We start from the raw sequence: 132,855 nt of genomic DNA, 5'->3' as shown, positions 1-132,855 counted from the left end.
TCAATTTAGGTATACATATAAATCCAATTGCAGTTGTTAGTGAAAGCTGCACTAAAATGTCTAAAATTACTAAATATTGCACTAAATTAAAAGTTCAAATGTCACAAATAAGTTTCAATATTTATGTTGTAATACTGGTAGCACTATAACAATTTTATGATATATGTTACAATAAAAGTAACAATTTTGAAATACGTTGAAGGTTGTATTGTTTTTTGTATTTTAACTCAGTATTCCTATCAGTGTTGTACAAGGGTTTTTATGGTAACACTGTATTTCAATAGTCCACTTTAGACATTCTGCTAACAGTACTTTGCAACTCCATGTCAACTAGCAGTCATTATAGTATTAGTAGACTGCCTGCTTAATATCTTTTAATATTATATTATTAAAAATAATAATATTTATTAAATAAATTTATTTATATTGTGTCTCTCACAGTTGAGGTGCACCTACGATGAAAATGACAGATATCTCAATTCTTTGTAAGTGGGAAAACTTGACAAATCGGCAGTGTATCAAATACTTATTTGCCCCACTGTACATGTAAGTAGGTTAACCTTTTCTTAAACCCTTTCTCAACAGTGTTTTCTTATCAATGTTGTCCTCCACCCCTTCCCAAAACTCAAAGATTAATATTCAAATTAAGTTCAAATAGTATTTTAGGTGGGGATGTGTTGTTGTGATTGGTCTCAGACAAAGAAGGTCAACAGATTTATGACTGCTGGAGGGTAATGAGAGCTGACCAGAAGGGGTGTAATTCTACTGTATTATGAGATGAACTGGATAGATTTTCCATTGAGATATAATCAATTAGTACATTTTTCCAGGATGCAATATGTAAACACCCATTCACTGCCATCATAACATTTGGAAGAGCCAGGACTTTTATTTTTTTTTTAATGCAAACAGACTTACAAATCAAATTTCCTATTTTTTTATGATGGACAAAACTTTCAGAGGCAGTGTGTAAACATAATTGACACAATGTGAGGTATTTATTTTTGAACGTGCAAAAATTTCGGACGAGAATTTTGGACTCGGTGTGCAAAGACCTTTACACTCTCAGAGTCAAGGCAGTGACACACTACACCCTTGCCTTCTACACTTAAGAACTTACCAGTGTGTCCAGAAAGATTGTGAAGAGTCTGGATATGGTTTAGACTCCAGACTATGATTAGGCCTTCCTCTGAACCTGCTACCAGCAGCTCTCTCTTTGAGCACAGTATGACAGCCTTCACCCCTACAAAAGTCAAGAAAACACACAATAATATGAAGCCACGTGAAGCAGATTAGAAACAGCATGTGTGGTAAGATATTTTTACTCTAAAATCTTTAACAAAACCAATATTAAGCTCCTTTATGTCACCTCTAGTGAACCCCGTGAGAGTGCTCTTCAGTGGGCCCCCAGGGGCCTGAAAGAAGCTGCCTTTGGGCACAAGCACTGGGTCAGTACAGGAACCAAACCAGTCCAGCACTGAGAACACAGCTGACCAATCATGGAGGGGTAGAGATCAGTGAGGCACTGCAACCTGGAGAAGACCTCCGTGACCAAAAGTGAGGGATCTTATAGAAGAGTGAGATATAAGAATTAGTAGAGTTAAAAAAAAATACTGAAAGATGACTTATATCATGGCAGATTTTAGATCGGGGTATCAAACTCAGTTCCTGCAGAGTTTAGCTCCAACCCTAATTAAACGCACCTGATCCAGCTAATCATGTCTTTTAGGCTCATTTGAAAACTACATGGTTTGTGTGTTGGATCAGGGTTTAAGTTGAACTCTGCAGGGCTGCGGCTGCTTTTTTGTTTTCCATTAGGCAATTGATCATTCAGAAGCAACCAATAAACATGTGACTACATTCCTAAAATAAAGGGTGTAATGTTAGTTCGGTGGTGGCACAAAAATGGCACACTTCACCTTTCTAGACCCCATTAAATTGCTTGAGAAATGCCATTTTCTTTCCGGAATTTCCAATTAGACAATCTCTAAACGACCTCTAAGCTAACAGACAGAACTAAAAGCCACAAAACTCCCATTACCATTTCATAAAAACATGAAACCAAAAGATTTCTTTATATTCCCTTACAAACTAATTCTTATTTACATTTGCTTTAATAAGTATGCCTATGAAAGCCCCAGTGGTCAATACTTGCCCTCACGGCCATCGCTAAAATCTAATGAGGGCTTAAGAAGCAGAAATGTCTCTTTCAGCATTTGTATCTCAGGACCGTCTGTGAGGTCAGTGCAAAGCGATAGGTCCTGAATAACAAAGCTCACGCCACACTGCAGAGTTTTACAACACAACCAGTCCAGACTGCCTGTGAGAATAAATGCACATTCATGATTTTGGATATTTGTTTATGCATGTTGTACATACACGTTGCATATTTTTAAGTTGGCAAAAACATAATAGAACACAGACAGCTGTCAATGTGTCATTCGAGAGAATATGCAATAGATTTGGTTATTTTTAAATGTAACTGTTCCTATTTAAACCTCACCGAACACTGACTGGCGTAGCTCCTCCCATTTGCCCGCATGAGCGAGCTGATAGGGCAATTCATGAAGCTTCAGTATATTGGCGACTTCTCTAGTGAACCACAAGGGCTGGGGTGGTACCTTGGGGAAAATACCATGTTTTACCACTAAAATTTAGTCAAAATATAGGTTACTTAGTAACTCTGCCTCTGATAGACCATTTCTGAACATATAAAGACAAATAATTATATTCTGTAACTTAGACTTTTGTAACGGTCAATGTCAGCAATATGAGTTGGACTTTCCAATTTTGAAGGCTAGTATTTCACTCATGGAAATCGGGAAATTTACACAGAAAAAAGCATGGACTTTTAATGTGGCACAGAGGCTGCTTCAATACATTTGCCATGGTTTTTAATTTAAGAATTGGTTAAGGAATTTCAGAATTGGCTACCTTTCAATTGAATGTGAATTTTAATGGAATTGGCTACACCCACGGGATGTTGCATTGGAATTTGAATCGGAATGAAAGAAATATAATTTTATATGCTAATACTTTAACATTTAGCTCAAAATAAATAAAGAAAAAAAAATATACAACAATTAAAAATACAAAAATACATACTAACATCAATACCATGAATATGTCTAACTTTTATTGATTGAATAAGAGCATTCTGGGAAATAAAGTGCTCTCCCAACAAGGTCCATAAAATTATTCATGAATTTTAATGCAATGCAATATATATTTCTACAGGTGCATCATTTCAAGCATTGATTATTAATATTGTGAAATAGTTATCAAAATACCTCATATGTTATGTGCATAATAATGTTATGTACATATAATTCATGCAAAAAAAATATTTGTAAAATATAAATAATTTAAACTGCACATACAATATACAATTATTTCAATTTAATTCCATTGTAATTCTACTTCTTTTCATTAAAATCTGAATTACAATTCAGCATCCTGTTTACTACCTCAATTCAAATCTGGAAAATGAATTGTAATTTAAAAGTCATGAATATGATCTGAATGAGCACAACCTTGGTACTTACACACAATCCCTGAAAACAATCTTTGACATGCTCAAAGCTGAGTATTTCTGGATCACAGTTCATTTTACATGTAATTTGGATGTGGCAAAGCTTAGCAGTGTAAAGACGCCATTATACCAAATTACAAAAAGTTAACACACTGGGTCTTCCTAAAATCAACAGAATAAATTATGACTTACCTTGATAACAAGATGAAGCACAGAGCATGACTAACTAGCTTCTTTCCACGATTCTCCTCAAGTGTCTCCACAAACTGTGTCATCACTTCCTGTGCAGAAATGCCCAGGCGAACATTAGACATGGAGGTGTTGGAGGACCACTGTTTGGAAGTGTCTAGCAAGAGTTTCAGGTGCAAAGGGCTTCTGCTTTGCTGGAAGCTGTTTAAGATGGTGCCCAACTGTTCTGAAGTCAGCTTGCGTCCAGCTGCGCTCATGAAGGCATCAATGATGTCCTTCCCTTGATCGTCTGTGAGATCTTCCAATCCAAAGACGTTTTGTTCTGCTGAAACCAAAGATTTATATTTCTCAACACAGTCATCAGAAATAGAGAGTACAATTTGTACATTGGGAGGGATCGCTTTAGGTATCCAGTTTAGTTGAGGAGGTTTGTTTGCCTCTAACAGCTGGTCCAATGAATCTAGAATGAGTAGGAGTGTGTCTCCCTGTTTTGACACGTCTTCCAGCATGGAATGGAAAAACCGGACTAGCTCTTCATGCGTGTTGGAAATATGTAGATAGGGGAACTGCAACCCTAAAGCTCCACACACTTGAAGACAAACACCTCTGAGAACAGAGTCAAGATCCGAGCTGAGTGGAGATGTTCCCAGCAACCTGAGCACCACAACTCCTCGATGGTCAACCACGCCTCGCATTTCTTGTGCCAGTTTGCAAAGCAGAGCTGTTTTACCAACTCCTGAAGGTCCATGAACCAGAAAAGGCTTGTGGCAAGCATTCGTGGACTCCCACATAGCAATGCAGATCTTTCCCAGAATGCTATCCCTTCCTTTAAACACAGAGCACTTCTCCTCGCTCAAAAAGGCATGATGGAAGATCTCCTGTTTCAACCAAGACCATCCTGGATCTTCTGTGCTACAAGTTCCTGAAGTTTGCAGAGTGTTTCTGCTGATCAGTTCCTTCATTTGGGATGTTACCTGCTCACACAGTTTTCGTAAGTACTCCTTGTGTTCTTTGCGGCTTGGGTCCATAGCTCCTTTGCTGAGCTCCATGCAGAGAGGTTGGAGGCGACCTGTGTTGCAGATGCGCTGCTTCAGGTCGGCCAAGAGCTCCCGGGCTTCATTGTCCAGCAAGCCATCGGCTGTGACGTTTCTTTTACTAAGTCGAGGCAGTTCACGGAAAAACAGCACCGCTGATGCATCCTTTTGTGTCTTGAGAAAGCCGTGCTCCATCTCATACTCTAAGACTATGAAATACACACAATAAAAGCATGATAATCATAAAAACAACAGGAAAATCTAAGGCAGGACCCATTAAAGTTATAAGACTCTTTAGGTCACACTTTATTTTAAGGTCCAATTCTCGCCATTAACTACGACTTTTGCCTCAATAAACTCCTAATTTGCTGCTTATAGTTGGTAAGGTAGTTGTTAAGTTTAGGTATTGGGTAGGATTAGGGATGTAGAATATCATTATGCAGAATATGTGCTTTATAAGTACTAATAAACAGCCAATATGTTAAGGCTGCAGTCCGTAAGTTTTGCCTCTTTGTCGCCATCTCTGTTTGAAAACCTGGAATTGCAGCTCTGGCACAGCTCCAGCGCGGATGAATCTAATGTTTGAGGAGTATGAGTGTCAGTCTGCCAGTCACCGCATCGGTGTGGATACTGTACTTAGGAATCACAGATTCTAGCCTACGTCCAAATAAGAATTTAAATTTTCACCATATATTGTCATCTGAACAAGTAATAAGTCTGCCACGTTTGTTCTGACCAACTGAGGAAAAAAAGCATTAAAATAAACCGCGCTACCAATGGTGATTTAATCTAAAGATAGGTTAGCTCATATCACATCAAACCGTGCAAATTATTATTATTGTTATACTTTATTCTCAAATTATTAATGTTAGCAACATCAGCATTGCGTGACTATGAGTATAGTGTGTATTAGCGTGTAGATTTCAATTTCTGTACAGTCTAATCTAATTGTCATGCCATTCGAATTTCATATTAAGAAACTCTTTTAACCCAAAAAGCAAACTATGCTCCCTTTGAACTGGTTTTCTTTAAAATACAAATCTTGTGTAATCCCAGACTATCTGTAATCAGAAGCACATTTAAAACTGGAATATAATTTCATTTCATTCACATGTGTTTCATAAACACAATCCTTTCTGGATTACAATCCACCATCAAAATGATACATTTAATAATTCTAGGAGCTGTGAGAAAAGGCTATAAATGATCCGGCACCTGCAGGATCCTCACGTACTGGCTGGTTATGTACTTGCTCAAATATTGATTTCAGATAATTTTTAACCCCAAAAAATTATGGACTGAAGCTTTATTAGCAGGCATGCTAATAAAAATAAAATAAATAAAATAGGGGCTGTGTCATTTCTCACCTCAAAAAATATGCAATTAATCGTAGTGATTTTTTATTATTAACTTTAAATATCAAAAACATTTTTTAGGCATGTCTCACATTTTACAATCCTGTTACCATATGATTTTCCCAAATAAAACAAACATAATTGTGACACCCAAGAAGTAACATCATTTGGCTGGAAACATGGCAAGAAGAAAAGAAATGATCGCATTGCTTTTCTTTAATATCTTTAGACCAATTTTATCGTTTTAGCTGTTTAGTTAATATTTAGTCCTAGAAAAACGGAAAAGTATTTAGACACAGTTCTAAAAACTGCAAACAAAAAATAAACAGAAATTGAAAAAGTCAATTTTTTTGGTTTATAGACTGTAAAAAAAAAAAAAAAAAAGAGAGAGAGAGATGGATTCACATTGCTTTCCACCATAGAAGTGAAGCTAAATTGTCCCAAGATGGCCACTGCAACCAGCGTCAGTGTTGGGTAAGTAATTAATTACTAGCTACTAATTACATCTTCAACAGTGTAATTAGATTACTCTCTCTCTAAAACATATTGCATTACTTATTACTAATTACTTTCTAGAGCCCATATCAACCATCATGACCAGTTGAAATATACAAGGATAGACATAAAACTGCTCTTAATTCTTTTGAATTCTTCATAATTATTGAACTGACCAAGGTATTTAAAGGGAGGATTACATTAAAAACATAAATATTAACATTAGATGCAAAATTTAGATGTTAAATCCACTATTGTTTATTATAGAATTGTTATATACAGTTTTAATGCTATTACATCAGAAAAGTAGTCCCTTACTTTACTTTTCCAAGGGGAAAGTAATTAAATGACAGTAATTAATGACTTAGTAATACATTACACCCAACACTGGTCTGTGCAGTAGTGATCAGGTGAAGGCGCAGACTCCATCACAAGCACACAATCATGGTGCCACACACAGTTTTTACAGCAACAAAGAGCTAACTAAACCGAACTTATAAGGGAAAAACAAAAAAACAACAACACTTTAATATACATCAGCATAATTAGAACTTTTATGGGAAAAATGTATTTGAAGTGCAAATAGTTTTGGGTATTTCACTTTGATTCAGTATTTACATTGTATTCCACATTCTAATAACTTGCATGTTGCAACTACATGTCAACTACCTCTCATTAGCGTATCAGTACGGCTTTAGTAGACTGTTAGCTTAGGTTTAACCCTCTGGTGGTCTTCGGTAACTTTTCACCAAATAATTTTCTGTTTTGAATTTTTTTTTAAATCACAGCTTCATCGGAATGGTACGAAACTTGGTGACTTTTATGGTATTTGGAATGTGAACACAAAAAAACTTGAGGGCTTGATTCGAGTAGGCTAAAAATAGTCACTTGTGCTCTTCGGTCAAAAATGACCAACCATAAGAAATGAACGAGGTGAAACCTGGTTGCAAAACCAACACATCCACGCGTACACACACACACAGGCCTATGAACTGGTGTGACTGTAACAGCAAATATATAAAATAAAAGCAATAATTAAACTACAATATAGTAAAAAAAAAAAGTGGACAGCAACGAAGGGGTTACACTCTGAAACATCAAGAGTTCAAAACATCTTGATGTTTACCGGGAGCCAGAGCGCTTGACATCTTGGCAAATTCAAAAGTGCTGGCTAATGCTAAACGTAAATTCAGTAAGATTGTTATCCACCTCGGCGCTAATGATGTTTGACTTCGCCAGTCGGAGATCACTAAATATAATGTTAAAGAGGTGTGTGGACTTGCAAGTACGATATCAGACACTGTAATATGCTCTGGTCCGCTTCCTGCTTACCGGGGTGATGAGATGCATAGCAGACTGTTGTCACACAATGGCTGGATGTCTAAGTGGTGCCCGCAGAATAACATAGGTTTCATAGACAATTGGAATAATTTTTAGGGCAGACCTGACCTGTTGAAAAGAGATGGTCTTCATCCCTCTTGGGGGTGGTGCCGCTCTTCTCTCTAGAAATATGGCACCCAGTCTTAGAGTTCATACTTGACTAACTGGGGCCCAGGTCAGGAAGCAGACAGACTGGCTAAACTGACCGTCTGCTAGCTGCCTCACGTCACAGAAGTCAGTTAATTCTCAGCACATAGAGACTCTTTTACCTAGATATCACACTATAGAGACTGTGTCTGTTCCCCAAACTAGAAAATACAGAAAACATCCAAACCAAAGTAAGAGTAACAATTTAATTGATGTTAAACTAATAAAAAATAGATATAATACAGATAAACAAATGATAAACCTTGTACTGTATACAGGCCACCAGGCACCATACAGACGTTATTAAAGAATTAAAGAATTAGCTGATTTTCTATCTGAGGTAGTGCTGGCTGCAGATAAAGTCCTAATTGCTGGTGATTTTAATATCATGTTGATAATGAAAGAGATTCGTTGGGATCAGCATTTATAGACATTCTGAACTCCATTGGTGTTAAACAACACGTTTCAGGACCTACTCATTGTTGAAATCATACTCCATATTTAATACTGTCATATGGAATTGATGTCAGTGGTGCTGAAATATTGCAGCAGAGCGATGATATCTCAGATCATTATCTAGTTTCATGTATATTCTATATAGCTAAAGCTGTAAAGCCAACTCCTTACAAAAATGGTAGAACCATCACTTCTACCACAAAAGACTACTTTATAAACAATCTTCCTGATTTATCTCAATTCCTCAGCATATCCAATAACTCAGAACAACTTGATGATGTAACAGAAACTATTGACTCTCACTTTTATAGCACTTTAGATACAGTTGCTCCTTTACGCTTGAAGAAGATTAAGGAAAAGAGTCCAACACCGTGGTATAATGAGCACACTCGCACCCTAAAGAGAGCAGCCCGAAAAATGGAGCACAGCTGGAGAAAAACTAAATTAGAGGTATTTCGTATTGCTTGGTGGGAAAGTACCCTATCCTATAGAAAAGCATTAAAAACTGCTAGATCTGCTTACTTTACGTCTCTTTTAGAAGAAAACAAACACAACCCCAAGTATTTATTTAATACAGTGGCTAAATTAACAAAAAATATAACATCAGCAGGTGCAGACATTACCTAGCAGCACAGTAGTAATGACTTTATGGACTACTTTACTTCCAAGATCGAAACTATTAAAATTGTAACCATGTAGCTGTCAGCCACAGTATCGCATCAGATTTTAAAATCCAGTCTAAAATGTAGAATCCAATCTGTCTAATACAGTTAAATTGAAACTGTCTAAAATGTGTTGCATTTACAGAAAATAAGGTTTGCCAAGATGTTAGCACTAAGCTGTGAACAATGGGGCCGCATAATAATCCCCCATGACTGAACACACGCTCGACAGGTGCGCTTGAGGCAGGCACAGCTAATACCCTCATTGCGATTTGGAACAGTGAAGGCATTTTCTCCTTGTTCACTCCCCAAAACAAAAGGCAGTTCTGGCCATCACAATTGTCCAGGTAATGGTTTAGCTGGGAAGCAGGGCTAGAATGAGTGGATTTCTTCTGCTTTTTGTGGTATAAGAACAGCCCAGTTTCATCACCTTTGATTTGCTCTTCTTCATCCCCATGACCTGTCTGTTCCATACTGCCTACTGGAGAATCAGATCTAAAACACAAAAATGTAAAATTACAAATAAACCTGCACAATATTCTAGAGCTGCATGATTCTGGATACATTGAGAATCTTTTTTTTTTTCATGATTCTCCCTGAAATTCTAAATAGACAATTAAACTAAATTGTATATAATTTACTAAATGTTCTGACAAAATGTTAATCGCTGCAGTCTATTTAATTTTTTTTTTAAATTATTTTATTTAATTTACATGTAGGCTAATATAGAGTGACCCGCTCATTTTAAGATGCCCCTCAACATAAAAATTCAGGTTACGCCACTGTTATAGTCAAATTCCCCACATCTACGAGACGTATCAATGATGATAATGATCACATTTCTAATAAGAAAAGATAAAACATAATATGCAACCATGGCCAAATTATGACAAACAGAAATGATTAATTCATTAGATTAATCGTTATATATATATATTAGTGAAACTGACTAAAAATAAATGACTTTCTTACCTTTCCTTGTGGTTCTTGAAATGTCGGATGAAATTTGACGTTGTGGTTGTCGTGTCGGATATTCTTGTGTTGCATACTCTGCATCTGGCAAATCTTTTTTTATTGGCACGGTCCAGTTCAAAGTCCTTATAGCCAAACGAGACTATTTGTGGAGCTCGACTACTGTCTGTCATGTTTGGCACGGTTTCGATTGTGCAGCGTTAAAAGGCACAGACGCTGATTGGTGCTGACGTCACAATAATTATTTTTTAAAACAAATTTTATTGCTGTTTGTTTATTATAAATTCAAGTCATTGTTGAGTCTTCCACTTCAAGTCAAGTCAAGTCAAGGTGAAGTCAAGTCATTTTCATACTTTAATCAAGCAAGTCGCAAGTCCTGAAAATTGTGACTCGAGTCAAGTCATGTTGACTCGAGTCCCCCACCTCTGTTATTAACTCATCATTGTCATTAGGATATGTCCCAAAAACCTTCAAACTGGCTGTTATTAAGCCTCTCATTAAAAAAAAACACAACTTGACCCCAAAGAATTAATTAATTACAGACCGATCTCAAATCTCCCTTTTCTGTCAAAGATATTAGAAAATGTAGTGTCATCACAACTATGTTCCTTCTTAGAGAAAAATTATATATGTGAGGATTTCCAGTCAGGTTTTAGACCATATCATAGTACTGAGACTGCTCTCATTAGAGTTACAAACGACCTGCTTTTATCATCTGATTGTGGTTGTATCTCTCTATTAGTGCTACTGGATCTTAGTGCCGGGTTTGACACTCGACCACAACATTCTTTTAAATAGACTAGAAAATGATGTTGGCAATAGAGGAAGTGCACTGGCATGGTTCAAATCGTACTTATCTGACCGCCATCAATTTGTGGCAGTAAATGAAGAGGTATCATACCAATCACAAGTGCAGTATGGAGTACCTCAAGGCTCAGTACTTGGCCCCTTACTTTACACTCTTTACATGTTACCCTTGGGAGATATCATTAGGAAACATGGTGTTATCTTTCACTGTTATGCTGATGATACCCAGCTCTATATTTCTTCACGACCTGATGAAACTTACCAATTTGCAAAACTAACGGAATGTATAGTTGATATCAAAAACTGAATGACTAGCAATTTCTTACTGCTAAATTCTTAAAAAACTAATTATTAATAATTGGACCAAAACCTTTTGCATGTAATAACCTAGATCACTGTCTAATACTTGATGGCTGCTCTGTAAATTCTTCATCATCAGTTAGGAACCTAGGTGTACTTTTTGATAGCAATCTTTCCTTCGAAAAACATGTTTCTAGCATTTGTAAAACTGCATTTTTCTATCTTAAAAATATATCTAAATTACGACCTATGCTCTCAATGTCAAGCCAGAAACATTAATTCATGCAGTCATGACCTCGAGGCTAGATTATTGTAATGCTTTATTGGGTGGTTGCTCTGCATGTTTAATAAACAAACTCCAGCTGGTTCAGAATGCAGCAGCTACAGTTCTTACTAGAACCAGGAAGTATGACCACATTAGCCCGGTTCTGTCAACACTGCACTGGCTCCCTATTAAACATCGTATACATTTTAAGATTTTGCTAATTACCTATAAAGCCCTGAATGGTTTGGCACCTCAGTAATGAGTGAGCTCTCATCGCATTATAGCCCTTCATATCTGCTGCAATCTCAAAACTCTGGCCATTTGATAATACCTAGAATATCAAAATCAACTGCGGGCAGGAGATTGTTTTCCTATTTAGCGCCCAAATTCTGGAACAATCTACCTAACACTGTTCGGGAAGCAGACACACTCTTGTCAGTTTAAATCTAGATTAAAGACCCATCTCTTTAACCTGGCTTACACATAATACACATCGCATTTCTATAATTCAAATCCGTTAAAGGATTGTTAGGCTGCATTAATTAGGTCAACCAGAACCAGGAACACTTCCCAAAACACCTGATGTTCTTTCTTATTCCGAGGTCACCGTAGCCACCCAGATCCAGACTGTATCCAGATCAGATGGTGGATCAGCACCTAGAGATGACCTCTACAGCCAGGACACCTAGATGAGCCCCAGAGACTGATCCCCAGTGAAGACCCTGTCTCCAAGACGGCCATCGGGACAAGACCACAGGAACCAGATGAGTCCTTTGCACAATCTGATTCTGCTTTAGCCTAGATTTAAACTGCTGATTTTGTCTGGCCAGAGGAGAATGACACCATTTTGACAAACTATTTCCCCGTCTAAATACTGTGAAGCTGATTTAAAGCCACCCAGCTTTATATCAAGACTTTCTAAAAGTCTAAAAACAATTAGATTAAATATTAGGTGTCCGGTGACTTTTGAACATGAAGATAACAAGTGTGACTCCCAAATAAGGAGCACTTAGAATACGTTGACATGTACTTGCAAAGTCAGTAGAACCATCAAAAAGATGGACCATCAAAAAGTGTTAGCAGATATTAAGCAGATAGTTTGACATGTAGTTGCAAAGTTACTTATAGTTACCAAAATGTCCAATGTGGACTATCATATTAATGTGTTACCCCTTAGTGTATAATTTTATAAAAAAGGGAATTATAAAATAAACTCAAGTCAAATGCCAAGTCAAAGTCACAGGTGAAAGCTTTCTTTATGCTAAATTTAATTTCTTTGTTCTCCCAGATTCTCCCATTAAAACAAAGCAAAGATAATGCTGTCTGGTGACCTGCTGTTAATCATGTAGCTGGAGTCCCGTATATGACATCAGCCGAATTATGTGTTACGAGTGCACTGAAGCAGCTCCTTGACTCATCTACAGGGAATTCATCACGCTCAACAGAAAAGTTAAAACGCAACAAGAGTGTCGTGTAGTTTTTTTTTTTTTTTATAGACAGATGTCAATACAATTTTCAACTTTAAAATAAGGCTTCAAATTTTCATAGTGAAACCTTGCACAAGTGCAGGGTTGGGAGAAGGTGTGATAAGTGAATGAGCTTTTTGGGTTTTTTAGGAGGTATCAGTCTGAGGTTTTAAGTGCTTAGCCTAACATTCAGGCAGTCAGCAGGCGCAGGGCTTGCCCGGCTGCAGCTCAACAGTGAGTCCTTTGCTGAGAAGGAAAGCATCCTGCTTGGGTTGTCTTCCCAGGAACTTCTTCAACATGTCAGCAGCATCCTCAGATCCTCCAGGCTTAAGAATGCACTTCCTGTAGTCCAGACCCACCTGTGAGACAACACAGAAATATGAGTAGACTCATAAAGGACATTTACACACAGGATTCACAAGCACTATTGGGTTAATCTAACCTTAGGGTCCATGATGCCTTCTTGTTTGAAACGGGCATAGAACATATCCATGGAGAAGACTTCACTCCACAGGTAACCGTAGTACTGAGCATCATATCCTCCCGCCAGGTGACCGAAGGTAGCAGGCATGTTTGTCCCTGTAAGAGCACCAAAAAAAAATAAGGGAAAAAAGAAAAAATGAGAATGAGGAGGTGCTGATAATAAAACATGTATATATAACAGTTTGTTCCGGTCCTCAAATCTGATTGGCTGAGAGATCTTTCCAACCAGTATCGCCATGGGAACCATTTCACAATATATTGTCAGGGGTGCACTAAGTTTTTCAGTCTGGTTCTCATGAGAGCACCACAGGGTTCCCACTCTTTCATGAACACCAGATTCAAGGACTTTTTAAGCACCATTTATTTTATATCAAGCACCTGTCAAATTCACACGCCAGCGAATGTAGTGTCATGAAAGACCTTACAGTACTAAACATTACTTGCACTTAAAATTTACATTAAACATTTCAGAGTAATAATGTTTTGAATGTGTAGGTTTCATAAATTTAGACCGTTTTGAGTAGTCGTGTTCGAAGAATTTAATAAAATCCATTGACGTTAATACTGGTAATATTCAAATACAATTTCTAAAATATTTGTAGAAAAACAGCAAACTACAAAAAACAAAACTGTTTTTTGCTGTAGTTCTTGTACAAGATTTAAATTTGAAAGAATTTCAAAATTTTTAATTAATAAAAAGTGGTTAAATGTTGTAATAACACTGTAAACCTGTTAACATAAAAAATTAGCATGTTCTCTCAATAGAGACGTTACTCATTAAATCCCATTTTTTTCATCTTTGACCTAGAGGAATGCAGGTGCTCAAACATGCAGCTGGTCAAAATTTCAATATTTTTTTTTTAATATGTCATGAACATTTTAAACATTGTACATGTGCAAATCTGCAAATAAATATAAAGAAAATAAATAAAAAAATAGGACTTTCTATTTGCTTTTAAACTGTAAACGCGTTCCACTAAGCAGTTTTTCTTATTTTTCAAGTTCTACATTTTCTCCTTAGCTCCATGTCGCAGTAAGTTTTGGGAGTTCATTTTTAGTCCATCTCCTATCCTGAAAAGTCTGTCTTGCAGAGATTGACTAAAAATGAGCTCCTAAAACTTACTGCTATTCTGGAAGATAAATTCTTCAAACAGTGGTACAAGAGGATGTGGTGCTGGTCCATCAAGAGTCACTCTCAACCGGTGTTAATTTCGTTGACGAATACTTTATCATAATTTTCATCAACAACATTTTTTTTCAATGAACGAAAACTCTTTTTGAATGACAAAAATTATGACAAATCTATTGACATTTGTCAACGAATAAAAACGAGACGAAAATGTTAGGGAGGGACAATTTGGGAAGAGATTCATTCAGAACGAATCTGCTGCAAAGAAGGTTAGATGCAAACATATGAACCGGCGGGACATAAGCTAAAATACACATGTTGCACGGCGCATAAAACATAAAAAATGTCAATATGTGGGAGTAAGAGGAAAGCAGACATATGCATAAATCTGACGACGCAAGAGAGAACTTAATTCGTCATGTTTTCTGAGTGCAGACACTGAAGCATACACACACAGAAAGCGCGTCTCACAGCACGCGAGTACTCTTTCACGTCGCATGAACGGAGAAATACACACAAAATGATGTCGAAATGTCCGTTTTGACGAGTATTCACGTAAACACAGCTGTGAACGTAAACAGTAGGGAGAACGTGTATCAGTAGGCCTACATTGCATCCGTCACCATGCATTCGGTTTTAAAGGGATAGCAGCCTAATTTAGTTGCTATTGTCCGAGTCATTGATATTAATCAAGCAACAAAAGAAAGACATACAATCACTGCTCTTGACTGAAAAACTTTAGTAGCCCTAAAGATTAATCTAAATTAATTTATATAAATAAATATGTCTGCTTGAAAGAATGATAAACAAGTTGTTATAAAGAATGCATAATTAGCCTATATAACCATTGGTATTTCATTAAAAAGAAGACCATATTCTTGTTCTTTATGAGAAGTGGTTTTATTTAATTTTATCAAAGGCATGGTTGTGTGTCACCGCAGTTAAATTGCAGTCTATCATGATAAAAAAAACTATAATCAAACCTTTGCAAAGCAAAGTCTCTGAGAACCTGACATCTTATAATTCTGGAGACTCCAGGAAGGTTGCAGTTCTGGAAAATGGTGGCGCTGGAGAGTAAATGTTTGATGGTTTACACCTAATTCTTCACATTAATTCTTAATTATTTTGCAGTTACCGTGTGTCTTATCTTCTCCACCTGTTTTTTTCTAACCCCGCTGTAACCAATGAGCATTTCGCTGACCAATGGTCATGTCTTAACTTTACAATTTCTGTATTGCATTAGTTTTGAATATTTCTCATTGGAGATTTAATAATTTTTGACTTTTCAGTTAAATCTCTTTTTTGGCTAATTTTATCTGTAAAAGAAAATGCGCCTAATAATTCTGCACACCTGAATATAAGGAGTTTTTCACTTCCAGCCTTCATGGACAATTATATATCACTTATAAATGATTAATTACAAAATTGTTTTGCATTTTTTTCTTCCGTTTCAAAACTGGACTATAACGCTTTGCAACCTGGATTACCTTGAGGAATACATCGACACGCATTACAACAGACTCTACAGCACCATGAACAAGGACAAACCAGACGACAACAAAAAAAGTAAAGGCAATCTCACTCCAAACTCCAAAAGACCCCGTTCAGACTCACTAGCACAGGTACAACACCATCCACATTCAATGGAGAGACATTCTACTCTCCATTGAAAACAATCTTTCCGGACTGGATGCAAGGATAATAGATGTAATACACAAGGACATTCAAGAACTACGGCACAGCTTAGAATTCAGTCAAGAACAGATAGACTCTCACCAAAGAAAATAATTTTTTAAAGGACTCCGTTCACTCTCTTACCGCTCAACTCACCTCCGTTGTCACAAAACAAAACCATGAAAGAGCATTCTGGACTTACAATCGCGAAGCATGAGGGACAATCTAGTCTTCACAGGCACTCCGGAACAAACCCCAGACGCCCCGAAAAATCAGTTAAAGACTTCATGATAAAACAGCTCAAATTACCATCTGAAACTGTACAGGATATCACTTTCCACCGCGTGCATCGGATCAGATCCCAAAACAACAGCAATCCACGTCCAATCATCGCAAAATTCAAACATTATAAACAAAAAGAACTGGTTCAGAGGCAAGGCAGACAACTCAAAGCACAAACTACGATTGGTAATCTATACGGCCCAAACACAGACGACCCGTCTTTTTTTCAAAACTTATTTTCCTCTATTTCAAATCTTTCTATTGTCCAGTCATAATAGCAGGTGATTTTAATACAGTTCTCAACCCAGCAATAGATAGATCTAGTTTAAGAAATAAACACATTTGGCAATCTGCAGAAACCATAAAACAGTTCATGAGTGATTTTGGTTTTGGCGATGGCTGGCGATTACAACACCCAAACGCCAAAGAATACTCCTTTTTCTCACCAGTCCATCACTCATATTCCCGCATTGATTTCTTTCTCACCAATAATTCTATCATATCAAACATTTCCGAATCAAAGATTCATCCAATTGTCATTAGCGACCATGCTCCAGTAACATTGAAAAGGAATAGAAGTGAACCTCATAAACCTGCTACCAGATTCTCTCTTGAAAGACCCAGATTTTGACAACTATTTTAAAAGAGAGTGGGCATTCTTTCTAGAAATTAATGACACCCCTGGATGTCTCCCTCTCTTCTGTGGGAAACAGGAAAAGCAGTACTACGAGGGAAAATAATCTCATACTCAGTTTACAAAAAAGAAGGAAAGAGAACAAGAAACAGAATTGGAGCAGAAAATTAAACAACTTCAAGACATCAATATAAATAACCCAACAGAAGAAACAAAATAAATTAAGAGAATATACATTTAAATTAAATGCAATAATCAATAAACATACTCAATTCCTGATTCATAGGCTCAGACGAGAAGAATTTCATCATAGTAATAAATCTGGTAAATACTTGGCAAATCAAATCAAACGAAACAAGGAAAAAGCAACAATTTCAGTTATTACAGACCCAGAAGGAAAATCTACCGACTCACTGGAAGAAATTAACCAAATGTTTCACAATTTCTATAGCAAATTATACTCAACAGAAAAAGACCCAAATCAAAATGACATCAACTCATTTCTTAACCGTATCAATCTACCACAACTGAATGAACACCAAAGAAATAGCCTAGAATCACCCATCACACAACCCCAACGTCTTACAGCACTACAACACATGCCTAATAATAAAGCACCAGGTCCTGATGGATTCTCCGCTGAGTTCTACAAACACTTTTGGTCCACTCTATCACCACTCTTCATCAGAATGTTAAGTGAGTCACAACAAAAATTAAAACTCCCAGCTAATATGAATACTGCCACAATTTCACTTCTTCTCAAACCCAATAAAGATCCAAAATTACCATCAAGCTACTCATCATTGTATTTACAAGATCCCTCATCATCAATACAAGAAACAATTAAACTTATTGATTCATTTTCGAACATTTCTGAATACTCGGTCAACTGGAGTAAATCTTCCATTCTTTCATTAAATCACAATAGCTTGGACGTGACATCCCAGACATCACCTATCCCTCTATGCACCAATCACATCACATATTTAGGCATTAATATTTCCCCCAGGCTGTCAGAGCTGGTTAGTCTTAATTTCACCCCATTACTCAAAACAATAACTGATGATCTTCAACGCTGGATGAATTTACCATTATGGGCAGAATATCAGTAATCTAAATGACTATACTCCCTAAACTAAACTATTTATTCTCAATGATCCCAACACAACCCACCCTCACCTGGTTTAAGACTCAATTATTATCAAATTTTACTAGAAAAATAAGAAACTAGCTACGTTACAGAAACCAAAAACACAAGGAGGATTGCAAGCACCACATTTCTAGCACTACTCTCTGGCTAATCAGCTTCAACAGATATACAAATGCATTCACCCAAACTCATCAGAAAACATATGGCTAGATATTGAGCAAACAATTTGTAAAGATATTCTAATTTCAGATTTACCGTCAGACAATCAAAAAACACTTCTGTTTTAAAGCACCAACTATAGCAGCAGCTCTGACAGCCTGGTGGAGATTTCACCAAATCACAAACACTCCTCTTGTACCATCTACATACACCTCCATTTGGAATAATCCAGATTATACAGTTAATAAAAAGACACTTCATTTACACACATGGGCAGAAAAGGGCATAACACAACTCCAACACATCTTTCATAGAAATAATCTGGCCTTATTTTCATATTTGGTCCAGGAATACGGCATCGGGAGTAATAGTTTTTGGGAATATCTACAAATCAAATCATCTATCCGATCAAAAATCAACATTCGGACCGTTAATCTAGAACCTTCACCTTTAATCTCAGAGTTAATTAATATATCGTCCTCAAAAAAACTCTCTCTAAAATATACAGAATAATATTAAAATAAAAACTTTACCACATGCTAAATGGGAATCAGACCTATCTATTGCTCCGGATGCCGTTTTCTGGACACAAATCTGCAAAAATATCTCATTTATACAGTATAAGGTACTTCACAGAATTCACTTAACCGTACAGAAGAAACATGTTCACATTGCACCCAAAATGAAACAGATGTTCACGGCCTTTGGTATTGTACCCCAATTATACATTTTTGGGAAAAAGTCACTGAATCATTATCTGTCACTATGGGGTGTCACATCCCAAATTCTCCATCAGTTTGTTTACTAGGCGATATATCTATAATCAATACAGACAATACAAACAGTCAGTTACTCCTGGTAGCGCTAGCTATCGCCAAGAAAACTATCCTCATGAACTGGAAATCAAGAAAATCCATACATATTGCATCCTGGAAAAACCTCAATGGAAAATCTATCCAGTTCATCTCATAATACAGTAGAATTACACCCCTTCTGGTCAGCTCTCATTACCCTCCAGCAGTCATTAATCTGTTGACCTTCTTTGACTGAGACCAATCACAACAACACATCCCCACCTAAACTACTATTTGAACTTAATTTGAATATTAATCTTTGAGTTTTGGGAAGGGGTGGAGGACAACATCGATAAGATTTAATTTTTTTTTTTTTTTCTCTTCTTCATCATCTTTTTTGTTTGGCCTCCGGCCCCCAGTAGGCTATGACATCCAGGTCTGTATCTGGTGTGGTGGAGTTGCAATACGGGTGGGTGGCTGTGAGGTGGGACCCCACCCCCAATTATTAAAAATCAATTTATAATTCACATCTAATATTATTAATATTATTATTGTTACTTGCTCTCTTCATTGTCCTCCACCCTCTCCCAGTTTTGATGAAATCATTATTATTATCATTATGATTAATAATATTATGGTTATTATTGCTGCTAATAACATTTGTTGTCTTTATTATTACTATTATTATTCGTCTTTATTTTTTATTTTATTTATTTTTTACACTACTTATATATGTTATCAATCTATTATGATGCTATTTCAGTTGTATGCTTCCTTCCCCAACCCTAGACACTATTTGAAAATCTAGGTGCAAAAACAATATCAAAATACTGAGAAAATCACCTTTAAAGTTCTCCAAATCAAGTTCTTAATGCATAATACTAATCAGAAATTACATTTGGATATTTACAGTAAGAAAATTTACAAAACATCTTCATGGAATATGATCTTTACTTAATATCCTAATGATTTTTGGCATAAACATTTTTTTTTTAATTTTGACCCATACAATGTATTTTCGGCTATTGCTACAAATATACCTGTTCTACTTATGACTGGTTTTGTGGTCCAGGATCACATTTATACTTTCATTTCGATTGGAAATCTTATACAGTATTACAGTTAGTCGATCTAAAACGGTGATTGTGCATTAACAGCGGTCAACCATGTCAGTACTCAAATGAGCGGTCTTAACTTATTTACACAGCACATTTATTTATTTAGGTCGTGCATGCGCATCACTTATGTGCACACCTGTATATTGTGTTCATTTTATTTACAGTTTTTTAAGCATATTACATAAATATTGTAATACTGTACAATACTGCAACAAATATTTTTCCATTTATTTGCCCTTTAAGCCATTGCAGAGCAATTACATATCGGATATTCATCAAGGGGTTAAAAAAAATATATATTTGTATTATATTGCTGAGACCTAAATCTCATTTCACCTGGTGAAGAAGGAATTCCCAGGAGGTCCAGGCAAAGCCTGGCATACTCCTCAGCCGGGTCGAGCCCACTCTTTGTGTGCAAAGCCTGGTCCACCTTAGCCAGAACAATCTGCCTCAAGTTAAACAGTCCTGAAAAACGGAGAAAAAGTTAGTAATTCCAGGTTTTCAAACAGAGATGGAGACAACGAGGCAAAACTTACGGACTGCAGCTTTAACTAGACCAAATAAAATCATTCAAAATCATTTACTGAATTGTTTAAAATAAGACTAGGAAAGTGTGAGCAAACAGAGTAAACATTTGTTACATTAACTTGTAGCTAGTGTGTGATCAGTTTAAGTTTTTATTGTGAAAATGACCCGTGCGTGTTCTATGGTCACCTGTGTTAGCAAGTCTAGACTTCATGAGTTTGTCCAGAAGCTCCTCTGGAATGGGGTTTCCGGTTTTGTAGTGCTTGGACATGTGCTTCAGGGGCTCCTTCTCCCAGACCCAGTTCTCCAACATCTGAGACGGAGCTTCCACAAAATCCCTCTCCACATGAGTCCCGCTGAACATCGCAAAGTCAGCCTGAACAAACAAGAACGTCCATATTTAAACTTCACAGAGTGCAAAATAGTTGTAACCTAAATGTCACTGTACGCCCTAATTCAGACCTGGGCACAAAGCTGGTGCATCACATGCCCAAACTCATGGAAGTACGTTTCCACTTCATCGTGCTGCAGCAGGGACGGCGCGTCAGCGGTGGGCTTGCTGAAGTTAGCCACCATGGCAGCCACAGCCATCTGCCTGGTCCCATCTGGGAGCAAACAGCCGGGCTGCAGGCCAAAGCATGCGGCATGGCCGTACTTCCCCTCCCTGCAGGGATAATGGAGAATTAGCAATTAATCTAGATGAAGCTCTGCGTTCAGGATGGGAATGGGGTCTACGTCTCAGAAACAAATAATTTCATAAAAATGTTAAGAAATGTTTAAAGAAATTCAAAGAAGTTCATATGAATGATCCTAAGTGCAATTCCGGATAAAAAAATAAAATAAAAAATCACGTATTATATATCATTCTTAGGAAATATTTTAAGAGCATTTTAGTTTTTTCCTAAGAAGAAAATGACAGCCTTTTGTGTTATTTGACTTGCAGTTCAACTCGATGAAAAACACTTCAAATAGTAATTTCACCAACCAAAAATATTTGGCCAAAAATTTATTTTAGGTTTCAGCCAACACAGTTTAAACGGGCCTCCAATAAACAGCAATTCTCTCATCGTGCGTTTTGACTGCCTCAATATAGCTGATGTCTGAACAAAACTTTAAATATCTTTGTGCTTCGTTACCTTTGAGATGAAAGTTTTAACTTTCAAATTCTGTCAACTGTATAAAGAAATTCACACCATAAATGTAATATTCACTATATTAAATATTCATTATATGTTTAACTATTTAATGCATGTTTGAATAGCTCTATAATAAAAACAGGTTACAACTGCAACTGTTTAAATGTTTATATTTCAACAACTTGAAGAAACAACTAATTTTCGCTGTTTTCCTCGCTTGTTTCTTCACAATACCTGCAGAACTTCTGATGGTTCGGCTTGCAGCTGGCCTCGAACACGGGCGGGTGTATGCAAATGTTGGAGGCGTAGCTATTAGTGATCCCGACTGTTACATCACAGTCTGTATTATTTTCTGATTCGCCTATTTTTCAGTGGTCTTTTGCATTCATGAGATTTACATAAGGAGGTGTAAGAGATGGGTTGTTTTTTGTGTTACGCTCAACGGAAGAACATTCAGAGACTGAAAAGCTAGGGGCACGGTTGCAACATCACAATCTCCTGGGAGAGAGAGGTTACATTGACCTTCAAGATAAGGTTGGAAACTGTTGTCGTGTGATCATCCAGGTGCAGAATTCTGGCACAATACACACTTATTGCGAAACCTCAGAAATGTTGCTGAGTAATGGTTCCTCTTTTTGTAATTGAAACACAGGGCACCCAACTGGGAGAGGGATCGAGTCTGGCCAACTTGCTTTCTCTCTCACTTGGAGGGTTGTTCTTAACCCGCACCTAATTTTGAAGTATAAAACATGGGGTTTCTTTCAGAAACAGTGGAAGCTCAGCCGTGGGATAAGCGCGCATCGCCCGGCATTTCTCGGACAGGTGTTGGTCTTCCACTGTGACTGAAACGGGCTCCCCAGTCTTTTGAAGAGTGAAGATGATGGCACAGTTCTGAGGTTGTATATTGGTTATAATATTTTGCTTGGGGTTTTAGGTTTAGTGTATGCTCAAGTTAGTGTATTATTCATTCACGAATATTATCTTTTATCCATTTACTCATGATCATTCATATATTATGCACTGGCTTATGATTATCCTTCTTTAATGTGTTTATTTTTGATTATCACTATTCTTTTATGCATTTAACTGTGATCATTATCAGTATTATTGATATCAGCTGTGTGTATCAACAATAAACAGTTGTAATTGCTTGATTAGTATGGTGTACGGACCTTTTTATTGACCCCTTCTCTCGCCGAATTAGCACCTCGCTGGTCTCACATTAGTTTTGAAAACCAAAACAGAAACCATACTAAAACAGGAGGAAACAATGGTGTTTGAGGCTCACGGTATGTCATTTCCATGTACACATCTCTTATTATTCAACTATGCCAAGGTAAAGACAGTTTTCCATTCTATGGCACCTTTAACACCTTTATACTGCATTATGTATAATTTCAATGTTTATAATGCATATAATGAAAATGGTAATATGATTTAACATTTTAAGTGATTATTAACTAAAATGTAATTTTAAAAAATTATTTAAAGTACACTTTTTGTAAAAAAACAAACAAAATCCAATAAATTCATTAAAAAGCTTACCTTTGGGGATTTATTTAAGATTAGTCTCTTTTCTTAAAAAAAAGATAAGAACATTCTTAGGAAGTATTAAAAATACAACATATTATTAAACTATTTCTTAAATACAAAAATAAGAGGATAGCAAAAAATAAATAAATAAATCAATTCTAAGAATGTTTTTGCAATTCCGGTCCCTGAATCCCAATTTGAGAAAAACATTCAGATCCCCCAGCATAATCACCAGGAAAAAAGTCTGTAAAATACAAGTATGAGTGCTCACCTGGGGAAAAGATCCAGATAAAACTGGCCCACGACCTGGCCGGAGGTGCGGTCTTTAACGCAGTAAAGCGTAACATCATCGTGCCAGACAGCAGCGCCCTCCACCTGCTGGAAGGTGAGATTGAGCAACTCCTGATAGATGTCCAGTAGGCCCTTGGTAACCACCTCCATTGGGAAATACTCCTTCAGTTGGTTCTGATCCACTGCATACTGGGTCTCCTCCACCTGGGTCATGTAGTAGCGTGTGTCCCAGGCGTGGAGTTCTCCAGTGAAGGGCAGATTCCTCTTCTGGCTCTCCTTTTCCTTCAGCTTCGAAATCACAGCCCTCTCCTGCTCACCCAGGGGCTTCAGTTTAAGAGCCAGATCCTCTATAGTGTGCAGGAGATGATGGAAAGACAAAGGGTTAGACAAAGTACTACTAAATTCAACAGGAAAAAAAAAAAGAGTTGCTGCAAGATTTTTAAGCTCAAATTTAAGACTAAGTCCTTTAAGACCTGCACAAATAAAATAAATACCATATGAGCGGAGTAGGGCAATGTTTATAGCAACATATTAAACTGTAAAATGACTGTTTTGATTTACAGTTCAGATACAAGTTTTCACAAAAACAGTTTTATAAAATGATACACTTCACATTTCAGGCTTTAAACCATTTTTAAGAAAATGGATGAGTCAAAAGTATTAACCCTATTAAACCCTATTGCAGTGGTCGGCAGCAGGCGGCCCACGGGCCAAAAGTGGCCCGCCAGCAATAATATCTGGCCCACGCCCGTAGCCAGATTATTTTGATAGCGGCTGGTTCTGAAATTGATTGTGAGTAACTGTTGCTGTCATGACAGATCTAAGTATGTGAGCGGAGCGGTGTGATTTTGAATGGAGCGAGGAGTGGATTTCTTTTTTTTTTTTTTTTTTAAGTCGGAGCGTCATGGTTTTCAATCGCTCCAAGAGCGCTCCATCACCGCTCTATCACGAGTGCAATTCATGCCAAGGACCCTAATATAACTGCATATTTAGCAAGAACTTACATGTTAAACATATTTAGCTAGCTAGATAGAAAAGGATCACTCAAATCAGAAAGAATGTGAAGGCTATGATGACTGCAGTGGACATGAGCAGAAAGTTATATTTCTCAAGGAATTTATTTGTTCCTTCTGAATATTTTCAGCTGACAGCTGACTTCTGTTTTCTCAGAATTGCGTGATCAACTCGCAATTCTGAGAACATAGTCTTTTTCCCTCCTCAAAACTGAACTTTAACTCGCAATTCTGACTTTATAATTTGCAATTGTGAGTTTATATCTCACAATTCTGTGAAAAAAAAAAAAAGAATTGTGAGAAAAAGTCGCAATAACCTTTTTTTTATTTTTTATTCAGTGGCGGAAACGGGCATAGAACTGTGATATTTCAAAAATACTGAAATAATTTAGACGCAGACGCGTGTTTCTGATATCAGTGAGAGCGGAGTGATTATTAAATGCTCGGAGTGCAGGTGAGAAATTGTTGACGCTCCACTCCGCTCACATACACCGATCGGACACCGCCACACAAATGTGGCTTTTTGTTAATGACTGTCGCAGGATTTTACACAAAGTAACAGCTCACTACCAGTTACAAAATACATTGTAACAGTCAGTCACAGGCCATTCTGGTTGCATTTTTCATCAATGAATCTCTTAAATTATCCTTTGACTATGTTCTAGCCTACCATCTAGTGTTGAATTTTTTTTTCTTGGCCCAATGCCAAACTTACTTGCCGAACCCTGCCCTATTGTAACTGTTAAGATTTTTATTATTATTATTTTTCCCTAAAACTGATCGTGCAGAACAAACCTTAAGGCCTAGAGAGCTGAAACTTTGTCAGAAGGTAGTAGTCTGGCACGCTACTCAATCGGCCTATGGGAGCGCTACAACAAACAAAAATGTGAAATCGCTCATAGCTCCTAAACCGCTTGTCATAGACTTAACAAAAGCCTTAAAAAAAAATCAGATTCAGAACCTACTTTTGCGAACTAATCCTAGGTTTTTTGCCCAATCTGAACCAAACCAGTGTAGAAAAATTATCTGGACAGTGAACATCAATAAATAATTATCAAAAAAAAAAGTTGAAATTTCGAAAGCGGAGGGACAATTTTATGAAAAAGGCTATAACTCGTGAACAAAATTAGATATCTTCACCAAACTCTGTACACATGTGTAAGAGCTCAATCTTTGGTCAAATAAAAAAAATTGTGCAGCTCTGTAAGATGGAAAAAAACCTAAAAACAGCTATAACTACGCAAGAGTTAGTTAAAATGACCTGAAAATTAGTATGCAGTGTCTTGGTCCAATGTGCCATAAGCATCTATGAGGACATTGGCATATCTAAAAAAACATGGCCGCCATTGGCCAGTGAAGTTTGAGCACCTATTAGACAAGGTTAATGGAGGTCGATCGGAACGAAACTTGGTGGGCATGTTCAACCCATGGCCCTAAAGGTCTGTAAGAATTTTGAAATAAATCGGCCACTAGTTGGCGCTAACGAGATTTTTTGGCTCTGTATTCACGTGGTATCACACACATCCAGACAATATGCATATCATTTGATAGATCTCCTCATAATGCACAACTTTGCCTCAAAAACCATTGCTGTCAATCAAATCGTTCATTAATTATTCACAAATATGTGAAAAACCTACTTTTGCGAACTAGTCCTAGGTTTTTCGCTCAATCTCGATCAAACCTCTGCAGTAATATTCTGTGGACTCTGTAGAGCAATAATTATCAAATTGTTGAATTTTGTTCTTTGGTTACGTTTAAGGGGGTCATTTAGAAAAGGGGCGTGGTCAAATATACAGAAAAGCCTATAAAACCTAAATAAAAACTCGAAACTTTACAAAACTTGGTGAAAACATGTATCAGATTACTCTTAACAAGAATGCAAAGTTTCGTGGATTTTGAACCATAGGTGGTGCTATAACAGTTAAAAAGGCCTCACAAAAACCAATATTTCTACAGAAAATGACTTCAAAATGTAGAGCATGTTTATATATTCACACAAACATTAGATCTTCATATCATATGATATATCTCTGGGACCAATGCAGTCAACCTACTTGAAAAACCTGTCCTGGAGTACCCCCAGCCCTGCACATTTTGTATGTCTCCCTCATCTATCACACCGGATTCAACTCATCAGCTCATTAGTGGAGACTGCAAGACCTGAAGTGGGTGTATCAGATATAGGGAGACATACAAAATGTGCAGTGCTGGGGGTACTTCATGGAGAGGTTTGAGAACCACTGAACTAACTTAAACAGTACTGTTCATAGGTTTGATGGATTCATGCTTAGATATTATAAAATCACTGTTATAACATTTGAAGTCACATTTAGTCAAAGTTTACCATTTTGTTCATACAGACATGGTCAGTTTTTACAATTATGCCAGATTATGATTACAGAAAAACCTGAAAATGACATATAGACTCTTAAAAAGAGAAGACTTGCAATAAGTATTGTCACTTATAATTTATTTCAAATAGATATCTCTGCAACAAAATGTGTGTGCATGTATGTCTCTATATGTGTGTGTGTGTAAATATGCTTATAGAGTAGCTACTGGGGTGCCTCAGGGCTCAGTTCTTGGACCACTTCTCTTTTCTGTCTACATGGCATCACTAGGTTCTGTCATTCAGAAACATGGCTTTTCATATCACTGCTATGCCGATGACACTCAACTCTACCTCTCATTCCATCCTGATGATCTGACGATAGCTGCTCACATCTCAGCGTGTCTAACAGACATTTCTTGCTGGATGATGGACCATCACCTTCAACTCAATCTAGCTAAGACAGAACTGCTTGTAGTTTCCGCTATCCCATTGCTTCATCACAATCTCACCTTCCAGTTATGCTCATCTACCATAACTCCTTCACAACTCCAAGGTTTCTGGCTGTTTTTGATTTATGATGAGATGAATTTCTCAGACCACAATGCTAAAACTGCCCTGTCCTGCAGATTTGCATTATACAATATTAAGAAGATCAGGCCCTTTCTCTCGGAAGATGCAACACAACTCCTTGTTCAGGCTCTTGTTCGGTCCAGACTTGACTATTGCAATGCTCTCTTGGCAGGTCTTCCAGCCAATTCTATTAAACCCCTACAATTAATCCAAAATGCCGCTGCAAGATTAATCTTTAATGAGCCGAAAAGAACGCATGTCAGACCTCTGTTCATCAATTTGCACTGGCTACCAATAGCTGCTCACATTAAATTCGAGGCATTGATGTTTGCCTACAGAACCACCACTGGCTCTTCAATACCGGAGGCTCCAGTGCCATCTAGCCAATTCTATTCCAACAGAGGAGACCTGATTCAAACAAACAGATGCAAATACTTTTGTGGAACCTGCAATATATTTTGTCATGGTTTTTTGATAAATAAATGGAAATGGAAATATTTTGTCTTATATATTATCTTCACAGTCACTTTTGATCAACTGAATGCATAATTTCTTTAAAAAAAATCATAATTTTCATTAAAATAAAAAGGTTCTCTCAAATGCTTGCTTTTACATGCTATATCAGCATTTTAAGAGTTTCAGCTCCAGTCTCAACTTTGTTATTTTATTTATGTGAGATTCTTGTCTATTTCTATGTAAAGATATCAGTCATTACCAAGGAAAGTTGCAACCGTCTTGGAGGTCTTGGCCATGTTCATCTCAAGGACAAAGTCGGCATGAGTGCTGAAGCCCAGCAGGCTGCTCTTCTGAGCGCGCAACTCCACAAGCTCCTTCAGGATAGCAGAGTTCTCCTGTCAGGGGAAACATTACAGTAGCATTATGAAAATGATTCACTGCAATTATTTTAAAGCATATTGTTATTGGGTAGCATTCTAGTTCTGGGTACAGGTGATTTCTGGGATGTCTGACCTCTTTGCAACGCGAGTTGAAAGCCTCCTCTAATTTCTTCCGTGTCTCTGGGATGAAGCATTTCTTCATGGTGGGGAAATAATGAGGATACTTCAGAGTGAGCTTCAGTTTTCCAGAGTCATCCTTCTCCAGAGAGTTAAGGAAATCCTCAGGAAGCCCCCTAATAAAAGCATTTACACCCATCATATATTATTTTCAAAACTACATGTAAGAGAAGAAAAATAATTGTTCATGCAAGCACTAAGTGTCTCTCTGAAAAGAAAGTATTCTGTCCACCCACCGAGTTCCTCACGAGAGAAATGGAGGCAAGTTGTATCTTCATTCAGGTGTTTGTTGAAATCGATACACAGAGTGCTCATTTTTTTCTTGATCTTTTTGATCTCCTGTTACAGGGAATATAAAACCCTGTTATAGGCTAGAAGAGAGCGTTGTGTTACTGCTCCACAGCAAACTGAAAGGAATATCTTAATATCTGACCTCCTGCGTATCTTTGTGAAGATGGAGGCCGTTTCTTTGGCCAAGCTTAATGAGTCTCTCCATGTAACGCTTCGCCTCAGGGGTTAAACTCTCATCTGAGAGCTTCTCCTTTTAAAAAGTACATAATTATTTTGATTTATTTATAAATAAATTAAAAATGACAAGACATTATAAAATAAAAATTCAGTTGCTTCAAAAAGAGGCGTTTACAAAAGGTGTTCTAAACTTGCATCCTCTTTAGTTGTTTTTATATAAATACCTGGCAAAATTTATGCAAAAGTTAGTGGAACAACACACTAGTGTGTGACCTATTTGATTAAGTCAGTTAGCAGGTTTTCTCAGCTGTCTCAGACCTCAGTTCTGTCCCTGAGAGATACTAGCGTTTAGTTCCTGAGGGAGATGTGTTAGTGCTCGCTGCTCACCTCCAGAGCCACGATTCTCTGATAAACATCCTCTCTCATACTCATCTCCACATCAAACTCTGACAGCTTCTTATCAGCTTCAGTGCTGGCCGTTCGGACAGCCTTACAGGGGGACACATGCTGAGGGAAATCCAGCATGTTCCGCTGAACTGCAAAAAGAAAAAAGAAATCAATCGGTTGTTTTTGATGCTTGAATTTAATCAGCAGGTCCTCAGAGATTCTATGCATATTAATTCAACATATGTCTATTGAACAAATATAAAACAGAGGAATAGAAAGGGGCATATTTTTGTTTGGCTGGAATTCAAATTCAGCTAATTCAACACCTGAACAATGGTGAAGGGCAGAGGAACACACGAGCTGGTCAGCGTGTCATTATGCAAAAAGTGCTGAATGGCGTATACCACTAAACACAGTTTTCCTGCGCACTCAGACTTTTTTTTTTGATGGCGCTTTCAAAAGTAGATAAATAGATAAACCTGGTATGTTTCTTTGCAAATGTCACCCCTGGACTGAAATATAACGATACAAGTCATTCGAAAAACAAACAATAACTACTTAGATGATTAACAGAAATGTTGTCTTGATTAATTTTTATTATTAAAAATCTGAAAATATTTTGTAAAATACGTGTTACATCATATGTAAACCCTGTTAAACCCTTGTGCATCCTTAGGGACATTTTTGTATATTTTATTTTGGTTTATTTGTTCATTTTGGCTGTTAATGCACAGATCATACATTTTCTGCTTCTGCTAAAAAAAGGCCAACTGCATTGAAATTATGTAATATAATTGTGTGGGTGTACTGGTACGGACATCAGAGGGTGGATTACATGTGTGCTAAGAAACCTTTTTTATTCTGACACTGTATAAAAAATATTAATGCATCAATATTAATACTGTTTCTAATCATTTAATTATCTAAGACTGTAAATAATAATAATAATAATAATTTAAATTATAAATAATTTAATAATAAAACTCTTCTTGGCATTATATGGAAAATATTTTCCCCCATTTAAAAAAACAGACATTGACAGACATTTTTGTCCATTTAAAGGTGGGGTAAGCGATTTCTGGTAGCCAATGTTGACATTTGAAAGCACCAAAACAAACACGCCCCTACCCCAAGAGGGTCTCGCCCCTATTTTGATAGCTCCGCCCCCCCCCCCACATACATAAGGCAACGATTAGTTCTGTGAAACAAGCAAAACTCATAATCAGTGATGCTGTCTACACTGGATGCCGCACCACAACACGACAAATCCCCGACAGTAAACTGCAGCCGCATTCTATTTATGACATAATGACACAAATTTAAAATGATTTTCAACGGTCGCTTTGTTGCGTCCAGTGTTGACAAACCACGACAGGACAGCTGCTGCGTCCGGTGTAGACACGATGTAAGCCTTTTTTTGTTCCGCAAACGCTTTCCTCTTTCGTTTTTTATCCGTCATCTCCATCTTTCTGTCGTCGCTCGGCTAATGTCCGTCATGTGCACTGATGAGCACTCTCTCCTCTGCATCATGAGTAGACACGCCCCTTACTGCTGATTGGCTACAAGTTTGTTTTGGTACTTGTCCCTGACTCGTTTTCTAAAGCGTTTTTGAAAAAATGCATACCCCACCTTTAAGGACTTTTGTAACTTTTTTTAAATTGACGCACAAGAGTTAAATCACTGTTTACAACATAATTAAAATTACTTGATAAATACCAATTACATTCAATTACTTTGAAATTTTACTAATTATTTAATTATTATATACAGGGTTTCTGCAGATATGAACAAGTTCAATTTAAGACTTAATTTTAATACCACCTTATATGAAATTTAAGACCTAAACCTGTAATGGAAATCCACATTATATTACATACATATGTAATATTTCATATGTTTAACGTAAAAAAAAATATCACTGTCATAAATTATATTTATTACCATGATATACTGTGAACTTTTCATATCAGCAGAAAACATTCCATATACAAAATATCCCCACAAATGTACAGCATCGCCAAGATTTTTGGTGGTGTAAACAATTTATTCTGAAGCAGTATTTTCAGTGTTTTATCAGCTTCTACATACTTAAATCTGCATATTTTCATTTACCTTTACAAAGACCTTTTTCAACCATTTTAAATGTATGCATCATCTTTCATGTCAAATTATTACAATTAATCAATAAATTCAATACTAAATATTTACACTGCAAAATTACAACTGCAATAAATAATGTTATGAGACTGTTGTAAAAACATTTTTGGATATAAAAATAAATAATGTTGGGGGGGGGGGGGGGGGGGGTGAGGTGCATACTTTTATGCATACTTAACCACCAGTAGGTGGCGGTAAGTGACTTAATGAGTGAGTCGTTGAGTCAAACAATCGATTCGTTCAGAACGCCGAATCATTTAGAAGCAAAACACCGCCGAGTGTTGCTTGCCTTGGGGAATGTTTAATCCTTCTGCTGTGATCTTTGTTTCGAACTATTTTTGTTGTAGAAATAGAACAAAAACAGTAAATATTGCGTCTAAAAAGTAACTTAATAACTACCTGACTACTTGTTTATTGAACTAAAATCAATGTGATATTTGCAATCGTGAAAACATTCAACAAAATAGCTCCCATGGTGTGTTACTGAACTGTATCATGTTATGAATAAACTAAACATTTTGATTTTTTACCTCAGTATGTTTCTTCTGACTTTCTGTGTGCTGTTATGCTCATTGGTTTGGAAGTCTCTCACAAAGAGACAGACAGCACGAGTCTGAACAGCATGGCCTTGATACAGAAACACATTATAAATCGCTGTTTATAAATCATTCTTGCGTTTCGATGCTTTGCTGGTTATTTTTTTGTCACTTCAATTTTAGTCAGGCTATTTGTCCGGTCGGGTAAGTAAAAAAAATAAATCTTATGTCTGTTGAATGATTGTAAACTGTCATTAGGTCCGTCAGACTGAAAAACATCTTTTAGCGGTAATGTGACCAAAAATATTTAAGACATTAAGACTTTTTAAGGCCTTTTATTAGGAAAACGTTAAGACATTTTAAGACTTTAAGGACCCGCCGACACTCTGTATATAATAAATAATTATTGTTAAACATAAAATGGTATAAACATTGTATGTGTCTTTAAAACATTTAATATATCGAGCTTTTATGGATCATATAGTATCACATAGGAGAATATGGAGCTCATGCTTGAGAAGGAAAGAAACACCTCAGTGATGACTGAACGATACAAATAAACATTCCTCAAAAACCTTATGCATCCCATTTGATGCGAACAGATACATTTTTGAATGTATGGATAATCAAGTAAAGCTAAAATGCTTCAGTCCATTGTATAAGTACACAAGTAGGAATGGTGTATGTTTATGCAGGTGTATATGCATTTAATTTAGGGATGCATCGATCCGATACTCAGGATCGGTATTGGCTCCGATACGGTCATTTTCTGCAGAATTTTCATTTTCAGACGAAACCGATCCAAATCCGATATTGTGCGTATAATATTCAGTGTTATTGTTGAGCCCCACGAAAGGAACAAACACATTATAAAGCACCATCAAGTTTTCGTACACTATATTTCAAGTGTTCTGAAGCTGTTCCATAGTTTAATCTGAGGTACAGATGAATATTTAAGTCGTTAAATTCAAGTTCAGGTAAACTCTCTCCGCTGCGGCTGTCTGTCATCCTCCATTCAGCATTCAAACTGTGCTGCGTTCGGTTATATCAGTCAAACTCTCTTCAAGAGCGCACAGTTACTGAGGTTTAAAACTGTTAAAAGAAAAGGATCTATAAACTAACGCACAGATTTAATACACTATGCATCAATATCTCTTCCCTTTGTACTTTGAACTTTTCTGTGTGGACTCAGAGGGCTGCGCGCTGTGACTCCGTATCGATTCAAGCGCATCATTCTGCGCACGGGATGCTCAAGTGCTTTGTGTCCGCTCTGCATTGGAACCTTTCGTATTATAATACTTTTGCACAATGAAAGATTATTAATAGTCTTTCTCGTTCTGTCCTATCACATGTTGCTGCCTTCTTCACTGGGCTATAGATTTAAAAAATGTCTTTTAATTTTATAGTATATATTTATACATAAATATATTTGCTTGTTTTGTCATGAATGTATTTTACAACAATACAAAGAGCAACGTGTACCATTTTACCAGATTTAGTCCTACATTTACTTTTATTTGTAAATAAAAATGTTTCACTAGGTTTTATAAAATTGTGCACCAATTTTCTGCTGAATTATCCACTAACTTTTTTTAAAATAGTATTTTTGTCATAAATTATGATTATATATTTTTCCATTTGTTATTTTTCATTAAAATGAAGTTATCTATATGTAGTAGATTGTGTTTAACACACAAAAGAGTGACGATCAGGTCAAAACAGAGAAGTATAGAAATTCTACATTGATCTTAAAAAACTGCACTGGTATCGGCAGATACTCCGAATTTTCGGGATCAGATCGATTCTGAAAAATTTCCCTAATTTAATTGTCCTATATGTGGGTTTATTTATCTTTTTTTACCTGTGATTTGCTGGCATGGGGGATTGTGTTCTAAAATGTGAAACGCTTTAAATAAAATACCCCCCAAAAAAGCTTCAGTCCAGTGTTCATTTAAAAATTCTACATAAAAAAAAATCCATAAAGATATTAAAGCAAATAAAAACGTGTGAACCTGAAGGGGGGCATGTTTAGAACTGTTAAATGCCTTTTACTAAAGGAACATAATCAGATGACAAGTTTTTCAGCAGCGTTTATATTATTAAATTGCATTTATAATGTAACTGATTTCTACCGGTGTACTCCACTTCCACATCAGCGAGGGCCTTCAGTGTGTTCTCATAGCTGACACTGGCCAAGTCCAGCGCTCCGACCATGTCATACACCTGTTTGGTCTTGGCAATAAGCTCTTCAGTAAGCTGCTGGATCCGGTCCGGAGAGAGATCCCAGTGCAAACGGTTGTTATCACAGACCCGGTCCCCAGAGCCAAACACAACTTCACCTAAACATTCAAAAACAGCATGGCTTACACTGAATATTATAACGGTATGAACTTAATTGTGACTTAAATATACAACCATATAATTTATTATTCCTGAAACAACATATCAACCAATCATGCTTCAACAGTATTAACGACGATATGTATAAAAGTGTGTAGACTCGTTTGGCTAGTGAATTTTCACTTCTACAACTTTTTTTTTTACTTAAAATAAATTTATTTGTTTTAAACAGGAATTTCAACTTAAAATGTTTTAATAAGATATAATATTTTTGTAATTTTAATAAGATATTTTCTCTATATAACTCACACATGCATATTAAATGCACATAACTGTATCATACAGGTTAAATAAGATTTATTGCTATCTCTTTAGCGCCAACTGAACATGATATCTGCTCTTTACGGTCATTATGAGTGATATTGTTGAGGGCGTGTGAATAGTTTGCTAATAAATCCGTGTAAAGAGACTTCTGAGAATTGTTTCTAAACACATTAGAAATGTATTGCTGAAACATTACAAAGACTGAACTATGTAGTACTGAACGTTAAACAGTTTTTCACCAATTCTGTTTTCAGTTTTGTTTGGGCGGGGCTAAAACGGTGGCTCGATGACGCAATGGAGCCACCGAGCGTGGCCCCGCCCCTAACACTATAATAACTGTTAGGGGTCAAGTTCTTAGTTTGTGTTTTTGAATGTCTGTGATGTTAGATATACCGATTCTAGGCAGAGACGGTTCTAGGGTGAATGCATACCCGGGTCTTAGCCCAGAGACATCAATGTTTAAAAACATGGCGCGTTCACTAGAAACGCGCAAATAACGAGCTTGCAGCTCAAACATGTATAGCTGTATATCAGTAGTGGGCGTGGTTTCAGCGCGACCGCAGACACGCCCCCAGCGTTTGAGAGCAGCGAGTCCTGCTTATTTTCATAACTTATGTTAGTTAACTACAGTGGTCGGCACTAGACGGCGCGACAGAACATAGTCGAAGCATAATGTAAGATATTAATTGATGAAAAATGACTGACTGTTACCATGTATTTGTGCGCCTGTTGCCGACCACTGCTCTACTAAACATATCGCATTTAAGTAGGTTGACCCTAAACCAACATTATAAAGAGAGAAGCCGCGTCAGAAGAACACATAAGAAATGTTTTTGCAAACAGAGAATCATTATGATTAACGAATCGCTTGCATTGTAAACTTAGGCCCTGTCAGTGTGGGACAAAAGCCGAAGTCTGGTGTGTTTTGGTTGTCGGAACCGGAGCTAAGCAGCTCTAGCTCGCTAACGAGCCACTACTCCGGCTTCGTGTAGACGGCAGACAGTTATGTTAAGGTTCTTATATTCTGCATGCTTTTGAAGTTTAGCGTAGCACGTATTTCTTACCTGTAGGTGCCATTTTCCACTCAGTCGGTCAGAAACACCGCGTGTTTAACGATTCAATGAACCTATATTAGCCGCTACCTCACGCTTCCTGCTCCGGTCACATGATCCTCAGCGGAGCTCGTGATTGGTTGAAGACTTCTGACGCCATCTGCTGGCGAGGCGAGAAGTTTTTGTTTTTGATTATTATTGAAAACTCTTATCATATATGACAGGACAATCAATCCATACTCAGTACACTGACATGGCATGTGTTAAAACGACAGATGGGTCAGTAATTCTAAATGTTTATTTTACAGGGGTTTTTTTTAGTGTGAGGGATGTAACAACAGCAAGGTCAAAAAAATATAGCTATATATTTTTGTAGTTGTTTTAACGTAGTTTAATTTTTACATTTTTAAACGCGTGTTCATGTTGAAATTCAGCTTACTTTTTGTCATTTTTGAAGCTTTATGAAAAATTGAAAAATAATGAAAATATTGTTTTCCATGGGAAACAAAATAACACTAAATGATAAAGTAATTAATAAATTACAAAACTGATTAATTTCAGCATTGCATCCACTGAAATGTGTTTAATCCACCACACTGTGATAAAGTAGAGATCCAAAATGTTCATTGTTGTGGCACAGTAGTACCAAGATTGGGAGTTTTGTCTTTGAATGATCTGTGCATCCCTGGGCTTGCTGCTCAGATGCCACCTATCATCTGCGTAATGTACAGACAGTTAATTAAGATATTTTATTGGAATATTTATTCAATGCCCTGAATTAACCACATAGCATGGTCATAGATTTTACTCCTGCTAGATATTTGTACATTTGGTAATAATATACACATTAGGTTAGCAGTTCATTATTATAATGCCAATTTTCATGTCTGGTAAGGTATAGTTAATTGCATGTTATCTGTTTCATGGATTTATAAAAAAAATGCATCTCTATATAACTTCTGTTTGAAGTGGAAAATAGATTTTGAGTGGGCTTAACCAAACTATATCAATAGTGTGTATAGCTTTAGCAAATTAGTTTCCTTGGAATTGGAACAAATGTTAAATTAATAAAAGTTCAATAATTCAGCTGGGATTGTCAGGTCAGATCAATGGTTTATAACTAACTAAACTTTTTAAAAGTAGTTTCACTCTACATGCTTGGAAATTTAAACCTGACATCGGTCACACTTTTTCTAGGCCTATTTAATAATTTAGTTTTTATTCAGTTTATTCAAATTATTCAGTTTCTGCAACATTCAGTTCTGTTGTGGTAATGATCAAAAATGCTCTTGTGGAAGTGATGTCCACATTGATGGTAGGTTGACTTTATTAACCTATATTATTTAAAACCAGTTTGAGGACATGGGAAAAGGTTTTTTTTTTTTTTTTTCAAATGAAAAACATGTTTTCACTGCAGAGATACATAACATCATTCAAATAAACTAACAATGTATTCACAGTATGGATTTATCCATGAATGTAAGTCATTAAGTGGACTCAAATAATTGTTTATATAGTAGGATATTTTTTCTCCATATCACTGAAGACACAAAATTTGGAAGAATTTGAAACAACTGATTTTGGCTGAAAATAATTTATTTTTTGAAACTATATAGTTTTTTTCCCCCAATTCAGCTGGATTTAAAAAGCAGCAGTGTTCTTTGGAAGTGGGGTCAACCAGCGGTGGGCGACGAGTCTTATCAAGTTATGTGGATGGACCCTTCAGTGAAGTATGAAGTTAAACGGATAGAGGCAGGTTCTCATCACACTCCTTTTTGTTCATTCACCTGTTTACGACACACTGCACTTCATCAGATGCATGGGGAGAATGGGGCTTGAATGATGGAAAGCATTACGAAAAGACACAGATGTTGGTAAAGAGGGGGGAAGCTATTTACAGAGTCCCTATATGGCATGTCTGTCATTAAAAGCACCACTGAAAGAGTAACTTGCATTGGTTTAACATCAAATTCCCTCCTTTCTCAAGCAGAGCTCTGTCATATCACAGGTTGGGTTGATGATTTTGTGTTGTAACTCTACTCGGCTTTCTTGGGCTTCCTCTTGCGGGTTCCTTCACTCAGTTCCTCCTTGGTTTTGGCGGGCGAGAAGGGCGCAGAGGCAGCAGCTGGTGCGGAGTGGTGGTGATCATGGGCATCTTCAATACCAAGGGGTGAACCGAACAGCAGGTGGCACAGCCAGGACTCGATGAGGGCGAAGGGTGATCCGTGAGAGTGGCGGGCCGTCATAAACACCTGAATGAGGAATAGTAAATATTCTTGAGTAATGAAGTTAGAAATGTCTCAGCTATTAACTTTTCTGAATAGTTTAGTTTTGATTGCCTGTGCATTGTTATTGGCCACTGCTATTGGGCTGCTGTCAGTCGTGGCCTAATGGTTAGAGAGTTGGACTCATAACCCAAAGGTTGTGGGTTCGAGTCTCAGGTCTGGTGGAGGGAGTGAATATACAGCGCTCTCTCCAATACCACTACTTGAGCAAGGCTCCGTGTGTGTGTGTGTGTGTGTGTTGGATGGGTTAAATGCAGAGCGCAAATTCCGAGTATGGGTTACCATACTTGGCCCTTTCACTTCACTAAAGCCAAACGTATACTGCAGTTTTTGCGCATACGGTAGGGAATGTTTATAGTCTGAGTGCCACAGATTTCATCATCAGCCTAGTGCGCACATACTGTTAGCGTGCAGTGTGATTATTTTTAATCGCCCGCTGTCTTCGCACATTTTTTTGGCACTAGTAAGTTTGTCCACAAGGTGGCAACACTTCCGAGACTTACTGTCTTACAGTCAAGAAATAAACCAATGATACTGAATAACATCAAAGCACTGCAAACGACAAAAACAATCCTGGAAGACTATGGTTCCCTTGAGATTTTACCATGGTTTTAAATGGGCATTTCAATTTATATCGAAATTATTTTTTTTTGGATACTCTATATCAGTGTTTCCCAAAACCTGTCCTGGAGGCCCCCCTGCCCTGCACCTTTTGTACGGGCCTGTTTACACCTGGTCATTACATGCGTTTTCGGTGATCGGATATCTATCTGATTTGTTAAAACGTTTCCATTTACACTTGGCCACATAAATGTGTCGTCACAAAAGGGATATAAATCCGATCTTCAATTCCCTGTGCTGAGTTTACGTCAATGAAAGCAATAGATATGCACTGCATTGTATTAATTATCAGCTCATTTCAAGTTCAAAGACCGCAACAGAAGAGAGCGCGGCATCAGCACTGGAAAGATAAGTTTGTCCTACTACTTTTAATGAAGATGATTGTGTGTTGAGCATCTCCGTCTTACTTTTTCATTCGCGGGAGTTTGCGCCTCGGCTTGCTGAAGAGATACTCAGCTACTCATGATGCTTGTTCCATTAGCGCAGTCATATCTGACTATAATGTTATATAGCCTTTAACACGCTCTCACACGTTTATTATTTTAACATTTTGGGTAAAATTTACATATGTGTTTCCAACAACTAGATGCATTTACACTTGTCCAGTTTCGTCTGGAATGCGGCCCAGACCACCTCCTGAAGTGGTTTGAGCGATCAGATTTAAATCCGTCTCGAAAGCGTTTCGGAGGGCATTTACACCTGGTCTTTTCAGAATTGGATGGCTATCCGATCAGAAAAAACGCATGAAGTGACCAGGTGTAAACAGCCCCTTGTCTCCCTTATCTAACACACCTGATTCCACTCATCAGCTCATTAGTAGAGACTGCAAGAACTAAATTGAGTGTGTCTGATTAGGGAGACATACAAAATGTGCAGGACAGGGGGTCCTCCAGGACAGGTTTGGGAACGACTGCTCTATATAGACTATATGGACCTCTGACCATTACACCACCATGACATTGCATTCTAAATACCCAGACAATTATGAACAACAGTTGACTTAAGTAAAACAACCTAGCATGTTGGGTAAAAACATTTAACCCAACCAGCTGGGTCAAATAACCCAGCATGTGTTCTGTTCAATATTTACCCAGCGCTGGGTTGCCAACTTGGGTTGATTTTAACCCAGCATTTTTTTAGAGTGTGCATTTCCAAATGCTTGTAAATGCAGACTGCATGGCTAGGTGCTTCATTTTATACACATGTGGCATTGGGTCTGACTAAAACACCTACATTCAGTAATTAAGAGGTGTGTCCCAATACTTTTGTCCATATAGAGTCTTTTTTTCAGATTCTATGAGATTCTACAGATTCTACTGCCTATGTAATGTATCTTGGCAAACTCTCCCTCTGAAAGAGAGCTAATTTTGCAAAGCAGAGCTCACTTCATGTTAAGTATCATGGAAATTTGCTGAACAAAGATTTGCCTTGACAATTTATGGGCATTCAGTCAATGAACGAATTCAGATTGGCAAAAAGTCATCATAATTGTTTTTTGACAGTTTACATTGTCTTGATTCCCTTTTTAGATGAAAATACTGAGTTACGGTTGTGTTTTCTGATATTTGCACTCTTCCTTATGTTTCAACTTATTAAATGAGTTGAAAGAACTCTTAAATAAGCTTATTATTACCTTGGTTGTGACCATGAAGAGTGTGAAGAGGCAGATGAGCATGCTTGTAGACACAGGGAGCAAGTGAGCCTCCTGAAGGGTGAACAGAATGGCTCCATACAGACTGGCCTTGGTAGGGCTAAAAAATACAAGAATCACATTCTAAACATTTATAAAAGTCATTAGTCTAAAACATGAACAGCTTCAGAAGACTTTGAATGAAACACATGAGTCATGGACTACTCATAATGCTATTTTTGTGGTGGGTTTTTCCTTTTTGGAATTGAAACAGACAAGTCAGTCAATAGACAAGTTAGGGTCAGTAGGGTCAGAAAGGGAGATTGGCCCAGAATGAGAACAGTAAGACCGATTACCTCTTGGCTAACTGCTAGTTGGTGAAACTAGTTCTTAAGACAATCTTCTCCCTAAAAAAATGTGCTATATAGCACTAAAAGTGGTTCTTTGGCTCATAATCATTGGGAAACCATTTTTGGTGCTGTATAGCACCAAATCTTGGTGCTTCAGTGGTTTTTCAGCGGTTCTTTTGCATAACTGAGAGTCTATATAGCACCGCTACCATATACAGCTCCTGTATGGTTCTTCAGCGTTTCTTCAGTGGTTCTAAGGGGTGATTAAGGTGCTATGTAGCACTACTACCATACAAAGAACCTGTTAAGCCCCTTTAAAGGTTCTTTACGAGCCAAAGAACCACTGTTGGTGCTGTTTAGCACCATTTCTGTTGAAGAAATACAATGCAATATGGCACCTCTTATGGTTCTATATAGCACCATTTGACAAAGGTGCTGTATAGCACCTTTAAAGATATTGTCCTATATAGCACCAAAAGTGGTTCCCCTATGATTACGAGCCAAGAACCACTTTTAGTGCTATATAGCACTATTTTTTTTTTAGAGTGTGTGTTTATGCAGCTGTCTCATGGTCTCTACAAAAAGTGGAAAAGACAAGGCTCTCCAAAATTCTCCTTCGTTCTGTGTAAAGGTTTTCCACTCACAATGACATGTTGAGAACTTCATTGGTCTCTGGCTTCCAGACTCCTCGCAACAGCTGCTCGAAATTGGACATGAGAGCGACCCCTGACCCTGTGAGTTTTAACAGAGACAATCAGCAGAGCAGCACAGATCTCCAGAGCAAGAGTTTTTAAAGGGTCTTATGAAAGCGTTACATGACCCCTAAAAATAAATCCCTCTGGATATATAAGATACTTACCCTTAACATAACCAGTAATGACCATGATCAGCCAGCCATGGTGATACGCATGGTGAGCGTGATGAACTCCAGCAGCGATTTTACGTGTGCGGACCACTTCTTTCAATGCAACTAGCACAAGTTTCACTGGCAGAAATGCCACACATTTGTAAAACAGGTTAAGAGGGCAGAAGAAAATCAGGTACCTGAAAAAAAGAGAAGAAAAAAAGAAACATTCTGATAAAAAGATACAATAATAGATACTCACACAAGTTTGTCATGATATTGGAAGAAGAGGATTTGATAAAGGCACTAGTAAACTATGAGCTGCTATTAGTCTGTAGAACAGCTTTGTTATTTGTATGTGTAAGCAAAGAAGACATGGAAATATCGGACGTATTCAGATCAATGACTATTATTATTCAGGATGTAACACAAAGAGTTTAGTTGTTTATGGTTGCCTAGCAATTTACCACATTAATATAGAATATCAACTGATGTGCTGTCACGTGCGTATATCGACTATTTATAATGGCTTCAGAATGTAGACGCCAATCTGTTTTATAATATTACTTTTACTCTAAGTAATAATAGTTCTACTAATAGCACTTTTAAGATTAAGAGTTCATAATCAGATTATGTATTTCATTTATTGGATTATCAAAAATAGACATGGTTATTAAAATAAAATACATTTTTATTCCATTTCCAGCAACAACAAAAAAAAAAAACACATATATATGTTATGAACTGATTATATGGAGCAAGAAAAACTGTTCAAATGATCATGTTACAAACTTGTTAATGCAAAAATAAAAAATTTCTGATTTTCTATCCAGATTTACCTTAAAGATCTATTTTAAAGTGATCTTTGAACTGACGTCGGTGTCATATGCAAAGTGTACAATCACTGAACCATTTAAAGATCCTCACCACACAGCTGAGGCCAGGAGGATGTGACTGTTGTTATGGAAATAGTCAATGGGAGACACACCAAGCATGATGTCTGCTAGTATGTAGCTTCCAAAGCAGTAGAGCATTGCACAAAGCCATGAGGCCACCGGGCTTTTACGGGACACTTCCACAGCACCTGATTAACACAGAACACCTTCACTTTAAACACTTAACCTCTACATGTATACATTTATAAATACACAGCGAGTTCCAAAAATCCACCCCTCACCCCCAATATTTTGAGGCAACGTTGCGCAACAATGGTATAGAATTATGGAGAAAATTCTCCATTCACATATCATAAGACAAAGTTCAGAGAGCAATTCAAAATCACAAATCTGTCAAGAAATCATTAAGTGAAAAGGGAAAAACACTTGAAACACATTGATATATTGCATTTGATTCAGACGTAGGTTTGTGTCGTGGTGCGAGGCTGGGAAACTCCGGTCCTGGAGGGCCACTGTCCTGCAAGAGTTTAGCTCCAACCCTAATTAAAAACACCTGCCTGTAGCTTTCTAGTGATATTAAAATACATTCATTAGCTGGTTCTGATGTGTTTGATTAGGGTTGGAGCTAACTCTGCAGGACAGTGGCCCTCCAGGACCAAAGTTTCCCAGCCATCATGTAGTGTGTCGTGTCATATCATGTACTTCATGAAATGAGATTTTACTCCGTGTTAAACTTCAAGAAGCACTTTTTCTCTTCTGTGAAACAGAGGTGCACATTACACTTTTTGCACATCACTTTAGGTGTTCCTTTGCACCCAGGAACCTTGCATCTTCTTTTTTTTGTCACACATTATTTGCCTGTATGTATTGTCAATGGAAAATCCTGGTTGGGGATTGGAGCTGTGGACCCCTGCTTCCTTACCCCTTATTGCGCAACGTTGCTCTGAGGCCACAAAAAGAAAAATAGAATTTTTGAACATACAACATAAAATAAAAATTCATAAAACCCGATAAAAGTCTTCTCTACACCTTCATACGCACACGTGTTTTTTATGTACAGTTCATGTCATTTTAAATAAGATTAGTAAAGCAAATAATCTCGCTGCCTTCTCACACCATGTGCTCCTGTGACCATGTGTCAGAACAGGACGTCCCACCTTCAAATGGTGCTTGATAGTAACTCCCACATCTTATTGGACTGTTCTTTGATACTTTTCAAATATTTTAATTGGTTGCAATCATTTAAAAAAACATGCATTTAAAATGGGGCATAGGAAAAAAACTTTCCGTAGCCTGAGAGCAACGCAAGAGGGTAGAGGGATCAGACAAAAACTAAATAACAAAGTTAGAATTCTGGGAATTTTTAAATTAATTAATTTATTTTTTTACTGTAAATTTCAAGAGAACTATACAAACAGTGCATTTAACAGTATTTTACTGTAAAATTGCATGAAATGCCCCATTAGATCAGTTTTTCACATTATATTAAGGGAATTTGCCATTAAATTAACAGGTTTTTACAGCATTTACTTTTACAATTAAACAAACACACACACATTTTTTTTACCGTGAACATCAAAAAGTGAACCTTTTTGTTTTTTTACGTTTAACTCTCTAAAGCGGTGTTAGGAACACATGATTTCTGTCACCACTAAGAGATGTCGTATATCTAGAGATCCACAAATGTCCAGGGATGAACACATCTTACTGAACAGGTGTAGCTTGGGTCGTTACGCACCCAACAGGCATTTTGAATGAAAAACGATCCTCTCAAATGTGGCCTAAAAATAAACAGAAGCTTAAAGCTTTTCGTTCGTCTCAAACTGCAGGCCTGTTTCACACCACAACCTCCAACCCGCACAAACAGCTGACAGGATGAACTGCAGCGAGCAACTGGCTAATGTTTGGACGAAGCGGTGGATATTTATATCACATTCCTCGCCATCAATACGCTTTATCACAAGTTTGTGAATGGTATGGTTTAATGGCATGAATAGTTATATATCTGTGCCCTGGTTTATCTGACAGCATCAACTCTTATTCTGTTCTCATCGTACAGGACGGAAAGCATGTAAAAATAAAACCAATCACTAATGGACTAATTGATATTTCATTCACTTCAAAATAAAAGAAATACATAATTTAAATTTGGCATTAAGTAAATGTTGCTGATAATTTTTTTTTATTTTTGTATTGCCTACCCAAAATATAAATAAATAAATTTAAAAGTGGGATTATATAGTGTCAGGTTGAGAATCATCATTGAGAATAATAGAAATTACAAAAGTAAAGCGTCCAGATTTATTACAGTAATAAATAGAAAGTGTGCTTGGTTGTCACAATGCAAAAAAAAATAAAAATTGTGGTTTGATTCTGAAATACGACTTGGACATGTTTCAAATATGACTCGTTAAAAGGAAGCATGTCCTAAGCTACATACATTTGCTTAACAAATTTACTGGGCTTCGTTTTGTCCTCTCCTCTGCTGCTGTCTATTTAAGGTGCTTCTATTTATTGCAAAGAGACTCGCAGTGGAATGTGCACGGACTCTATCGTGTTTCGAGGAGGGTCTTCAAGAGTGGGACAACTCTTCCCACCCCCAAAAATAAAGAAAATATTGAATGATACGTAGAAGCATTGATAAAATGTAGGACTGTTCTGCATACTATTGCAAACACAATTCCATGTGACAGTGAACCAAATTAGGCTCCATAACACTTGTTGAAAACAATAATATTTATTAAATGGCTTGAGAATTAATTATTTCCTATTTAACGGAGTATTAAATGCCATATTGATCCACGTGCATGCAAAGAATAATAAATAAATAAAAACCCATCATTTAATTTGACCCAAATAAAGCTCAAATGCAATATTCCTCTGTTTCCCCTAAAGAACAATTCCACTTACCTGGTTCATATTTGAGGTAGAGTATTGACACGATATAATAAGCGACATCAAAAATGGGAAACATTGCCATTTTCGAGAAATACTGGGCAATTTCGCCCAGATTTAGGACATCCAGCACCTCCATGATGTTCTGACCCTACCGCATGAACAGATCTTCAAGAGACTCGCCGTGCGCACGAGTAAAAGGCTCCGCTCACATGCAGATGCCTATTAATACACAGCACAAGCTCAGGCAGGCGCACTACTGAGGCGAAATCTACACACACACACATACACACACAGACGCGTCTCAAGCCCCGTTCACACTACAAGCGACGCGATCCCATTCATTTCAGTGGAGAGCTGGCGACCGGATGGGACTAAAGTCGCTGCTAGTGTGAATAGTCCAGGTGATATGTGCAAAATTTGAGGTGATGTTCACTTTTTTTATAAAAGCATGAAACTTGGTACAGTTGTACAGGTTAGGGACCTGAACATTTTCAGAAATGTAGCCATCGCAAAAACATCCAAATTATGTATTTTGTGTCATATGACACAAGCATGATAACACAGAAAAGGTGATGTCTACCCCTATGTTTTGATGGTCGCGGATTACAATGATACCATATACAAAAACAGAAACTGTTCAGGTGAATAGTTAATGGTGAAATCAGCAATGTGTGAAAGAAATCACAGTATAGCACTTTTCTGGGTACTCAGAGCACTTTACATGGAAGAGGGAATCCCCTCAACCACCACCAATGTGCAGCATCCACCTGGATGATGTCACAGCCAGAACCCCCACCACACACCATCTTAACTAATATTGTATTCAATAGTACAATAAAAGATTGTTTTCAATAATTCAGTCATATATTTCAGAGATATAAAAATATCATCTCAAGTAAGTGTATTTTTCCTTACCTCTCAGGCAGAGTCGGGTAGGCTATGTTTCCAATACATTCTTGTTCAACAATGCTCTAACATCACATGCAGACGGTAACGCAATCTTGCTAAACTGCATCCTATCTGCACCTCTTCTGCTGCACCTCTGTCATTTTCTCTGGGTCTCTGGACAGTCAGCTGTCAACAAACTTCATTCTGGCCATTGCTTCTTCTCATCTACTCTTAGTATCTTGGGCTTGACTGAGACCTGGATTCGTCCAGAAGACTCTGCAACCCCTGCTGTTCTCACAACTTTCATTTCTCTCACACGTCCCATCAGGTTGGAAGGGTACTGGTCTTCTCATTTCTAATAACTGTAAATACTTAACCCACTCTTCCCTATGCATTAAAATTATTTTAAGTTTCATGCTATTATGGTAACAGCTCCTGTTAAACTCCATAATGTAATGATTTTTCACCTTCCTGGTCATATATAATCCTTTATAGAGGAGCTGTATGGGCTGTTGTCCTCATTCTCTGTGGATGGCAGTCCACTTGTAGTCTTATGAGGATGATTCATAAGACTACATTCCTCAAACACAACAATTAAAAAAGGTTCAAACATTCACTGATGCTCCTGAAGGAAACACGATGCATTAAGAGCCGGGGGGTGAAAACTTTTGAACAGGATGAAGATGTCCAAATTTTTCTTATTTTGTTGAAATATCATATTTTTCCATTTAGTACTGCCCTTCTGACGCGACAGAAGATACTTGCATGTTTCCTGGAAGACAAATGAAGTACAATTTACCTTGATCTTCAAATTCAAAAAGTTTTCACCCCCGGCTCTTAATGCATCGTGTTTCCTTCAGGAGCATCAGTGAATGTTTGAACCTTTTTTAATTGTTGTGTTTGAGTCCCTCAATCATCCTCAGCGTGAAAAGGTGGATCTCAAAATCATACGGTTACTGCTGGAAAGGGTTAAAATATGCAAACGATGCTGGAAAACTGAAGATTCTGCAGGACCTGGAGGATTTTTCTGAAGAACAGCGCTCAGTTGAACTGTTCAGAACAAACAAGGGACTCATGAACAACCATCACAAAACAAAAAAACAGTCGTAGATCAACCACACATAGTATTAAGAACCAAGGGTTCCCAAACTTTTGAATGCGGTTATTTTAATAATTTCAGCTATTTTTTGTCTTGTGGACTATATGTAAACATCTTTTATGGAAAATATCTTACTCAGGACAGCACTAAATAAAAAATAACATGCATTTTGTATGATCTCTCTTATTTTTGGTAAAATTATCCACATTTTCACAGATTCTGCAAGGGGTTCCCAAACTTTCGATCCCCACTGTATATTCATTAACTATTCTGAGAGTTGTCATATTTGAAATACTGTATTATTGTCCCAAACAAACAAACAAACATTCTCAAACAAAAGAAAATATATATATTAGTAAAATAAACAATTGATGTGCATCGGTAATAGTAATTATTAGTAGTAGTATTTATTATTTTTATAAAATAGGCTATTTTTAATTAATTAGGTTATGTATATACAGTACTGGGTAGATTGCTTACAAATTGTAGTCGTTTTACAAATTACATGATGAAAATTGTGGTCAATCTAGATGACTCATTTTAGATAATGTACTGTGACTACTTTTGGATTACTTTTAGATTACTTTTAACCTAGATTTTGCCATTGAATTACACCAGGGTTTCCCAAACTGGGGTAAATGAATGAACTGCAGGGGTTTTATGAGTTGAGGAAAAGCTATTAATTCATTAAAAATGTCAAATTAAAATTAATACATGAAATGTATTTTTTTACATTTAAAAATATTTTATTAGTTTACCCTCATGTCAGTGTGACCATTAACCAATATCAGAGTTTAGTAGTGATAACTAATGTGCATAATTATTTGTTGCATACATGGTATAATTGATTGAGAGGTGCTTTTGTTCCCAAATTCAGAGGCATGGATAATTTATATTTCAATTACCTTTCTATGAATATTCAAAGTTATATGACACAGTAGAATTTTTTAGAAAGAAAATTTTAAGATAAAAAAGAATTAGGGAGAATAAATAACTTGAATAATTTAATGCCATTTTGTGAATCATTTTCAATCATGTAATCCTTAAAAAGTAACTAACTTGGCCATTTGTTGTGAAAAAATAAGGAAAGTGTGTCCAGCTAAATTCAATTAGTATTTTGTTAGACGGGTATAAAAAAAAGCTTAGTTTCGAGTCTCGGGCCGGCAGGGATTGTAGGTGGGGGGAGTGAATGTGCTCTCTCCACCCTCAATACCACGACTGAGGTGCCCTTGAGCAAGGCACTGAACCCCCAACTGCTCCCCGGGCACCGCAGCATAAATGGCTGCCCACTGCTCCGGGTGTGTGTTCACGGTGTGTGTGTGTTCACGGTGTGTGTTCACTGCTGTGTGTGTTCACTGCTGTGTGTGTGTGTGTTCACTGCTGTGTGTGTGCACGTTGGATGGGTTAAATGCAGAGCACGAATTCCGAGTATGGGTCACCATACATGGCAGTATGTGACTTCACTCACTCACTCAAAGGATTATTTCTCCTCTTTCCTACTACTTGTTTCACTTCTGTTTCAGTTTTTAGAACAATTTCTTACTATGTGTAAGTAAGTTGTGTTTTTTTTAGCATGTTTGGCAGTGCTATATTTGAAGGATTACTGATAAACTACTGTCGTTTGATTTGTATTTGTTATTTATTTACAAATAATTATTTCTCATTTAATTTTAGTTAAATTATGTTGGGATTTATTATGTCTGTATAGGTCTTTTAAGTTTTAGTTTTATTTAATTGGAGTTATTTTAATACTTCAACAAACTAAATGGAAATGATATACAGTATATATTGAATTTATAAATGTGTATTTATATGTGTGTGTGTATGTATGTATGTATATGTGTGTGTGTGTGTGTGTGTGTGTGTGTCACAGATTGGGCCAGAGACAAACAGGTAAGTGAAACACAGGCAGGTTTATTGACAGGCTTGTGGAAGCAGATCGTGATGAGCAATGGCAGGTGAGTATCAAACACTATGATCAGTTCAATGGTTCTTAGCTGAATGCTGATGAGTGGTTTCTTTGCAGGTTCACAGGAGATCGGAGACCAGGAACGAGGGAGTACTACGCTGGATAATCGTCAGGAGATCTAGAGGTAAGTACATACAGGTAAGTCGTGCACAGAGTCTGGGAATAGTTCGGGGATGTGAACAGTAGACCGGACGAGGAAATTTAAAATTTTTTTTTTTTTTTAAATTTGTCATTTTGTCATTTAATTTCTTTATTTTTAAAATGTGTATAGGTAGTATAACGTTTTAGCTTTTAGTTTTGGATCTGTTTTTAGTTGTTTTAATACTACAATTGACTGTTGTCCTCATTTGTAAGTCACTTTGGATAAAAGCGTCTGCTAAATGACTAAATAATAATAATTTGATTATGAGCATTTTAAAGTGTAATTAGCCTACAAGTAAATTTTGGGGTACCGTTTTATTTTAAGGTGTCCTTGTTACACGCTACATGTACTTACTATTATAATAACAATTAATTATGCATAATTACATGCAAGTAACCCTAAAACAAACCCCAATCCTAACCCTAACCATAAATACATGTAGTTAAGTAATATTACTCAGTACTTAAATGTATAATTACACTGTAACAATTACACCTTAAAATAAAATGCAACCAATTTTGGAATCTAATTACATAATCCAGATTACATCTAGACAATTACCAGTGATGGGAATAACGGCTTTATAAATAAACAGCGTTATTTTTTTCAGTCAATGAGTAATCCCAGCATTGACTGTTTCCCCGTTACAACGCCGTTACGTTACAGACAATAAAATGGGGCGTTACTATAATTTATTATAATATTAGTATAATTTAATTTTTCAGTTCATCTGAATGTAGCTGTATTTGACGTACCGTTAACTCTAGTGTGAAGGCGCACGACTAGCCATCGCTTTGTCTCACACACACAAAGAAAGATACAGAGTCGTACATAACGTGCAGAATTGACGCGCTACATGTAACCGATATTCTTTGTTGTATTTTCCTGTCAAAATAACAGAGTACCTTTGGGATTCGTCAGCTTTTAAAGGGGTCATCGGGTGCAAAATTCACAAGTTGTTTGAACACAAATGTGTGTTAGAAGTGTGTGTACACATCCATCCTATAATGATAAAAATCCACCCAGTGGTTTATTAAAAATCCCTATTTTAAAACCCTCTTTCTCAAATCAGGCTGTTCTGAGGTTCCTGTCAAAATGACGTAGTTCTGTACAGGCCGCTCCCACGATAGTTGATTGACAAAGCTGTCTTACCTTAGGCCCGCCCTGAGTGATCTGAGAGCTGTCCGGCTCCGGTGCAGGGGAAGACAAGATGTCTCAGATTAAGCAACTGAAGTGTTTAGTTGCTCGATGTAATAATGAATATAGCAGTCATCATTTACTCCCGACATCTGAGCCTATGAAGACGCAGAGGATTAACATTACTTTCGCGTTGTTCCTCGATCTACATAAATGCATCTATGTTCGCCCGAATCATTCGTGATCCAGCTTTATCTACAGAAGACGTGAGTATAAGGGTTTTTATGAATCTTTGCAAATCGTCTTTTCTAATAATGTGTTAGTTAGCCAGTTTCGCGGCTGAAGTTTTGTATGCGCCATAGATATATATATACCTAGATGCCTCATTATTGGCTGTTTCTATGGGCTGCAATACTTAAGCCATCCGCCATTTTTGGAACGGTCTGCGAATCTTTGAGCGCATTGACTGTGTGCATCTACAACATATATTGTATATCTTTGAATATTCATTGATTATTATGGTGAATGCGAGATGGCTGACACGTCAACGTATCTGGAGCGGTGGAAAAGGGAATCTACACATATCTATGGTCTGCTTGTCACTCCACAGAAGAGAGGGGCGGAGTCAGCAGAGCTCACTAGCCGGGTTCTCTGGTAGTTGGCGGAACTAATGTGCAAACGGCCGGCGCTCACCTATTATCTTAACTTTTTTTTGCTATTATTATCTATGTATTTCATTATTTAGATTTTATATATTTGTTATTGTTCTTTATCTTCATTTATTTTATCTTGTTGGTTTATATGTCTTATGTTTGTTGATACTTTCAATCCCTCGCAATAGGCTTGTTCTTACACATTGTTAAAATCCAAATATCTTTGTACCTTAAACTATGTTTTCAAACTAATGATGTTACTTGCAAAATATTAATAAAAAAAAGCAAAAAAAAAAAGCTGACAACATGATTAATATTCATGAACCCAGCAGTTTTTTAATCCTTAGTGTGTTTTATATTGTTATTATTAGTAGTAGAATTCGTAGTAGTGTTGATATCAGTATAATTTTTAGTTTTTTTCCCTTCTTTAGAAAGACTAAATGAAAAATATCTTAAACACCACCACCTCAACATGACAAATATGCATTCATATATTCTAATTATTACAGTTATATCATCATATAATGCTAAATTATCATAATATCATATAATAATGTTAGACTGACTGATGAAGTGTCAGATATTAAAAAAAACTGTGCCATTGTACAAGCATAAGCTTCATTATATCAGATAATTAATATTAGTCTGGTGAGTAAACTAAAAAATGTACTAGCCAAACTTTTTAGCTAAGAAGACATAAAAAATACAGAAGTCGTGGCCTAATGGTTAGAGAGTCGGACTCGTAATCAAAAGGTTGCGAGTTCGAGCCCCCGGCCGGCAGGAATTGTAGATGGGGGGAGGGAATGTCCAGCGCTCTCTCCACCCTCAATACCACGACTGAGGTGCCCTTGAGCAAGGCACCGAACCCCCAATTGCTCCCCGGGCGCTGCAGCATGGCTGCCCACTGCTCCGGGTGTGTGTTCACGGTGTGTGTGTGTGTGTGTGTGGATTTGTTCACTACTCACTGCTGTGTGTGTGCACTTGGATGGGTTAAACGCAGAGCACCAATTTCGAGTATGGGTCACCATACTTGACAATACGTCACGACGACTTTAAAAAAAAAAAAAAAAAAAAAAAAAAAAAAAAAAAAATAGGACTTAGTATTCCTTTAAGCAAATTTGAGGTTAAAGGAATAATAAATAGAGCAATTAAAGGCTACTGGCAAGAGAGATGGGATAAGGACGGAGAGGGATGATACAGAATTCAAGGAGAAGTAGGTCATAAGAGAGTGGTTTGTGGAAATAGGAGGGAAGATGTGGTTATTTCTCATCTCCGTATACGGCTCTTAACATGAGGTTTATGTAATAACTTTAAAAACCAGAGACAGTAGAGCACGTTCTGTTAGAATGCACCACATATAGAAATGAAAGGTTAAAACTAGAAAATCAAACTAAGTCTATAGGTTTAAGTGGTTTGTCAATTCAGAATTTATTAGATATTATTACAGATATTATTAGAATTTGTAAAGGTCACAAATTTAATTTAAAAAAATATTTTTTATTTTATTATTATTATTAATATACAGTATATGTGTGTGTATTACTCCTCATTGTTGCTCCACACACCATCTCAGTAGGTGGCGGAAATGCAGTATAATTTAGTTTGCAGAAGAAGGCGGCGAACCGAGGCCGATATAATCATCCACAATTTACCTATTTTTGGGTAAATGTCACATCTTTCTAAAGCAGGATACATTTTGCGCTATATTTGGATGATTGCTTGTTAATCAGTACCGTTCACTGTCTGTGTTCAGAAAGAAACGCAGTCTCAATGCTTTGGCGATGAATCTGGATCGTCCAGCACTGGTAACAGCAATTCATAAATGTTGCATTAAGAAATAATAGTCCATTTAATATTATTGGGATAGTATAACAATTGTACAGTGAGCAGACAACTAAAACCTAGAGGCCCTAAATCTATCATGGCATAGAGCTGGAATCCATTCTCATGCAATATGTCAAATATTAAATAAAATAAAGTAGCCTATTGCAATTTGTTCCCCCCTAAATGTCACTGTATCATATTTAAATCTCATTATGCATTATTCAGGTGACAACATCAGAGTTTTTGCTGAGTCTGCGGTACTTTCGCATATTCATTGCTATTTGGTACATTTTCATCATGTTTTGCATGATCTTGAGTATTTATAGATATTTTGTGGTTTTCAACTTTCATACTCTCAAAATAATCTTTTTTGTGCTCCACTGAAAACAAACTTTATTTTTGTGGAGAGTTGTTGCATATTTTATAGTGATCTTGTGTTTGTTTTCAGGTTATTTGGATCATAGATTGCTGTATCATTGAGGATCACTACAGACACCGCATCGGGTGGATTTATTGTAATAGGTTTTTTAGCATGGGAAGTCTTGTCCAACATCTTGTAAGATGTCTGTATATTTTGTACAGAAATGTGCATGATTAATATTGCGTTATTTTGTGAGTCAAATGGGGACAGAATACATGGGAACTACCCTTGTTTAAATGGTTTAAAGCAGTTGTGCACTCGGAGTTTGAATGGTCTTTTAATACACTACACATTCAGTCAGTTATTTTAGTGGATGTACAATCACTAATGTACAACATTTGAGACGGTAGCTTTGTGACGACTTATAAAATTTAAAAACACAAAGCTACTGCTTGGCTAACATGAAACAATGCTTTAAAACTGTGCAGATTATTTAATTTTGGTGTGTTAATGCATAAAGGCACAATTACCTCGACCAAAAAAACTAATCCAACCTCTTTAAATTCCTGCATTTTAGACACTTAACCTACAGTAAATCATACCATTTAATGTTTTTGCATTTTAATTTTGCTCAATTTGAATAGATATGCCAGTTTGAATGTCCCCTAGACATAAGTTCAGCTTGACTTACATTATGCATTTGACCTCTGTAAGGTCACAGATGAGGGGTGCATAGAACAAGTTGTCATAAATGCAAAGTCAGTTCATGGCTTAATGGTTTTATTTTGAAAGTAAGAGGTAAGTGCAAGACTAATTTACACGTACATCGAATAAACAAGTAACAGGAAATTAGTGACAGCGTTTTGAGAAGACGAACAAACTTAAAAGCCTGTTGGAACACTAATAGGTCAAACTAAAAGCAACTATAATACTCAAAAGGTTCTCCCCCTCCCCTATAGCTGGTAAATGCTAGGCTGCTTGGAGAAAGCCCATTGTGTATTTCATCCACTGCTCCGCGTGGGTTTGGCACTGAAGGGCCTTCAGGGGCACAGCTCCTAGAAGGAAGAAACCATTTAATTTAACTTGGCATTTAAAACTGGAGAACGGAATAAGATGCACAATCTTTGAGGAAAAGCAGCAACACAAATACCTTACCTATGTGGCCATTCCTCAAGGGTCACTCATTGTGTGAGGTCCTCTCGAATTACAGAATTCGACCTTTCTGGAAAGACATAAAAAGGACTTAAGAACAAGAAACGCACCACTACACTGTATGCCAAGCAATTCTGACGGTGCTTCAGGTGAATTGGCTTAAAGTCTATAGCAAATGTCAACACTATCGATCTGCTGGGGAAAAAAGATCAGTCATCATATGCACCGGGTAAACGGCAACTAAGTGTGCCAAGAACACGCTCAGCCTTACCCGTTTTGGGGTGTTAAAGACTCATGAAACACAGTCTAATGAACTTAAGGTCATCCATTTGGCTCCAGAATGATCTGTGGGGATAGTTGTAAACATCAATGACACACCAAAACTTGAACATCAGGTTTTGTGGCAACTACATGGTTGCTCAGATCAATTGGCTTATTTTTGCATTTAAAAAGGTCAACAGAGTCGATCTGCTGGGGAAAAAAGATCAGTCATCATATGCACCGGGTAAACGGCAACTAAATGTGCCAAGAACATGCTCAGCCTTACCTGTTTTGGGGTGTTAAAGACTCATGAAACAGTCTAATGAACTTGAGGTCATCCATTTGGCTCCAGAATGATCTGTGGGGATAGGAGTCGTAAACATCAATGACACTCCAAAACTTGAACATCAGGTTTTGTGGCAACTACATGGTTGCTCAGATCAATTGGCTTATTTTTGCATTTTAAAAGGTCAACAGAGTCGATCTGCTGGGGAAAAAAGATAAGTCATCATTGCTACCAAAAGTTTTAAAGCAAAGTCTAGAGGAAATCTAAACTCACCAAAATCCGAGTAAGCACTATCGGAAAACTCCATGGTCCAACAGCCCACATACTGGAAAACAAACAAATAGATTGAAATCCATTATACAGTTGCTCAGATAACTTGGTCATTGGAAATATCCTACTGCAAAGTCGCTTAAATCGTTGAAACGTTTCAATAATGCAAGTACCGGTAACTTGTGTTTATCAATCTTAGTAAATCATATGCACTAAACAGTATAACAGAACACTAAACCAGTCAAGTTTTCAATGTCTATAACCTTCCCGCGTGCGCTGAAACGAGCCACGTGGTCAGCGGAACTACACCAAAACCCTTAGTTTTAGTTTTTTCTCTTACAACTTTAGCACTGCGCGTATTTTGGTAATCTACAGAACATGCTTTTAAAACTTTTCTAGTAGATAAATAAAATAAAAAAAAGGAAAAGAAATCACCACTTGAACACTACTCACCCTTCACGAGGAGGAGGAACTGGGAAGAACGCACGCGCGAACCCGCATTTTATAGTTCACGCGCATGCGCAGTGAGAGTTTGTAGCGATGACGTCAGGTTGGGTTCCAAGTTCTATTATAAATCGATGGTTCCTATTTTGTTAAAGTTGGTTTTGGATTATGTACTTATTGTTACATACATCTAGAAATGGTGCTTTGCATGTAAAGTCACCTCTTTGTACATAATGTTGATTTTTTTCTGTACTTTTATCTTTGTTGCCTTGGCATTAATAAAATAAAATGAAATAAAATCGATGGTTCCAGCATTCAAAGACGAAATGGATTTCTATAAGGTTGCATATAACATCACGCGCAAGCCACATGTGGTAAAGGCTAGAAGGGATACGTGTGGCGCTACTAGGCATGCGCACATCAATACAGCGTATTTTTTGTCACACTGTACAACAATAGTTACTATTTTTTCATTCCTGTAAGGGGTAGGTTTAGGGTTGGGGTGGGTGTAGACGTTAATAAAACACAATCTAATAGGTATACAATTAATTTCATTGTTCATTTCCGGTCGGAGCTGTATCCCTTCTAGCCGTTTGGTCCTCCTTTAAATGTCAATGCTGTCATGTAGTCTACAGAATATGCCTAATTGTTGCATAAGAATATTTACCATCATTATTATTATAATGTTAAAAATCCTTGTTTGTTATTTAGATGGTTAAACAATTTACAAAAAATCTATAAACAATCCATTTTGCTGGTTGCCATTCAATTTCCTTTTATGCGTGTGTTTTCCATAATTTATCCAAAAGGTGGCAGTAAAAGCTAAATTTGAAGTTACCTTCTTTAAATACAGCCTCCACATCGACATTTAATGAATTGTTGTTTTTCAAGAGCTCTATGTGAACTTTATTTAGTTGAGATTTGTTACTTTTCAGAACAATGATGTTTTTTATTCGGTGCCTCAAAACACAGAAAAGTTGTATAATATCATTATTAATTAATACATGTACAATGTGCAATGCATATTATTGTAGAATCATTGCAAAACATTACCAAACACTTTTCGCCCGATACTAATAAATAATAACATTTTTATTAATAATAAATAATAATGAAACATGTTTTATTATTATTATGGACACGGTCATGGTCAGATCATGATCTCTTTGAGACGCACAAACTAGCACGCATATAGGGCAATTAGCGCCCATTTGTGTGATTACATTAGCGCATATCTTGTGTTTTGTAAATCGAGTACAGAGCGCGACTGAATGTGTTGACAGGACATAAGGGCGCCTCCCAGCTCTTTGTTTTAGCACAAAGAAACTCAAATCGTGGGATTATCTCCCATCAACAGCTGATATTAAAGACAGCCCTTCCCCCAAAAGTGTCTCTGGTGCAAAACATCCCTTCAAAACGTATGAAGTGCCACTTTTAGTCTTGCTAAACCATTGTAATCACGCAGATTCGAAAATAAATTATTAAAGCAGTTCATTGTTTATTTATTTTGATACTTTTACTTTTTAAATGTATTGAGGTGATTAAAAAACAAATCTAATTTCGAATTTGAGCAGATTATCCAAAGTGATTTGTGAAATAGCAGAAGTGATTAATGCTAATATAGAATAGTACAACAGGTTGGATGGCTAATAGCTGGTTTAAACGGCTGCTTGCTTTGTTTGCTGCATAATGTAGTTTGAGAGATCCCACCAAGCTTTGTTTGAGTAGCTTGTTCACATGTTTGGGGATTAGCTTAATGTTGCCTGATTTCTGGTTTGTTTAAACTAGGTGTGAGGACTCAAGCTCTTAAATTCCCTGGCAGGAACTCTATTGACCCATGTCAATGTTTATTTTTATTTCTTTAAGTACTGAAACCATATTATTGAAAGGCAATCACCTGGTTCATATTATATTAGATACCATTTTTTAAGGCCTCTTGTTGTACACAATACTATATTTTCTGTCATCTGATTTATAGTTTATACTAGTAGTCCTTCTAAACACATTTTCCTCCAGGTCATGGTTAACATGTAATTTTGCTGTAAAATCTTTACTTATTTTGGATTGAAACAACTTAGATTTGCTTGATCCATAAATCCATAAATCTTTTTAGATAAATCATGTTAAACTATAAGTATCAAATATGACACACACACACACATATATATATATACTTACTTTTGATAAATATTTATCTCTCAATTACTCATTCATTGTATTGCATTGCTTACGTACCTTTTGCCCCCACAATAAAAACTACAAAGCTTTAATCAGGAACTAAGCATTTAAATATTATAAGACCTCATTGATCTACATTACAGTTACAATTTCATCTTACTTTTTGGCCACATAAAAATCAGCGACTGCACCAAATTCAAATATGATACTGTTTAAGTTTTTTTTTGGTTTCCTCTAAACCTTTCCATTTCAAAAATGACCTTTTCTGACTATTATTTCATACGTTGTCTTTACGTGATCAAATAATGCTGATTAAAGTCGATGTCTTTGTTATTCTGTGTACTCTTTGTGACACAGTCTTTGTTGTCTGTGTTCATACTTGACTAACTGGGGCCCAGGTCAGGAAGCAGACAGACTGGCTAAACCGACCGTCTGCTAGCCGCCTCACGTCACAGAAGTCAGTTAATTCTCAGCACATAGAGACTCCTTCACCTAGATATCACACTGTGTCTGTTCCCTGAACTAGAAAATACAGAAAACATCCAAACCAAAGTAAGAGTAACAATTGAATTGATGTTCAACAAATAAAAAACAGATATAATACAGTTAAACAAATGATAAAGCTTGGCTTATTGAATATTAGATCCCTTTCTACAAAAGCACTTTTTGTAAATTATATGATCACTGACCATAAACTAGATGTGCTTTGTTTGACAGAAACCTGGCTAAAACCAGATGACTACATTACTTTAAACGAGTCTACCCCCCAAGATTACAGTTACAAACATGAACCGCGTCCAAAAGGTAAAGGGGGAGGTGTTGCCACAATTTATAGCAATATTTTCAGTATTTCTCAGAGCTCGGGTTTCAAGTATAATTCGTTTGAAGTAAGGGTGCTTCATTTTTACTTGATGATGTAACAGAAACTATTGACTCTCACTTTTCTAGCACTTTAGATATGGTTGCTCCTTTACGCTTAAGGAAGATTAAGGAAAAGTGTCCAACACTGGGGTATAATGAGCACACTCGGGCCCCAAAAAGAGCAGCACGGAAAATGGAGCGCAGCTGGAGAAAAACTAAATTAGAGGTATTTCGTATTGCTTGGTGGGAAAGTACCCTATCCTATAGAAAAGCATTAAAAACTGCTAGATCTGCTTACTTTACGTCTCTTTTAGAAGAAAACAAACACAACCCCAAGTATTTATTTAATACAGTGGCTAAATTAACAAAAAATATAACATCAGCAGGTGCAGACATTACCCAGCAGCACAGTAGTAATGACTTTATGGACTACTTTACTTCCAAGATCGAAACTATTAGAGATAAAATTGTAACCATGCAGCTGTCAGCCGCAGTATCGCATCAGATAGTGCACTATAGATCCCCTGAGGAACAATTCCACTCATTCTCTTCTATTGGAAATGAAGAATTGTATAAACTTGTTAAATCATCTAAACCAACAACCTGTATTTTAGATCCTGTTCCATCTAAGTTCCTAAAAGAGATGCTTCCAGAAGTAATAGATCCTCTTCTGAATATTATTAACTCATCATTGTCATTAGGATATGTCCCAAAAACCTTCAAACTCTCTCATTAAAAACCACAACTTGACCCCAAATAATTAATTAATTACAGACCGATCTCGAATCTCCCTTTTCTGGCAAAGATATTAGAAAATGTAGTGTCATCACAACTATGTTCCTTCTTAGAGAAAAATCATATATGTGAGGATTTCCAGTCAGGTTTTAGACCATATCATAGTACTGAGACTGCTCTCATTAGAGTTACAAACGACCTGCTTTTATCATCTGATCGTGGTTTTATCTCTCTATTAGTGTTACTGGATCTTAGCGCTGCGTTTGACACTCGACCACAACATTCTTTTAAATAGACTAGAAAATGATGTTGGCATTAGAGGAAGTGCACTGGCATGGTTCAAATCGTACTTATGTGACCGCCATCAATTTGTGGCAGTAAATGAAGAGGTATCATACCAATCACAAGTGCTGTATGGAGTACCTCAAGGCTCAGTACTTGGCCCTTAACTTTTCACGCTTTACATGTTACCCTTGGGAGATATCATTAGGAAACATGGTGTTATCTTTCACTGTTATGCTGATGATACCCAGCTCTATATTTTTTCGTGACCTAATGAAACTTATCAATTTGCAAAACTAATGGAATGTTGATATCAAAAACTGGATGACTAGCAATTTCTTACTGCTAAATTCTGAAAAAACAGAGGTGTTAATTATTGGACCAAAAACTTTTGCATGTAATAACCTAGATCACTGTCTAATCCTTGATGGCTGCTCTGTAAATTCTTCGTCATCAGTTAGGAACCTAGGCGTACTTTTTGATAGCAATCTTTCCTTCGAAAAAACATGTTTCTAGCATTTGTAAAACTGCATTTTTCCATCTAAATTACGACCTATGCTCTCAATGTCAAATGCAGAGTCATTAATTCATGCATTCATGACCTCGAGGCTAGATTATTGTAATGCTTTATTGGGTGGTTGCTCTGCACGTTTAATAATCAAACTCCAGCTGGTTCAAAATGCAGCAGCTAGAGTTCTTATTAGAACCAGGAAGTATGACCACATTAGCCCGGTTCTGTCAACACTGCACTGGCTCCCTATTAAACATCGTATACATTTTAAGATCTTGCTAATTACCTATAAAACCCTGAATGGTTTGGCACCTCAGTATTTGAGTGAGCTCTTATCGCATTATAGTCCTTCACATCTGCTGCAATCTCAAAACTATGGCCATATGATAATACCTAGAATATCAAAATCAACTGTGGGCGGGAGATCGTTTTCCTATTTAGCACCCAAACTCTGGAACAATCTACCTAACACTGTTCGGGAAGCAGACACACTCTGTCAGTTTAAATCTAGATTAAAGACCCATCTCTTTAACCTGGTTTACACATAATACACTATCACATTTCTATAATTCAAATCCGTTAAAGGATTGTTAGGCTGCATTAATTAGGTCAACCAGAACCAGGAACACTTCCCAAAACACCTGATGTTCTTTCTTATTCCGAGGTCACCGTAGCCACCCAGATCCAGACTGTATCCAGATCAGATGGTGGATCAGCACCTAGAGATGACATCTACAGCCAGGACACCTAGATGAGCCCCAGAGACTGATCCCCAGTGAAGACCCTGTCTCCAAGACGGCCATCGGGACAAGACCACAGGAACCAAATGAGTCCTTTGCACAATCTGATTCTGCTTTAGCCTAGATTTAAACTGCTGATTTTGTCTGGCCAGAGGAAAATGATACTATTTCAACAAACTATTTCCCCGTCTAAATAATGTAAAGCTTATATAAAGCCACCCAGCTTTATATCAAGCTGATGTAAAGCTGCTTTGACACAATTTGTGTTAAATTTGTTAAAAGCGCTATACAAATAATATTGACTGGACTTGACTATTCTCATGATGAATCCAAATGTAATTATTTCCTGACAGTGTACATTTAAACACACACAGCAGATCTTGCTAATTTAAGTACATAAGATCTCAAAAAGAGGAGAGGCAGCTTCAAAGAGAGAAATATATGTTCTTTACAGTCTTTATGGGCGGGCCTGTTCTCTTCTGGATTGCCTAACCTTAGAGGCCCACCCTCATCACAGGGCCTGGGATAGCTTTCCAGGTTGTCCCCCCACCCAAACTATCAACCCCCACCCTACAGCCCAAATCTGCAGAGGAAAAGTGTCAGGGAAAGACTAGTAGAGTTGCTGAGATCACTGGTGCCTTTCAGCATGGGCAGTATGTATGAGCTAACCTGGGTGTGGGACTCGTTTGACCTTTTGGCTCAGGCTGGCCGCTGCACGTAGACTGCAAGCACAGCAGGAGGGTGGTGCTGGTTGCCAGACTGGTGTCTCCAGGCTCCAGCACAGGGAAAAGAGGCCCTAACCACAGCAGGTGGTCAGCAACATGCCAGATCGCCATGCTGGAGCTGTCATTGCATTGTCTTTCCGAGTCCTGTCATGACTTGCCTGATGTTTGTTCCCTAATCAGAGATTAGAGATAAAGGCAGACGGAGAGTGAAACACGTTTAACCCGTGGTGGGCTATAGGTCAAGGATGTGCTGAGGTTTGCATTGATCAGGTCAGGAGGTAAGTGTGTGCTCAGACGTGTGAGGCTACAATTATTAACCCCGAGAAAATAAAGCAGAATTCTGTTATGGAACTGAGTAACGGATAGCGCTGAACTGTCAACAGAAATATATCACGGTAGCGAGAGTTTATCCTAAAATACCACAGCTATTGTTACTACTGTAAAACAATTATTCAAACAATATTTTAAACACATTTTCTTTTTTTAAATAACTCTGGTGACTGAAAAATATCTAAATGTTATTGTGATAATAATAACTGTAATAACTTTTTGCAAGGTTTACCATATGAACTGAATCCCATAGCATTAATAACCCAATTAATTCACATTTGTGACCAACATTCAGTTTTTAGTTTAAAAAAAGTGTATTTACTTACTTACTTAAACCTTATTATTTAACTTTATTTACTTAATGATTTAATGAAAATGAAGAGCATTTTGCATCACTGATCTTTCCAAATCGTGAAACTCATGCCCAAATACAAGTGTGTCTATTAATAGTATTCTCAACAGTTGATAACTTTTTAAGTGATGTAAATAGTCACATGACAAGGTAAAGTCTTCTCACTTAAATAAATAAATATAAAAAAAATAACTATTTATTTAGCCCCTTTACTTACAGTTTGCATCATTGAGCTACCAAAGTGGTAAAACTGATCCATAATTATAATAACTTACACAAATTAACCATGGATTTATTATACTTAAAGTGTAGTAACTATGTTTTATTTTTTGTTGCATTGATTGCCATTTGTATAACCAGAGTTTTACTAAAATTACCATGGTTAAACTATGGTTAGTGTTGCAAGACCAGGTTAACTTGTGGTTACTATGGTTTAACCTACCCATCTCATGAATGTGCGTCTCAATAGTAGGCCTACGCCAAATAAAAACGAAAACTCGTGGTATTGATACGCAAAATGGACTTTGGCGTGTATACTACGCGATGGGTAGGGTTAGGGTTGTAGGCTAGATGCGTATCATATGTACTCAAAAGCTGCGTGTCATATGCACGCCAACAAATTTCGTATTATATGCACGCCAAACACGCGCGTGCCATATATACGGCGTTTTCGTCTTATTTGTAGTAAAACCATGGTTAATGTTCATGGTCAATCAGGAGAAGAAAAAAAGACATGGTTACTACACTTTTACTATAATAAGACATGGTTAATTTTCGTGACATACAAATATACATGTACTAATTAGAACATAATTTCCAGCAAACTAGTAGTTTTATGTTGTTGTGCAGTAAAAGACAGCCCATGTGTGCGCGCCCCACCCACGAGCTGCAGCGGGCTATTTAAAGCGTGAGACCATCAATGCAACATTACACATCATGCTGGATTATTAAACACAGTCAGTGTATTTAAAACCAACTCAACTTCGTGATACCACCAAACGAAGCAGCAAGACTTACTGTCAGCTCAGGACGGATTCTTTATTATCTTTATTAAATATGATTCCAGTGCAGCTGATCTCAGCTTTGATAGTGGCGTGTGGTTGCAGCGCGCAAGCAAACTTCAGCCTGGATAATGACATTCAGTCCAGCTTCCTCCAGCGGCGGCTGAAGAGCCAGGAGCGCAGGGAGATGCAGCGGGAGATCCTCTCCATCCTCGGGCTGCCGCACCGGCCCCGTCCGCTCCCGCAGGAGAGGCACACCGCGGCTCCCATGTTCATGCTTGATCTGTATAATAACGCCATCCTGGAGGACTCCTATAAACCGGCGTACACCCCGGGACCCCCGATGCAGACCCAACAGGACAATCGCTTTCTCAGTGATGCCGACATGGTGATGAGCTTTGTCAATCTGGGTGAGCACCAGTCTTTAAAACAATATATTTTTAAAAAGTCCTAAAGCTGTGTCTATGGATTGCTAATGGGATTTCTTGATTTGGTTCCAAACATGATTCCTGTTAGATTCAAATGTTTGATCAGTTATCAGATTCTACTTTAATCAGTTATCAAAGAGGATCTTATCTGTTTCTAGGTGGATTCCATCATTCTCCGTCTTATCATGAATCATTTTGGCTGTATTATTAAGAACTGACTCTTTGGCAAAGAAAAACCTTCTTATTATTTCCCCTCTTGATTCTTATAGTTGTTAAAAAAGACTCCTGGCCGTTTATTTTAATTATAAAATGGTACTAGCAGTCATTTGGGATTATTGATTAGTTTTACATTTTTATATTTAGGTATGAATGAGATAATGCATGTTATTAATCATAGTTCATATCTAATATTTTAGCTCAATGTGTTCAGAAAATGCATTTAGTAGCAGCTAAATGTACTTATTTTTAGTTAAATGTATTATATAAATGCATTCATTTTTATTTTGCAGCTGTCCCTCAGTCATTTCATACTCAAGTGTGTGTTGCAGTAATATTTCCATTTCAGAGAGATCGAGAAAATGTGATTTATGATTATTATAATCATTATTATTATTATTATTATTTACTTTTCTAAACTGACTTGTTCAACAAATATCCACAGAATCCCCTCAAAGCTCTAAGACATGGGGTTTAATGGGGCTTTGTTTCGCATGACTAAGATTTAGGGAGGCATTTTTGAAGAGCGCTGAGGGCAGTAGACATTGAGGGTCACATACATCATCCGAACACTCTTGCTTTCAAGACTAGACCTTAGTGTGTGTTAAGTTTGTGTGTGCTCAAAAGAGATGCTGAATATTGATCGTAGGCCGAGATGTGTATGTAAATGCAGCTGTGTGAAACTAATGATGCAAATGTTTGTGCAAGTGTGTTTATTTATTAAGTTCAGAAAGGCATGATCTGGTCAGTGACTTCCTTGAGCATTTCTTAAACCCAGTTCCTGTCTTTATATTGTCTTTAGTATTCCAATGTGCTGTAAGTCACCATACGGCATCAGTATCTTCCAGCACAAATGACAGCTGCAGTTTATGCTGTGTTTAGGAGTGGAAAATAATGCACATGTTGGCGGACCTCTTGGGAATTTAATCAAACGTTTTACAGATTTTACGAGAGGGCAGGTTTATGATGTGTTTGGAGTCTGTGTTGACGGGGTGATCGGGCAGGTGCAGTTTTCTTTTTGATGACTGGCAGAGACATTTCCTCCCTCTGTTGAGTTATGTCAATATTGGCATGCCTGTAGTAAACATCTATCTATCTATCTATCTATCTATCTATCTATCTATCTATCTATCTATCTATCTATCTATCTATCTATCTATCTATCTATCTATCTATCTATCTATCTATCTATCTATCTATCTATCTATCAATTACAAGACCTGGCCTTGTAGATTTTAGACTAAAAGAGCTGAATTAAGTTTTTTGGCATGTAGCATAAGGCCTATATAAGATAAAAGTCAACCAGGATTACAATAACTAAACATAAACAAATAGTGATTGCTTATGTGAATTGTTAATCCAAATTCCAGCGAACTCAGTGTAGAAGCATGCACAGCAAGCAGCGTACAAATCCACCTGTTTATGTTCATAAGCTGATTTAAAGCAAGTAAGCAGATCTTCTATCAGATTTCTAGCCTGGGCACCAAAAGCCGATTAGACCTCCAAGTAGTTTTTCAGCTCAGAAAACACACTTTTCATTGTCTGATGTTTAGCATTCAGCCTGGAATTTAGACAATAGGACATCCTGCTATTGACTTCTAAAGTCCATTTTTGTAAACACACTTTTAAAAATGTTTCATGATATTTGAATGGTCATTTATGTGCTTTTTTAACCAAATGTTGATCAAATGCAACCGACTGATTAATCGCCGTAATTAATTCGATTAAAATTTTTCATTGATTGATAGCCCATATCCCACAGCGGAAAAGGCTTACGCTTGCATCTGTGAGTGTAATGACTGTTTTTACTCAACAGAGATTATAACAATTAAAACTTTTTGTTCTGCCAAGTGTATTGGCCCTCTTTCCAGCCCTCAGATAAAGAGCTAAGTGTTAAAACACAGCACATGGTGCGGCATGCATATCTGATCTTTGCATCATATGGCCTTTCACATAAACACACCAAACCTTACAAGCAATTATTGCACTCATAAAATACCCATGTTTTCCTTTCCAATGTTTAATTGCGGTCAAACAAATGACTCGCTATTTTGAGTATGTGCATGCCTCAGAGTTCTTCCTCTCAGAGTGTTTCCCCCAATAATCATGCTCTCGCAAGACAGTGAGAAGTTGGAAAAGACTCAAATGCATCACCGTTCCCTAGCACTTGATGTCATGTATTTACAGACATACAGTAAAATTAAGAGGAATCGTCATAACAGATTCCCTGCATACCTGCAGGAGGACACTTGAAAAGCTTGGACTGGGTGGAAGGGTGGAACTCAAGGATGACAGATTGGTTGTAAAAGCTGCACGAAACCTCCAGGAAATGTTTATGCCACCATCAGGCTGGAAATTCTGAGGATCGGCTCAGCTGGGTTTGGGCTGGGTTGATACAACACAGGGTTTAAGTCATTATAATTTTTTCCTCTGCACTCATTGAGATACTTTATTTTAGTCTTTCTTGCTCTTTATGGATGTGGATTAACACAGATTAAGATGTCAACAAAAGAGGAAATGAGGCCTAGACTATTAAAAAGATTATCTTTGAATAGTTTGAACTTTTATGCTGGTTATGCTAGAGTGGTGCTGTTTAAGCTGGCGTCTTTGGTGAAGCTGCTTGAGAAGCATGGTGGTGATCCCAGAATCCACTACCCAACATATGCTGGTCTTTTCAACAGGATAGGGACAACCTTCTCCCAGATGTGGTCAGCCATGTCTGGAAAACTTGGGACAAGCCAGATGCTACTCAAGACCTCTTCCTCATCTGGAAATAGATTGTTTTACCACAGTTAACAGGTCTCTCAGGTTAGCGAGGAGCCACCAATATACAGCCTGAATGTGCATGTGTATCCATTACGTATGTGTATATGCGGGGCACCGTTGGTTTCCGGGCCTTTAACAGGGCTTTTCTTGTGGTTGGCACATGTGTGTGATTGAAGTCTATGGTGGGTGGGTGCAGGGCCTGTGGTTTCTCCCCCAGCTTCGGTCCCCAGGGTACCCAGCGCCCAGATCAATCACCGGTTTATGGAAGCAAACATTTCTTTTTTGGACACAGTGATGTGGGTGAGGCAATCAAGCGTAAGCGCTCAGTGTGACTCCACAGCGTTTCTGACAGAATGAAGTCTGTTACAGTGACTTATGCTGTGGTGTCAGTGTGTGCGCTCATTGGTTTGCAACGATGCTGTGAAGTCAAATGAGACAAAAGAAAAGCATGTAGTTTGCATTCAAACCAAACCCAATTTAGATGATTTTTTAACCAGCTCACACATATGTGTCTCACACACAGTTAGCTGAGGCAGGAAATGTTACATTGTAAGGCTAGAATTATATTGCACACAATATAAGCAAGCACAGATTCATATAAATTTTCCATGTAAAATTCCAATTAATATGAGCTCATGAGCGTTTTAACATTTTAAGGCAATATGCAAATTCATCAGTCACTCAAAATAGACCTCAATTACATAATAAACATATATTAAATAATTAAATTCAATATGCTCAGATGTTCTGTTACATATATCTGAAGGTTCTTTAGGAAAAGTACAATCCAAAAATGTCTCACTTCAAAATATTACAAGGCTTTTATTCAACTGGCTGGTTTATGATATAAAACATAAAAAGAAAGTTCATTGGGCAGCAAACCCATGTCTGTGAATGAGACACCTTGAAGAAGACATTTGTGGCCAAAATGCCACAAATAATATAAAACATTTTTAAAAACTTCATCAATATAATGAAGTACACTCTTAAAAATAAAGGTGCTTCACGATGCCATAGAAGAACCTTTTTGTCCAGATGGTTCCATAAAGAACCTTTAACATCTGAAGAACGTTCTTTAACGTTCTTCAGATTATCAAAAAGTAAGAAAGAGATGGTTCTTTAAAGAACCTTTGACTGAATGGTTCTTTGTGCAACCAAAAAATGGTTCTTATGCAGTATGGCATCACTGTGAAGAACATTTTAAGCACCTTTATTTTTAAGAGTGCAGCTGGTTGAATAAATTATTTATAATATGAAATGATGAAAGTATAATAGAAATGACTTCTTCTTTAAGGACAGTTACATTACTATAATATAGTATATACTGCCCATTAAATGTATCTTCCCCTTTTCTGTAGTGGATCTAGATGAAGACCTCCATCTCTATCATCAGCACCACAGAGAGTTTCGTTTTGACCTGTCCCGCATACCGGTGGGAGAAACCGTGACAGCTGCGGAGCTTCGCATCTACAAGGACTTCGTACACGAGCGCTATGAAAATGAGACTTTCCGTGTCAGTGTGTTCCAGGTGCTCCAACAGAAGCCCAAAAGGTATCGCATTATAAAATACATAAATAAAATAATTGCATTTGGCCGTTCAGTCCTTGACATCATACAGAACATTACTTGCTCAACTGTGAATGATTCAATCACTTCATTTTGGAAACGTCCTGGTCCATTGTGGTACCTAACACCCACTTTCATGATCCAATTAATTTCCTGTTCTACTCTAAAATAGGTCCGATTATGCAAGTAAACTAAGTTTTTCACATTGACTTTGGATGTGCATCTGTATGCCCTTGGCATTTAATGGTTTGGTTATTTATTGTGTAAGTCAAAGATATAATTTTTCAGATATGTAAAAGCTAATTCATGACTTTGGTATGTTCTAGATGGTTGGGTTTTTTAAAGAACAGTATGCAAAGGCCTGCAGGCATAATAGAAAAACAAAGTGAAATGTCTGAAATGAAACATATGCCACCACCCACACTTTTTAGCCTAAATGTTGGAGGGATGGACTTACACACACACACACACACACACTGATTTGTCTGCCCAACGGTACATGTCTAGTGGCAGGGCTCCCACAGAATTCCTCAATCTGATTTACGGTGTGGCCGCTAACAAGCAGTGAGAGCAGCCGCCATTACAAAACCATTACTGTCAATTATTGAGATGCAAAGTCCTCAGTGGAAGGGAGGTTCTCCACCCCATTCCTCCACCCGAAATTATTTCCCCTTCGTTCCCCCATCGCTGATCACACCTCCTTGAAAAGTTTCTGATTGTGTCCGTAAAGCGGAGAACCGGAAGAAGTCCTCCAGGTGAGACATGCTCAGACAGACTATCTCTCTTGAGGTCTCCATTGCTTACTCTAAATTACACGAACACTAAAGCATTATCCACCCCCGACGCACACATTCCCTGTGAAGACCACCCATTGTGAATCATCCTTCCTGTACTTCTCCTATTGTCATGCAGAGACGGCTTGCCCCGTTGATGCGCACAGACAGCAAGGCGAGACAGGAGGAACATAAAGACCTAGGTGCTTGTTGGCCTCAAGGTCTGAAATCTTACCTGTAAGTCAAGTCATTGTTCTGGAGAGCCATCCAGAATCCCTTTTTTCATCACCAGAGGACAATTTGATCTCTGAAACATCACATTTAATAAGAGAGAACATGTTGTTGCCTGTTGCAGTGTAAGTTGTTTTTGATTTCATGGCTAGTATCAGCCAGACCTCAAGTTCTTATCTCATGGAGTAGAGCTTATTTTGTGATATCTGTATCTGAGAAGGACAACAAGTCCCGGCGTGTCACGGCATTTTTGCATCTCATTTCTGCAGTTTGTAATTTTGACTGCAGAGAAAACCTCTATGATGCTAATAGTAGCTCAAATTTGATGTGAACGAGGTGTTTTTAAACAACTGAAGTGAAAGTTTCTCTGAGGGTTATTTACTGTTTAATGGACATTTAATGTGGGGTCATATTCACATTGCCTGAAAATTTCTTTGGCAAAATCTAATAATTTCAATGGGAATCTACACAATCAGGAATTTCACATTAGATCAAAAGTTTTCACCAGGCAAGTTTCGCAGGTTTAAGTTAGACTTTCGGATTCGTCAAGTTGACCAACAGTTTGAAAGTTATTTCTGTGTGAGCTGTGCTTTATGCATTATTGACAACAGACAATTGACCTTTTTTATCCATTAAATTGTATGAAATTGACCCCTCCATTACTATCAATATGAAACGTAGACTAGTAGACCAGTAATCTCAGAACATTCTAGCAACACTCTAGCATTGCGTTTTTGGGTTTACCATGGGTAAAGAGCACTAATGTAAAACCTAGGTGTTTTTTATTGTTTCAGTGATCATATCCACTTTTTGCGTTTGTAGTAAAGAGCTATTGACCTATTTGCAGGGAGCTGTACCTGCTAGACTCACGAGTGGTATGGGCAGCAGAAGAGGGATGGCTGGTATTTGACCTCACGGTCACCACTAACCACTGGGTTATAAACCCAGGTCAGAACTTGGGACTGCAGCTCTCTCTGGAAACCGCATACGGTGAGCATCTACAAATATTAAAATATCTTAATAACACAACCATCCTAAACAGTCACATGGCCATTTGGGATAGGGGATAGAAACTTCTCTTAACATTTACTCACCCTCATGTCCTTCCAAATAATTTTTATTCTGTTCAAAACAAAATTACATCATAAACATGGGGATCCAGTGTTTTTTCTGGACAGTTGAAAGATTATTCAAATTAGTGGAATGACATGATCACAGAATTGTATTTTTCTAACTCATGAACAGAGTGTATTTATCATCAAGTCATGCAACTCGCTGTTGCCCTCTGCAGGTGAAAGAATGAACCCAAGGAGAGCAGGTCTGGTGGGCAGCACTGGACCTCAGATAAAGCAGCCATTTATGGTGGCGTTTTTGAAAGCATCAGGAATCCATCTCCGTAGTGTTCGCTCAGCATCAGGAAACAAACAGAGGGGTCACCACCGCTCTAAAAACCCCAAACCAGGTGTCGCGCCCAGCCAGGTGGCTTTGAAGACAGCTGAGGCCGCAGGTGACACTTTTTTACTAAATTTGTGTGTTAGTTCATTGCTGTAATTTCATTGTCAGGCTTTTTAATTTCTACCAGAAATATATAGCGTCATACTTAATAAACATACAGTTTATTAACATGTTATTAACAAAAGTGCTACATATTTATTCTTCCTCCTGTTCTATGCAGAGGGTGCCAGTATAGACCCCAAACAGGGCTGCAAGAAGCATGAACTCTATGTCAGCTTTAGAGATCTGGGATGGCAGGTACTGTGATCAGCTTCCTGTTTTAGACTCCCCCACGCAATGCCTTTATCTCCTCTAAACTGTCTCATCTTTCTTGCATTTCCAGGACTGGATCATTGCTCCCGAGGGTTACGCTGCGTACTACTGTGAGGGGGAATGTGTGTTCCCCTTGAACTCTTATATGAATGCCACAAACCATGCTATTGTGCAGACACTGGTGAGTCCCACAGTCATTTTCTGTGTTAAAGGAATAGTTTACCCCAAAATGAAAATTTGGTCATCTTTAACTGACCCCCACGTAATATCAAACTCACATGATTGTGTTTCCAATATAATGATAATTAAATGTTTTGTCCGTACATGTCAATGAGATCCAAAACAGAATAAAATTAATTGGTTATTCACTCTAAAATCAAATCTATTGGGGCCCAGATTGAATATGGCAACATGTCAATAATATCAAACTATAATTGTATTAATTTACAGAGTTCTCTGAGGAGTTTGATGGTCATTAGTTTAATTCGACTATTCAATATTTTTAATACTCATGTTCTGCAGTCATAATTATGTTTCAATGAAATCATGTCAAATCATGTGTTTCTCTGCTTATCCTAGGTCCATTTCATAAACCCGGACACAGTCCCGAAGCCCTGCTGTGCTCCTACTCAGTTACATGGAATCTCTGTTTTGTACTTTGATGACAGTTCCAACGTAATATTGAAAAAGTACCGCAACATGGTCGTCAGAGCCTGCGGATGCCACTAATTACTACGCATGCCCTGGAAAAAATAAGGGATGCAAATACTTTTCAAGAGCCCAGAGAGGAAAGAGACTGGAGCAAAACTGGACTCCTTTGTTAGAGGAGTGTGCATCCAAAGCATACATTTTCATTTAAAACTCAAAACTCCTGGAAATGTATGAGGTTGACCACAGCTGAGTCAAGTGTGTGGTGTTCTGGCTTTCATTTCTGCACAGAGAGCCAAGTTTGGAATATCAAAGAGGACATGAGCAGAGAGAAAGGACTGGCCTTAGAGATTGAACCAGACAAAAAGGCAATGGATTTAAGCACATTGCTTTATGGAGACGAAAACCACTCGTACGATGGCATGAAATCACTGAAGTAATTCCTGGAAAATTCATGCCATGACTTATCAACTTGTCTTGAACCACATGTTTCTATTGTGGGTTTTCTTATTTATTTATTTTTTTCTTCTGTTAACAACTAAGCATAAAAAATGTGAGTTAAATTGAACGGGAATCTTAAATCTTAAATATCTTAAAGAATCTTAAATATCTTTTTCATTTTACATCATAATGTCCCTTTGTTTAAAATTCTGGTTATTTCCAGGTTTAAATTAGGTGATGAATCACAGAATTTCCACGTGGTTGCAGACTTTTAGACCCACTGTATTTTGCACAAGATGTAAAATAGAAATGCAAATGTTGGGTGTCCGTTACAGTGAGTCAAAGCGATGGTTTTTAATTTCAGTCTTTCAGGACACTCAACGAACCCTTACACAGATGTTCAGCACTCGATTAAACAGGTCTGCAGGAAATAGGCAACTTCGAATCACTTTGGTTTCATCACATACATGAAAGAACACGTGTTTTCTCTCAGCAGTTATCAGTCATTCAGTTCATAAAAAGCCTGTATTTAGCCTTTGAAGGGTTTCAGAAGAGTCAAGATCAGTGTTTACAGAGCAATTGGTAATTTATTCTCATTTGTTCTCATTTACTACTCGTGGTGTTATTACCATTAATTACCACGGTATCTTGTTTTAGCTAATCAAAAGTGTGTTTAGTGCTATGCTAAGCTAATAGGCTTAGCTGCTATATTGCTAACTAAAGGTCACTGAAGAAAACAAAGAAAAGGAAATGCTTAATTTGACCATTTTTATAACTGCTGTAAGATAATGTGACATGTAATTTGAAATACATCAACAATTATTTTCAGAATTAAGACTAAATAAAGCAAGGATTTAAGTAATTTTAATCAGACAACAAATAAGAGTACATGTATATGCGTGTATACACCATTAGTGAATGAACCCTTTGTTGTGAAGAGTGTGAATGTGTGTGGGTCATCTCAAGGGTCAGTGTTGCAGTGTGTGTCCACCTGCAGTATCAGAGCCATCACTTAGACCGTCCTCGCCTGTGAAGAGCGGCCAGGCCAGCAGGTGGGCGGTATCAGGAGAGAGCATTTGGTTATGATCTGAACATTAGGAATAAATCAAATGATGAAATGAAATGAATAAAACTGTCTAAAGAGGAGCAGGTGCGTTCGATTTTGGAAAAAGTGACCCGTGCAGCTGTTCCCAATAACATCGATACAATACAACATTGTAGCTGTGCGTTAGCGTCAAAGAGGCGCTGGTGGAAAAGATGGCCTTCAAAACCAGATGGTTGGAGAACTGAAAAACGTATACAGTACAGTTGTGTAGAAAATATGTTTTTTCATCATGAAAATTGTAATACAAAAAATTCACAAAGTGACCCCTTCTCATTAATCAAACAATGCAAATGCGAATTTTCTATGAAATGAGATGTTTTGCATTGTTTTATGGGATGGTTTCTACTTGGACCTGAGAATGTTAATGATTAACTCTCTAGGCATTAGGTATTACATAGAGACCTTGTTCAGAAATAGGATGTAAAACATTATGCAAATCTTTTAAACATTATTGTTGCATGCCCTCATTATGTTGCATGTTTAATTCAGCAAGTGGTTTATGCGTATCTCATGAAGTTGTATACATCTGGGAGGTCTTGTTGCAGCAAAGCAGCATTATGATGAATGGGAATGATGTCAGGTTTATTTATTAGATCTATGGGTTGCCCATGATTTGCTAGTGGAAGCAGGTGGTATTTTTACAACAAAATATATATTTTTTCAAATCTATAATAATGCATTCTAAAATAATTTATAACAATAATTATAGAAAGCATATTATTGAAAAAAAGTCATACATATTATTTGCATATATATGCTAAGTTTATTTTGTCAGCTTTTAGAAGTACACAGGTATATAGATTTCCACCGATTTAACAGAAGCCCATGAAGTCCAGATTCAAACCGTCGAATATCAGATATTGTACAGGGTTTTTAGGATGTTCTTGATACCAGTGTATGTGCACACAGGAAATTATAGACTGCAAAACAAAAATAACTACTGTAATATCCATTATATTTTGTTGTTAGTTTTTGTAAGAATGTTGTAAGGAGGTCTGATTTGTATTTTGTGACAAAATAAACTACTGTTCAAAAGTTTAGGGATCTGTAAGATATTAATTAATAAATTTTTAATGTTTGAAAGAAGTTTCTTATGCTCGCCTATGCTGCATTGATTCGATCAAAACTACAGTAATATTGAGAAACGTTATTATATTGTTTTTTTTATTATAATATTTTTCAAGATTGAATTCCTGTTATATCAAAAATAAATTTTCAGCAGCCATTACTCATGTCTTGTCAGTCTGTCACATGATCCTTCATAAATCATTTTAATATGCTTATATGCTTATACTCAAGAAACATTTCTTATTATTATCAATGTTGAAAAACATTATGCTGCTTAGTATTTTTGTGGAAATTATGATAGTTTTTGCTGGATTCTTTGATGAAAAGAAAGTGTAAAAGAAATGCATATATTTTAAATAGATTTTATTTCTAGCAATGTAAAAATAAATGTACTGCCACTTTTGACCAATTTGATAAATACAATATTGTCTTTAAAAAATATTTATTTATTTAAAAAATAAACTCACTGACCCTAAACCTTTGAACGGTAGTGTAATTGAATTGGTAACATTGCAGTTACTATGCACACACTTATATTTGCAAAAGATGATATTTACAATGTACAAATACTTACGTACAATACAAACAAAGTTAGTGAAAACTTCAATTAAATTCTACAATATATGACTTTTAGCATTTAGCTGCTCAATTTTCAAAGGGGAAAGGGAAGGGGTGTGTGGCCAAGTATGGTGACCCATACTCTGAATTTGTGCATTTAACCCATCCAAGTGTACACTCAGTAGTGAACATACACCATATGCTGTTGGGGGTTCAGTGCCTTGCTCAAGGGTCTCACCTCAGTCGTGGTATTGAGGGTGGAGAGAGCGTTGGTTATTCACTCCCTCCACCTACAATCCCTGCCAGACCTGAGACTCGAACCCACAACCTTCAGGTTACAAGTCCAACTCTCTATCCATTAGGCCACGGCTGCCCCTCAATGTTGTGTACTTTGGAAATTTCCCTCAGTTCAGGAGCTGTGAAGTGTCTCTTTCTTGATTGATGTTTTTTCTGCAGTGTGGGGTTATTTTCGGCATGACACTTTGGGTCCGCATTATCTCCACTCACTTTAGCTGGGCTCTGATTGGCAGGCTGAGATGAAGAGGCGGGCATATGCGTCAGTGCCAGGCACACGTCACCCACCTTTAGTTGGCGGCATTGTAGTCTGCAGGTTTGACTTGTATGTTGAGGGTTACAGGAAGACCAGCCATGACCACAAACAAAGAAGGGAAGCCCTTCACTCACCTCCAGCGACAACTGCAGAGAAAATGTAAATATTTTAAAGGCATACTTCTCCAGAAAATGACAAGTGTGGCATAATTTATTCCTGATGTCCCTCCAATGAGTTTGCTGTTCAGCATTTAAACACTTGGTCAGTGTTTGCTTGGTAGTTTGCAACATGCTTCAGAAACCCTCCACCTTATTTATTATAGCATTATAGTTATCTTTGTCTTGGGGTACACACACACAGAAAGCTGCTTATTACTCATTTATCCATGTTTCTTTATTGCTCCGATGTGTCAATAGCTCCTGCTAAACGCTACACAGATATATTTGTATATCACAACGATATATAAATTATATAAAAACGTTCAATCAATTTACACTTTATATCATCGCCGACATATATTTACATTTATGCATTTAGCAGACGCCAAAGCGACTTACACTGCATTCAAGTTACAGTTTTTAAATTTTATCAGCTCTTGCTTTCCCTGGGAATCGAAGACATGATCTTGGCGTTGCTAGCGCCATGCTCTACTATTTGAGCTACAGGAAAGTTTATATATATATTGTTATATCGCCATAGCAACCAGTAATGATTAAAGTTTAATGAACCCATTTGACTAGCTAGTTGATAAAACCAAAATCTGACAAAAAAATCTAGCAAGACTGACTAGTGCTAACGCCATGTTCCCCTTGCTAGTGCTCTTTTTTTTATCTGCTGGGACAGGTATGCTTTCTTTCCCACAAAAGCAAGATCACCTTGTTTTAATGTTAAAGTCATGCACATAGTAGTGCGATGACCATTTCAAGCATTTTGTATGGTTCATACACCGCAAAACAGCATGTATTTGACTGAAAATCCAGAACCATCAACTATAAAGATAGCACTGTGAATGATGATATATATAGTTGTCAACAAATGGGATGCTACATTTGATTCAAAATTAAATATCTTAAATATCTACGATTTTTACTTTAATAAGATTTTCCCAGGAAACCTGGCATCCTCCACATTTCATATTGTTTCCAACAGCAAAGCACTTGAATGTGACATGCTTGTAATCAGGACTTCTGAAATTGGAAATAGTAATTGATCGCACACGAAGGCAGTATTATTCCTTATTTCCTTAAAGGAATCCAGAAAATGTCATTACCCAATTCTAGATGGAGTCATACAGCTGCAGCTCACATGCATGAAAGTGGCATGTTTGAACTAGTTGATACAGGAAATCAGCAGTCTAATAAAGAGGTTGATTGGCAAAAACATATTTTAAATACATGTATTTGAAATACTGCCCATCCCTGATTCACATGATGCATCGGCAGCCAATGAGCTTGCTACTCAACATTCAAACACTTGGCCAGTGTTTGCTAAGTATTTTTCAACATGCTTCACCATCCACCTTCCCCAGATCCACCTGTATAGATCTGCTGAGATAATTTCATGTACGCTATATGTGCAGCATCAGTATTTCTTACATGCTCACAGTAGCATGCCTGCGGATGTATTGGCAGTAGCAAGTCTTGGTACTTGCTCTGCTGCAGCAGCAGCAGTGTATCAGATCTATTCTGCCAAGACCAAATACATTAACATTGCCAAGTATATTAATCTTTCTGAGAGTTGTCATGACAGAAGTGTGTTCAAAACACAAAAATAGCCTATGCAGGACATATATTCTTTTGTGTTATACAGACAGTCTGAATAGTAAAATGTAATCATTCCTTTAAAGTCCAATGTGCAGCATGTCAGGAGTATTTTTATTTTTTACCTGTGAGTGGTCATGCTCAATCTCCACATGTAAACATGAGAGCGTTGGGGTGGGTGAGGGAGTCATCTTCAACAAAGTGAAACGCTCCAGTGTCAGCTCTGGATGTAACTGAGCACACCGCTCCAAATCCTCCATCTTTAAATCCTCCACCCGCTTCAGCCGGCCGCCCTCAAGCTCCACCAAAGTGCCTTCTGCAAAGCGACGGAGAAACCAAAAGGCAGAAGAGGAGGATTTAGAGTGTGAGCTAGTGTTTGTTTGGAGATGGTGTTTTTCTGCTTCTTCTCTCCAGACCAGCAGGGGGAGCTCTTTTCTTGTTTGCGTTTCATATTCCTGCTGTGATTCTTCAGGCACAGCATGAGTAGAGTCGCTTAAATTGAGCAGCTGGTTGTACTCAATATTGTGTTTAAAATATTCTTTATTAGAATCTGTATGCAATAAAGAACCTAGCAGTGGGTTGTTTTTCACATAATGTCTCCCACGATCTCTTTTAGAGCAGATTCTCTGACTTTGTGGTTCGTGGTACCAATGTGAATATCTCGGTCTCTCTTTCTGCATGCACATTTTGACTTCCTCATTTGGAATATCTCTTCTTAGAGTATCCCTAACAAACCCTCTATGAAAATATGAAGCTGGCAGTGGGTCGATTTGTGGATTATGCAGCTTTCTGAAACCATTGACAAGTCCATGTCCTACTTCTGGAGTTAAATAACTCCAGTATGAAGTACCCATTCCAGTACTGTGCAGCGTATTTGGGTCGCTGACAAGTAATTTTGATGAAGGTGATAAATATCTACTGCTAGTAGAGTTCAGGCTCGGTGAAGGGTGGATCTGATTTGCTCCTATAACACATGAGAGGTCTGGGCTTGTGACAGGGCCTAAATCACACCGGTAAGTATACACGTTAAATCCATCTGTGACAACATCAGGTGTGGGTTCACGTACTTGTCTAGATCTTCTGTAAATTAAATCCTGATTCCAAAAGGGTGAAGGGGTTTTAAAAATGGGCTCGGATGGCTGTTCATTTGGTACGGAATCCCATTTTTCTAAGACTGAGGAGGAACTCGTATGTTTTGCCATGAGCACAACAAAGATTGTGCAGTATCAAATTTGACATAAATGCTGTGCTGTCCTCCTCTTTCTCTCGTTAAAACGACTTGTTTAGTAGTTGTGGCGAAATGTCAATACAATTGTTTATGGTGAAAATTTGCTTATGGGGAAGAATGAAACCATTTAAGATGTTCTCAGAAAACGCTGTGAAGATATTTTCAGGGCATAAACTCTTGCTGGATGATTAAAGTTCAGCTGAGTAAGGTGCTAATAGTTGTTGTGATGAGGAAAATGATTTAGGACTCAAAGGAGACTTGTGGCTTCATATTGACTGGGGTACTATTGGGTGGATTCTGAAAAAGAAAAGAAAAAAGTGTAAATTAGCAAAAGCCACCTTTAAGCAGCAGTTATGCTGTATTTAAGTCAAACTGTAAAATAAATAAAGAACATTTTAAGTTTCAAGATGCAGTATATTATAATGTACTGTATAATGTTTGCTATGTTATGCTTTTATGCTTGCATGTTATTGATGTTGGTTATGAACTTCTCTTTGCAAGTTTTTTCTTCATTGTACACTGGATGCAAAAGTTTTCAGCCCCTCTGTTTTTTGTTGTTGTTGTTTTGTTTTTTGCATTGTCCTTTATTTTAAGTAAACATGTAACATTTAAATAACCAGCTGGGCACCACTTTTGATTGTGGAATAAATAAATATTTAGGTGCATTATGCATGCAAATGTTATATTTCTACAATAGAAATCTTGTGAAGCTGCTTTTGTGCAATGCTGCATGCACACCAATAAGTGTCAGTATAAAGTCCAAGACCACTGTTGTATTAGCCAATGAATTAGGTCAACAAAGTGTGGACTCATCAGAGGACAGTAAGGGTGAAGATGCCATTAACAGGGCCATGTCCCCTCTTGTTTTATAATCAAAAAGTCAAAATTTCCAAGGTCCTGTATATGTCAAAGACTGAGTAACTACAGTTGATCCCCCTTATTTTGTATTGCTTCCCTCCAAACACTTGTGATTCAAATTACCGGATAAAATCAAGCCTTGTCCTACATTTTCTCTCACTGAATATCCTGTTTCACTCAGAAATGAAACCAAAAAATTGTATTTCATATTTGTTTTTTTGTTTTTTAAGGCAAACCAATAATCCAATATTGTTTTCAATAACTTCAAGATTAGTACTATCAAGGTAATGCAATTTTCATTCGAAATAAGCTGCTTAATTTATGACGCTTTCTTAATGTTTCTTAAAATTTCCTTTAACTGCTAATATCATTTCTTTTTTTGTTCAAGTGTTACCCTGCAGAAATGTGCTCTATACTTTCCAAGTGTCTCTTCACTAACAATTTGATAGCTTAATGGTACACTAATAACAGCATTCAGCGCCAGACGACCTGCCTCACTCCAGCTTTTAGTCTACAAACTTCAGTCTGCCCCCGAGTCAGGGCGTTTCTATGGCAACACATTTTTCATAATAACAGTACATGTTTGACGGTCAAGAATAAAAACTATGGCAAGTAGGAGAGGTTACAAATACTCACCGTTTTGAAATGAAATGAATTAAGAACAACCCAATCTTTGTTTGATCTCATTTCTGAATGGGATGCACCTGGTCCGTTTCAACATTTCTTTTGATTTTCACCCCAAATTCAGTGTTAGACTTAGGAAAGTTTTCAATTCTCACGCTGTCAGAAATGCATTATGCTGTAAGGTATGAACTGTGGAAAGAGGTATTTACCTATTCAAATCCCCCAGCTGTTTATTCAAATGAAATGACTAATGCTGTCATACAGTATTTATAACCCTCAATCTATATACATTTTTCAGGTAATGCTATACAGAACATTAACACAATTTGAATTTGAAGTGATAGGCAAATACAAGAATTGCTCATTTCTGTGGGACAGCAGACTTTTAGATTTTTATTGGAAAAGTGAATATTTGTCATGGAATGTCATGATGCTAAACATTAATTTGAGCAGAACGATCCAAAAATTCACCTCAGTTCTGCAGCCCATCTACAGCATGATAAAACTATTCTTGGCCAAACAGTTCAAGAGGAATTCAAAAAATTAAAAAACAAATAAAATAAAATAATAATAATAATTCTCAGTGGTCTATAGCACTTATCAGCAATATACCTTGCATATTGTTAAAGAAGAGGTTCTGACTGTGGTAATATTGTACTGCTAAATATACAACTGTGCAGTTCTATGCAAATTAAATAATGTAGGCTGACTTATGAAAGCAAAAGTGTTATGAAATGAAAAATGAAATGAAATGTAGCTTTTTTAATAGTAGTTTCATAACAACATAACTTGTGCTTAATTACATTTACATTACTGCAAATAAAAATTTAAATAAACAAAAGTAATAAACAAAATTCTAAAGTTGACTATATAAAAGGAACGGTCAAATATAGAGAAGTGCCACTGCACACCAAACACATCAACAAAACAAAAAAATGACCTTACCTTCAGACACCCCTTGCTTTACATAACATAAAGGTCTGTGCTGTTGAAATGCTGTGCATCCAGTTGTGATGCTGACTTGCATATAAACTCTTATTTTCATTCCTCCTACTCTCTCTCAGTTTCTCCCACTCTCCTCTCAACTCTGTCTGACGACTGATGCTCTCTCTCTCTCTCTCTCACACACACACACACACACACCATGAAACTTGCTCTTTTCAATATATTTTGTAGCGTATGTAGCTATAGCTTTACACTATTATTTACACAAATTTACAGAAATGTAAATTGCTAGGTTGCTAAGGCTTTCTGAGTTTCTGAGTATATGATTGCTAGGGTGATCTGAATGGTTGGCAGGATGTTCCTGTGTAGTTAAGGTGTTTGTGTGGTTGTTAGTGTGCTCTGGGCAGTTGCCAGGGAATTGTGTGTTGTCAAAAGTACCGACTTCGTTACCCGCCGGTACTAAAATAAAGAAAAAATGTTGTGATACCAGCATTTCCCGCAAGCTTTTTGAGCTGCTGAGCGGATTCTTAAACACCTCTGATTGTCCATTGTGTTCACATGCTGTACATGTATGCCTATATAACAGATGATTGGCTACAATGATCATCGCTTCACGCTCTTCACCGAACGCTTACACATGGTTAGTAGAGCTTTGCTTTGTGATTGCTAGGTTTTTGTGTCTTTTGTGTTGCTGTGTAGTTGCCATGGTGTTGCTATGCAGTTGATAAAGTATTCTGACTACTTCTTTTGCATGTTGTATTGAAGCTGAAATGTAAGATGTCAAGGTGTTGTTTTATGGTTGCTAAGGTATTCTTAGCATTTTCCTAAGTGCTTGCTTGGGCTTAGTGTCTCAGTGCAAGGGTGTTGCTATGCAGCTGATAGTGTGGTGAGTGCTTGTTGTTACATTCATATGCAGTTTATGGGGGTTTCCAGGATGTTGCTGTGTGGTTGTGAGTGTGTTCTCTGCAGTTGTTGGTATGCGGCTATGCAGTTATTAAGGTGTTTTAGAAATGGGGTAACAAAATGTTCTGGGTGGTTGTTAGGGTGTTCTGAGTGGTTGTTATGTTAGGGTGTTCTGAGTTGTTGTTAGGGTGTTCTGTGTGATTATTATGTTAGGGTGGTTGTTAGGGCATTCTGAGTGGTTGTTAGGTTGTTCTGAGTGTTTTTTAGGGTGTTCTGGTGGTTGTTGTTGGTTACTAGGTTGATATGGGGTAACAAGGTGTATTCTGAGTGATTTTCATGTTAGGATGGTTGTTTGGGTGTTCTGAGTGGTCAAAAAGGCATTACTGTTAACACAACACATACCCCTCCATATGTCCCTTTTCTATATAACCTCTGCTTACTCTCTCCCTCCCGGCAATCTGCTATGGTTTTATCTACGCTTCCTCCCCTTAAACAGTTATCATCTCTTGATGCTAACAGTGCTACTGATACTTTTTCAGCTCCACTCTGATGTCTTGTTTAGACACTTTCTGCCCCTTATCTTCCAGGCCAGCCCGTACCACCACGAACATCGTTCTAAGCTCAGGGCTGCAGAAAGGGTATGGCGCAAATCACTAAATCCTACTGACCTTAATTTATATCTATCACTCCTCTCTGACTTCTCTGCTAATGTCTCCACTGCTAAAATGACATACTATCATGACAACCTCCTGGACAGCAACCAATCTGGCTTCAGAAGTGGACACTCGACTCTCAGTTGTTGAAGCCCTAAGACTTGCAAGAGTGGCTTCCAAATCTTCATTACTTATCTTGCCAGATCTGTCCGCTGCTTTTGATACCGTCAACCACCAGATCCTCCTGTCAACCCTATTGGGAAAGGGAATCACAGGAACCACACTCAAGTGGTTTGAGTCTTACCTCTCAAATAGGTTCTTCAAGGTATCTTGGAGAGGTAAGGTATCCAAGTTGCAACATCTAGCTACTGGGGTGCCTCAGGGCTCAGTTCTTGGACCACTTCTTTTCTCTGTCTACATGGCATCATTAGGTTCTGTCATTCAGAAACATGGCTTTTCATATCACTGCTATGCTGATGACATTCAAATCTACCTCTCATTACATCCTGATGATCCAACGATAGCTGCTTGCATTTCAGCATGTCTAACAGACATTTCTTGCTGGATGAAGGACCATCACCTTCAACTCAACCTGGCTAAGACAGAACTGCTGGTGGTTTCAACAAACCCATCACTTCATCACAATTTCACCCTCCAGTTAGGCTCATCAACCATAACCCCTTCAAAAACAGCCAGAAAACTTGGAGTTGTGACAGATGAATTTCTCAGACCACATTGCTAAAACCGCAGATTTGCTTTATACAACAGCAGGAAGATCAGGCCCTTTCTTTCGGAACATGCAACACAACTCCTTGTTCAAGCTCTTGTTCTGTCCAGACTGGACTATTGCAATGCTCTTTTGGCAGGTCTTGCATCCAGGGGCGGACTTAACCAATAGGCGAGGTAAGCGGTCGCTTAAAGGCCCAGGTATTCAGGGGGCCCCGTCTGATATTCACAAAACATATTTGGCAAATGCACCAGTATGTATTTGTGTTATGGAGAGCGTCAAATGTTCAATCACCACTCAAAACGCCGAGTTTTTGTCAGGTGCGGAGTTCTGCAAGCTTGTGAATCCTCTCATTATAACAACGTGTAAATAAGATGTAGGCTAAATATGAGATTCATTGTGCAGAGAGCTTATTAACGGAACGTCGTGAGATTGCGATGAACTGAAGTGAGTGACAGCTTTTCGTGATTACAGATGGAGCGCTCTTTGCGTGCATTCTAAGCTGTTTTGACTGTCTCAGAACAGTTATATTCACCTCAGTAAAGAAATTATTGTGTTTCAAGTCATAATTTTATTTGTCTTGATGTTTCAAAATGACTCTCTTGCGTGCTTTTCCTAGGTGCACCAGCGCAAACAATAAATGCAAATGAACTATAAACTAAAAACGCGTATAAATGCACAAATGCAATGACTGGAGATTTTCGCTTAATAGATTACATTTTCGATTTGTTTCTCGGCAAACCCTATCGTATGCGTATGGGATAATTTTTATGACATTTTAATCCTTTTAGGAAAAAGATTGAAGAAGTTTACAATTCATTAAATGGACAAGTGCAAGCATTTTTCTTTCTTTCTTTTTTATATAATGTCTTCTTTTGTTATCTGTAAAAAAAATAAAATAAGGTAGCTTAATATGGCTTTAGAACAGCATCAAGTTGACTAATTATTTAGGCTACTTAAGTTGTGAAGGGGAAATAGTTACAATAAATAATAATTATAACTATAATGAGAGAGAGCTAGCGAGCAAAATAAGGGTTACATGTAAAATATCATTATAGTTATTGTGTTGGGGCCCCGTACCTGAAATTTGCTTAGGGCCCCCAAATCACTAAGTCCGCCCCTGGTTCCATCAAACCTCTACAATTAATCTAAAATGCCGCTACAGGATTAATCTTTAAAGAACGCACGAAAAGAACGCACGTCACACCTCTGTTCATCAATTTGCACTGGCTACCAATCTCACATAAAATTCAAGGCATTAATGTTTGCCTACAAAACCACCACTGACTCTGAGTGGTCGTTATGTTAGGGTGTTTGTTAAGTTGTTCTGAGTGATTGTTAGGTTGTTCTGGGTGGTTGTTAGGGTGTTCTGATTGGTTGTTAGGGTGTTTTGAATGGTTGTTGTTGGTTAGTGTGTTGATATAGGGTAACAAGATGTTCTGAGTGGTTGTTAGGGTATTCTTTTTGGTTACTAGTGTGTTATGGGGTAACAAAGTGTTCTGAGTGGTTGTTCGGTTGTTTCTGAGTGGTTGTTTGGGTGGTTGTTATGTTGTTCTGAGTGGTTGTTGTTGGTTACTAGGTTGATATGGGGTAACAAGATGTTCTGAGTGGTTGTTAGGATGTTCTTGTTGGTTATTAGAGTGTTGATATGGGGTAGCAAGGCGTGCTGAGTGGTTTTTAGGGTGTTCAGGGTGGTTGCTAGGGTGTGCTGAGTTTTTGTTAGGGTGTTCTTGTTGGTTACTAGTGTGTTGTTATGGGATAACAAGGTGTGCTGAGTGGTTTTTAGGGTGTTTGTTGTGGTTGCTAGGGTGTGCTGAGTTTTTGTTAGGGTGTCCTTGTTGGTTACTAGTGTGTTGTTATGGGGTAACAAAGTGTTCTGAGTGGTTGTTTGGGTGGTTGTTAGGTTGTTCTGAGTGGTTGTTGTTGGTTACTAGGTTGATATGGGGTAACAAGATGTTCTGAGTAGTTGCTAGGGTGTTCTGAGTGGTTGTTAGGGTGTTCTTCCTGGTTATTAGTGTGTTGATGTGGGGTAACAAGGTGTGCTGAGTGGTTTTTAGGTTGATCTGGGTGGTTGTTAGGGTGTTCGGGGTGGTTGCTAGGGTGTTGTATGTGATTTACAGGACAAGTCAACAATTTACAGGAAACACGTACTAATGAAAAATGTATACACTGAATGCACTGTTAAAAAAGAAATAAATAAATAAAACGAGTAAGTGTCCACCAAATGCGTAAAGCTATGATATATTTCACATTTAATAACATCAGTGGGCGTCAATTACATTGAAGATTATGTCCATATAATTGTACATTTTATGCAAAACAGATCTCATGAAAGTACTCCTTCTTTTAACTGATGGGACTTCACATCATTCCATTACATGTTTTTCCTAACTGGGTCAGATTTTACATTGTTTTTCACCCACCAGATTTAGACCCAAACAACAGTCAGACGTGTTAATATTATCAGGGTAACCCGTCTGCACTTTTGCTTTATTTTGCTTGCACTTGAAACGTTAGTGACATGCTGAGGCCACAAACACTGAAGTGAAGCCCACACACAGTCACAAGGATTCTCTGTCTGAGTCATATGAGAGCTCTATAACACCACACAGCCCTCCAAACACACACATTGCCTGCATGTCAGTCTGGATTGTAAAGATAGATGTGTGTGTGTGACATTTAGAAAGAACTAATGCTGATACAATCATGTTTTCCACACATCCCACACACTCTTACAGCTGTGGTAAACTAATCTTCAGATGCAACAGAAGTTCAGCTGCACTTTTGAGGGTGTGTATCTTCTGAGGACAGTTGAAGAGCAGTTTCAATACTAAACCGGAGAGAAACAATAACCTCAATTCTGGTCCTCTCAGCCTCACATGAACAATATTGTCACCTTTTATAAGCGAATGCTCAGACGAAACAGTGTAAAACAGAATTGTTTTTGTGTTTTGGTTTGCATTTTGCTATTTCCTAAATGTGTATCTATTAGATGCTGCTGTGGTTACTTGAGTGATGCCACTGAAAGTTTAAAGACATATTTTAGATAGTTTGAATGTGGGTTTTCAGACAACACTTACACAAAGGGCAATTGCTAACTGTAAATGTACCACAATGAACAATTACGTGTTGCATTTCACATCTAAAGTGTATATATTTGGGCCGGTATGAAAGACAGCCTTTAAAATAAATAAATCAATAAATACACACCCTGATCTGACAGGTTTGGTTAATTGCCACTAGATGGCGCTTTGCATGTAATCTTAAAACTAGGCTAAGTGCACTGAAAAATCCTAAAAAACAAACAAATCATGATCATGCACTGCAGCTTAAAATAGTCCAAATACAAATTTCTGCTTTTATTATTATTATTATATTTATATTTTACTACTTGTTTTCTCCATTTCTGTCACAGATGGAGTTTTGGTTCTTTGCCACTGTTGCCTTTGGCTTGTTTATTTGGGAACACGATTTCTGGCAATATTGTTGACTTCATTGCACAGATACTGTTTGAAAGAGAACTGAGCTGAGCTGGATGACCACATCACTGAATCAGAAATGAACTGACTTTAACTGACAAATGGACTTTTCTAGTGTCCTCGTGCATTATCAGCACATGTTTTTCCTGTACAATACAGACATAATCTGTATTGTATAAAACACTATATAAATAAAGGTGATTTGACTTGACTTAAAAACCCTTTGTCTAATATACAGCTTTCCGCACTCTCAAGCAAATGCATTACATACTCCATATTGGTACATATTCTATAATTATGTTTTAAACCGCATTGAAACTGACATGTGTATGTTATATATTGACTGCTATTCTGCTACTACCTAGAGTCTAGAGTTCATGGAATGACATGTAAGAAAGAGAAAGAGCTGGCTTTAGTTTTCTTAGCACCTCTGTTGTTACATAACCCCTCTCTCCTTCCTTTGTCTGATCCCATCTGTAAATTCTGCTCTCCTCCTCCCGCAAGGGTGGATTTGGTATGATCCACTTGCCCTAGACCTGAGGTCTGGGTCTGAGCAGAGAGATACGGCCACTGGCGCTGCTGCAGAGGCCATGCATGACTGGAATCTACAGCCTAAAGCCTCACAGAGAGAGAGAGCGAAAGAGAGAGAAAGAGAGGAGGGGGGGGGGGGGCTGTGCTAGAGTCCAGTCTTGCTCCGGGACGGTGGACTGACTGAAGCTGCTGGTAGTTTTACAGCTGTGCATCTCTATCGCTCTGGAGTCATGAGCTCAAAGGGGACGAATATCCATAACAAACGTCTGCCGTGTGAGTATTTCACCTTTAGTCTAATTATTTTGTTCATCTTCTTAAACTTGGCTTCATAACAAGCATGACTGATGACCAGTCATTAATTAACAGAAGAATCATTGTGTCCTTTAAGAATATATATAAGGAAGGCCGGGGCTAGTTGTCACATTTTTACCCCAGTTAATATTTCTCATTGTATGTTTATTTTTGATTATCAGTTTTACAAGATACGAACCTTAAAGTCTTGACAGCTATTGGACATTTCCGTCGTTATTGCCCAGTAAGTTAAACTTTTCACTGTTATTAAACATGCCAACCTGTTATAGTAAAATGATTATGAAGCATACTGTACAATAGTACATTTTGTACTTGCAGTACACATTATTTAACCACCATAATTATATATTCATAAAAAAAAACATTAAAACACTTGTGACAACTTGCCTTGATTTGTGATGAAGCTGTTTTTATTTATTTATTTATTTACAGTATTTATTTTTAATATATGCTGGTATTGGTGTTTAAGTTTGATGGAATATATATAAAAATATTCTGTTATTTTTTTAAACCAACACACAAAGTTACTGTCAGATTGTTACCACAGAAAACAGGCATTTTTGTAATTGTTTACTAAAGTAAACATTCACATAATCTACATATGAGAATGTAAGTCAAAACATATGACCTGTTATTTCCACTGGACTATCACCAATAACCATTAAATAGGCCTCCCTTATTTGTACTCATCACTTCCTTGGCTGAATAAGGAACGATTATCTAAAACGGTCTGAGCTGTGGCTCTGTTTTATTTTAGTCTATCATAGTTTGCTGTGTAGACTGCAGGGATTTCATTAATAAACTGTTTTGCTTTTATTCTACTATGCTATGTAGAATTTCTTCAGGGGGGCTTCAGTCATTATTTTGACCAAACATTTAAAGAGGCAGATTGACTTGATGGACCTGCCAAAGCTTAGAGAGCAAAGACGTACTTTGGTTCTAGATTTGTTGTGTGTACCCTGATTGAAATCCCTCTAAATGGGATTGTTTTTCTGCTATTTTTAGCAGATGGACTGTGGGTACAATCCAAGTTCCCACACTCACTGGTCACACACACACACACACACACACACACACACACACACACTCACTGGTCACAATCACACACACTCACTGGCCACACACACACACACACACACACACACACACGGAGGTTGAGACTAGACATTAGATTGGCCACAGGAGAATTTTCCACGCTATCTTTCAATTTTGCTCTCATTATGAGTAAAATGTCCATGACTGTCAAAGAGTTTTAGAGATTTGCACCCCAGATGTTTAAGATGGAGTCATTCAGGTTTTGTGGAATGACTCTACAGGAATATTGGTATTGATATCTATATATATATATCTTGGTATTGTCTAGGAATTTGCTAATTGTCTTGGCTTGTGTGACTGATGATTATGTTATTATTATTAATGTTTCTGATTTGTCAAAAGACCACATGGTAAAATAAAATGGAGGATAGATGATAGACAGACAGACAGACAGACAGACAGACAGATAGATAGATAGATAGATAGATAGATAGATATGAAAGTAATCAATGTAAAAATATGCGTAAATCCAGAAAATTAAATGGCGGCTGAAGACAGCATAAAAATGGGAAAAAAATTTCACTGAAGTTACAAGGAAACATTTCATCTACTTACCTTAGGAACTTGTTTTAATGACATCTGAGAAAAAAGATAACATTTCTTTTGGTGGACAGCACAGACTTCTCTACTCCCTGTTTCATACTTTCCTCATGACTCATTTTCATGTCATTTATCTCGTGGACTCTACTAGAAATTCCTCTCAGTTTTTTCCACTCACGCTGTTCTTTGTGGTACTTTACCGTGAATCTGAGTTTTTCTGGAAGCAGCAGCTGAATTGGGGGTTGTCTTAGCTAGAGATGCTGAATTAAACGTGTCTAGGAGGTTAGCGTGTGCGAATGACTTCATTGTCAGATCGCGGGAGAGATTTGGGGTGCTTTCTGGGTTTTGTTTCCTTATTTCTAGAACTCGCATACCCACACATTCCACACACGCAAAAACAACTCCCACTATTATTAATTCAGTTAGTTTAGGAAACCACAGATGTGTGCAGATTAGACTCATGACATGACAGGGGATTTCTGTTTTATACAGTAACTATTTATGCTTTTGTTATATTATCAGACTTTCAGAAATTAGCTCTAGTAATATTTAGACACTTAAATGTAATTAATTGTATTATTTGCACAATAGTAAGAAAATTAATAGGATGCCAAACAGGATTGAGGCCAAGAGCCAAAGTTAACAGATGGGTCAACTATGAAGTTATTTTTTATTTAAACTTTGATAATTGCAATGCATTTCTACTTTTTTTTTAATATATGTGTACAGTGGGGCAAATAAGCATTTCATTCACTGCCGATTTTAAGTTTTCTTACAAAGAATGGAGAGATCTGTAATTTTCACCGTAGGTACACTTCAACTGTGAGAGACAGAATAAAAAAAAAAAAAAAAAAAAAAAAAAAAAACCCATGATTTGAATAATTCATTTTCATTTTATTGCATGAAATAAGTATTTGATACAATAGAAAAATAGAACTTAATATTTGGTACAGAAACCTTTGTTTACAATTACAGAGGTCAGACGTTTCCTGTAGTTCTTGACCAGGTTTGCACACACTGCAGCAGGGATTTTGGCCCACTCCTCCATACAGGTCTTCTCCAGATCTTTCAGGTTTTGGGGCTGTCGCTGGGCAACACAGAGTTTCAGCTCCCTCCATAGATCGTACGGAGCCACTCCTTAGTTGCCCTTGCGGTGTGTTTGGGGTCATTGTCATGCTGGAAGACCCAGCCACAGAAGGAGGTTGTTGCCCAAAATCTCACGATACATGGCCCCATCCATCCTCCCCCAATTCGGTGCAGTCGTCCTGTCCCCTTTGCAGAAAAGCACCCCCAAAGCACGATGTTTCCACCCGCATGCTTCACGGTTGGGATGGTATTCTTGGGATTGTACTCGTACTTCTTCCTCCAAACACAGCGTGTGGAGTTTATACCAAAAAGTTCTATTTTGGTCTCATCTGACCACATGACCTATTCCCATGCCTCCTCTAGATCATCCAGATGGTCTTTGGCTAACTTCAGACGGGCCTGGACATGTGCTGGCTTGAGCAGGGGGACCTTGCACACGCTGCAGGATTTTAATCCATGATGGTATAGTGTGTTACTAATGGTAACCGTTGAGACTGTGGTCCCAGCTCTCTTCAGGTCATTTGACCAGGTGCTCCCGTGTAGTTCTAGGCTGATCCCTCACCTTTCTCAGGATCATTGATACTCCGTGAGGCGAGAGCTCGCATGGAGCCCCAGTCCGAGGGAGATTGACAGTCATCTTGAATTTCTTCCTTTTTCTAATAATTGCGCCAACAGTTGTTGCCTTCTCACCAAGCTGTTTGCCTATTGTCCTGTAGCCCATCCCAGCCTTGTGCAGGTCTACAATTTTGTCCCTAGTGTCCTTAGACAGCTCTTTGGTCTTGCCCATAGTGGAGAGGTTGGAGTCTGATTGATTGAGTGTGTGAACAGGTGTCTTTTATACAGGTAATGAGTTCAAACAGGTGTAATTAATACAGGTAATGAGTGGAGGATAGGAGGGCTTCTTAAAGACAAACTAACAGGTCTGTGGGAGCCAGAATTCTTGCTGGTTGGTAGGTGATCAAATACTTATTTCATGCAATAAAATGGAAATTAATTATTCAAAAATCATACACTGTGATTTTCTGGATTTTTTTTTTAGATTCTGTCTCTCACAGTTGAGGTGCACCTAGGATGAAAATTACAGATCTCTCCATTCTTTGTAAGTGGGAAAACTTGAAAATTCGGCAGTGTATCAAATACAGTACTTATTTGCCCCACTGTATGTGGGTGTGTGTATTTACATGTATTTAAATTATTTACAGATGAACTGAATTAAAATGTAACTTAATTTAAATGTATTATTGTGATTAAAGGAAACTGATTTACCACATTAAAAAAAAAAAAAAAAGACTTAATAGTGGATATTTTATTAATATGTTTTCTTCTGATAGGTTGTGCCTTACGGCTTCCATGGTATAATAAACCCGAATGTAATGAGCAATAAGATTATTAAAACATGACCTCGCCTCATAAGTACTTGCTTAAGTCAGAGATGCTTTTTAAAAACGTTTTGTAACTGATATGTGTACAGACTAGACAGGAAATGTTGATGTGAAAAGGGGGAGCAGGATCAGGAAAACCTTACCAGAATGAAAGTATGATTACCCTCGTGAACGCAGTCAGTGGATATTTGTTAACCACTAGTCCATGGCTCCAAGAGAATTATGTTGTCCCTCTATGTTTCGGTTTGGAAACATGTTTGGGTACCTTTAACGTCACTCTTGACATGATGTGAGCTAATGCTTTTGTCTCCAGTTTGATGGATGGCGTTGTGAAAGCGCAGCAGCTCAAAGATCAGTAAAGCTAACAAACAGCAGCAGATGCAAATGACCTCACACATCATGACATTGGTAGACATGACATCTTTTATAACAGACCTGTGACATCATCGCATTGTGCTTGAGACTTAGTGTTACATAACCATGATGACCCAAGGAGTACATGGACATGATGACAGCCTTAGATCAGCTGTTTTCCTTGTAAGACGCATAGGTAGGCCTATAATAAAACTGCTTTGAATTTCATCAGTATTATTACTTGTTCAATAAATGTATTCGTTGTTGTTATACATCCTGGTTATGTGTGCCCTATAGTACCCTATGGAGTTTTGAGGCTATGTTTTTAGCATCGAGGCTAACATACTTATGGTAACATAAGAGAAATCTGAAGGAGTGTGTTATAGTGAGTTTACTATGTCTGATAGGTGTTCTTAAAACCCGTTGAAGAAAACAGTCAATTAGTATCAAAAACCGTTGTGTAAAAATCCATGCTATGACACAAAACACTTGTTAGTGTAACACCATAGCAGATCTTCATTTTTGTTGCACAGCAAAGTTCTGTTATGTCAAGGACGCTAGCAGAACGACGCCACTTAATCAATTTACACAATTGTTTTAATAAATTAGTTTCCTTCATATTTTTTTATATATAGTAGAACCGTTTTATAAAAGCAGGAAGGCAGTCAAGGCCATGCTAAACTATGAATAACAACATAATATACTGTCAAGCAAGGCTTTTGAGCTTCCATTTAGCATATTTAATGTGTTTTGATCAATGTTTCTAAGTGAAGAAATGATCAAGCCTCTTCAGAAGACGTATTTAACCACTCAATTATTTTATGATTTCTTCATGAATTTGTTTGAAGCATTTTGGTGGAATGTATTTTCAATGGAGGGACAGAATCGCTCAGGTTTCATTCAAAACTTAATTTGTGGATTGATGAACAAAAGTCTTGTGGTTTTGAAATTACATGAGGGTGAGTACATGATAGAATTATTTTTTTTGGGTGAAGTAATCCCTTAAGACTCCAACCCTGAAAAAAACCTCACCTGCCTGCAGCCCTAGTAATTCTGAAGACCTTGATTAGATGTTCAGGTGTGTTTGATTAGGGTTGGAGCTATACTCTACAGGACAGCAGCACTACAGGACCGACGTTGCCTATCCCTGCCTTAAGAGGTTGTAATGACATCTGAATACCACCTCCTTCATCCAAGGATCTCATTCCTTTTGGTTTGTGGGTTTGAAATCCCCATTTCTTTCAAAACCACCAGAATGGCCATTTTGATCCAAAGTTACCATACTTGTTGTCAAAAGTGGATAAACCATTCTTCAATGGGAGAAATCGGCATCTGTATTTAAAGGGATAGTTCACTCGAATATGAAAAATCTGTCATTAATTGCTCACCCTCATGTTGTCCCAAACTCGGAAGACCTTCGCTCATCTTTGGAACACAAATTAAGATATCAGTGGTTCCACAAAGAACCTTTACAATCCATGGAAACTTTTCATTCCACAAAAGGTTCTTTACAATTGAAAATGTTCTTTTAGATTATTAAAATGTTCTTCGCACTAAGAAAAAAAAAAGGTTGTTTTAAGAACTGTTCACTGAAAGGTTATTGGGGAACCAAAACTGGTTCTTCTGTGGCATTCTTGCAAAAACCCTCTTTTGGAACCTTTATTTTTAAGATTGGGACATCGTTAAAATAGTCCAATAGTGACATCAGTGGTTCAATTTTCTGGACCTTGAATGTGTCAGTTACATCGCTGTCTATGGAGGGTCAGAATGCTCTCGGATTTCATGAAAATATCTTAACCTGTGTTAGGTTAGGTTTGGAACGACATGAGGGTGAGTAATTAATGTCAACAATTTCCTTAATTGGGTGAACTATCTCTTTAAGGTATGGGTTCTTACTTAGTAAATCAGGCTTTTGTTCTCTAGTCCCTGAGGTTTAACACATGAACTTTTAACTTATTCATGTGGAAAGTTCATTTCCCATGTCCTGTTTTCAAACTGTCCTCAGAGGGATGTGGTGGACTGTTTTTTTTAATGTTGTTATTTGGTCCGTAATTGCTTCTGAAAGTCACCTCCTGAGATGCCTGGAAGAAGTTGATGTGTGGTTTAGGCATTCCTACTGTGGTAAGTAATTAAACAAACCTATGACTATTTATACAAACTGACATTCCTGTGAATGAGAGGCCAAGATCTGTTAAACTCAAGACCTACATGATGATTTTACTTGTGTTTGAAAGGGTTGGGACTGTTGGCATGACTCTGAGAGGGCCTGCATGGATGCTATGCCTTTTCCGGTACCCTGCTGGATCATAATCCCAGAATGCTTTAGTGTGAGACCCACTGTGACAAAAAAAGCTGGGGGTGGGGTGTGGTGGAAACAGAGCTTTGCCTTGTATGGAGGGAATGACAAAATAAGTCCTCATATGAATTTCATATGAATTTATTCAGTCTAACTCTATCACAATTTGTTGGTGAAACATTACCACGAAGGTCCACACCTAACCCTACCCATAAACATAACCCTCAGAGGGGCCAGAGAAGATTATAAATTCCCGTGTGAAAAAAGTGTTCTTAATTTTATTAAATGTGCTCCTGCTGTCTACTTTAAATACAATAATAAAAAACTGTACTTTAAATAAGTTAAATAAAAAGCCACTTAAGTGTAAAGATAATCACTTCATGTGACTCTTTCTTAAAAATATACTTTGAAATAATGTTCAACTTTAATGACTTTTGTTGTGCTTTAAAAAGGTATACTTATTTTATCATACTAAAGCACTTGCAAAGTACTTTATTATAATTTTACTTTATCGTAAATGCTTCTCAGTATATTTCAGTACATATTAAAATGATGTACTTATGGTCAAAAACTGCACTCTTCAGTTCAACTGTTAAACTGTTTAAACTAATATACACTTTCATTTAATTTTAAATAACATGCAGTTAAATGTCTGAAAAGTATATTCTTTTAAAGTACATTATTTCCTCAATAAGTATTCTTTATACAAAAATGGTCTTCTTTTTCAAAAGGGCTGTTATGAGAGTGAGCTGGACTTGGACCCAAATTATAAGTATGATTGCTTAGAAAAACAAGCTGCATGATTTGAGGTATCATTTATGTCCATACAACAGTGTTTGCATTTGCACACACCAAAAATAAAATAAAGAGAACATAAAATGAACAGTATGCAGTTATTGCTGCCTACAAATTGATATGTGACCCGCAGGTCAGCAACACTCATGAGCTCTGCCAGTTCTGCCAGCTGACCTGAATAAACACCATGCCAAGATTTTGTTTTCTAAGGACAATAGCTCAGTCAAACCACATTTCCCCTGACTTGCTCCTTTCTCGATCATGTCAGAGAAAATGCAATTTGACTGGAAGAGAATGCTAGAGAATAAAACACACACTGTAGCTGCCCCCCTAAGCAAAGCACTTAACCCTGTGTTATTTCAGAAGCACCAAATCATCATTTAATTTTCACACACATGCACACACGCAAATATGTGCATAGTTGTCAAGGATGGAGCCATAGCACCGCAGTTATGCAATATCCATTCATGGCAAGTCTGGCAAGTTTTAAGTGCCTCAACCTTCTCAACATTTTATATAAACACTGGCGTACGTTTTTAAATATTAAACTTGGACAAGGGCATGGAAAAATGGAAGAGGAGATCTCTGCAGGGTTCAAAGAGGCAAGTGCTTTGACATGTGGATATTAGAATGCCACTGTAGGTGAAGGATTTATTTTAGTCCTACGGTGTTCCTGCTACAATCTTAGTTTGTCTCTGTAGGATTAAAAGAATGTGTTTTTATACAATACAATATTAAATAAAAAAAAATATATAAGTTTTCTAAATGTATGCTTTTATTTGTTATAACCCTTAAACCTGGATTTTTTTAGTTAAACTATATTGTTACCTGATTCCAAATGGTAAGCTTGAAATAATGTTTTCAAATTTGGGTGGATCAGTTCTGTTTCCGAGTTTGCTGTCATTCGTCTTTGCATCATTATTTCACGTCTGTATACAGAAGGAGTCCCGGCTAGTAAGCTATAACGCATGTGTGGATGCTGCGGGTGGCAGATCATTTGTAGCCTCGTCTAACAGCAGCTGAAATAATTAAACTCATCATTTTAGAATTAATTCTAAGGAACAATAAATTACTTTTTGAGGTTGAGATCAATTCATGGTTTATATACTCTACAAACTGTATTTTCTATTCCCTTACCCTAATGCTAAACCTACCCCTCACACAAAACTACAGGCATTTGTATATTTAAAAAAATAAAATAAATAAAGAACTAATTCTATATGATTTATAAGATGTTTTTCTCATGGGGACCACAAAAATGTTACCACAAGGCCAAAATTGACTGGTATTACTATATTTTTGAGGACATTTGGCCCCATAACATAGAAAATATCAGGTACACACACACACACACAAAACACACGCAAGATTTTCAAGCATCGGAAAAACAAATGGAACCATAACAATGCTTTGAAATTTTCTCTTTGATTATTTTTACTCATGCATGTTCCCAAATAATTTGTACCTTCAACATATTTTGTCTATGTCAAAAAGTGTAAGAAGATGTGATTTAAGTGGACTTTTAATTTTAAAATTTTTAATAATTTTTTTTTTTTCTTGAGAAAACATGAAAATTGACAATTCATAGAGCATAGGCACCAAAGATGTTGTGAATCCACTCATTCGAATCCCTTTGTAACCGGGACAGGTTTGCAGAAAATTATAGTTGTTTGGCAAACATATGCATTTCCAACACTTTTTATGTTACTCCTCAAATAACAAGAACATTTATAATATTGTTAATATTTAACCAGTCCCCAAACTTTATGCATTTATGCATGACTTTGATATTATGCATTAGATATTTATTTTTTGTATATTTATGGATGACTTTGATATTTGATACGCTTGTTGAATTGATTCACTGAAATTGACAGTTAGCAAACTTTTTAAATTATATGTTACAACAACCTCTGCTCTCATTCTTGCAACTAAAAAAATGACTAAACTAATCTAATGTAAGCACATTACAACAAGATAATTAAAATGATTACATAGCAGGTAAATCATCCCAATATATGTTCAATTTTCAATGTACGGCCCACCTGCTGACACGCACTGTGCTGAGTCACACAGTACTGTCAGATGGAAACATGGAAACATAAATAAATGGGACATTCAGCTTCCCCTTTGCCTTTTCTGACTGTGGTGGTCAGCTAGTGCAGATCTGATAAGTTATCCAGAGTGACAGCGCTGTGGCCCCTGGATGCCTCCCATCGTCCTCACCGCCACCAGGCCAGAGAGAGTGACCCCATCTAAACCTTACACAACTGCCTACTGTGGCCGTTTGCCTGTCAAATGTGGTGACTCATGAATTCTTTAAACGGAAATAAAAAAGAAATACAGTCATCACAGTTCAGTACAGGCTCTCCAAAACGTTTTGCTATCCTAGAAAAATAATTTAGATAGTAAAGAGTTTCTATTTGCGATCGTTCTTTTTGGTAGTGTCTAAAAGGGGTAGTTCACCCAAAATTCAATCTTTCACATTCATTGTTTACTCACCCTCATGACCCCCATTTTTTAAAAATGTCTTTGAAACTGTTACACAATAGAAAGAAATGCGTATAGGTTTGAAGCGATGTGAGACATTTTATCAAACATGGGTGATGGATGATATACACACACTGTCTATAATATAAACAAGAGTTGGCCGTTTGTTTTGGAAAGTTACTCATATATATTGTGTGAATGTACATTTTCCAACATTCTAAAGATATGGTTAATAAACATTCAGTGTTGGGAGGTAACTAGTTACATGTAACGAAATTACGTAATTTAATAAAAGTAATTGTAATCAGTTACAGTTACTGAGAAAAAATGTGTTATTAAATTACAGTTACTTATGAAAATGTTAAGGATTACAAATGTTAAGGATTTTTTTTTTCAGACACACTCCCACATAGACTTAATTGATTTATTTCATAAATTGCAGTGACTGCTCTAAAATATGAAACACCAATGTTTCTGAAGTTTATAACATGTTTATCTGGTAACTCTTATATTTCCTATATGGGTTTATGTATATGCTTTATTTTTTTAAGAAAAAAAAAATAAAAATTTCTAAGGCATTGTTAGATCCATTGTTTCCCGTCATAGCTATGCAAAGATTTGATTTCAAATAGAGTATCATAGCTATAAATTATTTATTGTTATGATTTTAAATCTGTATTTAACCTCAGCATGAGGGTCATAAACTTTAAACATGGTGGAGGGGACAACCATTGCTGCTGTCAATGCTGTTCTCCCAACAACTACATCCATTTGTCTTGTCGCTAAAGTAGTGTATTTATAGGCTAGATATGAATGATCATTCAAAGCATATTGTTTTATAAGCAGTGAAATAAGCATGTATTTGACCGAAACTCCAGAATTATCAGCAAACTGCATGTATAGCGTGGTGAATGTTTATATGATTGTCAACCAATGGGATGCTACATTTTATTCTTTCCGACATTAAAGCACTTGAATACGACAAGCTCGTAATCACGACTTCATAAGCAGGAAATAGGAAATTTCCGATAGCACATGAAGGCAGCATTATTGTCTCAAGCTATGTGTCATTAGTCTCATTAGTTACCCTATATACGTTGTATACCTTTGCTCTGTGAGCCTTTGTTGATGCCGTATTGTTTTCTGTTTCATTGTTTTTGCTGGTGTTTGCTTTATGGATTACCTTGTGTTTTTGCCCTTTGTCTTGTTTTTTTGGATCTTTGTTTTTGAAAGAATAAAGTTGCACTTGGATCTGCTATTTTGTCCCAGAGATTCCGTGACAGAATACTGCAGCCACACCACAGATCCAGCAGCAGGAAGGACAGAATTCAGCTCCCTGAGAGGCAAGTCCATCTACAAAGTCTGGCTGTACTTCGCCAGCAGGGAGTGGAGGTGCGGACTTTCATCCAGAGGTTCTGGACAAAGGCGGAGAGGCTGGGTTGCCAGAATGCAGACCTTAAGGACATTTTTAACTTTTGTCTGGACGAACCCCTACCGCCTTCTACCTTCTACCTTGAGACCACCCTATGACTCCAGTGGTTCCAAGTCTGGAGGTCCTGGAGGACCTGACTTCTGTGGTCCCAAGTCTGGAGGTCCTGACTTCTGTGGTTCCAAGTCTGGTGGTCCTGGAGGCCCCAACTCCTGTGGTCCCAAGTCCGGAGGTCCTGGAGGAACTAACTTCTGTGGTCCCAAGTCTGGTGGTCCTGGAGGCCCCAACTCCTGTGGTCCCAAGTCTGGTGGTCCCAGAGGTTACTGAGCAGCCCGCTCTCCTTGTCTCACCCATGATCCTTTCCCTGCCGGCTCTGCCCATGATCCTTGCCTTGCCAGCGCCACCCCCACCTAAGCTTCCTGCTTGGTTGGCCCAGAAGTCTGCCTCAGAGTTTACTCCAGAGCCTGCTCCAGTCCGGGAGCATTCAGAGTCCACTTTAGTCTATGAGTGCATTCCAGAGTTCGCTCCTGTCTACGAGTCCGCTCCAGAGCCCATTCTAGTCCATGAATGCGCTCCTGAGCCCACTAAGTTTATGAGTTCAGTCCTGAGCTCATTTCAGTTCCTCCCAAGATGGCGGCTTCTGCTGTTGAACCTCCCGAGGTGGTGGTGGCGTCTGCTTCAGTTCCTCTCTGGGCGATGGCGCCCACTCCCAAACTCTCAGTCTGCTCCGTCACTGCTAAGGAGACTGTTGCTGAACTGTCTGCCTGTCCTGTTACGGCCAGCAAGGCTATTACTAACCTCTCTGTTCTCTTCATTGCAGTCCTGCTTGAGCTACCAGTGGGGTCATCTGCCTTGTCAACTCCACTGAGGTGGTCGTCGGCTCCGTCCTTGCTGCCTGCCAAGCTCCCAGCTCCACCCTGGTCGCCCGCCAGGGTTGCTCTTCGGGGTTGCTGGTCTGTCCCTCCAGCTCCGCCCTGGTAGTCCATCGGGGTTCCAGTTTGGCCGGAGCCTTGCTGGTTTTTCTTGCAGGCCCCGCCCTGGCCTCCTGCTCTGCCGGCTCCGCCCTGGCTTTCTGCTCGTCTGGCTCCGCCTTGGCCTCCTGCCTTGCTGGCTCTGCCCTGGTTTCCTTGTTTACCTCTGGCTCCAGGCCATCTTCCCTCACATGGGCCTGGCCCACCATCCCTCCCCCTGGTCCACCTCCATTCCACCTCCCTCCTGGACTTCTTTGACTTTTGATTGAGCGTCTGGAATTCGCTCCTTAGAGGGGGGTTATGTCACAGCCTTCTGCTGGAGTGCCCATGATAGCCACCAGAAGGCACTCCTCTTGGATTATTGCCGAATGCTTGTGGACTTAATTTCCCATCACCCCTTGCTTGGTCAATCAGGTCTCATTGTCTCAAGCTGTGTGTCATTAGTCTCATTAGTTACCCTATATATACCTTTGTTCTGTGAGCCTTTGTTGCTGCAGTATTGTTTTCTGTTTCACTGTTTTTGCTGGTGTTTGCTTTGTGGATTACCTTGTGTTTTTTGGATCTTTATTTTTGAGAGAATAAAGCTGGACTTGGATCTGCTATTTTGTCCCAGAGATTCAGTGACAATATAATTTTATATGGTTCATGAAAGCCTGATGAAGGGGTATGAAATATGCTAATCAACAAAAAATCACATATGCAACATATATATTGTTGGTCTTGAAAACAAATCAGTGGTCCAGAAAATGCTGGGACAGTGTTCACATTTATCCCTCTTGGACGACGGACCTGTTCTACAGCACGTCTGATAGCAGCTGAAAATGCGATCAGCACACACCACATAATCTTTACATTATTCCTATTTTAGAACAGGTTTAAAAGGCAGATCCAATTATTTCAGGCTCAGCTTGTGCCTTCTAATTATGGTTGAATTGCGGGACACTGTCTCTGTGAGTCTGGATGTATTAATGACTTGTGAAAGGAAAAGAATGACATTCTCTAACATGTTACAGCTATGGTGCAAGCTTTAGGGCTGTTATTATTTCAGTTGAGCTGATGTGTGCTCCTGTGTCACTTTTCAAGGACAGTGAAACAAATGTCAGGCTAAAGATGTCATACTGGCAACCCATAATTAGTTAGATTGTTGCTTGTGTAGCCTACTGTAGAGTTTCTGTGTAATGAAACACAATGAATCTGGTCTACTAATATAATGCCTCTATTAAGTGATTATATTACCGTACTGCATCTGATGGAAGCTGAAATGAAGTTGTCCAGCATTGCTTTGCTCAGAACTAGCTGTTCGTGATTTTATTGATACGTTCCTGGGGTCAGGGTGGCAGATGACTCATATTGTCTATTTGGAGATCCTTGTGCACGAGCTACCACACACTGAGAGGTCTCTGTATATAGACCAATGACTAACATCGTCTGCCTGCTTTCATGTTTTTAAATATATGTTTATCATCATAACAGGGCATCTTATTGACAACTAGCCATTCAATAAAGTAGTGGCAGTACCATGGTTTCAAGGTGTCAGTATATGTGTACATGACACAAAGTTATATATATATATATAAAAAAAAATGAATACTGTGATATTATAAATAAATGTGTTTTGATGTGACTTCGTTTAGTACATTATTTAATCATTTGTTTTCCTTTTGAAGATGTTTAAAGCACTCTGGGGACAAAGTGTTTGTGATTTTGTCCTTACAGAACCGTAGCTCAGTCAGAAAAACACACAAATATTTCTATGGCATCCTATACTTAATTATATTCTTAAGAGTCTAAAACAAACTACATAATAGCTTGCCAAATGAGGCTTAAGGTTTATCAAGTTGTATCAGCCCTGTGAGTAATCAACCATACTGAACCAACAGATACAACATGTTCATAATATCTCTAACACATTCTCATTTATTCCACAAATGTTTCTTTATTTTGTCTTAGTGCTGCATGTAGTACAGGATGTTCTCTTTCTAATTTTGTTACTTTCATCGTCTCTTTTCATTGGGGCACTCTTATTTGTTACTGTATTGGCTGAAATGTGCACCACTCTGGATGTTTTGTTCATTTAGAGAAACAACTAAAAGTTCGAACCACAGGTCTGAATTTGATTTGCATTAAAAAGAGAAGATATGAGATTATGGACATATGAATAGTGTTAGGGTTAAATATTAATATAAGGAAGCGCTAGAGATTTCAAGTGGTAACTTATGCCCCCTGCTGGTGGAATTATATATATATATATATATATATATATATATATATATATATATATATATATATATATATAATTCCACCAGCAGGGGGCCATATACATATATATTTATATATTTTTTAATTTTTTAATTTTTTTTTTATTGGGGTTGTAGAATGCAGCTTGTTCATTGTTCTACTAGAACTAACTAACTGTTGCATAAAAGTGTACACATGTAGTCTGAGTGAATATTCTGTTAATGGATGCTGATATAAGCTGTAAGTGACTGTCTCTGTTGATGCTGGTAGCTGAGACAGAACATGCGCAGAGGGTCCCGGATGCAGATTCAACCCAGCAAATGAGGCTGAGAGAGAGACAACGATTCTTTGAGGAGGTGTTTCAACACGATGTGGATGTCTACCTTTCCTCTGCACACCTGCAGATAGATTATAAGAGACGTGAGTTTAAGCACACACATAAAAGGGTGGGACTCTTTTCATTAAAAAAATAAAATAAATTATATATATATATATATATATATATATATATATAGTGTTATAACAATTTAACCATGTTAAAATATTACATTTTGAAGTTCTGTATTTTACTTAAACAGTCTTTTAAAACTGTTATAAACTATTGATGCACACAAATATACATACATGCACACCTACATACGTACATGGTTTGTTTTATTTTTTAAGTTCACTTTTAATTTTCACTTTATTCTAAACAAACAAACATACACAAGATTATAAGTAGCCAAATACACCATATTCACCTCTAATAACTGTCTTTGTATCCTATGTTCAGTGTTGGGTTTCAACATCACTCATTACTAGTTTCTCATTTCAAAATTAATATTGTTGCTTTACTTATTACTTTCTGGCAACAGTAATTAGTTACACTACTAGGTACATTACTTTTTCTTCACGCCCCACAGAAGTTGTAACTGTGTATCTTCCACATAAAATTCTTCTAGAATGTTACTAACAACATATTTCTGCCTCATTTGACCAAAATCCACATTGGATTGAAGTCAGAAGTTACTGAATCGCTCAGTAGTGATTGATAGTGACATTCAAGTAGAAGTGTTGTATTAATCTCATTAATTGTCGTGTAGTTTGAAGCTAATTGTAATTTCTCTGTTACCCATATATGATTATATTTCATTATGTATTTTATGAAATCAAATAAGTTTGTAAGAAACTGTTTCATTTTCCAAAAAAAGATTTTAAATTTAGTAATATAATGTACCATATGCTGATCAGAGGGATGTGGGTGGGATGTAATGCCAAGTAAAGCCACACATTACACAACAATGTTCAGATCATATTTTTTCCTGACAAAATCAATATAATGCAATATTTCTATCAGCTGAATGTAAGCTTTTACATTTTCCAAGCTTGCCTTCTGCACTGGGGACATCAAATACATGTGCGAGTCGTAAAAATTATGAAAATAAATCTAGGAATTATTATTTGATTGTTGGATTTTAAAAGTAATATTATTACAGTAACTAGTTACTGCCCAACACTGCTCATGTCTGACTCTCCTATTGCAGCTCCCTTGGGAAGTATTTCATCAATGGAGGTGAACATCGATATGCTAGAACAGATGGACCTGATGGACATCTCTGATCAGGAGGCTTTGGATGTCTTCTTCAGTGCCAGCGGAGAGGAAGGATCACTGACATCCCCTCTTCCAGGTACATACTCCAAACCAGTCTAAATAGCAGTCAACATTTTTATAGGTTGCTGGTTGGTGTTCTTGCTTGACTGCAGTATCCAACAACAGTATCAGGTGGTAGGGGAGAGGATCCACTGTCTGCATTCCCTTATGGTATTTGTAGTAGAATTTTATAGCATTGCTCATGTCACTTTGTTGTTGAAAATTGCCGGTAGTGGAAAAAATTTAGATTTTTTTCTAACCATGCACACTGTTTCCTGAAAGGTTTCCTGTAGTATGCAAAGTAGTACTTTTTCTATCCTCACTGCAAAGTACTGCTGGAAGTAAAGTTACTGCCAATAAGATCATCATTTTTAGTATGTGGAGGACAGACTAACCTGATCTCGTGAAAAAAATCAGCAGTTTTCAAGTTGTCAAATTTGTATGATGATTCATGCAATGTGGTTTGTACAAAAACTTAAGATTTTTAAAAGAAAAGCACACTTGAAGGTCCACCTCAAAACCTAACCATCAGTGGGGCGCAGACAGACTGTATGAAAACTTATGAATGAGACAATTATTCGCAAATATGAAGCCATGTGAATTAGCCACCATGCATTTGCCAAAATGTAAAATAGTGTGTTGTTGTGCCAAGTGAGGGTGTTGAATTTGCATCCGGAGTTAAACAATGACAAAACATATGTAATTAGTTGGGAAGTCGTGACCTAATGGTTAGAGAGTCGGACTCGTAATCCAAAGGTTGCAGGTTTAGAGTCTCGGGCCGGCAGGGATTGTAGGTGGGGGGAGTGAATGTCCAGCGCTCTCAATACCACGACTGAGGTGCCCTTGAGCAAGGCACCGAACCCCCAACTGCTCCCCGGGCACTTTTTAATTTCTGGCAAAAAAAGTAATATTATGTGATTGACCATTGATAAGGTTGACAAGAGTTTGACTTTATGCAAATGAATAGTGGTGAGATGCAGTGAGCGCTGAAGTGTAGACAGTGTTTTGCCTGATACACCTGGATACTATAGTCAAGCTAAAACACTATTTAGCATTTTTTTCCCTTAAACCAGATAAGTGCATCCCACAGCCAATTTCATTAGTCAGCTCATTCATGAAGTCACCTGGCAAGAGAAGTTTTAGAAGGTCGGTATAGTTTTAATATTGTGCAGAGTCTGGCATGACCAGGGTTTGAAATTAACACCCACAAAACTGCCAAATGCGGGTGGAAACCTTGTGACAGTAAAACATATCAACTCACTAGTCAGTTTGGTAGGTTATGGTTCATAAATGATGTACTCCAACCGGGACCCTCCAACATTAGAACAACAAAACATAAAGAGTGTTATGGATTTGGACAAGATGTGCCATGTTTTAAAATTCCTATACTTTTTTTTATAAATGATAAAAAGCACATTGATGAACGCAGCTAGCCAAAACACTTGTGTTTTTATCTCCTGCTTTGACCCCAATTAAAGATTTAAAGAGTGCAGACCAATCTTTGTAAATACAAAAACAAACAAACTAACTATTTTTATTGTATCCACAGACATTGATTGACTGAAAGCTTTCAATTAAATGATTCCGAATCAGATTTAATAATAAATATATTTAAATATAAATCTAAACCAGTCATTTCTGTTTATTATCTAGTGTATTCCTGGTATTTTGCTTGTAGAAGTTCTGAATGGCTGGTAATAGCCAAGTTGGCTGGTGAGTGAAAAAGGTAACATGATCAATTAAATATTTAGAATTGTTTGCTGGGTGTGGTTTGTCTTTAACTGTTTTAGGGGATTAAGACACACACACACACACACACACACACACACACACACACAGAATCAAAAAAAAAAAAAAAGCCTGGTTCACTTTAGCAATGACATCAGATAATGAACTGCCATTGAGATGAACTGTTACAGATGACTTGTAATTGTGTATTGACACGGGTTCCTTTAGTATCGGCTGTGAGGTGGGGTCTTCAGCTCAACTGGTTCAAAGAAAAAAGAAACTACGGCAGCAATTGAAACACTTTCAGTGTGAAAAGGGCTTGAAGGGTTTCACAGAGACAGGTGTGATTTCTCAGGAGACCGATTTCAGTGTCGTCTGTCAGGTCTATGTGCTGTTGCATAAAATGGCTTAGAGCACTTTAGTATTGTCATTAAAGAGAGACTGCTTTCTAGTAAAAACCCTCTTATTGTTAAACATTTTTCATAGAAGTGTCATAAGAAGTAGTCACTCGTTGTATGTTGAAACCATGTAGTTCAGATCTTCTGCACTTGTAGTTAAAATGCCACAGTGAACAGTCCAAGTAAATTAAACAGCCATTTCTTTTCCAGCTCTTGGCCACACTGATGTAGAAGAGGATGGATTGAGGAGAAATGACATGTCCTTGAGAATTTCTGACCCTCGTGAGATCAAATCCCGTATTTTGTCCACTTCCTCCAGCTCCACCTGTGACAGTCAGGCCTCCAATGAGGACGGATCAAACACTCCCGTCGTCCAATCAGATGATGAAGACGTGCATGAAGATAGCCTGTTACCAACAGGCCACACGATGCCACAAAAGAGCAGTCTGCTCTCTCAGTATAAACTGCCTTCTCAGTAATTACTGACCATTTGGGAAGTGTAACATGTCTAGGTTGAGACTGTTTCATGGGTGGGTTGACTGGTTTTAGCCATAAATCAATCTACATTATGAACGCTTGTGAAATTCAACTCATTAAAGGCCCCTATTGTGTCACACTGGGAGTGTCACGCTTTGACAGGCCTGCATTTTTGTATTGCCACTTGCGTATTACCAACATTTTACTGTATCTTTTGCATTGGAATATAGGTTTATAAATATACACCTCACCAATATTTTGCAATGCTCTTTATAAAGACTGATACTGCTCCATAGAGAGACTAAATGAACCGTGGACAATATCAGGACAATAGACTATAAAGTAGGGGTGCGATGTTGGGGAATTAAACCTGGGTGTTCTTTGACACGTCTTGACTTGTGAGCATTTGCACTACCCACTGTTTCACAGCACCAACAGGCTTCATTTGCTTTAAGCTAAAACAAATTATTTCTTTTGATTTGGGGCGAAACCCACTCTTGACAGTTTTTGTGAGGTTGACTCTAAAACTGGTTGTGTCAGGTTTGTTTTTTCACAACGTCAGATCTGTATTATTCTTTTTTTGTTTTGTCTTTGACCACGTGTTGGGAATATGTCCTCGCTTCTGATGTCCACACAACCTTATGCTTTGCTTTCCAAATAAAGCCAAATGCCACCAAAGAGTTATGGGTGAAAATTGTTTATTTCCAAAATGTTAGTGAATGAGAAACTGACTGAGGTTAATGCTACTATTATCTCTTTAAATCAGTAAAGAGTTCTGATGCACCTTCTCTTTCCTTATGATTATGTTCTATGTTTCAGTAAAGTAGTGAAGTCATCAAAATTACTAAAAATGCAGTTACAGTAACAATTAAAATGTTAATGTAGCATTGGTCATTTGTCCTGCATTAGGTTTTGATAAGTTTTCTGTGAGTCACTAAAAAGTAGCAGTCAGCTAATAGAGGGTTAATGAATGTGTTATTACTTATAAATTAGTTAATGACCGTTACTAGAATAGCAAGAAAGTTGTTGGTTCAAAATTCAGTCAGTGGTGTCCAAACATTTTGGATGACCTGGAGGTATTTTTCTTTGTGATTCTAATGTGTGAAGTTCTTGAAATGCATTACATTTTTGCAACATGCAACCCACTTAACAAAAGCCAAAAAGTTCCACTTCATTTTAAACTCACCCCAGACTGCACATTTAGGCCTGTAAAAATGACAGGCTAGTAAAGTGACGGTACGTTCCTGAACAGCAGTCTGTTAATGTGAATGCACTTTGCTGCCTCGACCAAAACCCTCATTACAGGAATGTAGTGCGGTGTCATTCAAGCAAATGTTATTCAAAGACAAACAAAAGAGAAAAGGCTAAAAATATTACTGAGCTGTCAAAATGGTACTTTTGACAAGTTATGGTTGATATAAAGGGTTGGGCTTACATTTGAGATGATAAGAAGATTTTCATGTCAGTCAGTGACACACATGGAGGGCGGGGAGTGCTACTTGTCCAATCAACAATTTATGCATCTTATAAAACCATAAATTGTGGGATATCAAAAGAATATAAGTAGAACTGTAATTAGCATGCATTTATGGTTTCACAAATTGGGCACGTTTGCATGACTTCAAAGTACTTGGATATGGTGCAAAAGCTCTATATGCTTTTCATGATGCCTTTTTTGGAGCTTGACAGGTGTGGTCTGTATTTGCTGTTGTATTTATCTTTTGTGTGAACTACCTGTAATTGAAGTGAAATAAGGGTGGTCACCTCGTGGTCAGCATTGCTGGTAATGAAGATGTTGTAGGTGTGACCTTTGAACTGGTGATTAACTGACACCTGGTTGGGCTTGTGACTTTAGGAACTTTAATTTGGGTTTGGATGTAATTTGAATCCATGCTGATTTTTATTTTTTTTTAAACAAAATAGCTTTGTTGTATTTGTTTTTACAGTAATGTTTTCTTCTTAACCTAACAACACTTTTATGAGGTTTATACTTAAAACAAGAGTGGGATAGGAATCTAAGCTTTTTTTATAGGTATATTTTCTGAAAATGTTATTTCACACAATCTTAAGTAAATCATATTTAAGTCTTAAATTTAACTTCTTGTAAGAATATTTACAGATTTGTACTGGAACACACCTGATTAAACATTCTAGGGGTTTTTTCTAGGTATTATTCTCCTTTAATCTGCTCTGTCCTCCTATAGAAACATATGTAATGCCCCTCTCTCTCTCTCTATAATGTCTGTATGTGTACTCTGCATAACTAACACTGCCCCAGGGTGTAGTTACTCGTACTTCTGCACTACACAGGTGTGATTGTGCTCTCAGTTCAAGGCAGAAGCAGGTCTGAGCGTGAGACCTCATGAGATTCCAGTGTTAAAGCTTTCTACCTCATATTATGAACTGAAATGATTATGGCTACAGTGATGTTGAGCTACTTGCTGCTTGTGGTAAGTACAGTTTGTACTGTTGTCAGTTATTCAGTAGGTTCATTCAAGATTCAGAGAAATTTATTCTGTTGCTTATTCATTGTTGATTTCTCTGTATTTGTTCTGATATTGTGATTATTGGGACCTAGATCTTAATCAGTAATCTGGGCAGTAGATTTAATAATATAATTATCATCAATATAATAATACTATAATTATTATTATTAGACATTGGTATCCCTTTGAGCATTCTGTTGACTATAATGCACTTGTGTGTCAACAAACTCTCAGTAGAGTATTAGTAGGCTGTCTGATTAATATCTGCTAACTCTTTATAGTTCGCAGTCTCCCAACAGATAAATTACTGACTATAAGTAACTTTGCAAGAACATGTCAACTTATTCTAACACTAACCCTACCAGTCTTCTAATACTTAGTATATATGTAGGTGCAACGTTACTTATAGTCAACAGAATGTTTTAAAGGGACCATCAAAATAAAGTGAACCTGACATTTTATGGACGTGTTTTTAAATGTGTATTCCTGTAACACGAGTGCCTATGGAGTTTCTGGAGGTCAGTTGAGAAAAACAGCAACAAAAGACAGTGCAATTTATAGCCTTTTCCAAACCTGTTTCACAACTTTGAATTCTCTCAGGTAAACATAGAGTACATTTCAAGTTCAAAAAGTCTCAAAAAGTACGCTAAAATGTGTCATTTGACCCTGCCTTCATGGCAGAAATGACTAAAAATGATCTAAATGTTAATGATTGAAGGGCATTTTTAGTGGTAAAGCAATGTTCATATCATCTAGGTGAAGTGCATTTGAAACATTTCTCTTAGCTTTAGGTTTATTCTGCTCTTAATGTTTAAAGCCATACAGTAAATAACACATACTGTTTCTGTTGAAAGGGAATGATCTGTCTGTGCAGCACAGAGCCTCTCAGACGCCATAAAAGATCCTGGATTATAGACTCGTTTGACATTGTAGAGGAACACCCGGGGCCTTTCCCTTATGAACTGGGGCAGGTAAATATAATTTCTCTCACTGCGGGTATTAAATAATAAAACAATTTGATTGGAGTGGTATGTCATTTTGGTTAAAGATCTGGGTTTGTTGCTGGCTTGGGTCAATTAAAACTCCCTTCAAATGCATTCATGTAAATTTGAATTAAATTAGCCACAAACCAGAGGATGTTGAATTGGAACGACAGGAATTTATATATTTAGTATAAATTTAGTTTGTGCTCTTTTCTTTTCTTTTCTTTTCTTTTCTTTTCTTTTCTTTTCTTTTCTTTCGTTTTATAAATGCATACTTTTATTGAAGTAGTATGCCTTAAAATGATCAAAAGTTAGAGTAAAGAATTCTACATTGTTGCAAAAATGTTGCATGAAACAAAAAATATATTGATCTTTGCATGCATCATAGAATTCTAATATATATATATATATATATATATACATACTGTATCCAGAAAAAAATATGAAACCATTTTCAAACATGTCTTGAACACCAAATCAGCATATTAGAATGATTTCTGAAGGATCATGTGACACTGAAGACTTGAGTAATGTTAAACAATCAGCTTGCCCACACAGGAATAAACTGCATTTTTAAATATATTAAAATAGAAATCTTGATTCAAATTGTAATGAATAATATTTCACAATATACATGACATATCTGATTAAAAACTACATTAAATTCCTTGCATAAAAAGTATCAGTTTAATGACAAATTATCAAGTATTGCAAACAAGGTGCCATGATGTTGTAAAACTTGCCATCCTTATAAAATGTATTTGCCAAATGTCTAGATTAAACTGGACCGTAGCTATATAGTGGAGTTCAGATTAAAAGGAAAAGGTGTGGATGAAGACCCAAAGGGTGTCCTGTCCATTGATCCACTCACAGGGGTCATTAAAGTCCACCGGAAAGTCGACTATGAGCAATACAGCGTTCTGATGGTAAGTAGAATCAGATTTTTTAGTAGATATAGGTAATATTAAGGGTTTATGTCTCACTTGGGACGAAGAGGATTAAGTAAACAATATTAAGTGTAGGTTGGAACTAATTTCATCGTCCTTTCAAAGCTGACCTTCCAAGCAAGAAATAAGTCCAACTTGGCCATAGATACACAACTAGGCATGGAGGTCAACATACTGGACCTCAACGACAACCCGCCGGTATTCCAGAGGAGGGTTTATGATATCACTGTAAACGAAGCAGCAAAACAAGGTCAGTATCATTACAGAACTGGTGAATTTTCATCAACTGTAATTAGGTGTATTACAGGTTTGATGTACTGCAAATTAATATGTAAATCCTACCCACCTTATTTTTCCCGTAAGAGTGGGAAAATGTAATGCTTCTGGCTTCCAGCTATTTCTAGCTGCACAAAACAGCTCGTTTTGCTGCGTGATGTTGCAAACCGGAGTCTTACCATTGTATTTTAATGTTTTATCTTAATTTGGAATACACTGGTTTGTAGTGCAAACAGTTTTACTGTTTTCTGCACTTTGTTATTCTTCTCGTTATTTCTAATGAACCGGGAGTCTCGCACATTCACAGAAAACGGCTTACTTCTGTGTTCAAAAATAAGGTGGATATGGCTGTTTTCTCAATTATGGACATGTCTGGTCTTGACTTTTAGAAGTTAAACTCCCTTAAAACAGAGTTGTTGCTTTTTTAACATTCGGACTAGTTAAGTTTCTGACTAGTTTCTGAGCCATTTATAATTTCTGTCACATTTTAAATCACCATTCATTCTGAAATGGAAACGATAGTGGTGGAAATTAGTTTCTAGCATCATAAATACACACAAATACAATTAGATTGTTTTCTTTTTTGCATAATCTGACAAAATTACATCTTTATCAGAAATTACATTCAATAAAAATGTTTTTAAACATTATATCTTAAATGGGACAATGGTAATATTTGATGTAAATTTCACACAGCAATAACTGAAATATATTTGTTCTGTATCACCAAAATTGCATAAATAATGAAAATTATTATGATGTTTTTTAATAAAATCTGAAACTATAATTATCATATTAACCTTCATGAAAAACATACTCCTATTGTTGAAGAAACACTATAAAAAGAAATGTTGCTTTTATGAATAAGCTTTTATTTATAAGCCCTCAAAATATGAATTAGTAATGGCAAATATGTAAAATATGTTTACTTCACTGAGATTTTAAAGAGAAAAATGTACTATTCACGCATTTTTCAGTCATTTCAAACCCATACAACTTACTTTCTTCTGTGGAACACAACATTTTAAACAAGTTGGTTGCTTTTTTTCCATACAATTACAATAAATGTTTTTTTTTTTTTAAAGAGCACCATGAAAGTAATATGAAGGTGGTCCTTATGACTTGTGTGCTATATTACAGTTTTTTTTTGATGCCATATCTTTTTGCGACAAAACTTTTATATCCCCAAAATAAGTAACAGTGTCTGATTTTAAGGCTTCAGATCTGTTCAATTAATTGCTTGATCCACTTCAAATTACTACTTCATTGATTAAGTAGCAGCAGTTAATGGCTTATAAAAATCCTCAAACGATGAGCAAATAATAGATTTGAATTTTCTGAATAAATATACCTTAAAGAAATGAAGTCACGGTCTTTATATTGTCTGTTTGCAGGTGGTTTTATTGTAGGTGTTTTAGCAATTGATAAGGATGCACCAGGAACTCCGAATTCAACCATCGATTACAAAATGATTTCTGTCACTCCAACAACTAAAAATGTGGAATTCTACATCCAAGAAAGTGGTGCAATATCTTTCAAAGGATGCTTTGATTATGAGGTAAAATCAAATAAATGCATCATTTTCAAGTACAGAAATAATTACTTAATAATTACTTGAACAGTGCATAATATACTATAGCCTATAGCATATGCATGCCTTTAAAGCCAGTGTGTCATGCTAGGATTGGGATTTTCAGCAAAAAGACATGAGCTATCATGTTTGTGCCTGACAGACCAACAGGCATCACAGTACAGTTTCACGCTTCATGTAACATGTGAAAACATGTCTTTAAAATATCTTAACATTTGCTAAGTTATTTAAAGTTTGCGTGTGAATTTTTAGAGTATGTTTAAGAAGAGCCTAACCGGTTTTCTTTTCAGGTGGCTAATAAATACTCTATAACAGTTGAAGCAAAGGACCGTGGAGTCGTAAAGCTGTCAAGCACAGCAACCGTAATTGTCAACCTTCAGGATGGCAACAATCACTTACCAGTTATCACAGGGCAAACGGTTAGTGTTAAGGGGATAGCTTAACAGATTTTTTTCATGTAATCAAACATTTGCTTAGTCACTGACTTCCATTGATATATTTTTTTCTCCATGCAGTTAAAGTCAATGGCTACCAGCAACTGTTTGTTTTCCAACATTCTTCCAAATATATTATGAAATGTTACAAGAATTTTCATTTTTGGGGCAACTGTTTTTACATTTTCACACTTCACTAGGGTTCAGCTAATGTGTTGGAAGACACAAATGGTACATCACCTCTCAAAATACATACAGCTGATGCTGACACGCGTCTCACTGCTGCATGGAGGGTCAGATACTCCATACAAGGGGATAAAGGTGGCCACTTTGCCATCCACACTGATCCAGACACCAATGATGGAATCCTCACAGTGGTTAAGGTATGTTTGCACACTCTAGGCATCTATTCTGTAAATGTCATCTATTCTGTCAATATCAGGGATATTGACTCATTTATATGTCATTAGTAGGGTAAGATGTGGTAAAATGCACATCAGTTGCCCCATTGGGCATTTTACTGCATTTTATACTCTCTGCATTGTTTTTGTCTTGACCACAGATTACCCAAAAAAGACACATTTCAGTAACTTTTCGGATTGTTAAATCTTTATTAATGTAAATAGAATGAGCATAGATTTGGTCTCGGCGGACTAGATCTGCTATGCTGCTGCTGCAGAGAAAGTAGACTTGCTTCTGCTAAATGCTCGGATCATAAAATTAAAAGGAAACATGCTGCTGCAAGAGAGAGGGGAAGATCCTTGTAGCAGATCTAACGGACACGCATAGCGTACAGACACGGTGTTCATTGAGTACGTTAATCTGATTGGCTTGGGAAAAATTGCTGGGGTCCTGACACACGGGACCCCACATATTTGCATGCTTTGCGTGGTGGGTAAACACGCTACTGGTCATGAACTGAGAAACCAAAAGAGGTTATTGTAAGCACCACCTACGCAGCTTAAATCAATACTTGCTTCTACATCACTGCCTGTTGAGCCTTGTCCATCGATTCGCACATGTAGTGTTTACAAGAAAAGCCAACGCGCAGGTCTATGCAGAAACCAAACTATAAAAATGCTCTGAAGACAACAAGAAGCTGTGCAGTGGCGAGCAATGGAAAAACAGTGTCAGTGTTATCTTCCTTCTGGTCCCAACGTTAGGAAAGAGTGAATTAACTTTATTTTTAATGGGTATTTAATTATCCAGACCATGTAAGTAAGAACTTGGTCCATTTTTCACTTCATTTTACCACGGACAGGGGCGGACGGGGACAAAATTTCAGGCCGGGAAATAACTCATCCAGGCCATCCCATACACCCACAACATTTCTGAAACAAGGACAACCCTTTTAGCCTATTTGTATGACCATCACATAAAAGGGTCTAAATCCGTAGTCTCAAACTCAATTCCTGGAGGGCCACAGCTCTGCAGATGTTAGCTCCAACCAGCTCCAACTCACACCTGCTTGGAAGTTTCTAGTGATCCTGAAGAGCTTGATTAGCAGGATCAGGTGTGTTTGATTGGGGTTGGAGATAAACTGTGCAGTTTGAGACCAATGGTGTAAATCTTTAGTTGGGGCCGTGGAAAATAAAGGTTCTCCCTTGAACAGCACCTTCACTTCCCTTTTCCTTTTCTTCATTTTCTCCAATATCTCTGTCTCTCCCTTTATTCTTGTACCTCTCACTTCTCTACCAGCAGGTCTAATGTTATAAACACAACTGTGTCCACCTTCTTGCAAAACAACAACCTCATTGCAATTTGTTTGCACATAATGTTGTTATTTCTCTTAAAATGACTTAAATACCCAAGATTTAACAAACCTATAATTCATACAAATATATTAAAACTAATTTTCTAAAGTGCCTAAATTCCAAAATTAGTACATTATAAAATCCTAATAGGCCTACTGAACACACTATTGAATATTTGGGCTGACTGATTGTTGTGTTGCTGTCTGCTCTAGCTCCTTTCCTTCCTATAATAAATTCATGTGAATATCTGTCTGCTAAAATCGATAGTGATAATGGTGTAGGAACAACCTAGGATAGCCTAAAAGGTGCTAGCAGTTTAATACTCAATTAGGTTAATAAAGACAAAACTACAGTAGCGTATTACAGATGAAACTAAGCTGCACTTGAAGCCCTGAACAGGTTAGTAATTTTGCAACATTAACTGCTTCTTCTGTTCACTTCCTCTCCTTCCTCGAGTCCCGTGCATCAACTGTTTGACTGAAGCGCGGAACAGACGTGAAGCGCGGTGCTGCTAGTCAAGATTCGATGCAGGATTTTCAAAAAGATTGAAACTAAAAGTCGATGCTGTGCCGACTAAGTGTTTTCATTACGTGGTCACTATTGCTTTTTCTCTTCTTCTTACAGATCGTTTGATATGTATTAATGTATTTTTGACCTAAATCACAACAGCATCCATCTATGAGGAATTTACGCGGTCAAACTATTAGCCAATCATAGCAGTGGGCGTTTACTTCTGAGTCTACAATCCGCCACGCCTATTCAAACAAAGCGTTGAGGAGGGTTAAAAACAGGACAGAAAATAGCTCATTACTTCTAAATTATGATGTATTTTGATGTAAAAATCTTGATAACATTATAAGTGGACCTCAGAGAACGGTACAACAAACAAACCAAAAAATTACCCCTTTAATGTTTTTAGATTTGTGGATTAAATATATATATATATATATATATTAAGAAGTGAAAGATTTGTAAGGGTGAGGGCCCGAGCAGCATGTTGGTACTAGTGTTATTATATTCACCTTTAATCCTTACTTACTTTCATGATGTTATTATTCAGTAATTCCACAAGTTAGATGAACATTTCAGTCTTTGCTATTCATTAAAATCGATACTAATTAGGTGAAATCATTCAGTTAGAATTCACAGTCTTGCTATTATGACATATGTTCAGTAAAAATGCCTGTAAGTCATGGAATAAATGTACCTGCTATACTGATATTGTGTGTATTGTTTTTATGCAATTCTTTGCCAGCCTTTAGACTATGAAGAAAACGTTGAACAAAAACTCACCATCTTTGTAGAGAACGAAGAGCCATATTTCTCTTGTGAGATAAAAGAGAGATCTGCAGATGGGCTTTGGACAATCATCAGAAATCCACCAAAACCGTCCTCTGCGGATATTACCATTACTGTAGAAGACGCCAATGACCCTCCATTCTTCCCAGATCCAGTAAGAAAAGTAATTTTGGAAGAAAATGGTGCTGTTGGAGCTTTTGTAGACAAAGTGACAGCAGTCGATCCTGACACGGGACGTCCCCACAAACTGGAGTATGTATTCAATCATCAGAATCACTTGGCTCCAAAATATCTCTGGACAATAAAGCCATAGTTAAAATGTGTCCTGTAATGTGTAATTGTGTATAAAATACCAAACCATGGGGCATGACCATGATATGCTTGATATTTTTATCTAATTTAGTAAACGTGTCCAAATACTTTTTTTGCCACTCCATATGAAGAATCCAGACAGTATGTTTGTTATGTTTGTTAATAATAAACCATTTATTTTCTCCCGCACCAGGTATTCTATTGAACAAGATCCTGCAGGCTGGTTCAGAGTAGACAAAACAACTGGGGAAATCTTTGTAAAAGAGTCATTGGACAGAGAGTCAAGTCATGTGACCAATGGGACATATATAGTCACTGTCCTTGTGACAGAGAAGGGTAATACAATATAACTGTTTTGCATTTGGCTTCCAAATAACTGGTAACGACTACATCTATCCATCCATCCATCCTTGATTGAAACCATTTGTAGTGTCTCAGAGATGCTGGAGCCTATTCCAGCATCTTGGGCTATAGAAAGAGACAAAACCTACATAGTTTACTAAAACTGTGATCATCTCTATAGAAGTATTATTTAAAAATGTTCTCTGATTTTTCACACCAGATGACCATCCTCCAATGACAAGCACTGCTACCATTCAGATCTACATTGAAGACAAAAACGACAATGTCCCTATTTTAAAGGAGAACATGGTTTCTGTCTGTCAGTCCGATGAAAAGTCAAGTACAGAGATCACAGCCTATGACCTTGATGGAGATCCATACAGCGGTCCGTTCAGTTTTGAAATTATGGGAGATCATAAGGAAGAATGGAGCTTTGACCCAAGTTATGGTAAATAATAGTATATATATATATATACACCCATAAACAACAACAACATTTTATATAGTGCATAATATAGAACCTATATATAGTGTTCTCAGCATTAGGTTAGATTTTACTAAGCTCTGATGTAAAACACATGGTCATCACCTTTCATCTGTTTTGCTTTGTCTTTTAGGTAACACAGTGCATTTGGTGAAGGATAAAAGCGTCCATGCCAGTCTGTACACACTGATTGTGAAAATCTCTGATAAGCAGGGCAAGTTTGTCCTACAGAATCTCTCTGTTGCTGCGTGTGATTGTGCGGTTTCACCAAACTGTATGATGCAGCGCAACACACAGCAAAAAGCAGGAAGTGGCATGATAGGAATTACTATCTTTGCCACGCTGATGATTTTGGGTGAGCACAGGATTCTGTTAAATTTCCTATTAAATTATTAATACATTTCCGATCCTGTGTCCTACTATTATTGGGGCAGGAGGATAGCTAAGTAACATCAAAAATTGTTTCTCAAATTTCACATATTAAGTTATATTGATGTGACCAAATTTGGTAGTTGCAAATTGATTTTGTGTGGTTTCATGACAACTTCAAACATTTTTTGCTAAATGTTTGAATTATGGCAAAATGTTAGCAAGATTGATTGAACTGGTTCTAAATCTCCATCAACGTAACCGAACATTAAACACTACCAAGTCTCAATTGTTTCTCATCTTGTTAAAAACACAAAAAATAATACTAAAATAAGCACTCCCCGTGAATTTTTACTCTCAATTAAGGTCCTGCAAAGCATGAAATATTCTTTTTAAAATGTGTATAACGTTTTCTGTTATGTACTAGCAAAAAATAAATAAATAAAATAAACCACCAGAAAAATATATATCAAACCTATTCCCATTCTGCTATCAAGTGAAAAAAACATTTAAACAAAATAGTTTCTTTAGTCTATTCTTTTGGGAGTGTTGTTTGCTTTTTTAATCCAAACTGAATGATTTACACCTGAAATTATGATTTCCCATTAGAAAAATACACAAATATATGTGCACTAAGTTGTAATATTTTCATTTTGTTTTTAAGAAGTAAATCAACTTGAATCTGAAAGCTGTTTTTCCTTTCAGCATGTCTGTTGCTGGCTCTTACTTGCTCTTGTGGGCCTGTGAAGACTCTGGTGCAAGTAGACAATGTCTTAGAAGATGCCCTTCTGCCTTCTAACACCGAGAAACCTGGCACTGATTGTGTGGTAATATATTAAATTAAGATTTCTTAAAATGGCACTTTCACAGTGATGTTTAATACAAATATAGCAAATGAATGTTCTACTCTATTATATACATTCATAAAGGTCCCGGCTGCTCTATTAAAGAAGGCATCTGTTAGTCACTCGATGGAAGCAACTCTTATTGATAACAGGGTTCAACAGACAGCGGACATTCAGAGGGTACGCTAAACATTTTTATTTGTCATAAAATCACAAATGTCATTCTTTACACTGTAAAGCATTGTATTGTATTCATTTTTTGTTGTTGTTGTTGGTTGCAGGTCTCTAGCAAAAGTATAGCCACTCATAGTCTCCCAGTTCAAATGGATGAGTGCTGGTCTAGAGGCAGATCCCAGTGTTATTCCAGTGAGGTAATACAGCAGTTCAACAGTGCATGTATGAAATTGTCTCAAAATTTAGTTTGAAAGTAAAAGAGGAAGTATTTACTGTACTGTCTTCTGTTCTTAAAAAAACAGACGTGGAGACAGTATCAGAGTGACAACCGCTACCAGGTAAACCTTAATCATTTTATGAAACGTCTGAACTTGTTACTGTTCAGTGAAACTCGTTAAATCAGTCATCTAAAGGGTTTTCTTACACCCTTAGGGTTCAACATTTAGTAGGAGGAACTCACAAAGAAGACAGGGTGCCTATTCCATCAGCCGCTCGACATTACAAAGCTTGCTCTCTCAGGTACGTTCGCCAGATTAATTCAACATTCATTCATTCATTCATTGACTAAACATATTTCTTTCTCAACTTTCAGAGGCTGCATTCAATACAGTGTGTAGAAAATGAATTGCTTGATTATGAACCTCAGCTTTACGCCCTTGAGGACAACTCTGATTTGAAATTTGTAGACCTGGACCCCATAGACCTGCCTATGAATGAGTTTAATCCTGAGCTGCTCTCAGACCTTGGACCAGCATTTAAGCATCTGGCTTCTATCTGTAACCCAGGGACACTCTCAAAACCAGAAGTGTTGAAGAATGGGATCAGATAGTCTAGTGATCAAGAGGAAGAAGATATTTCACCTTCTTATTCAGGACTGGTCACTTTGCTACCAATTGTTTACAATGTTATGTCTTAAATAGGTTGGTATGATAGCCTTGTTTCTTTTGTTATTTCTGAGAAAAATGGCAATTATTGAAACATGCCAATATTCACACATTCAGTCAAACATTAGGTCAGAGAACGTTGGGTGCATATTTTTACAACCTACATTTATCAGTTTGCCACTTGTCAATCTTACCATTGGCAAGTGAAATTCACACTTTGATTTTTGAGATATATTTCAAGTGCAATAAAATGCACCTGCAAAGACAAGTTATTGGTACCTCAATTTGAGAAACTGCAATTATCTGTAGTTCGTTCATGTTTAGGTATCTTATAATGCAGGTAAACACATTGTGCTCAGGGTTACATAGAATTAACCTTTTCTGTACTGTCTGTTTGTGAGATGATTGTATACCTTACTATTTTACATTTAATGCCTTTTTTATCCTTCACAGTTAAAATGTAGAAAAAAAAATAAGAATCTACAAAAACGTGAAGGAAATAGTTAAGAAATGTATGATTGGCCTGCACCAATGTATTTTTGATTGAACCAATGCTTGTGGGAAAAAATGGTGTCGGTTTCTTCCTAAATAAAATGTTTGTTTAGTGAATGTTTTCTTCTGCGATCTCTATAATCACACAACTGTCATGCATTCTTTTCATTTGTGAAAATAAAGATGATTTTTCATGACCACACTGGATGTGGAGTAATATTAAATATCCATAGCTTACTGTCCCACTTGTCTAAAATAAAACAGCAGCCTCTACATTTTGCCAAATGCATGTCAACAATGACAGGAATAGGTAAAGACTTTTGTGATTTTGGAATCAGTCCTTTACCTCAGTTTTGTGTTAGGCAAAATAGATAATTCCTCCGGTCATTTTATGTTGACTACTACAAAAAAATTTATTTTTAGTGTTTTAGTTATTTAGTGTATATAATACAGAAAATGCAGAGTGCAACTTGGGTGGTAGATTGTCGGTCCTGGAAATGGAGGTTTAGATTTTTAGCAGATAACTAAAATAGTATTTGTTAAGGGTAGATAAAGACCTGAACTTAAAGTTTTATGGGAATAGAGAAAAAAAAAGAAGAAAAAAAAAGGCTGTTCCATTAAGTAGACTATTCTAGATTTTAAGGTTAGCATGGACAGACAATATGTAATGTTGCCTGATGAGAATAGATTATAGGTGCAGACAGACATTCCATAAAGACAGTATTTGTGGGCCTGTTTAGAACAGTTTTAGGCTATGGGTGTGTTTTCTTCAGTTTTGTTCCAGGACAACCTTGTGGCTTGATTCATGTGCCCTTCACAAAGACGAATGTGACCGATTCCAGCCTTGCTGAAGTATCCCCAGATCATCACGATCCTCCACCAAATTTCACAGTGGGTAGGCCTCTCCAGGTCTCCATCTAACCCAGCGGATCTCAACATTTTGTATGTTTCTCTTATCACTTCAGACGTTTGTTCTATTCGAACGTAAGTGTCCTGTTAAGTGGACATCACAGGACATTCCACCATGACTCCAGTTCGAAGTGAACAAATGTTCCGAAGTGAAGTTAACTGGTCTGGGATGCACAATTCAAGATGGTGACACTGGTGTTCTATGTTACGTTGTTCTCGTTTTTGTGTTTTGTGATGCTTTATTTTATGTTTTAGAGAAGACTTTTATGATTTACTTGGTGGTTCTCTAATTATTTGACTGGGAGGACTCAATGTGTGTCCATAATTATGTTTCTACTCCTTTAATAGTGAAGACAGGTGTTCCTCAAGGATCAATTTTGGGGCCAATTTTATTCTCAATCTATATAAACGAACTTGGTAAAGAAGTCGAGCCAGCAAATGAACACTTTTATGTAGATGACACTATTCTCTACACCAGGGGTCACCAACGTGGTGCCCGTGAGCACCTGGTAGCCCGCATGGAGTCTCTGAGTCGCCCGCCAGTCTGAATTAGCGCCGGGCGATAAACGATATCATATCGAGATTATGATAAAAATTATGTTAATAATGATGATAAGCTGGACATTTTTTACTCAATATGGATTAATGTAACATCATATCACACACCATAAATGAATGCGTCAGCAGCCAGTCAGTGCATGTCGCTAATAAGTCTGTTCTGTGTGTCTCTGTGTGAATGTGTGTCGTTTCGTCTGATACACAAACTCAAACACACATGACTCGAGGTGTTTTCAGCATCTGTGTCTCAATATATGAGGACATGAACACTTCATCTCCAGAACTGCTCTGAGAATCACTTCACCAGCTTCATGCAGTTTCATTTGAGAAAAATGACCGTCAAATACATGCTGAAACTAAAACTTCACGACAATCCGCCAAAATAAAGCCCAGTTTAACTTTTGTATAGATTATATATTATATATATTTGACTTTTGTAATATATTTTGACCGATTATATTACTACTGTATACTAAAATGCAAGTAATAATAATAATAATATTAATAATGTAATTTTAAGGAATATCATACAACCAAGTAATTTTTTTATTATTATTAATTTATACAGTTCATTTATACAGTTCTCTTATCTGATAAAATGAAAATGCTTTTTTTTGGACTGAATCATAAAACACAGAATCCATAAAAAATAAGCCACGCTTTATCATTTGTTTATCTGTATTATATATGTTTTTTTTTAAGTGACATACTTCCAAGTATGGTGACCCATACTCGGAATTCGTGCTCTGCATTTAACCCATCCAACGTGCACACACACAGCAGTGAACACACACACACCGTGAACATACACCCGGAGCAGTGGGCTGCCATTTATGCTGCGGTGCCCGGGGAGCAGTTGGGGGTTCGGTGCCTTGCTCAAGGGCACCTCAGTCGTGGTATTGAGGGTGGAGAGAGCGCTGGACATTCACTCCCCCCACCTACAATCCCTGCCAGCCCAAGACTCGAACCCGCAACCTTTGGATTACAAGTCCGTCTCTCTAACCATTAGACCACGACTTCCCCTTTTATTTGGTTTGGATGTTTTCTGTATTTTCTAGTTCGGGGAACAGACACAGTCTCTATATTGTGATATCTAGGTGAAGGAGTCTCTATGTGCTGAGAATTAATTGACTTCTGTGACATGAGGCGGCTAGCAGACGGTCGGTTTAGCCAGTCTGTCTGGCGAAGTCGAACATCATTAGCGCCGACGTGAATAACAATCTTACTGAATTTACGTTTAGCATTAGTCAGCACTTTTAAATTTGCCAAGATGTCAGGCGCTCTGGCTCCCAGTAAACATTGGACTATGGTGGCTGGTGTCTCTATTTTCACGTTCCGTACAATAGAATCGCCAATAACTATAGCACTTTCATCAGGTTTGTCAGTGGGTGCTTCACTGAGTGGGGAGAGCCTGTTTGATGTTCTGATCGGAACGGAAGAGTGGTGTTTTGACCCACGACTAGGCCGCCTCACAGTCACCCAGTTGCCCTGCTGCACGGACTCTACCGGAACCGAACAATGTACAGGACTCCCTGAGCTAGTCACACCCAAAGCAGTATTTACAGCCCTCACATTCTTACTGTCCTCAACTAAAGTTTGGATGCGTGTCTCTAATTCTGAAACCTTCTGTCAGCCTAACAATTTCCCTGCATTTATCACATGTGAATCCCTCGTCGCCGACAGAGAGAGATAAACTGTACATGTGGCAAACAGTGCAAACAACAATAGCAGGAGAAGAAGCCATTACTCACCGTGATTGAAGAATGATTCACTTACCACTGTTGTTTGATGAACTCGTAAAAAACAGAGCGAGAGAGAAATTAAACGGAGGGAGAAAAAAGAAAACAATCAGCGTAAAAGGGAACATAGGAACATGAAACAGGATTTCTGGTCAAGAAGAGTTGAGCATTGCAAGACATGAAGAAGAAAGAGAAAAATGTACATAGAATAATGTGATATTATCCTTACATTGCAATAGGCTATCTCATTTAATCCCTGGGACAAGCAAAAATATACATATTAATCTTAAAACAAGCGGTTTAAATGGAAGGATTTATGAATTTTCAAATCGGGTAAGTGCTTTTCTTCTCCTGTCCAGTTGGCGGCGGTAATGCTGCATTTTAGATGGATTCCCAGCCACAGTAAAACATCAAAAGAAGAAGAACCAGAAAACAGACAGAGGAAGGAGTTTTCAACAAAAAAGATCAAGATGGGACTTGTGTCTATTCATTCGTTTTTAATAAAGCGCATGACAGCAGTAGCTGAAGAAATATTTAACGCTGTCAAAGACAATATCACTGAATATGAGCAGGAGCTCGAGCGCCTGAGGCAGGAGAACTGTAGTCTGAGGAGCGCACTGACTGAAACACACCATGGTCAGTCAAACATTCACTATAAACACTGCTCTTTTTCATAGTCCGTGCAAATAACGCGCGGTTTTTTAGACATGAACAATGGTAGAAATATGGAATTATTTTAAATATTTTGTACCATGTAAGCATCATATTAAATGCATATGTAATCGGCCTGTCAGCATTTGCTGTATATTTATCAACCCTAAACCCAAGTGTGTTGTTTTCACGTAACTTAGTTGTTATTATTATAATGACTGCCAGTAATTATTTAAATTATAATAATAACTTTTTTTTATGATTGAATCCCCTGATATGTGAAGAAATAATAATAACAGAAAAAAAAATTCATCTCAGTTTTATTCAGCGCCCCAAACTGAGAAAAACTATGCATTTTGTTGCAGATGTTGTTTTTTATATGGCCAAAAAGATAAAGTTCTGATCAATGAGATATTAAATTTGACATTTTAACAGTTTAGCAGACTACTTGCAAAAAATACTTTATATCTCTCAATATCCTAAATTATTTAAATGCTTATTTTTATAAACAAAAATAAAAAAGCAGATTTAGTTTAAAATAAATAAATATAGTAGATTTAATTTTGTGGGCCAGAATGTAATGCAATGGAAAAATTATACATTTTTCAAATACCTGTTGGATTAAAATACTATATATTTGAACATGGAAATAAATAAATAAATGGTTTATCAGGTAAAGCTGACTTGCTGCAGTCTAGTAAACGTTCACCTCGAAATATTAGTAACAATATAAAAGTTATTCTTAATGCTTACTTTATAAAACATATTAGACGTATACCTGAAGACAATTTTTGCCTTTTATCTGCTAAAAAAGTATGAACTATCAATCAGGTGACAGTGGACATGTAGAAGATTGTGTACAACAGGTTTTTCAGATGTTTTGATTTTGTTAATAATTGAGATTTACACTCAAAATGACAGAGGATCACACACTACGAGTTGTTTTGAACACATCAGCTGGAGTTTGTTTAATAAACGCGCAGAACAACCACCCAATAAAACATTACAATAATAACCTTGAGGTCATGAATGGTTTTACAAATGCTAGAAGAGGGGTGGCTCTAGGGTGATCCAGGGCTTAGCCCAGAGACATCCATTTATCTGTCAGAAAACATGGGACACAGTAATGGGACACAAAAAAAAAAAAAAAAAAGTGTATATATGTGTGTGTGTGTGTATATTAGGGGAGGCACGGTACACAGATGTCACGGTTCGGGGGTCACGGTTCGATGCATTTCGGTACAACAGGAAAAAAAACAACAAATCTACTTACGCTCGGTTTCTTTTCATTTATTTTGAACAGAGTAGTACAGTTGTAATACTAAATATTACATTATATATATATATATATATATATATATATATATATATATATATATATATATATAATCTGCAGTACAACATACTGCATACAAGGAATCATTTCTTGAAATATATTTGATTTAGTTAACAGATAAACAAGGGGAAAATCAGTGCGATACGTAACATAGCCTATATTAGGGCTGAACGATTCTGGAAAATAATCTAATTGCGATTTTATTTAATTTTTTACCAAGATTGCGATTTAATATGCGATTATTTTTTTTTAAAGCTTTTTATATTCTGTATTATTCAACAAAGATAAGTAATAAATCATTGTATAGTATGCAGTGTTGGGCACGTTACTTTAAAAAAGTAATTAGTTATATTACTACTTCTCACAAACAGTAACTGAGTTACATCATTATAAAAGAAACTAATTATCAGGGAAAGTAACTGTTACTTTTTTTTTTTTTAAATGTTCAAATGGGTCAAATAACTTGGATGCCCCCAATTTTAAATATGTTAAATTAATGAAATGGTCACTAAATAGAATAAATTATTATAAAACATTGTTGACGGCCACAGCCATATCAACCTGCGGCCCAAGACCGGTTGCCCACTGAAGCTAAGCAGGGTTGAGCCTGGTCAGTACCTGGATGGGAGACCTCCAGTGAAAACTAGGTTGCTGTTGGAAGAGGTGTTAGTGAGGCCAGCAGGGGGTGCTCACCCTGTGGTCTGCGTGGGTCCTAACGCCCCGGTATAGTGACGGGGACACTATGCTGTCAAAAAGAGCACTGTCTTTTGGATGAGACGTTAAACCGAGGTCCTGACTCTCTGTGGTCATTAAAAATCCCATGGCACTTCTCGTAAAGAGTAGGGGTGTAACCCCGGTGTCCTGGCCAAATTCCCTCTACTGGCCCTTGTCTATCATGGCCTCCTAATAATCCCCATACACTTGATTGGCTCTATCACTCTCTCCTCTCCACCTGTAGCTGGTGTGTGGTGAGCGCACTGGCACCGTTGTCCTGTGGCTGCCGTCGCATCATCCAAGTGGATGCTGCACACTGGTGGTGGTTAAGGAGAGACCCCCCACATGATTGTAAAGCGCTTTGGGTGTACAGCAATACACAATAAAGTGCTATATAAATGCTTCATTCATTCATTCATTCATTCATTGTACACTAGTCTACACTATTTTAATGTTTCTGTGGGACAACGTGAGAGACACCCATCAAATTCAGTTGATTATTGCAAATATTATCAACCCTTTTCTTGGCAATAGAATCTCCATTGGCTTGGAATTTTTTTTTTAGTTTACTCGCCAAACTAATATTAATTATCTGATATACTAATATATATATATACAGTTGGGCAAAAAAGTATTTAGTCAGCCACCAATTGTGCAAGTTCTCCCACTTAAAAAGATGAGAGAGGCCTGTAATTTTCATCATAGGTACACTTCAACTATGAGAGACAGAATGGGGGGGGAAAGAATCCAGGAAATCACATTGTAGGATTTTTAATGAATTAATTGGTGAATTCCTCTGTAAAATAAGTATTTGGTCACCTACAAACAAGTAAGATTTCTGGCTCTCACAGACCTGTAACTTCTTCTTTAAGAGGCTCCTCTGTCCTCCACTCGTTACCTGTATTAATGGCACCTGTTTGAACTCGTTATCAGTATAAAAGACACCTGTCCAAAACCTCAAACAGTCACACTCCAAACTCCACTATGGCCAAGACCAAAGAGCTGTCGAAGGACACCAGAAACAAAATTGTAGACCTGCACCAGGCTGGGAAGACTGAATCTGCAATAGGCGAGCAGCTTGGTGTGAAGAAATCAACTGTGGGAGCAATTATTAGAAAATGGAAGACATACAAGACCACTGATAATCTCCCTCGATCTGGGGCTCCACGCAAGATCTCACCCCGTGAGGTCAAAATGATCACAAGAACGGTGAGCAAAAATCCCAGAACCACACAGGGGGACCTAGTGAATGACCTGCAGAGAGCTGGGACCAAAGTAACAAAGGCTACCATCAGTAACACACTACGGCGCCAGGGACTCAAATGCACCAGACGTGTCCCCCTGCTTAAGCCAGTACATGTCCGGGCCCGTCTGAAGTTTGCTAGAGAGCATTTGGATGATCCAGAAGAGGATTGGGAGAATGTCATCTGGTCAGATGAAACCAAAATATAACTTTTTGGTAAAAACTCAACTCGTCGTCTTTGGAGGAGAAAGAATGCTGAGTTGCATCCAAAGAACACCATACCTACTGTGAAGCATGGGGGTGGAAGCATCATGCTTTGGGGCTGTTTTTCTCCAAAGGGACCAGGACAACTGATCCGTGTAAAGGAAAGAATGAATGGGGCCATGTATCGTGAGATTTTGAGTGAAAACCTCCTTCCATCAGCAAGGGCATTGAACATGAAATGTGGCTGGGTCTTTCAGCATGACAATGATCCCAAACACACCGCCCGGGCAACGAAGGAGTGGCTTCGTAAGAAGCATTTCAAGGTCCTGGAGTGGCCTAGCCAGTCTCCAGATCTCAACCCCATAGAAAATCTTTGGAGGGAGTTGAAAGTCCGTGTTACCCAGCGACAGCCCCAAAACATCACTGCTCTAGAGGAGATCTGCATGGAGGAATGGGCCAAAATACCAGCAACAGTGTGTGAAAACCTTGTGAAGACTTACAGAAAACGTTTGACCTCTGTCATTGTCAACAAAGGGTATATAACAAAGTATTGAGATGAACTTTTGTTATTGACCAAATACTTATTTTCCACCATAATTTGCAAATAAATTCTTTAAAAATCAGACAATGTGATTTCCTGGATTCTTTCCCCCCATTCTGTCTCTCATAGTTGAAGTGTACCTATGATGAAAATTACAGGCCTCTCTCATCTTTTTAAGTGGGAGAACTTGCACAATTGGTGGCTGACTAAATACTTTTTTGCCCAACTGTGCATATATATATATATATATATATATATAAAGCTTATGTTTGGAAAATGGCACAGTTTTTCTTTAAATATCTCATTTAGCATCAGTCAGTCAAACATTATATGATATTATGATAATTTAGCATTAAATGATGATAGAAACTACAAATAATACTGATATAACTACTATGAATTCTGCTACTAATAAGAACAATATAAAACGCACTAAGGATTATTGAGCTCCTGGGTTCATGAATATTAATCAGGTTGTCTGCGTTCGCTCGACCTGATTCGCTGAAATCAAAACAGGGACGATAACAGGTGAGCGCCAGCCAATGAGATTGCAGTTTGCGCATTAGTCCCACCCACTACCGGAAAACTCGGCAGTTCTTAAAAGCTGAAGAATTCCAAAGCAACTCCGTTATTTTGACAGGAAAGTACAACAAAGGGTATAATTTACATGTAGCGCGTCAATTCTGCATGATATGTAAGACCGCAAACTGCAGACTTGGCAACATAGCGTGCCAACTTGATGCTTCCTCTGAAGACTGCTTAGATGTGTTCGACTTGAAGCAGCGCAGTTAGACCGATCGCTGTGTGTCATCAAATACTGCGAGAGCTATAAGAGAGCGAGCGTCTCCTTATGCTTTCTCTCGCCGTACTTTGATGTCATACACCGATCGATCTTCAAGTCGAACACACCTCTTTACTCCCGCGTGTCAAGTGACAGAGTGTAATCGCAGCCTCTGCGGTTGAAAAATCGTGTGTTTTTTTTTCATATCGCGATATTATCGTAAATGCAATTAGTCGCTCAGCTCTACTATATATGCTGGGTTTCAGTTCATTTTTGTGACGGGCTTAATTTGTTCACAGAAAGGAAACTCAAATGGTTTTGTTTTCATTGTGAGTGTACACAAATAAAAGCAGACCTTTATACAGTGATTCATTATTAAGACGATAGCTGTTTAAAGTTGATTCTGCTAGTATAAGGAAACAGTTGAATCACTAAACAAAAAAAAAAAAAACACAGCTTTGGATAGTTCAGGTCACAACACAGTATTAAGACTCAAGTGTATGTAAACTTTTGAACGGGGTCATTTTTATAAATTCAACTAGTATTTTCTCTTGTGGACTATATGTAAACATCTTTTATGTGAAATATCTTATTCAGGTCAGTACTAAATAAACAATAACATGCATTTTGTATGATCCCTCTTATTTTGGTAAAATAATTTAACATTTTGCAGATTCTGAAAGGTGTATATAAAGTTTTGACTTCAACTGTATATTAAATTTACATTGGTTATTCACTAATTAAACATGAAGGCTTCTATACACCATATATATATATAAATATGCGTATGGAAACTTAGTGATGATGCATACAAAGTTATTTTAGTTATAAAAACATTTGGGGCTTCAGCCCTCTTAGCCAATCTCTAGCACTGCACCTGGCTAGAAACATGGCTTCATCAAATAGCAGGTTCCTAACTGATGACGAAGAATAGACCGAGCAGACATCAAGTGTTAGACAGGGTTCTTGGTTATTACACCCAGTTATTAGGCTACAAGTTTTTGGTCCAATAAATAAAAAAAATTTGTTCTTCAGAATTCAGCAGTTGGAAATTACTAGTAAACCATTTTTTTTTTAAATGTTTTTTTTATTATTATTTTTATATTAACTATTCATTGCATTGCTATGAAGCTAAAATACCCAAATCTTTTCCCATTATACACTTTTCTGCAGATCTGCCCCAGATTGCAAATCGGGGGAAAAATATGTCTGAACAAATTGCGTAATGTATTCCAACCTTTACCAAAGTAAAATGGATTGTGAATAGCATTGTGTGTGTGACTAATTTTGTGCTTCATGTCAAACAGATACTCAGCAAGATGGAGTTCTGCAAGGTCCAGTGGGTTCAGAGCTCTCAGAAATACAAGTAAAGATGGAGGTTGCCACTGTGATGTCCCATGAGCCTTTGACTCATGAAAATTCTACCAGTACTTCGCCCCTTTCTGAAGATTATAAATGGCAGGAACCTGATCAGTCCCTCTCACTTCTGCCGAATGTGATGTTGAAGAATGCAGATCTTCAGTCATCCATCATGGTTAAGTCAGAGTGGTGTGATGATCATACTGGTGAATCAAACTCATCTGCAGTGCAGTCTGGCAGCGATTGTGATGATGAAAATCCAGTTCCCGAACAAGACCCTCCGTCTCCTCAACTTTACATTGAAACTTCTGATGAGGTGGTACAAAAGGCAATTAAAAATCACCAGAACACATCAGAATGCAACATTTGTTGCAAGTCTTTCAGCACCAAAGGAAGTTTGCAGAGACACATGCTGGTGCACCAGAACATGATGCCTTTCTACTGTGATTCATGTGGAAGTCGTTTTAAATCGAAATTCCACTTGAAAGAACATGAGAGACTCCATACAGGTGATTATCACACTATTTCTTTATTTATCCATAAAACCTGACCTGGTATTTATCAACCCATTTGAAACTTTCATGCTCCAAAAAGTAAGTAATTCATTTCATGAAGCAATGTGATTGCTTTGGGTGTAAAAGAAAAATAAACTCAATATCTGAGTCACTGAGATATGGATAAAGTGAAACAATTGATATCTTAATTTGGGGCTTTAGTCCAGAGAATGGAGTTATATTGCCTCATGGATTAACCCATATCAAGATTGTGTTTTTAATCGGTAATCACATTTGTGATGAACCCTGGACCACAAAACCAGTCATAAGTAGCACGAGTACATTTGTAGCAATAGCCAAGAATACATTGTATGGGTCAAAATTATCGTAAAGTAAAGATCATAATCCATGAAGGATATTTTGTAAATTTCCTACCGTAAATATCAAAACTTAATATTTGATCAGTAATATGCATTGCTAAGAACTTCATTTGGACAACTTTAAAGGTGATTTTCTCAATAATTACATTTTTTTGCACCCTCAAATTCCTGATTTTCAAATAGTTGTATCTCAGCCAAATATTGTCCTATCCTGACAAACTATACATCAGTGGAAAGCTTATTTTCACACTGTCCATAATGTAACTTTGCCATTTTTGTTGACTTCCGGGTGAACGCTGGCGCTGTTGGCTGCCGCTGCCTAGGGAGAGAACTTTTCACTGTTTGTATTTTCATGCACTTATCAATGCATGAATACATTTATTTATGATGATGTATAAATCTCAATTTCAAAAAAATGACTGGTTTTGTGGTCCAGGGTCACATTTGTGCCCATTTTTATCCCTACAGAAAGACGAGCAAAGAATCGGACCGAAGAACCAGTGAACTCACGGCGCTCCCATGTGGAAATAACTCTGCAGCCGGACAGTGCAGATGTGAATGCAAACTCACGGCAGTCTGCTAGATTAAGTCTTTCTGCTCAAGGCTCTGGAAGATTTCCTTTTCATTGCAAGATATGTGACAGGCCATTCAGACGTCAAAAGAGCATGAAAAACCACATGCTTTCGCACCAAGGTGATCGAAACTACCCATGTATATTTTGTGGCAGAAGGTTCCTTAAGAGCTGGCATCTCACAGAGCATTTAAGAATTCACACTGGTGAAAAACCATTTGGATGCAATAAATGTGGAAAGACGTTTGTTCAGTGGAATCAGGCGAGATCACATATAATTAAGCATCATGAAGGAGATATGTCACTGTTATCAAAGGAAAAAACCTAAACCTGTAAATTTTTACTTGTTATTGTCACCTCTTTAGCAAAGAAATTAGAATAGTAATGTTAATTTAGAATTTCAAATGTACATTCCTAATTATTCAAGTTACAAAGAGACTTATCTTGTGTTTTGTAAATGTGTATTCTCCCTTTATCTCATGTCTGGCATTAAAGGTATAGTTCACCTAAAAATGAAAATGACCCAATGATTTACTCAACCTCAAGCCGTCATAGGTGTATATGAATTTATTATTTCAGATGAATACAGTCAGAACTACATTACAAAATGTCCTGGCTCTTCCAAGCTTTGTAATGGCAGTGAATGGGTGTTGAGATTTTGAAGTCCAATAAAGTGCATCCATCCATCCATCATAAAAAGTGCTTCACATGGCTCCGAGGGTTTAACAAAGGCCTTCTGAGGTCAATGAAAATCAGTGCTTTTGAT

At 37.3% G+C, this 132,855-nt stretch overlaps 7 protein-coding genes and 1 long non-coding RNA gene across 15 annotated transcripts; 4 read left to right on the top strand and 4 right to left on the bottom strand.

Annotated features, from left to right (window-relative positions):
- Positions 1-13,086: 13,086 nt before the first annotated feature.
- On the bottom strand, positions 13,087-36,293 carry LOC306854828 (thimet oligopeptidase-like). The gene is made up of 13 exons (XM_079393073.1): positions 36,176-36,293; positions 34,580-34,786; positions 29,755-29,903; positions 29,333-29,440; positions 29,132-29,238; positions 28,856-29,015; positions 28,602-28,737; positions 23,949-24,315; positions 21,471-21,672; positions 21,198-21,384; positions 20,820-20,948; positions 13,503-13,639; positions 13,087-13,419 (listed from the first exon to the last, which is right to left on the bottom strand). The coding sequence occupies exons 1-13, from the start codon at positions 36,186-36,188 to the stop codon at positions 13,258-13,260; spliced, it is 2,064 nt and encodes a 687-aa protein (XP_079249199.1). The 5' UTR covers positions 36,189-36,293; the 3' UTR covers positions 13,087-13,257.
- Positions 36,294-37,474: 1,181 nt separating this feature from the next.
- LOC306854937 (trimeric intracellular cation channel type A) lies at positions 37,475-45,916 on the bottom strand. The gene is made up of 6 exons (XM_079393256.1): positions 45,700-45,916; positions 42,821-42,977; positions 41,909-42,093; positions 41,694-41,781; positions 40,703-40,820; positions 37,475-38,415 (listed from the first exon to the last, which is right to left on the bottom strand). Exons 1-6 carry the CDS (start codon positions 45,821-45,823, stop codon positions 38,200-38,202), a joined length of 888 nt encoding a protein of 295 aa, XP_079249382.1. The 5' UTR covers positions 45,824-45,916; the 3' UTR covers positions 37,475-38,199.
- An 8,616-nt stretch (positions 45,917-54,532) lies between these two features.
- On the bottom strand, positions 54,533-56,206 carry LOC306854957. Of its 5 annotated transcripts, none has more exons than XR_013782883.1 (5): positions 56,183-56,206; positions 55,460-55,784; positions 55,184-55,257; positions 54,903-54,982; positions 54,533-54,812 (listed from the first exon to the last, which is right to left on the bottom strand). It is a non-coding gene; the product is annotated as an uncharacterized lncRNA (long non-coding RNA). The 5 variants fall into 5 exon arrangements; XR_013782884.1 differs by having other exon boundaries at positions 55,184-55,531; positions 55,733-55,784; XR_013782885.1 differs by having other exon boundaries at positions 55,184-55,784; positions 56,183-56,196.
- Positions 56,207-63,943: 7,737 nt separating this feature from the next.
- LOC306854811 (bone morphogenetic protein 7-like) lies at positions 63,944-72,364 on the top strand (the record flags this gene model as incomplete). The annotated part of the gene is made up of 7 exons (XM_079393039.1): positions 63,944-64,298; positions 68,657-68,849; positions 70,716-70,858; positions 71,160-71,375; positions 71,544-71,620; positions 71,706-71,816; positions 72,215-72,364. 7 exons carry the CDS (start codon positions 63,944-63,946, stop codon positions 72,362-72,364), a joined length of 1,245 nt encoding a protein of 414 aa, XP_079249165.1.
- Positions 72,365-74,575: 2,211 nt separating this feature from the next.
- On the bottom strand, positions 74,576-81,568 carry LOC306855349 (uncharacterized protein). Of its 2 annotated transcripts, XM_079393974.1 has the most exons (3): positions 81,421-81,568; positions 77,891-79,290; positions 74,576-76,151 (listed from the first exon to the last, which is right to left on the bottom strand). In XM_079393974.1, exons 2-3 carry the CDS (start codon positions 78,965-78,967, stop codon positions 75,807-75,809), a joined length of 1,422 nt encoding a protein of 473 aa, XP_079250100.1. In that variant the 5' UTR covers positions 78,968-79,290; positions 81,421-81,568; the 3' UTR covers positions 74,576-75,806. The 2 variants fall into 2 exon arrangements, with proteins under 2 accessions (XP_079250100.1, XP_079250099.1); XM_079393973.1 differs by lacking the exon at positions 81,421-81,568 and having other exon boundaries at positions 77,891-78,780.
- Positions 81,569-87,714: 6,146 nt separating this feature from the next.
- Positions 87,715-107,827, top strand: LOC306855307 (dysbindin-like). 2 transcript variants are annotated; one of them, XM_079393888.1, is made up of 5 exons: positions 87,746-87,986; positions 88,187-88,248; positions 102,972-103,121; positions 104,228-104,371; positions 106,671-107,612. In XM_079393888.1, exons 3-5 carry the CDS (start codon positions 103,022-103,024, stop codon positions 106,937-106,939), a joined length of 513 nt encoding a protein of 170 aa, XP_079250014.1. In that variant the 5' UTR covers positions 87,746-87,986; positions 88,187-88,248; positions 102,972-103,021; the 3' UTR covers positions 106,940-107,612. The 2 variants fall into 2 exon arrangements, with proteins under 2 accessions (XP_079250013.1, XP_079250014.1); XM_079393887.1 differs by lacking the exon at positions 88,187-88,248 and having other exon boundaries at positions 87,715-87,986; positions 106,671-107,827.
- A 1,436-nt stretch (positions 107,828-109,263) lies between these two features.
- On the top strand, positions 109,264-120,811 carry LOC306855310 (cadherin-like protein 26). The gene is made up of 17 exons (XM_079393895.1): positions 109,264-109,387; positions 110,278-110,394; positions 111,183-111,332; positions 111,459-111,603; positions 113,024-113,187; positions 113,511-113,639; positions 113,855-114,037; positions 116,664-116,959; positions 117,213-117,355; positions 117,582-117,809; positions 117,979-118,200; positions 118,920-119,041; positions 119,144-119,239; positions 119,341-119,430; positions 119,536-119,571; positions 119,666-119,752; positions 119,826-120,811. The coding sequence occupies exons 1-17, from the start codon at positions 109,346-109,348 to the stop codon at positions 120,060-120,062; spliced, it is 2,487 nt and encodes an 828-aa protein (XP_079250021.1). The 5' UTR covers positions 109,264-109,345; the 3' UTR covers positions 120,063-120,811.
- A 3,409-nt stretch (positions 120,812-124,220) lies between these two features.
- LOC306854965 (uncharacterized protein) lies at positions 124,221-132,597 on the top strand. Of its 2 annotated transcripts, XM_079393310.1 has the most exons (4): positions 124,232-124,451; positions 130,459-130,507; positions 130,593-131,153; positions 131,987-132,597. In XM_079393310.1, the coding sequence occupies exons 1-4, from the start codon at positions 124,449-124,451 to the stop codon at positions 132,415-132,417; spliced, it is 1,044 nt and encodes a 347-aa protein (XP_079249436.1). In that variant the 5' UTR covers positions 124,232-124,448; the 3' UTR covers positions 132,418-132,597. The 2 variants fall into 2 exon arrangements, with proteins under 2 accessions (XP_079249435.1, XP_079249436.1); XM_079393309.1 differs by lacking the exon at positions 130,459-130,507 and having other exon boundaries at positions 124,221-124,451.
- The last annotated feature ends 258 nt before the right edge of the window (positions 132,598-132,855 follow it).

Source organism: Barbus barbus, assembly GCF_936440315.1.
Source record: "Barbus barbus genome assembly, chromosome: 35".
In the NCBI taxonomy this organism is placed as follows: domain Eukaryota; kingdom Metazoa; phylum Chordata; class Actinopteri; order Cypriniformes; family Cyprinidae; genus Barbus; species Barbus barbus.
This window is presented reverse-complemented; position numbering and strand designations above follow the sequence as displayed.

Excerpts from the sequence above, each read along its gene's own strand:
- LOC306855307 (XM_079393887.1), top strand. The coding sequence starts at position 87,944 with ATGAGCTCAAAGGGGACGAATATCCATAACAAACGTCTGCCGT. Across the intron at positions 87,987-102,971 it reads CCATAACAAACGTCTGCCGT|CTGAGACAGAACATGCGCAG; the intron begins GTGAGTATTTCA and ends TGATGCTGGTAG. Across the intron at positions 103,122-104,227 it reads GCAGATAGATTATAAGAGAC|CTCCCTTGGGAAGTATTTCA; the intron begins GTGAGTTTAAGC and ends CTCCTATTGCAG.
- LOC306854828 (XM_079393073.1), bottom strand. Across the intron at positions 20,949-21,197 it reads GTCTAGACTTGCTAACACAG|GACTGTTTAACTTGAGGCAG; the intron begins GTGACCATAGAA and ends TCCGTTTTTCAG. Across the intron at positions 13,640-20,819 it reads GGGAATTCCTTCTTCACCAG|GGACAAACATGCCTGCTACC; the intron begins GTGAAATGAGAT and ends GTGCTCTTACAG.
- LOC306854937 (XM_079393256.1), bottom strand. The coding sequence starts at position 45,823 with ATGGAGGTGCTGGATGTCCTAAATCTGGGCGAAATTGCCCAGTATTTC. Across the intron at positions 42,978-45,699 it reads CTACCTCAAATATGAACCAG|GTGCTGTGGAAGTGTCCCGT; the intron begins GTAAGTGGAATT and ends TGTGTTAATCAG. Across the intron at positions 42,094-42,820 it reads CTCCTGGCCTCAGCTGTGTG|GTACCTGATTTTCTTCTGCC; the intron begins GTGAGGATCTTT and ends TCTTTTTTTCAG.
- LOC306854965 (XM_079393309.1), top strand. The coding sequence starts at position 124,286 with ATGGGACTTGTGTCTATTCATTCGTTTTTAATAAAGCGCATGACAGCA. Across the intron at positions 124,452-130,592 it reads ACTGACTGAAACACACCATG|ATACTCAGCAAGATGGAGTT; the intron begins GTCAGTCAAACA and ends CATGTCAAACAG. Across the intron at positions 131,154-131,986 it reads ACATGAGAGACTCCATACAG|AAAGACGAGCAAAGAATCGG; the intron begins GTGATTATCACA and ends TTATCCCTACAG.
- LOC306855310 (XM_079393895.1), top strand. The coding sequence starts at position 109,346 with ATGATTATGGCTACAGTGATGTTGAGCTACTTGCTGCTTGTG. Across the intron at positions 110,395-111,182 it reads TCCCTTATGAACTGGGGCAG|ATTAAACTGGACCGTAGCTA; the intron begins GTAAATATAATT and ends CCAAATGTCTAG. Across the intron at positions 119,572-119,665 it reads AGAGTGACAACCGCTACCAG|GGTTCAACATTTAGTAGGAG; the intron begins GTAAACCTTAAT and ends TTACACCCTTAG.
- LOC306855349 (XM_079393974.1), bottom strand. The coding sequence starts at position 78,967 with ATGGCAAAACATACGAGTTCCTCCTCAGTCTTAGAAAAATGGGATTCC. Across the intron at positions 76,152-77,890 it reads TTGAGCATGACCACTCACAG|TTGTCGCTGGAGGTGAGTGA; the intron begins GTAAAAAATAAA and ends TTTTCTCTGCAG.